Source organism: Oenanthe melanoleuca, chromosome Z, assembly GCF_029582105.1.
Source record: "Oenanthe melanoleuca isolate GR-GAL-2019-014 chromosome Z, OMel1.0, whole genome shotgun sequence".
In the NCBI taxonomy this organism is placed as follows: Eukaryota; Metazoa; Chordata; class Aves; order Passeriformes; family Muscicapidae; genus Oenanthe; species Oenanthe melanoleuca.
In genome coordinates, this window is record NC_079362.1 from 55,440,913 (window position 1) to 55,585,091 (window position 144,179).

The 144,179-nt window shown below is 39.1% G+C and overlaps 1 protein-coding gene across 1 annotated transcript; it reads right to left on the reverse strand.

The window, feature by feature from the left end:
- Window positions 1–11,541: 11,541 nt before the first annotated feature.
- LOC130265487 (microtubule-associated serine/threonine-protein kinase 4-like) lies at window positions 11,542–120,645 on the reverse strand. The gene is made up of 4 exons (XM_056514587.1): window positions 120,331–120,645; window positions 61,269–61,422; window positions 44,603–44,724; window positions 11,542–11,646 (listed from the first exon to the last, which is right to left on the reverse strand). The coding sequence occupies exons 1-4, from the start codon at window positions 120,553–120,555 to the stop codon at window positions 11,542–11,544; spliced, it is 606 nt and encodes a 201-aa protein (XP_056370562.1). The 5' UTR covers window positions 120,556–120,645.
- Between the last annotated feature and the right edge of the window lie 23,534 nt (window positions 120,646–144,179).

Below are 144,179 nucleotides of genomic sequence, written 5' to 3' on the forward strand. Positions count from 1 at the left end.
TCCAATGCAGAGAGGAAGCTGATGTCTAGCAGCAATTACCTTGAAGCACAACCCTAGCTTCCTAATACTGATAATTTCACTGGAATAATCTTTGCTAAAACAATACAAATTACTAGACGAGTGCTGTACCACTGTGTGTAAGAATTTCTGAACTCTTGACATAAACCACTGTTTCACAGTAGACACAGTTTTCAGCTAAAAAACACAGTGGACAGACAATCCTTCTTACATAAAAAAAGCAAACATGTAACTGTGATAATCCTTTTCCACAATTTATATCATCACCTGGTCCCTCTGTATGTGCTAGCAATAAAGTCAGGTATATTTTATAGTTTTTATTTGGACTACTAACACTCTAGATCAAATGAGATTAGGACCCTGATAGTCTTTTTGGTTTATTGCCATTTCATAGACAGTATCATCCCCCTCCTTGTCCAATATGGCAAAATGATTGTTGCATGTGAAACTACAGTAAATCACATCAGCAACTGTATTAAGTTTTGCAAACACTACACTTCTTAGATTTCCTTTTACCTTTGACTGATAATCCTATTTACACCAGCTTAATAAGGTCTAACAGGATCAGTGAAGGTTACTCGAGTCTGTATCTCTGTCTAATACATTTGTCTCCAATGTCATGAAATACCTGCTAACTGATGGGAAGAACTTTCCAAAGGCACGGATTTCGTGTGTGACTAGTCCAAAAGACCCTCACAAAATTAAAAGATAAAAGAAGAACAGATGATGCACCTTCAGATTTGTATATATTCAACATGAAACAAAAGCAAAAGAAAGCGAATAATAGCTTTTTCTCTATACTTCCTAGATGGTTTTAAACCAGAAGGAGACAAGCCAGTCCTAAAGTAAGCCTGTAAGAAGGAATAATATAAAAAATTACTCCCAGTTCATATACTGATTTATATAATTAAATTGCAGGCTAATGTATCAACTTTCACCTTTTCTGCAGTCATGCCACCTAGATATTTGAGTCAGGGAAAGCATCAGTGTATCTTCCACGCTAATTTCATGAGTGAAGAAGACAAAATCACAGAATACTTAGGGTTGGATGGCTTCTGGAGATCATCTGGTCCAATCTCCCTGTCAAGGCAGGGTCACCTAGAGCTGGTTACACACAGGAACATGTCTGGCTGAGCTTTTAATGTCTTCAAAGAGGGAGATTCCAGGACCTTCCCAGGCAGCCTGTTCCACTGTTCTGCTATCTTCAACATAAAGAAGTCCTGCCTCATGTTGAGGTGAAATTGCTTGTGCCATTGCTCCTTGCTTGTCATGTCACTGGGCACCACTGAAAACAGTCTGGCATCATCCTCTTGGCACCCACCTCTGAAATATTTATGCATGGATGTGCATGGATGAGATCCCCTCTCAGTCTTCTCTTCTCTAGACTAAACAGGCCCAGCTCTCTCAGTCTCTCCTCGTAAGAGAGATGCTCCAGAGCCCTCATCATCTTTGTGACCCATCACTGGACCCTCTCTGGGGGCTCCTTGTCTCTCTGGTGCTGAGGAGCCCAGAACTGGACACAGCACTCCAGGTGTGGCCTCACCAGAGCCCAGCAGAGGGGGAGGATCAGCTCCCTTGGCTTCTGGCCACACTCTTCCCAATGCAGCCCAGGGTCCCACTGGGCCTCCTGGCCACAAGGACTCAGTGCTGGCTCATTGTCACCTTGAGATCCACCAAGACTCCCAGGTCCTTCTCTCCAGAGCTGCTCTTTAGTGGGGCAGCCCCAGCCTGTGCTGGTACTTGGGGTTATTCCTCCCCAGCTGCAGGACCCTGCCCTTGCCCTTGTTGAGCCTCATCAGGGTTCTCTCTGTGCAGCTCTCCAGCCTACCAAGGTCCAGCTGAAAGGCAGCAGAGCCTTCAGGAGTATCAGCCATTCCCCCAGTTTGTGCCATCAGCAAACCTGCTGAGGGTACCTTGGATCCCTTCATCCAGGCCAGTGATAAACAAGTTGAGGGAGACTGGACCCAGTATTGATCCCTGGGGAACACCACTGCCTGCTGGATTCTACTGCCCTGATCCTGACCCTCTGAGCTCTGCCATTCAGCCACTGTCTATTTATTTAAACCATGTTTCCTGTGCTTACCTACAGTACGTAGGTAAAAAATGCACATGCATAGTGACGCACCTCAGTGCCCAGGAAGCTTATCAGATGACCTTAAATGTGATCACATGGCACATACAGAACATCCAAGGGATCAGGCTCAGCCAGCATATATTTAGGAAAGACAGCTCCTGCATAACCAACCTGATCTCGTCTTATGATAAGGTAACCCACCCCAGGGGATGACAGAAAGTCTGTGGATGTAGTCTCCCTTCAGCAAACCCTTTGGAGGCCACTGTCTCCCAAAGCATTCTTCTGGAGAAGCTGTCAGCCCACGCCTTGGACAAATGCACTTGTCACTGGGTTAAAAACCAGCTGGATGGCTGGGCCCAGAGAGTGGTGATGAATGGTACTGATATGGCAGGGGTCAGAAATAATGCTTCACTCAAAGAGTTACAGGAAATGAGGAAAGGGTTGTGGAACAGGTCTTGGTTTACACCTGAAACAGGCCTCACAGCCTCAAAGGAAGGACCCTGAACAAAGGACCACCTGGGCTTTTATACCCTGTGCAAGTCTGGGGACTTTCTGTTGAGTTATCAGCTGCTGCTGCTCTCTGTTGTTACCTGGCTGGTGTCACAGAGCCTCATGCACTTTGGAGTGCAAGGGATCGCTGTCAGTTCACAGCTTCTTGGCCTCAGGCTCCCATGAACTCGAGCTCAATCTGGAGCTGCACATTGAGACAATGGGGTAAAAGGCAATTTGGCAGGGGAGACTGTGACCTCTGACCCATGAATCAAGAAACCCACTGACTCAAAAGAAGAGCAAGACTGAACATGCAGACCAAGAGTCAGGCAAGAGAATCATTCAACCAACAGAACACGGAATACTAATTAACACAAGAACTAGGTAACCTGTAGCCAATATGCCTCTGTTTGCCAAAGAGGATACAGAGTGTAAAGTTTCAAGGCTGAGTGTTAGCTTTGCAGATTTACCACACAGCACTCATCTAAGCACAAATGTAAAAGAAACAAATACCTCAGCTCTGTGTGAGAGAGACTGGCCTACTGCACACCAATTAACATGGTTTTAGGGATTATGGTGCCACAACCAATTGGCAGACAGTCACTAGTGAGATTCCCAAAGGTTCAGTACTGGCCCCAATACTGTTTAAATCTTTAACGATGATCTGGATGATGGGACCAAGTGTGCCCTCTGTCAGTTCATGATTAAGACTAAGTTACATGGGAGTGCTGATCTGCTGGACGGCAGGAAGGCTCTGCAGAGGGATCTGCATAGGCTGGATCATGGCTGAGGCCAGTGGTGTGAGGTTCAACAGGGCCCAGTGCTGGGTCCTGCCCTTGGGTCACAACAACCCCAGGCAGTGCCACAGGCTGGGACAGAGTGGCTGGAAAGGACCTGGGGGTGCTGGTGCCAGCAGCTGAACATGAGCCAGCAGTGCCCAGGGGGCCAAGAAGGCCAATGGCATCCTGGCCTGGATCAGCAATGGTGTGGGCAGCAGGAGCAGGGCAGGGATTGTCCCCCTGTCCTGGGCACTGCTGAGGCTGCATCTTGAATCCTGTGCTGTTCTGTACTGGAGTGTAGCCACAGGGAAGAGCAACAAAGCTGAGGGAGGGTCTAGGGAGTGGATCCTACGAAAAGAACCTGAGGGAGCTGGGATTGTTTGTCCTGGAGAAAAGGAGGCTCAGGGGTGACTTTATTGCTCTCTACAACTTCCTGACAGGTGGATGTAGCCAAGCGGGGATCAGCCTCTTCTCCCAGGAAACAAGGATGAGAAGAAATGGCCTCAAGCTGCACCACAGGATGCTCAAGTTGGACATCAGAAAGAAATGGGCTACTAAGCGCTGGGATAGGCTGCCCAGGGAGGTAGGTGGTGGAATGATCACCCCCATAGATGCTCAAGAAATTACTAGACATAGCACTAGTTGGTCAGCACGTGGTGATAAGTCAAAGATTTGTGCTAACAACCTTAAAAATCTTTTCTAAGCTACATGATTCTGTGAATAAAATAGCTCCCTGTGTAATAAAAAAATCTTTTTGAAGACTTAAATGTTATTTCAGTATTGTTGAAATACTTCCCAACACTGGTGTGACCCAACACTTCCCCCACCTTAGCTCTAGGCAGACATTTCAGAATCTAGCTCACAATTTGGTTCAGCTCCACAACCTTTTTTTGTGTCCATGCTGTGTATTCCACACCTAAACAAGGTTGCATGCTGACTAATTTAAGCATATTTTAAGACTGATTTTACATTTCTGTAAATTTTTTTTGCATACATACTAGCATTTATTCTAGCTAAGCTATTTATAATACTATTTCTGCCACAGCTACTTCTATTTTTACCCAACTGGGAAGCATGCAAGCAACACTGAAATGGAGATCACACATCTGAAGTAACAGCTGAAAATATCTAATTATAACTTGGTATTGCCTTGTATAGAACTAAAGTTTTAGTAAGGAGAAAATGGAGTACTGTGGATTCTTTTTCCCAGTTTGGTGTAGAGTGTTACAAAAACTATCCAGTGCAATGAATATTACACTACTGACAGACTGACTTGGTCAGGAGAATAATTTTATAAGGAAGACAATCTTAACTTGCCAGGGAGGATCCATCCATAATATTTGACTGTAACATATCCTCTGTTTCTATTTATACATCTGCCAGATTCTCTAACCTTTGGTAAACACAACTTTCTAGCAATGAATTGGCCATCAAATCAACCTTCTGTCTGCCACAGAGCAGTGCTAAAGAGTGCTTCATTCTCTTCACTCCCCTGCCTACTAGATGACTTCTTTTTATCTGAGCAAAATGCATTACACTAATATCCTATTCTTACAATAAGACTTTCTGATTAGTGTTGATTTTATGGTAAAAAGCAGTAGAATTTTAGGAGTGTAGGTTTAAAACATGCTTAAGGTGGAACTCAGAAAGATATAAAACAGCAGCTAATTAATCTAGCCATTTATTAAATAGCCATATATAAATCATGGTTTTTAATGAGATCTCTCAAGTACTTAAGACCTTCAATCTAGGTTTAACAGGTAGAGACATGGTTCTCAACAGCAAACTATTTCTTTACAATTACAAATCATGAGCCACTAAGACAGACAGAGAAAACAGTTGCAGAAAAATTTTATCAGCTTAAAAAGTACAATAAATTACTGGTTTAAATTCAGAAATTACTTTATAAGCAAGCAACAGATTTAAAAAAAAAAAAAAAAAGTCTGCAGAAATTGCTCAGTATGAGCTGAGGGAAGACTACTTTGCTCTGCAATTAATTGATATAGGGTACTCACACCAGAATGTGTATAAAAGCAAACAGAGGATCTGTGCTGAAATGTCTTCTCTGTTCACAATCAGTCTGGATTTTATTTAACTCACTCTTCTACAGTGTTTTTTTTCTGAATAACCTTCATAATTGTTAGACAGATGTTTCTAATCTACACCTGTAGCCTAATCTGAATACAGCTTTATTTACACACTGAAACACAAAAAAAGTTTGAAAATTGTCTGAATGCTTTCCCTTGTAGCTCTTTCTCAATTCCATGTTCCCATATCAAATTGGTTTTTATTCAGCTGTTAAGTATCACAGCTTTATAAATGCATGTTTTACTTTGTCTTTCAGATCACTACTATTAGAGCACTTTCTTTAACTTTGTCTACCTGTGTGTCCACATTTGTTACCCACTAAGAAGCTGAAGAAAACAAATTAACCACCAACCCTGTATATTAAGCTTCTTTCAACGAACTACCAGCTAAGGCAAATAAATTAATGCAATGCAACACAGCAAAAGCTATTTGAGATTACATCTATATTGTTTCTGTGTATATCTGAGAACCAACCCGGGTTTGCAGGTCAAGCAGACAAGTCACAATCCCCAGTGTCTCAGCATCTTTTATACTCCACAATTTTATTAATGGTGTGACTACATCGGTGGACAAGGACAGGGTTTCACGTATCATTTATCTGCACTTCTCTAAGGCCTTCAACACCATCTCCTACAACATCCATCTCTCTAAAATGGAGACAGATAGATTTAATGGGTGCAGTGGATGGACTGTTATGTGGAAAAATAATTGGTTGGGACAGTCACATGCAGATGGTAGTGATCAATGGCTCAGAATCCAAATGGACAGTGACTAGCAATGTCCCTCAGGGGTCCTTAAGAACTATTTAATACCGTCCTTAATGACAACAGACAAAGGAATCAAGAGAACCCTCAGCAAGTTGGGGTGACCCCAAGCTGAGTGGTGTAGCCAACACACAGGAAGCCATTAACACAGACCTGGAAAGGCTGGAGAAGTGGGAACATGAGTTTTAACACCGAATTCAAGGTCCTGCACCAGAGCTGGGGCAACTCTCAATATGAAGCTTAAGAATGAACACACTGAGAGCATTCATGGCCAGAAGGACTTGGGGGTGCTGGTGGGTGAGAGGCTGGACAGGACCCAGCCATGGGCACTGCCAGCCCAGAGAGCCAAACGTGTGCTGGGTGCATCCAGAGCAGTGTGGGCAGCAGGGCAGGGAGGGGACTCTGCCCCTCTGCTCTGCTGAGACCCCACCTGGGATATTGTACTCTATTCTGAGGTCCTCAGCACAGTAAAGATATTGACCTGTTGAAGCGATTTCAGAGGAAGCCATCAAAATTATGAGAAGCATGAGCATATCTCCTACGAAAAAAAGGCTGAGAGAATTGGAATTGTTCAGCCTCAAGAACAGAATATTTCAGGATGACCTAATTGCAGTCACCCAGTACCTGAAGGGAGTCTAAGAAAAATGGAGACAACTTTTTACAAGGGCATGTAGTGAGAGGACAAAGGGTAATGGCTTTGAACTGAAAGAGAGCAGGTTTAGACTGGATATTGGGAAAAAAGTGAGGTTGGTGAAGCACTGGAACAGGTTGAGAACTTGTAGATGCCCCATCCCTGGACACATTCAAGGCAAAGCTCAATGAAGCTCTGGTCTGGCAGAAGACGTGCTTGCCTATCGAACAACGATTGGAACTAGTGATCTTAAGGTCCTTTCCAATCCAAACCACTCTATGATTGCATAATTATTTGAAGTTTAGCCTTCCCTGATTTGCATCAGATCAAACATGAGCTCCTACTGGCCAAGGTCACAGCATCATATCCTAACAACTCTATTCTCTTCCCACAGGACAGGCCATGATCCTCTCCATTCAGGAAACATTAGTCTCACCAAGTCTATACAGTATGTCCTTTGCTCCTTTGGGTCACCCAAATCACTGACCCAGAAATGCATTTCATCAGGGTCCAGGACAAGAAGACATAAGTGAATCATTGCAGTCAGCTGACCACAGATGAAAGATCTTCTGGGCAATTTGAACCTCAGTGTCCTCTGACTCAGCACTGCTGCCTAATGAGACACACTGCCTTGCTTTGAAGTCTCCCAAATATAATCATTCTCCCATAACCATGAGGTTAGGAGGCAGATGCAGGAAACTCAGGACACGCAGAATTAAATGCCAGAGCAAAGCCCAGCAGAATGCAGGCACAAAACCAGTACTCCTTTACAAGTTTGTAATGGTCTTGCCCCAAGCTCAAATAGCATCCTTGATACAGGCAACAGTCCTTGCAAGCTGTGCAGACAGAGCTTCCATTACATCCTGCCACCTGGGCAAACAGCTGCTGCACAGGAAGGCAAAAGGAATAAAAGGGATCCCACCAGTCTTTACAGTGCCAAGATAAAAACAACATTTTCAAAGTAACAATTTTGTCTGGTTTGGATTTTTGTTTGGCTTTTGTGAGGGAGGGGGTGTGTGTGTAGTGTATGTAGTGTATGTGTGCGTAGTATGGTTTTTTTTAAAACTAGGAAGAGCTGAATTAACAAGCTTAAAGAAAAATACATGAGATTTGTTGATGGCAATTTGCCATCTTTGGTCTAAAAGCTGGCAAAATAGTCCTTGTTTTAGCTTAAGAAGACCATGAGACTTCTGTGCACTGGTACCACCAGAAAGAACTGGCAGCTCTTCCTGAGGCAATAAATGAGTGTGACAAAGCAAGCAGCTGGGAAAGTTCTGACAGACTTGCCTTTCTACAGCTTCCTACTCTGGAATCACCTGCATAACTGACTCTCAGCCATATCCCTAGTCTTGATCAGGAGAGCATCCTTACACCCTCATAGCCCAAGAATGATCAATGATCCACAGGCCCCTAAGTGGTAGAGGAGTCTGTCAAAGGCTTTGCAGCAGGTGTGTCTGCAGAGTGTGCAGTTTAAGTCATTGGTAGGTCTGAGAGATAGGCTGCACTGCTGTTGCCTTTTGAAATGACTGGAGTTCAACTTTCCCAGCCAAGTTACAACTTCATGAGATAAAGTTGTGGGCTTTCTTCATCAGCTGCTTTACAAATGGACTCCTTCAAGCAGAGTACTTGCTGGTCAGATTGTCACAGCAGCTGCTGGTAAGGGTGATCATGCCAAACAAGAGGAAAGATGGATTCTGATGACATTCCTACTGAATTGCAGCAGTCTGCAGGTGACTGACAGAAAAAACCAGTTCTTTAAGTGCAAGCAGGAATACAAAGGAAAGACATAGTTTATCTCTCAGAAGCTCTGTACCTCACTACTTTACTTTCACAGAGATATGAATTGTAAATAGTGAGGATTTCACACTGCCTGAAGCACATCCTTGGAACACAGATAAGCCTTTGAAGAACATAGTGTTTTCCCCCTTTTGTTAAATAGTGCAAATCTGCTCAGGGTTTCTCCTTCAACCAGCACACAGTCAGCTGCAGTACCTGCTTCAGGACAAATCTGTCTTCCTTCCTTTTCTTGAGTAGTCTCAGCTGATACAGCAGTAACCCAGTACAGCCCCAAAAGTCCTGAAAAAAGGTGTTGAAAACTGCCTTCTCACACTTCCATGTTCACGTCCAGGATGTGTCCCATGTAGAGCAGCAAACTATGCCACCTTGTCCTAAAACCATCAGCTACACCAAAACTTTCTGGTGAGCTGCCAAGGCCAAATCCAGATCCCACATTTCATCAGCTGGGTCAGCCTGAATGGGATCTGACCACAGATTAACATGACACCTCCCAGACTTGAAATCCAGAGAAGTATTAGACAGAAGTTGTGTCAGAAAAGGTTTAGATTGAGTCTTAGGAGCAATTTCACCTGAAGGGTGGTCAGGCAGTGAAACAAGGTTCCCAGGGAAGTGGCAGAATCACCAACCCTGAAGTGTTCAAAAGACGTGTAGATACAGCACTCAGGGACATGGTTTAATGGTGAATATGATGTTGGGCTCACAACTGGACTCGATGATCTTTGAGACTTTTTCCAACTTCAACAATTCTATGATTCCATGAGCCCAAAGCACATCATCCAAGCCCCTGCATGTGACCCATGCACAAAAGAAGGGAGAAGGCATGCAGGAAGGAGGAGGAAACAAACAGAAATTAATACCTCAAACTACCTCACCCAAACCAGGGATGTATGGTTCTTTCAGCTGTTGATTTCAAGAACACAGCAAGGGTGGTGGTGGGTGAGAAGAAAAAGCACATACACCTAGGACATAAAGCATGGCATCTGTTCTTCACTGAGAAATGTGCCAGAGAACATAGGCTTGCCCTGTCTAGGTATTGCCCACTCAGTGAAATGTTTCCAAAGAACAGGACCCAGAAGACTACTGTTCCAGATTTTCATCAGTCTCTTGCCTAGACAGTGAGGGAGATTAGGTGTGTGACCTGCAGATGACAGAGAACTATGAACTTGCAGGTTTTTTTCTTCTTTCCCACTGGCACTGAAGAAGTGCTTCTTATTTGCCTTTTCTCTTCTCCTCCCTCTCCTCCTCTCCCTCTTTCTCTCTCCAGACACAATTTAATCAAAACAAAACACTAAACCAGAACAATGTTCTTCCTATGCGCTGAGAAGTCTTTTCTATGCAGATGGTCATGCTGAAACTGCTGGCAGTCATTGTAGGGGGACAGGTGGAGCTGATGTGGTCTGTGGTATGCTTGGCTGGCATCCAGCAGAGCTGAGCTGCTGACTTGCTCCCAGTGCATCAGGATGTTCTCCCAGCAACAAAGAAACTAAAGCACAGTGGCTTAGGACTCTAGAAGCACCAATCAACCCTTTCTGGTCTTCCTGTCCCAAACAAAACAGAAGAGCAAATACTAAGGTTACTCTGTAGCTACCACATTGAGGTTTTGACAGCACAGCTACCTTTGACAAGGTATATCCAGATACACAAAAGGGCACTGGGGCATGGTGAAAAAAATGCAGGAAAAATAGGTAAGAGGAAGGAGCCAAACCTAGCACACTTGTGTCCACAGAACTGCACTTCAGTAGACATTTTCCTTCACACATTGAGGCTCTACATATTGCAGAAATTACTTGGAGTGATTCTAGTGAACAGTAATGCACTCAGAAAGTGGCTTGCAAGAGAACAGGCTGATATATGAGTATATCCATATCCATATCCATATCCATATACACTCTGTGTGTGTGACTTACTTTTGCTTCTTTAAATCCCAAAATGCCCGTCTCCCAGAACCCCAAAAGGATATTTTAGTATTGGTAATGCTGCTACATGCTGAAAGAAATGGTAAAAGTCAACATGAGTAATATCTAATGAATTAACACATATAGAAACAGAAAAGATTAGTCTAACAATACTTGCAATCCTTATCAGAATGTAAGACAAAATATAAAACCAGGGCTTTTCTTTCATAACCAGGACTGCTGTCTCCGAGCTACTACTACAGATACTTCAACCTGTATCAAAAGATTTTTGTAAACACTGCAATCTATTTTGCAATATCTCAAATAAAGCAAAAAAACAGGACTTCCAGGCAGTGGTAGCAATGGATACGCAGCTTCATATTTGCTGGAATCTCACAAAGTAGCACAAAATAAATACAGGCAAACATTGATACTCCAAAATATGCAGTATAGTATATTTTATTACAAGTTCCATAGTAACACTGCCCTCACTGAACCTATCATGTATTCTGAGTACATCTCTAAAAAGCTGGAACAGCCTTATGAACTAGCAAGTACTGCTATTGTATCTGCTCATATCATCTTTTCATGCCAGTCTGTTTTATTACTCTGAAATTTTGTATTGCTTCATAGCGCTTGATAATAGTGTTTGATTATTTTCCATATCCTTGACAATTTTTTATTCAATTAAAGCCTTTTGTCTAAGAATGAGACAAATGAACTGCACATGGATTTACAAAAAGACATCACACAAACTGGTAGAAACAAAGTGGAACTTTTCATACAGTTTCTATTACAGTTCGCAGATACAAACAAAATCCCACCACAAATTTTAAAGTTAAAAAAACAATTACTGTGCTTGAGTAGGAATCAATTCGGTGATGAAGTTCACCTTTAGAGACAGTGATTATATCACCTGCAGATGAGTAAAAATAAGTACATTCCCCACCAAAGCACACAGAGCTTCTCTTTAGCAACAAATCCTCTGCTGATACAACATTCCATTTCAAAACGGTCCTTCAATAAAGGCACTCACTTTTGTAGCGGATGATTCCACTAGTCTCTGACGGTGGCGTGCTGAGCTGAAATGACTCTTCTGAGGCGTCCCTTCCTGACAGCGAATGAAGAAAGGGGAAGAAGAAGAGAGGAAAGGGCAGCAATGGATCGTGGAGGGGATGGAATGGAGGATGTTGGAGAAGGGAGAGGGAGAGTATTTAACTGAACTGCATTTTCACTAACTTTGAAAAAGTATTATTAAAGCAATTTAAGTAATACCGCTGTACAAATATCAGAAAGAAAATTAAGCATTTGCTTAAAAAGCAGCCTCTTGAAGCTTTTATATACATATTATTTGTGCACATTTAATGGTGCTGTCTCCTATAAATCTACGTATACACACACATATAGTATATGCCTACTTCACTTCTAGATACACACATTAAAGTTAAACATTCATTTCACAATTCCAAGGTATAAACATTATCTTATATTTTCTGTATCAACTTATGGAGTTAAACACAAAAATTCCAATCCACTAGCCATCCATCCAACTTATACTTCAACACAAACATCAAAATCTCATCTAGCAAAATAAGATATTTTTAGATTCATATTCTTCACCCAGACCTGCAATAATCACCTTAAATTCTAGAGACTTTTACCTAACAGAGATTAATATCCTTGCCTAAGAAAACTGAGAAAGACCAGGCTCACACAGGTAAAAGGTAAGTATTTTCTATCAGAAAGCAAAACCTGAAAGAGCATTCAGTTGAAAAAAAATCTGAAACCTCACAGGCTTCATTACCTGTGCAATACAACAAGAGATTTTTCCAGGAAATGAGATACTGGTTCCAAATCCTCTACCCGCTTAATATCCAAGAGACAGAAGAGTGACATTTTGTTTCTTCCCCAAGATATTTTAAATACTCTGTCTCAATCTCCAGAAACTTTCCAATTTGGAAAGCCCCTCACTGCTGTAAATATGACCTCTGCAGTCTGCTATTTCGGGTATGTGTCTGAAGGGGAGAAGATACGGGTGAAGAACCTGCTCTAATCACAGGAATCAGAGGATGAAAATTTGTAAGACTCATTTTTTCTTTCTTTTTTTTTTTTTTTTTTTTTTTGTGTTTTTCAGAGCCAATACACAATTCTCTAAGAGTCTTCTCTGAAAAAAAAGTCACAATATTTAAAAAATGTAAGACACCTCCTTTTTTGAAAAAATATTCACAGGTTCTTTAAATGAAAATACAGTGCTGTTCAACTCTACAAATATTTTTCAAGATCTCAAGACTTGTTTTTCAGAAAGCATTTTTATAAAAGAAGTTTTTACACCTCCTTAACAAAAAGGCTTCTACTTCTGTCATGATTGCACACAGAGAGAACCAGCCCCGTAACTCAAAAGGATCTGGTGGATATAATCAAAGATTATAGCCACCATGGGAAGATTACATTGTAATTCACCAAATCCAAAACAGTAGTAGCACAAACTAGCTCTAATTAACAAAACCAGTACTACAGAAAAGGTAGTTATCCAACATTTGCCTAAACACTTGGTTCCAATTGCAGAAGACTATTCTGCTGATGGTAATTATTTTGGTACATTCCATTAAATTACTGGTGTAATGGACTAAAATTAGAAGTAAGAACTAGAGCTGGATGATCTTAACACTTCTTCTTTAACAATTTCTTTTAAAATTTCTCAATGCCCTTGCCATAATAATCTAACATCAAATTTTATATAATTAACAACACATGCTAGAAAAGGACTACTTTCTGTCACAGTTTGGAAACAATGATAGGGTCAGCAAAATCTGGACATTAGCTAGCAAAAGTGCTGATTTGGAGGCCCTACCTTCTTGCATATTAAGGTTATTAACTGATCTAACATGGGATCTTTAACTGAGAAACATGGAATTCTTCTTCTCTTACTGGCATTTTTATTTCTTTCCCATCTCTCTTTCTGAATGCATTTCAGAAGCAGTTAAGAGCTGGTACAAACACAGTTAACACATGGAAAAACCCCAATACAGCACCAATACCATTTCAGAAGCAAAAACATATACCTAAATTGATGTGATCACTCCTATGAAAAAGGCAAGTCAGAGTCCAGACTATTAAATGTTTATGGGGCTGTGCCTTCAATGACGCCAGCCAGTATAACATCTGAATCAGAATATATTAACTGATCACCTTTAAGCTCAAAAAAATCAGGGCAGACTTCATGCAACATCTTCCCATGTAAGGATGACAGTTTATCACCAGGACATGTGAAGGTTCAAAAAAGATCAACAAGAGATTTAAAAAAGCTTCAAAGAAGCTACTTCTTTCACTATGGAAAAGTTCAATATAGAGCATTTAAAGCCATTAGAGATATTAGACTGTAGGCATACAGGTTTTGCATCATAGTGTCATGTTCCTTAGTATTGCTTTTCAGCTGATAAAAACAGAAACCTTCTGCCAATGTCAGTAAAACTACAGTCAGAAAACTAGCCCCTTGCAAAGGTCAACATGATTCACGTCAACAAGGACAGCTAAACGAAAAACTGAAGGATCCTAAATAATTCTGTGGTAAGGTATTTTAGTTAGGTGGCATGCAGAAAATTGGTGTGGAAGAAGAAAAAGACAGAAACTTATTTAATTTAACAGGTGAGTAATCCAAGAAATAATGTTTGTTGTGGCAAACACCCACCTTGGGGAAGAAAAACCAATAAAAACCCACACGAAACAGAAAAGACACACCCCACCAAAAAAAAAAGAAAAAAATAAAAAAAGGAAGGAAGAAAGAAAAAGCATCACAGACTGGGGCAAGAAGTATTATGTAGTTTATTTCTGAAGTCACAGAAGCTTGAAAACAGCTGTGAGAATAAAATACGTTTTTGGCTGCAGAGGCTGGTATGTATAGGCTTTAATACTGATACCAAAAGCAGTTTCCATTAAGAGCACTACCATTCTCTGTATGGCTGCTCTCATGAAAACAGAAGTATCAAGAGACAAGCAAGAATAGCAAGAGACACAAGCATGTGGTCTTATCTGGAGACATTTCTACCTCCAGACTGAAGCGGCCACAGACCTTTCTTTTTCCTCTCCGTTTTTATTAGCTGCCTGACTAAGATCTGAAACAAGTGCCAAAAATTCCACACAGAGTTGAATTCACCAACAAATACCACAGTTGGTCCCTGACAGATCTGGAAGTATTTAGCATTGAAGCAAAAATAATTCACAGACACAACTCCATCCACATCAAGTTTGGCAAATCCTTATGCTGACAAGACTACTTCAGTGTTTTTACTAGTAAGTAAAAAAAATACCTCCTCACACATCCTCAAACCATGATCATTCTAAACATGCTTCCTCCCCCAAGACTAGCCCTGGGCTATCTCAAGATCCATCTGTGCCCAAGACTCAAGTCCCTGTGACATCCTTAAGTGTCCTACAGTTCAGCCTGAGCATCCTGGCATTAGAGTTTAGCAAAAGTACAGCAAGACCTGCCAAGACCTATGGCCAAGACTTGCTCTCATATCTAAGACTATCTAAACTTTTTGTTACTTTCCTTTACATGGCAATCTGCCTCCTGCTGTATGGCATCTCACACTAGATGAAGCTGTTCTATTCAATTACCAAATTACTACACTGCGTATTTTTAAATGCTCTGAAGATTCCTTTTCGCTTTCTTTCTACTGCAATGTAAAACAAAGTTAACATGTTACTTTGTTACAATTTATGTATTTATGAGGGCTACATAAATACAGCTGTGAGCAAAAATACAAGAAAGGACAAAGCAAATAAGAAAACTGGAAACAAAAATGATGTGTTAGAACGTGATACATTTAGTCTGATTTTTCTCTTTTTTTCATTCTTGCCTCAAAGGGGCCAAGATATCACCAACAAAGAATGCCATTTAACCTCTAATAGCTCAATAGTTTCAGGATATAGCAAAGGAAGCAGTACATATTGTGGGATGGCTCCACAATCCAGCTATGACAAATTACTAAAACCTTCAACAGCATCACTGCAACACTAATTCACCATATTGCCCAGTTATGTTTTTATTAATTACATTGCACCATTCAGAAAGTCAGCATGCTACATCAGCATTACCATTTCTTCCTACACACAGCTTGCTGACACTGGTTACCTGCTGAACAAACCTGTGAACAACACACAAAGGCCATCTCTATCAGATATCTGCTTGGTAAAAGCTACTGATGATTAGACAGGGTCCATCCAGATATTACAACCATTTAATACTTAATCCTTGAACTGTATTAGTAGACAAAATTTTGACATGTCTGTTTTATTCCATTACATTCTATGTGCTATAAGGTTATGTCTTATCTGGTATAAGGTCACCTGCAACTAAGTAGCCTTGCAGTCTTGTACAAATATATTTCCCTGTGTTTCAACTTACCAAAGAGATAATGAAATGCTATTCCTGTTTCAGCAATAATATGACACTAGGAAAGAAGAAAAAACAAAATATCTAGGGAGACTCAAAACATTCAGTGTTATGGGTGCAGATTGGTTAATCAGCTTTTCATAATTAAGAAGCAGGAAAAAAGAGTAGTTTTTACAGGCACTGGGGGCCGCCTTCTCATGAAGATTAATATAATTGATTAAAACAATTTAATAAGAAGCAGAGGTAGCAGGGATGTGCAGACAGGGAGGGAGGATGTATACATTCTGTTCCCAGAAATTCAAAACATGATACTGAAAATTCATCAACACTTAAAGGATATACAGTGTGGAAAAGCTAAATTACTCAAGGTGATACACAGATAATGCAACAGATTCATGACAAAACTATGAGAATCCATTTAGGCAGAGACATACCAGTTCAGAAGCTTGGAACTTGCCCTTCTGATAATATAGTATAATCCAAAAATGTCTCCAAGCCCTTGTGCCTGGTATAACAGGTTAAAAACAACGCAGTATAATCCTGCATCATAGTCTCTCCATGACTTCCAAGTACATTGAATGTAAATTACTCATTTTTGTAAAACAGAGCAGTAGACAGCAGGCAATTCAGTGTGCCAGGTGTGGGAGCAAGACCAAGTTATAAATTGTAACACACAGTCCTTCCCTCTCAGCTTTAGATTCAAGCAAGTGTGAAATGGTTTGGGATTTGCTGGAAGGGAGGGGTGCATTGGTTTGTCTTGGTCTTTAACTCATAAGATGTTCATTTCTTGCTGATATCCACTGCCCCAAACTTTAAATTTTAGTGTAATATTTAACTAGGCTCTGATTCAAGCTTTGTAGGCCGATCAGGAAAGTTTTTCTGCTTCAGAGGTATCTCATAGCAGAGAAAAAGCAGTTAAGTAAGAAAAATTTCTACATAGTCATGGAATTTAAAATAAAAAAAAAAAGGCCTAAGTTGTCATTTATTTGACAAACAATGCCACAGTATGGCACGTCTGACAATTCTTACAGACAAGGCAAGATATTATGTCAATAAAAAGCAACACACATGTGCAGCTTCAATTTTGAATAGTAAGAAAACAAATCCTTGAAAGCTATCTCCCAAACAGAACACAAACCAAAGGCCAGGACTGCACCATGCATCAATTAAGCTGTTAGCACAGAAAGTACTGGTAGACAAAAAAAGCATCTCGGGCAACTTCCTGTATCCCATTCTAGCAGCACAGCCACAGATGTTAAATTTTGAGTAATGAAAATGTGTAACTAACATGTTTGCTGAAATTACTTGGCAGCCTAATACAGCAGTGTGCTAGACACTCTTCTATTAGCACTCCTAATTATGGCACCACCCTCTTCTCCCTAACCACATCCTGTTGGTCCTACGTTGACAATCATTACAGCATTTGAACAAAGAACACTGGGGCATTTTGAAGGAGAACAGGCAACTATTTTTTTTACAGAATCTTCATTGACTACTGCATTTCCTCAGTGGTACTAGAGAGAATAAACATGAAAAAATGGGTGCTTTAAAATCTTCTCCATGTATCTCCTGAAGACAGGAAAACACACTTCACGAAACTGTAAGTCAAAGCAGTATTACTGGATTCAGCATCAGAAGAGGTTAGTATTGATTTGTCAGATAGACTGCACATAAGAAAGAAATTATATTGAAATAATTGAAGGTGTCTTTAAGGTGAAAGAGGCAATCAAAAAGCATACACTACTACATTTTGCAGCAGTGCTAAAAAACTAACTGGAAGGTTCCATTCTTACTGTTAAAATAAAGAAAGAGGTATAAGGTGCTACTGAAACCATCAAAATACATCGGCCCTAAGCATTTCTATTCCTGACAAGGAATAGAAATGGAGAAAACAAAATGCATGCATAAAAAGTTATTATTCTATTTTAAAACCCCTGAACAACATAAAAAACAAGACAACAAAATCAGTTCCCAAGTCTTGTCACAAGTGGTCAAAAATATTCAAGTCCTAAGCTGTAATCTCAATCAGATAAGACTAGAATTTTGCTGTGATCATAAGGAGAATGTAAGAAAGAATGCCAGAAGACAAAAAGGAGAAAAACAAAGTTGCCATTAATGCTGAGGCAAATTGCATGCAACATAAAACAAATGCCAAAGACTTGTGAAAAAATCTATGTAAAGCAATGTGCACAGTCCTAAGAGCATGGACAAGAAAGACAACTACTATTTGAGAAATTAAATTTAAGCAACTTAACAGTCAGACAAGATGCTGCTGCAGTTCAGCAGGCACTAGTCTCTTCAGAAGATCAGGGTCAAATACAATGAGGTCTTTGCAGGTACCTAATACAAATACGTTTGTTAAGGATTAAATCTCTTATCACAACCACAAAAACAAGCATGTAAATGCAGTAACAACCCTTACTCAAGTTATAAATGTGATACTCTTTACCTGAGAACTTCTCTGCTGCCAACCAACCCAAAAAATTTGTAGATTTTGGCCACCCTGTCCTTCCTTCTAGGCAGGAGCAAAAACTCATGACGAAAGTGACAAATATAAAAATGCTATTAATGTTTGAATGCTAAAGCCTTCTATTTATCATTGTCAGTCTAATACCATTCTTGACCACTACTTTGCTTAGACCAAATAAACTATGATACTCTTCTAAAACACAAAGACTACTCTGTCTTGAAGAAATGAAAGAGAACAGGACATGAATATAGAATCAGAGTAACATGAAATGCAGTTCTTACCCTCGTCATAAACATTTCCTCTAATTTTTCATTTATATTATTCCTTCCATTATTGTACTTCTCTACTTTTACTAAAACCTCCAAAAAATAAGTAATTTAAAACTAAAAAGCTGTGTTCCCAAGGGGCACTGAAGTCCTAAAATCAATTTTCCACTCATAACCTAAATTATCCAGCTTATGAGTATTCAGAAAACATAAGAGTTTGGGGGATACTTCCAGGTACCTCTGCACGCAAATTCTGACTGCTAAATTCTCCTAATGTATCTGCACAACTTGGGTACCACTAGGCTTATTTAAAGCAACCAAAATGGTATTCTTCTAGTGGCATAATTCAACGCAAAATACATTTAAAAACTCTTTTCACATCAAAAGAACTCAAAACAGAAATCCTTCATACACTTCTTAGCACATCTTCCTTTTCACATAGAAAGAGGAAGTTACACTGTGGGACAGGAGAGGAATCTACATTAACTGAAAAACATCTTCAGATATGTTTCTGTACTTGATACAACATGATTTATCTGTAGAGAATACTCAAATTCTCAAGAATATTCAAATACACAAAACGCATGCAGAAACATGCAGACTTCAAGTTGTAGCTCTCTAGGGCTAAAATACTATCAGAAGACATGACATTATCTCCACAAAAAAGTATCAACGCACTTCAGTCAATTCTATAGGAGAGATATTCTGAACTATTTTCAGGTTCCAAAAGCTCAAAGTTAAATTCAGAAAAACATGTATTGTTTCATAACAGGAACTAACAGTTACCACAGGCCCATCCTCTAACCATGGACTATCTAATAGCTTAATTAGACTATAAATTTGATTACTAAAACATTTTCTTATTTGATCACTTGCATCATTTTCTTTTACAGCTAGACAATGATGGAATTTTTGATATAGTGCTGCTAAACTGTATCTCCTATTTCTTATATTAAAGCTTTAAAAAAAATCATCCATTTTGTAATATATTTCAATGCACATGGTTCCATTGGTTGGAAATAGTGTCTTGCTGGGGAGGACAATCAGATGTCATAGAAGTGTTACTTCACATCTTTATGAAACTAAGCCAAGCATATATACAGAAAACAAAAGAATTTCAAAAAGGACAAAGTACTCCAAATAAAACATGCACTGTAAAAAACTGAAATTTAATTGCTAAAATCTCCAAAGAGCTTGTTTTTTCTCAAGTGCACAGACACTGGATGCAAGTATCCTTTTTGTCTCTAATCCCAGCTCTTGTATGTCACTGAGAAGCACTAAACTTTAAACTAAAATCAAGGGGTGAAGAATGAAAATGAAGAGGTACAGGGAATCCAAGAGGAACACAGGTTAAAAACTGAGACAAAGTAATTGAATAAGATGACAGAAAGCACTGAGTTGCTGACAGAAAACAATGTTGTTCTGATTTACATTGGATGAAGCAAGGATCCTACAGGAAATAAGATTAGGGTTGCAGAAGTTAGTGCTACATGTAGAGGGGAAAAAGTAAACACAAGAAAACAAGATCAAAAACAATTTTGAAATCATAGCAGTAACTTTTAATGTAATTTTAATGTTCAAATTAATAACTGGTACTGTTACAAGCAATTTGAAGCAAGTATTGCTTCAATTTAATAGAAGGAATTAACAGCATGTCAAAGCCTGTGGGCAATTTTGAGAAAACCGCTAACTTAAAAAAATCTAAAACTTCTGACTTTTAAAGCAAACGTAGTGTATCAGTTGGTGAAAGCAAATCTAAAACCATAACATGAAATATGACACATGAAGCAGCATCACAACCAAAACTGCATGAAATTCAATGAAGCACCTTACAAAAAAATTTGAAAAGAAAATACAGACAATTACTAGTTTCATTAGTTGTGACAAAGTAAGTAAAATCATTTGTCAATCCAAGGGCATTGAATGGAACTTTAAAAAAAAACCCTGTTTCAATAAGCTACTGTCCTTCACGCAGCTATTATTCCTACTGTTACCAACAAAACAGGCAAAGAAAGAAATAAATAAAGAACTCCACACAAGTAGATATTGGAGATAAGCCAACTGATTTAGAAACAGGAGCTAACGAGTACACAGAGGATGCCAAAGCTGCTTTATTTTATGACCCTCAGAAAACAACTGAGATCAGTTCAAATTACAGATTCTACCACTGAGCTCACCAAAGGATTTGACACAAAGAAATGCTAAGTTTATGCTTCGCCTTCCAAACCTAATACAAAACAGTCAGTCAGCTTTATGACATATTGTAGACTTTATGTTGCTGCAATTATCAGAAGGTATTTTTAAGAAGTGTGATATGGGCTACAGGCACCAAGTTTGGCCTCACACCAAATATTTTAGCTCTGAATGCAGCATGGGGCTCTCTTTTTTTTTCTTTTTTTGATATTTGACTCTGAAAAAAAGTGTCTACAACATCCAGAAAAGGAAAGCTGGAGGGGGAAGATTAACCCTTTCAGAAAAGCTTTCAGTGCTCAAACAATAGCAAAATGTGTCTGACACAACGCGTTTTAGAGGACCTGACAAACATGCAACAATGCATGAATCTCTGGAAAATAGAGGTGAATAAACTGATCAAGAGATTGTACACGCCATTAGGCCTGCACAAGTGACAGCTAAGAAGGAGAGGAAAAATGTTCTTAATCTTAATATCTCTTCTCTCAGAAGGCTGGTCCTTTGCTTTCTAGAGACAGCTATCATTGCCTACCACCCAAGAAAAGCCAAGAAAACATCTATCCTAACTTGCACACCTCTTAGTACCCATGATTCCCTGTTTTCTATACTAGTCTATAGAACAACTCAAAAATAAATATGGCTCTATCCAGAAAAAAGAAAGTAATTTACAAAGGTTATGCAAAATTTAGGGGTTTTTTACATTTTACATCCATGTATGTTGCTCATGCCATAAAATGAAAGACTGAGTGTCACTGTTTAAGTAGTTCCAAGTAGTTAAATTACTTCAAATTTTTTGAGGTTTTGGTACACGTAGAGAAATTCAGTTTGTAAAAGTGTGGACGCTTTCAGGTAGGTGTGGGCACAACTACTAAGCAAGGTATGAATGCAGTGTGCAGACACACAGCTATTCCCATACAACACCAGAAGGGTTATATCTGCCTGCTTCTTAATTGATTAATCTGAACCCACTGGAAACTGCAAACGGCAGATTTATTTTTTTTTTCAATCCCTCTCTGGTTCTACACCCTCCACAAACTTTTTCTCCCACTGAGAGGCAGAGAGATACATCAGACCTGATTCACAGTTACACAACTCCTCTTTGATACTATAAAACCATTTCCACTAATACAGAAACACCAGCAGAAAACAATGGATAAGGTCTCTCTTGCCTAGAGAAGAACACAGTATTCAAACCAGTGAAAACTAAGAACTTTTCCAGAGCCTCATCTGTAAGACTTTTACACCCTCTTTTCTTCATTTTGCAAGAGACACCAGGCCACATTCCAACTAATGCTCTCCAACTTTTATCATTTTTCCTCAGCAGACCCAACAAGCACATTCCCAAATACAAACTGTACTTACAAAAGAGATGGTTACAGTCTATCTCTTTCCTTTCCTCTCCTGTAGCGTGACTTCTAAGATGACCCTTGTATTTCACATGTCAATTTTCAGTATTTCAGAAAGAATTTTTTTCATTAAACCTTCTATTCCAAAGAAATCTCACCTGCTTAGGAGCTGCAAATAAGGCTGTTTTATCTGTTAAGTTCTTTTCTTTCTTTCTGATTTCTCAGAAATGCATTTTCAGTTGAGCCAATAAGCAAGGACTTACATAAGGCTGTAAGATATGACTTTTTGCAAAGGTCTGGACAATTTATATTCCAAATTTCAAAACATCTATCTACAAAAGTAACTGCTTTCCTGTTCTGAAGATAGAAGAAAGGAGTAGTCAAGGCTACATAATGATTGTGCCCTTGCCATCATTTCTAGAAACATAAGGAATTGGTATAAACTGATTTCCCCAATTCCACAAAAATAGCAACTTTGCATTTACACCACACTTTCCTTAACACTGCCTACTTCCATTTCTACAGCAGTAAGTCTGAATTTTGTGGTTAAATTATTTTTACCTCCTACCTATTCCCCCCTCAAGTCAATGCATGTATTAGATTTCCAAGAGGAATTTTCCATGTTGGCTATAATCATATCACTGCAAACAATGTAGTGCAGTCGCCCTGAATATAAAGAGGGATTAGATTCCCTACAAAAATTTTCCAGCACTGAAAAAAAAACGTGTATATATACCTAAAGACAAGAAAGGAAATAAGCACAGCATTTTCTTTAACATTTGAGAGGTTTCATGTACAGCTGCTTTTTCTGCTATTGGTCAATTTCTCTGCAAGTCTAATTACAAAAGCTCATGTAATTACCCACAGATTTACAAGACACTGTTTACAAGCCACTTAAAGGCAAACTGAAATTAGCAAAAGGAAAAGCGAAGGCCCAAAGCATCTGTCTGTCAAAGTGAAAGCTTAATCGGCACTGGAAGCATGACTGAAGCTGGCTGCTTCTGGTAGTCAGGTTTCTCCCACATTCCCATATCCCTACAGATTCAGGGAAATACCTGCTATCTTTACCCATCATCATGTGGGTTCATAGTCGCTGGTTTAAGGCAATATGAAGTACACTGCTTAGTCAAACTACTTACAAACATAGGCTGTTAGCAGACTGTAATTAAGAATGTAATTAATAATGTGCAAGAAGCAATTAGCTGTTTTCACCCTTTGTAAATTTATTTGCAAGAAATTTTTATTTCAATCCATACTAAATTGCACTTTAAAAACTTAAGAGTTGAAAGAAATAATCAATTTTATCCGAACGTTTCTTGCCAAAAAAGTGTTCTTTGCAATTTAAACCTTCAGAATGTGCTCATTGAAAAGGAGCATATACAACAGATTAAGATGCTTTCATTCTTCTATGAATAACACCAACATAAGTAACTATAGATGAATGAGGTTGTAGTAAGATTGCATAGATATGTGTATTCAGTTTGCAACAAATTAAAGGCTCAGTTTCTCTCAGAAGCCTGAGCAACAGAAAAATCTTCTACATATCAAACTGAAACCAGATTTATCCAAGTCTACATATTTATTTAAGGCTTATATTTTGAGATTCAATTCAAGCTGCTTCCTGGCTTTTTTTAAACACAGCACGATGGTACAAGGCATTAAACACAACTACATAAGGTTCCCGTCTAAAAGGAAATGGTTTGTGTGTCCTGTAAACCAAGCTTTGAAGCAAACTGTGTACAAAGAAAAGAAGTAAACCAGCAGTTATACTAACTTTGCTTTTAATTTGCTCATATGCTATTTACCATCGTATCTTTAGATGCACGTTCACCTAAGAAAGCACATTTTAAAGCAGATTTACCTGCTTTTAACATTTCTTCTTCTAACCAAAAGAACTGACAAAATTACATAAAGTTTATCTGACCTTATATTGAAAATCACAGGTATTTCAGAACAGTCTTAAGAGAAAATTTCCTTTTATTTTCCCCCACTGTTTTTTTGGGGGTTATTTGTTTTGATATTTGGAGAGGGAGATGGGCATTTTGTTGTGGGGGTGTTTGTTTGTTTGGGTTTGGGGTTTTTTGATGTGTTTTGGTTTTCGGGGGGTTTTTTTGTTTGTTTTTTTGGGTTTTTTAGGTTTTTATGTTTATCCCTTTCAGAATATACTCAACAGTTTTTACAAAAGAGTATCAATAAAATATGAAAAAGAAGAAGGGGCAAAAATACATGGATTACGAACAAAGAAGAGTTATTAAGGGTTGGGGGTTTTTTATGGTAAAAACATATACTATTACTATAATTACTATAATTACTATAATTACTATAATAACCAAGTCACTATTTTGGAATGTACTATAAAATCAAAAAGGCAGCAAAGTAAACAACTCAGACACTCAATACTTATTAAGAGAACTTAAACTCCCTTTGTCATATAACCTGCTTTCCAGCTCACAAGATCATCATACCAGTCTCTAGGCTAGTTGCATAGATAACAGATGAAGACAGAAACAAAGCAAGAGAAGAATGTAAGGAGAGCAAGAAGACAATATAAAGATGGATTCACTTTAATGTCTAATGAATACAATTTGAGTGTAAATAGCATTTCTACCCCCCATCTTTTTCTAAATGACAGTATGTCAATTTTAATGCTTCTGACCACTGACTGATTTTCTTCATTCTGGGACCAGATCCTAAGGACAGTCATAAAGTATACATCCTCAAAAACTTCATGCACTGCAAGTGTGAATAGGCCCCCCTGCTACTTGGATTATTCACTGGATAACTTACAATACTCTTGGGTGACTGTAAGCTGTCCTGTAAAATACTTCTGGTATTCATTCAAAATTGTTTTGTTAAAGTTACAGAAAATAAAATAAAAATAATATCTGCAGAACTCAATGCATTTCTTTCACACAGAAGTTTAAGTTATAATTTAATCAGACTGCTGTTCAATTCTCGTCAAAAGGCAGAAATCCGGTTTACACTACTAAATGGATTAGAGCAGGTATAAGAGAAGGAAATCCGGTTTCAACATGAAGATCTATCTCTTGCAACTTTTATATCCTTTAAAAGCTGTCATCCACAGTCTCAACCTGCAGCAGAGATTCTCCCTCCCACTCAGCAAGCAATTGACAGAAAATATTTAGGATGTAAGGACTGACTAAAGTATCAAAATCTTTTTATGAAAGTTACTTTCCACAAGCAAGTGTTATCATACAAAAAAGTAAAACTAACAGATTCTCTAAAAGGCCCAAGAGAATTTCAGGACTTCTGTATGCTACATAACAACACGTGCAACAGATTCTACTTGTACATATCTATCTAATAGAAACTGTCACACTGGATCAGCAGTCAGTTGAAAGCAGTAAGTAAAAAGGGTGTCTGACCAAAAAGTTCAGAATTGTGAGAGTTCAGTGCATGTTAAACGCTTTATGGAGGTTTATATTACTTAAGAATAATGATCCCAAGTGTATGGAGACTTTCCTCTTCACCCTCCTCCCATTGAAATTGCAGATGTGGAGGAAAACAAAAGAAAGGAAGTACATTCATCGCTGAGAGCTACTTGAGCAAAGGGGCTTTCTGAACAATGGGCCGTAATGATGTAGTTTGAGGTGGTGCTCCATTTTGGTGAAACATTAAAAAAGTAACTACACCCTCTATTCGGCTGTACTCACATATTCTTTATTAACACACTTTCCGCCAATAGATATATGTATACAAGTATGCACATTTTTAATTTTTTGAGCGGCTTATGCATTATCCCGAGACGGTACACGGTTCGAGTCTTGGGTTCAAACAACATACGGTACCAAGACTGTACCGTAACCCTCACCCCATCTGGGATACGGGGATTTCTAGAGTTCAGGGAAGCCAGCGGAAAAGTCAGCCCGAAGCCGCCCGGGAAGCGCAGACGCGCCCGCTGCGCCGTTCGACAAAGTGCGCCGCGGCCGCCCGGAGCGCCGAGCGCCGGCCAAACTTTCACCCCCCGGCGATGCCCGCCCGCCGCCCGGCCCGGAGCGCGGCTGGCGGCGAGCACCACACGGGCGCTGCCGGCTGGCCGGGAAGCGCCGGGCACGGGCTGCGCCGCCGGCTCCGCGGACCAGCCCGGCCGCACCGCGCCCCGCCCGCCCACAGGTGTTCCCCCGCGGCCGTGCCCGCCCGCACCGCGCCCCGCCGCCCGCGCGGAGGGCAACTTCCCAGCTGCGGGCAGCGCGCACCGCCCCGCAGCGCCCCGCCCCTACCTGCAGCCCGCGCCTCCGCAGGATGCCCGGCTCGTCCATGCCGGCGCTCCGCCGCCCTCACGCCGCGCGGCGCCGCCTGGCCATGCCGGACCGCCCGGACCCCGCTCCGCATCCCCGCAGCTGCCGAGCGCTGACATCACGCCCGCGCCGATTGGCGCCGCCGCCGCACGTGACCGCGCGAGGTGCGCGCCCGGCAACTTCGGGGCGCAGTCCGGAGGGCGCTGCGCCCGCGGCCCGGGCACCGGGCACCGGGCACCGGGAACGGGGAACGGGGAACGGGCTCGGCCCTGCCCGCAACACGGAGCTGCGGCACGGCTGCACGGGCACCGCGGGAGGAGCCGCGCCCCGCTGGGTTCCCAAGGGAGGCTGCGGAGACCCCGCGGAGAGAGCGCGGATTGTCTCAGGGGTACAGGACCGGCTGTGACCTTGGGCTTGTCGCCCGAGGGCCTCTCAGCGCAGCTGACCCGACTGCTGCAAGGAAAACTCGTCTCCGTCAAAAGCTAGGTGCTACATCCTCAAAGGTTATGTCCGAAAGCACACATTTTAAAGAGCAAAACGGTGGGGAGTTTTCCTATCTGCCAAGCTGCTAAACAAACCACTGATTTTCTTCCCCACCCCAAACGCTGTCACCATACTATTAGCTCTTCACCCATTAAGAGTCTAAGATGAGGACTATGACAATCACACCCTTAAATCTAGTATGAAAAAGAAATATTGATTTCCTGTCAGATTGCATCATTTTGAGAAGTAGTCCATGTACATTCCATAGCAGTAAAACCTGCCAAGAGCAAAGGCATTTAGAACCAAAAAAAAAAATGAAGGATTGCTGAAAAGATAACGCTGTGCAGTAACAGCTTGTCTAAAGAACAGAAAAAGAAAAGGCTGCTGTATTCCCTGCCCCAATCCTCAGCTCTTCTTTACAGAACTGAAACGCATTGATATTATTGTTTTGCACTTGTTACAATTTTTAAAAAATATAATTTCAGCTATTAAGCTACATTTCTCTGATACTTCCAATTGTATTATTCTAAAAAAACATTCTAAAAAGTCAATGTTTATCTAAGTTACATGGTGACATTACCTGAACATGTTTCCTCTTCCCGGTCCCTCCATGTCTCCAACTCCAAATGTATTCATCACATTTGGTCAATGGCTTAAAACTTCGCCATCACAGACTTCAGTTACAGCATTAGAGCAGTATTTCATTTAAGAAAGGAGATACTCATACTGACCAAAGTTCCAGTTCCACAAGAGGGAGACAAGGAAAATCAAACACACTGAGAGATTTACAAATTTGTAGGCCAGAAGGGGGTATGAGACCATCCTGCCTTCCTCAGTAATAAACGCTACTCATCCCTCCTGAATTCATTTTTCAAGACTAGCATCTCCTCAAGCAGCATGCTGACCCTAGTGAAAACATTTTGCTTTACAGAATCAAACTGAAAAGTGACCAGATCCCCTCATCTGTTTAAAACACAGGGAAAAAATGTTACATAATCTCCCACGGGTTCTCAATATTCCTGATTTTCCTTTTCCATTTCAAAATGTCATCTTCCTTCTTCTTCTAACACTTTAAAACTTTATCCAAATCATTCACATCCATGTGTCTTCACATAGTATCTCTTGTGTGTTTCTGTTTCCAAAAATGACACAGACAAGTGAATGACAATCTAAATGCTGTTGCATGCTTCCAGTAAGGGTGGCAAAAATGAATTAACCAAAGACCATCAGGTTTCAGGGGTGAGAGGCAAAATCTTACCATTTGTCTCTCATGACACACTGCAAGTTTCAGCTGCAAGGTTGTTTGTATTTTTCACCCAATTTTTATACATATTGCACAAGTTTTATTTTAATCACTGAAATACAAAATTTCCTAATGCTCAATTTATCAGTTCCTTTAAAATTACATAATACTGAGGTGTACTTATCTTTAGTCCAACATTCAGTCCATCATTTCAGCCTATCTAACTGTATATTTAACTGTATATGTATTAATTAAAAGTACCCCATGACATCAAGCTCAGAGGTCATTATTGGAACAACAGCACAAGACAGTCGTACGGTCAAGTAATGTGTCACTGACAAGCACAGATACAAAAAGTCCACAACCTAACAAAATACCTCAAGTATCAAAGAAGCTATAATTTCATAAGAGGATAATTCACAGGAAGGATTATAGGCAGACAAAGCACAGAAACACACATGAAGAAACTATCCAACCAGTGGGTGCAAGTGTAACAAGTTTTGCAATATGCTGAAGGTCATCAGTACAGCTACCTAAAGTAATACTGGAAGGGAGAAGAACGAAACAAAGAGAAGACTGCCTTCCAGTGGAAGATGAGATAAATCCCAAATAGAAGAATATAAAACTACCTTTCAGTGAGAAGTGCATTCACTGTCAATCCTAATAGTGGCATTTTCCTAGCTTTTTTATAAAAGTGCTTTGGAAGGAACTGAAAGGCAGAGTTTTGCACCTAAGAAGGAAAGCAATCACTGAATTTTCTCACAATTTATGAATATCTTTAGTTCTTGCCAAAAGTGCATCTTCCTGTTTAAAAATGCATATACCCTGATAGTTTTTTCTGGAGGTTTTAATTATTTTCAGATTATTATTTATAATTACCATCAAAACCATGGCAGATAAGATTGTGGTATGGAAGAATTTGTGTTCTAGAAGATAAATCCATGCTCTTGGAAACATTTTAATATAATTATCCTTATATTTATACATACTAGATACAGCAAAATGCCTCACATATTCTTTCACATCACTTGTAGCAGAAAGGCACAGTTCAGTTGCGCATGCACCACAAAATAAAACCTGTACAGTGTATGAAAAAGTTTTTTTTCCTCACCCCATCAGGGAAGGCAAAATTATTTTAGGACAACAGTAATCAAGCTCAAAATTTGCCAAAAATTTTTCTCCCCTACAAATGAAGCATTTGACCTGATTAAATGAGAAGGATGTTTCAAAATTAATTTAGATACATACTCCTAAGTCCATGTTTATTGAAAGATGCAAAAAAACATTGTAGAAGATAGTTTTCAGGACAATTACATAAATCTAGAAAGTTTTTATCCTCATTCAACTGCCAAGTTTTTGCTTTATTCATACAGATTCACTTAGAAAATAATACTGGTTGACAAAACCAGGAAAATTTAGAAATCGCTGTCATTACTGAAATCAGCCAATCAACCAGATAAAAACCTAAGCATGCAAATCTATATAGGAATATGAAACTAGAGTTTTACAATGCAGATTTAATTTAAATTTAATATTATGCATACACATATCCCATGTGTGGCTGCCACTCTCATACTACACATGGTGGTAGCATATGATAAATCATATTAATTATGCACCATGAAAAAACTCATTTGTACTATGCCCCTAAATCTACCTCTGTCAGGGCTATTTCCAATACTTTAAATGCTCTACAGTATCTACTCACCATCATTGAGTTTTAAAAATAATTATTTTCTTCCTAAATGTGAAAATTCATATGCTTAGAATAGATAACAAGCAATGAAATAATTGCCTTATTTTCTGATAACCTGCAATCCAAAATAACAGGAACTTTTTTCCACCACAGGTAAAAAGAGAGCTTTTCATCGTATTTTTGCTATTCAACTAACGTACTAGAAAAATTAAAATATTTCAACTGCCATAATTTCAGAAGTCAAGGTAAGTGCTTAAACTACAACTACACATACCTGGAAGCATTTAACATTAATTTTTATGCAGCCTTGCTCTAAGCACATTAGAGAAGAGAGAACAATTAGAGTATACCACAGCATGTCCTCCTGGATGTTGTAGTTACGATGGTTTTGAAACTAACTCCTGCAAACACTACTTTTGTGGTTTTGAATGCAGAGTAGCCCCACAGTAAAGAACCTGGGGTTCTGGTCCATGGCAAGCTGAACATGAGCCAGCCATGCCCTGGCAGCTGGGAGGGACACCCATGTCCTGGGGGCACCAGGGAGAGCATCACAGCCAGGCAATGGAGAGGATTGTCGCAGTGCTCTGCTCTGAGATGGGGTGGCCCCACCTCCAGTGCTGGGGGCAGTTCTGGTACTGCAGTATAAGAGAGACATAAAGCTGTTGGAGAGTGTCCAAAGAAGAGCAACAAAGTTGGAGAAGGGTCTGTAGGGGAAGCCAGAGGCAGAGCTGAGGTCACTTGGTCCATTCAGCCTGGAGAGGAGACCGAGGAGAGAGTCTGCAACAACCTCACAAGAGGCAGCTCAGGGACAAGTACCAATCTCTTTAGTCTCATGACCAGTGACAGGACTTGAGGAAAAGGCATGAAGCTGCTGGGGAGGCTTAGGTTGGATTTAGAAAAAAAGAGTTCTTCACCCAAAGGGTGGCTGGGCACTGGAACAGGCTCCCCAGATGTCCAAGTTTAGGACAAAACTGGGGGAAAGCCTCCAAAGGAGCCCCCCAGAATAAGCCCCCCCTCACAATTCCTCCCCCCCACTGGGCTCGGAGAGAATTTTACTCGGGGGGAAAAGTGGAAAAAACTTGTTTATTAACAAACACAAGAAAAAACACTTCCCAGCAACAGGAAAGTACAATCCCAGATGACAAAAGAACTGTTTTCACCGAAGTGAGAGACGGTCGCTGCTGGGAAGGGCGAGAAGCTTCTTGGGCAGGCTCCGGAGGCAGTCTCTGATGCTCAGGTCCCGTTCGGAGCTGGTACAGATCTTGGAGCTGAAGGAGAGAAAGGGGGAGGGGAAACGCAGCAGCCAGGGCAGAGCCGGGGCAGAGCCGGGGCAGCAGCAGCGGGCAGAAGCAGCGGGGTAGCGGCCGGGGTAGCAGCAGCGGGGCAGAAGCAGCGGCCGGGGCAGAGCCGGAGCAGCAGTAGCGGGGCAGAAGCAGCGGGGCAGAAGCAGCGGCCGGGGTAGCTAGCGCAGCAGCAGCAGCAGCAGCCGGGGCAGCAGGGCAAGCCAAGCAGCCCAGCCCCGGGGCACCATCCCCCCGGGGGGGGAAAGGGCACCGGCGGCAGCTCCATGCAGACAGAGAGGTGTGGGGGCGGGAGAGGAGCAGACACAACACCAACCCAGGACACCAGAGAAGTGGTCACAGCCTGACAGAGTTCCACAAGTATTGGGACAATGCTCTCATGCACATGGTGTGATTCTTAGGGTGTCCTGGACAGGACCAGGAGTTGGACTCACTGGTCCTTGTGTGTCCCTTCCCAGCCACTTTATTCTGTGCTTCTGTAATAGTTTTAAGAATAAACTGTCAAGGGAAGACAACAGTACAATTCCACAAAGAAGCTCAAGGTTATTTTTCTGAATGATCAGAAAAGAAATCAAGCCAAATTTATGTTCCACGCCAAAACAATCATACTTTGCATATAATTAAGAAGTGATCTAGACAACATTCCTGTTATGTAGTATTCTGAAAACAGTTTCAGTTCCTAAAGGAATATTTTACACTGAATTTCAAACATCATATGCAGACACAGTGCATTTTTTTTTCAATTACATACACATACACAAAAAATCCCTAAAAACATCATCCAGAAGTTTTCAACTGTCCCATACATATTTATCCACATCAAACCATCCATATTTAAAGAGAAAAAGTTTATGGAAACAACTCTATCCTTCTGCCTCTTATTCCTTCAAGTTCTGGGACCTCTGTTATTTGTGAACTATCACTGAAATCGGCTACAGCACTGGAAGTAAGATGTCCCACCAAAATTAGCAGCAAAAATTGACAGACCAAAACTTAATACCATCACTGAGATAAGGGATGCTGAAATCTGCCCAAAGCTGCAGACACCTCTTCAATCTGTACATCTAGGCTAGAAAACAGAACTGCACCTCTGCAATATATTTTTCCAGAAGTTTATCATACGACTACAGGAAAGGTTGTTGTTTCAGTATTAACAGAAAAGAGTATTCAAGATATTCAGTCAGTGTGGGAATATAGGCCAGCTTTATCACAAACTACTTGAATGGGGTAATGAAAGTCCACCACTCAGTTTTCATTATTTATTTTCCAAGACTTTATTTGCCCATAGAAGCTATGCAATGAGATCATATGAAGTTGCACACTACTTTTAAGAAATTGAGAATACAATTCCCACACTTCAGAGTGTTAGAAGATAAAGTTGCCTTGCCTAAATTTGAGAAAGCCAATTTATTAATAATTATTAACATACATTGAATTTCTGAGAAACCAATGAATTTAACAGAACCAAGTTACATCCCCAACATCCTAATTAACTACATTAACAAGGCAAAGGACTTTATATACAATTTTAGACATTGTGAGCAACACATATTTCATTATTCAAAGTGGAAAGGTTACAGTATTTCATCTATAAAGCCATTTATGCTCCTTAATACATTTGCCTAATTTCCCTCCTAAGGGCCTAGAAAAGGTAGGGAATAAATGCTCCATGTGAAACCAACAACTCTCTTTCAGGGTGCAATGTGATAACCACCACTTCCCAGAAGAAAACAGCTCCACCAGCCAAATGTCTTCAAGGCACCTCTGAGTCTCCAGCAACAGCACTGAGAAGGCATTGCTAGCCTGATAATAAAACCATGAGTTCTCACCATTTTTTTTCCTCTATCCTCCTTCAGTATTACAACCTATCCCCACACACAAAGTGAATTACTCCATTTACATCTCTTCTGTGCTTCAGAAATAATGATTTCTGGGCAGTAATCACTGCATGGATTGATAGAGCACCACTGAATTTGTGTTCTACTTTACCACATCACACAAACACACATTCAGGGAACCCATGCTGGCTTGCTGTGTATCCAAGATGCACTCCAACTACCAGGTCCAGCGATGCATTAAGAGACAGTTTATTATTCTCACTGTTTATTACTAAGAATACAGATCACAAGCAGGGAAAAATTGAGATTCCTCAGTTAGGAAAACTCTAATTCTCTTCTCCTAGAGCTGACAAACCTACACAAATTGCAAACCACAGGTTAGCAGACAGGTGCAACAATTTATTACACTTAAGGAAGTAGGGTTGATTGCTGCTGTTTCTTAATAAAAAAAAATATTACTGATTCTGTTACTTACATTTTAAGGTTCTTGAAAATAAAGTACTTTATCCCATGAAAGCATGTATACCTTGCCAACAGTCACCATTACACATGCAGGAATGGTCACATTCCATGGAGGGTGTAGGTACACACTCAGTCTTCTTGCCACATGCAGGATAAAATCCTACTTGCACCAACTTGTTTCTGGGCTCACCACTCATTCAGAGGGCTAATTCATTACCTTAAGTAATCAATCCATCATGAAAATCTTACAAGAAAAATAACTTGCAGAAGCAAACCAATTTTTCAAGTAAGTTATTTTAAAAGGTTATCAATTTCTCTTTCAGTGACACAGGGTTCACAACGGACATGCCAGCTTCGTCCATTTTGCCTTTTCCATCAAATACCGTGTTTCTTTCTCCATCAAAAGGCATAGCTAGATCAGATTCAAAAAAGATAGTCAGCTAGTCAGCCCTCCAACTTTAAGTTTCCATAATTACACAAAGCATAAAAGAAATTTCTCTCTGAAAAGACAGGCACATCATGAGTCTAGTCAATATCTCTCATGGATCTCCTTTCAACAACGACTGAGATACACGTATAATCATATAATGGTCTCCCTTTTCCCAAAAGTTGCTGAACTATTTGTCTCAGTAGCTCCCCAAAGAAAGCTTAATATCAAACACATGGGAGCTATGCCACCTTTAATCTTAGAATTTGAAGTGCCATGAATATAGCTATGTTTTCAGAGAACAAATTAAAAGCCCTCTGAGTTGAGGCCTTCCTAACAATCAGCTCATTGGAGTATTTCAGATTCTGTATATAGAAAAGGAATCAAATTCTTAAAAAAAAAAAATCTCATGGCAAAGCAGCAATAGCAATTATTTTCTGAATAATCCCTGTTAGACATTTAGAAGTTTGATTCTCAGGAGAAATCAGTAGTAGACAAGCTCCATTCCAACCAATATTGTTAAACTTTGGTAAGCTTTAAGTTCTTGTTTTGAGATCACTCTGAGCAATGCTGTGTCTAGTCTCCTTTATTTTGATGCCTCATTTTCCTTTTTACAAGCATTTAATCTCAACATTTGCAATAATGCAGTATTTTTTCAATGAGATAATATATTAATGTACTTTCTCTCTCATAATTCTTATTAATGTGTTTTGCCTGTTTCTTCCACTATAAGATTCACTATACATGGTTCAGATGCTTTACAAAAACACTCTCCTTCATTAGAGAGCAATAGTTCTGCCTTTCAAAATTCAAATTAATTCAGAAGATAGTTTAGTTTGCTGAAGTCTTGATCCTTCAGACAGAAGTTCCATTACATATCAGCAAAGTAACGAAGTCTGGAATAAAAGGGAACATTCTCCTAACAATCACTACTTGCAACCCCATATTAATAGGTAGAGGACATATAACAAGCATATCAAAAACATTTATTCACTGATATAGGTTTCTGGGAAAGCAATATCATGCTAGGAATGTTTGTCCGGGATATGCTTTTATAGAAAGAAAAAATGTTATGAGAATAAGGAAATACACTGAGATCCAGCTCCACTTCAGCTGTAGGCTAGTTCTCTTACTTAACCTGATTTTTCCTCCCTCATTTACAACAGGCAATCTCATAATTCAACTTTGTTTCTTACCACCTCCATCCTCTCTCAAACAGACAACCTAACAGACAGAAAAAGGAATCTGTGATCAGCCAAGTGTATATTATTACTATGAAATCATTCCATGCTTTATAAAGCAAACCATCATTTCTGAGTTTAACTGACCAAATACTGAGTATCTTCCATTGCATCACATAATTGCAGCTATTCCAGAATGATCAAGAGGTTAAATGTATTCATGAGAGAGTAGCAGTTAACCAATCTCCTGCTGATTATTATATCTTTTACTCAAGTGATATTAGGTCAACTTGAGCACTTACCTAGTTTCTTAATCTCCACAATACCATGAAAAAAATCCCTAATAGACGAAATTGTTTTACTACACTATTGCTTTATTAAAAATCTGATAGAATTGGATAGAGACATATGTACCACAATTGGGCATACTGTAATAAAAGAAAAAAGAAAACAACAACACAATACTTCCTAGCTTTACTGAGACAACAAAAGAGTTGATGCTAAAAATCAGCAGTCCATTGTGGCAGGGCACAGAAGAGAGAAGCAGACATGATGACCATGCCACATCAGTGAAGCCAGAACAATTCAAATCATCATGCATCAAAACAAGGGATAGACTGCAAGAATACTAACAGGCAAGGTATCGTAAAAATATCCGTCCACATTCCCACCTGCCTCCACAGGACAAAACTATTTTGCAGTATTTTACAGTAACACATCTGGTTTCACAAGAGTGAACGAGAAAGTCTGACTAAAAACCAGAGTTGCAAATACCCAGCAGCATGTGTCAAAGCCAACTGCGTCAGTCAACCCACCTAAAGTTTGAGGTCAGTAAAACAGCAGCTGCTTTTAAACCTAAAACTCTAAGAGACTAGAAACAGCAATGCACCATCCAACACAAAAATACTCTGTTGTGTGTTCAGAAAAATTTTTGCTAGATACCCTTGCTTTGTGGAACTTTAAATAAATAAATAAATAAACAAACAAACGAGGAGGAATGTTCATTCCCACCAGAGATCTAGACTTTCCCACCCTGCTCCAGTGCCTGTAAGTCAGCAGTGGCATTCAACTTTAGTTTGAGTCTCTTTGTTTTGAGAGTTACAGCTATGATCAGAACCAAGGGAGTACTTCAGCTTGAGGAATGAGAGCTATTGCTTCCACACTGTCTGCTTCCATCCTCTGCTACATTACAGTCACTTTTGCAACTGCCACAGAAATGAGAACGTGTCGGCTTACAGGAAGGAAAATAAAAATATTATTTCATCAATTTAGAATTGTGCCCTGTTTAGTTATCCTTTAACATAAGAAAGATGCCCCACAGCAAAAAAAAATTATTAGAAAGGAATATGCCTCATCAGCTTCCAAACAATCCCATCATTTTAGGCAAAGCTTTATTAGGAAGTTCAAAGAATTTCACTATTTTCATTTTTGTTAACTGAAACTACCAAAGCAGAGATCGGGTTTTCTGTAGCAATAGCAGCACTAGGAAGAACATTTTTACAACACTAAAAATTAACTTCAACAATACAGAGTATCACTGTTAAAACTGAGGTCTGTGGAACAGTATCTTGTCCTCTACTGCTTTTTTTAAGTAATCAAGCTGTCCTAATTATGCATGAGTACCAAATTTCTAAGACTGCTAAGAACCTTCAAAGAAATTGTAACTGCCTTATAAGAAGACCAAACAACACCCTCATCTACTACTGCTCACCCACACCTCACAGGGAGCTCTCACTTTGAGGTTACCAACACTTCTCATTTCAGATCCTGAATGCAAATAGAAGTAGAGACAGTAGTTTTCCTACACTCATCACATTATTATATCCATGCCCACTTTATCTTAGTTTATTTTAAAGACAGAACTGTGATTGAAATTAATTTAACTTTCATTACATGCTTCTGAGACTGGAAATCAGACCAATCAAATTAGATTTGTACATGGGCACACACTCCTTGAGCAAAGGAAGGTGTCCTTGCTACTTGTTCATTACTATTTTCTCATTAAATGCTAAAAGTTATAGATGCATCAGTGTTTCTATTAATATGCTAACTGAGAGACAATGAACTTGCAACAGTCTGCTTTTTGTGACCAGACAGAACAGGAGACAACATGGAAGAGGAGACAGCATTATGGTTAAATTTTCCTCAATCCTTGCAAATGTCAGTCATTTTGCCAGTTTTTTCCTGTTCTTCATGTCCTTTCTAACCTCTTTATCTCCCTTCCATTTCCACATCCATAAATCTTTTAAGGAATTGCAGAAGTTTTTGATCCAAGGCCAAAGAAGTTCATCACTATATTCTGGAGTTTTATCCCTTGTTAATCACAGATTATAATTTTATGCAGTTATCCTCTAAGCAAAGTCGAACAACAAGCCAAGGAAGTTTTATTCCCAGAAAGGCATCTGAACTTCAAACACTATAAATGATTACACATTGATTTCTCCTGGTCACGTAGTTTTACGGCCAAACACCACTACTCCTTTGTTTCTCATGTGGCAAATTTTACCTGGGTGAAAAGTTCACTGCCTCACTTTTGTAACACTTCCCCTTTTCCCACTTTCTAATGACACTGGCAACACAACTCTAGATGACATTTTAAACTCAAATATTACAGCAGACAAGAATAAGCCCTTACTCAGAGCCACTACTAACACACAGTCAGAAGCTTCAGTTCCAGAGGTGATGCACTATATTTAACCTATCTCACCAATCTCAGATGTGTAGGTCCTACAAACCAAACAAAAACCTAGAAGAAACAAAGGCGTTCTTAGCTGACTAAAATTTTAACAGCCCTAGATTCTTGAACTAGAAACTGGTTCTAGTGAGCCTTTTCACCATTCAGGGTAAGTTTCCTGTGAAGGAAGACTATTATATGGGACATCTGGAAAACAGAAACATATTCATGCAAAACAGGGATGTATAGGTTAGCTCCTACATGTATTCGATCTCTACCCATTCTGTACCATTAACAGGACACAGAAGGGGGTTATACCTACATTCAACTCTAATAAACTGTGCAACATCCCCTTTCAGTTCTCTCTCATGCTCAGTATATCCTGTCAGCTGGAAGCCCTACTTCACCACAAAGGAGGTGTGTTTGAAAAACACACTGCATATGCTCATAGGACTTTTTAACCAAAGTTAGTCTTCTCTGAGAGATGGTTATTTTACTTACTTTTCCCAGTATTCTTTAACAAACCATCATTTGCAGCACAAGTTGTGTTCTCAGTTCTGGGAAATCACAAGCTCTCTCTGGGAGAAACGGTAACCCCAGCCACTCTCACATCTGTATTTTATCCACATCCAAGAATGAGCAAGGAAATTATAAGAATTAATAAAGCCACTAGTTTTAATCAGATGACTTAGGAAAGGATTCAGTATATAGAATTATCAAGCAACTGAATCTATAGTTTTGTTTTCAACTGAAGTACACCATGACTATTTTAAAAAACAATGATAGAGCTAAGTAGAGATATATTTATATTTATGAAAAAGAATACCCAGTCACCAGCTTCTTACATTAGCTTGTCCAAGTACTATAGTTTCACAGCTCTGGACCAGGTCTATGCCAGCCTTTTGCTGTGTACAAATACAAAGCATATAGGCATGCCTAGGAAGATGCATGTTCACCTCCCTCTTGCTACTACAAAATTAGATCTATCTACTGGATTAGAATTGTAATTAAGTGCTTGTTAAAAGGCAAATACAGACAAAGAAATATGAATGCAAATACATATTCAGGGGTAAGAAATTAATGGAATAAAATACACAAGGGAGAAGAACTTACTAGTCTTAAAAGTTAGAAGCAATTGAAGCACAGAAATCTTGCTATCATTGCTTGACAAATTTAGAATTTCATAGGAATAAAAAACTCATACTCAAAAAAGATTTTCAGTAATTACTCTTAAGTGTTAAGCTTTTTTTAAGTTAAATAAGAATATGGTTTTCAACTTTATATAGTGGGTTAGCATTCAAGTAATTTCCTCAGTTCAGACAGTGTTTCTAAAGTCTAGCTAACTATTTTGGAGAGATTCGAGATAACAAACCAAGATTAGTTACTCTGGAAAATTTCTATTATATAGTTTTTGTGCTTCTCAAAAGTGCCATCATTGCACTTGCTCTGCATTAACTTTCAGAGTATTAATTAGCTGCTCACACTCAAGCATTGAAAATCTGATCCCTGGAAAAGAACTAAAATCCCTGAAAGAACTAAAACTTAAAGCAACCCAAATTTCAGATGCAGTTTGCTTTTGCTTTCAAGGAAGTTTACTTAAAAATAAGTTCAGCTACACCTGATATTCATTAGATAAAACCGAACACAGACAACTAGTGATTAGAAAAATTTCCTACAATTCCAAAATAAAACATTTAATTAAAAGCCTTTTTTAAATTATGTAGGCTGGCTAAGCACAATTGATACTGTCATTCGCTTATCTAACCAATTAGTGCTTCTAAAGAATGTATTTTATTTGTTCACAATCATTTATTATCTATGCTGTAATTTTGCAGCTTCTCAGACAACAAATGGCTGTCTTACATCTGGGGAATAAAATACACAAAAGGGTGTTGGTGTGCTGCTTGAACACATGCAATTACTGCTAGTTAAGTTCTAATTAGTATAATTAGTTTTGAAACAGTTCTCATAATAACTGTCAACATTATGTCAATTTAGCTGAAGTTAATGGCATATTTAACAAAGACACACTTACTCATTTTCAGTATTATACTATTTAAAAGAAAGCAAGAGGCAAAACTCTTTCTGAGGAAGTAGAACTGTCTTTCATAGACATTGAACATTTCTTAGATTTTTTCCTTTCAGCAATCCAACTTATAAACCAGTACTTTATATAATTAGCCCCCCTCAATTTCCATAAGGCCATTCTTGCAAATTAACACTGATAAAATGGCAATAAAAAGCAATCAAAGTGCAGATGTTTGCAAATTCAGTCTTCTGTTGTTTTGGGGAAGGCAGTTTGCAGGGTTGATGCCTGGTTTAGAGGGGAAAGAAATCAAGAGGTAAATCCCATAAAAAATAAAATATGCTAAAAAGTAGCAAATGTTTCCAGTCATACCTAGATAAAACATCCCTCCACTTCATAGTAGGAAGGGACATAAGCCATTCACAAAGGTAAGTTTTAATGCTTTTCTAGTTTTGATGTTACTGGAAATTATTTCCAAGTACTAAAAGACGATCCATTATTAAACTAATAGTCATTTCACTGATGTCTTTCCCATTTCCTACACAAAACCACATGCCTTTCAGAGCCTGATTTACTGCATGCTGTATACTCATGTCACACAACAGAAGGAATAGCCAATCTAAACTCAGCTGTAAAGCTGAAATCACACATCCAGTCCTGACTGAATTTAAAAGCCAAGTGTATTATAATCTACATATTTCATTTGAGGATCCTGGTTATAGTGCATGTTTATTATGTGAATATTTGATAGAGCAAGTTACCATAAAGTAGTAATGAAATATGCTGTCTGGAAAGCTCTCTGGACTGTGAGAAACCTTTCTTGTGGCACAAAGATATTTTTTTTTTAATTTATATAGAACACATAAACAAAACTAAAGACTTCCTGCTCCTTAAAGCAAGAGACTACCTTTTTTCTTTTTTTAAATTAGGAAAAAGAACACCATACAGCCAAACAAGCAATAAACCAATGAAACCCATAACAGGAGTTTGACACTAAACCATGACAAAGCCAAATGTGAAGAAATTTTGCCCAATTAATTTGGGCAAATTATTTTCCTTTCATCTACACATTTATCATCATGTATCATCATGTATCATCATGTATCATAGAGATACTTTATGCTTAGGCTTCCACTGTTTTTATATATGAAGCTAACTAGAAAATATTAATTTCATTTAAGAATTTCATTCAATCTGTGTCACACGAAATACCTTCCTGCCTACAGAACACTAATTAATTGCTCAGTTTCAGACTTGTTATCATAATTTAAAGCATATCAGCTTATTACAATGAGAACTTAACAAAATTTGCTTTATTTCAATTTATTTTGAAGCATTTTTCAAAAATACTTCTCACAGTAATAATTGGAAAAGTCAAAACAGTAAGTTTACAAATGGTATGTGAAAATACTTATAGAGTGGCAGGGGACTGGTAGAGAACAGGAGAATGACCCCTAAACTTTGGTCACTGAATGAGGCAGCAACTTCATGTTAACTCCCAATACATGCTACCCTGAAAACGTGCCTGAAGTCGAGTGAGATGACTGACAGCCTACAGGGCAAGGAGTCAGATAAACCAGCTCTACCACAGTTTCCCTACACTCCTGCAGAAGTCAAACCCTGAACTGCCTTCCAGGAGCACATATTACTGACCACGGAGAGGAAGAAACTGACCAGAACAACATGATCCATAAAAACATCCCAAAGCAAGAACCACCCCTCAACTCAGCTTTCCTTTTCTATTCAGTGTTGAAGACATTCTGCATCATTTTCTTCATGTTTTTAAGTCCATACTAATTCTCTGTGCAGACTCCCATTGTCTGCTTCATCACCACAGAATCTGTTTGTCATGGACAGTTCGAAATGCTCATGACAGAAACTGAAGAGTAACACAAGTATGACTCAGCTGCCTCTGAGCTGTGGGGAGACCTCACTGCAGTCTCAGCTTCCTCATGAGGGGAAGAGGAGGGGCAGGCAGTGATCTCTCATCTCTGGTGAGCAGTGACAGGACCCAAGGAAATGGCCTCAAGTTGTAATAGGGTAGGTTTACCAGGATATCAGGAAAAGATTCTTCACCCAGAGGGTGGTTGGGAACTGGAACAGCTTCCAGGGAAGTGGTCGCATCACCAGCCTGACAGAGCTCAAGAAGCACTGAACAATGCTCTCAGGCACATGGTGTGATTTATGGGGTTGTCCTCTGCAGGGCCATGAGTTGGACTTTATGATCTTTTTGGGTCCCTTCCAACTTAGATTATCTTGTGATTCTGTGAATTAATTATTAACATCAAATCCAATACACTACCCACTCATCATAAAATCAGTCTTCTCCTATACATCTTTAACCCAGTTCTGTGGGTTTACACAGAAACTGGATTTTTAATTTATAATTTTTAATGAATTTTTAATTTTTAATAGTCCAGCTGCCTATACTACAGGAGTGAATCATGCACAGCTATTGAACTCTACCCTAAAGCAACACCTGCAGCCCATTTTTAATCAATATTCTGTAAAAAAAACCCTACCATTTCCCACAGAAAGGTTTTACACCTGTGAACCAGTATGAGATTTTCTGAATTTTTAATAAATTATTGACAGAACAAGAAAAAAAAATTACATCTTTTGTACCCTGCTTTCAATTGCACTAAACACTAGCATGTATCTTTGACCTGTTCACTTGTCATTCTTGTCTGTATTGGCTCATAATCGCTACTCAGACAGATCCATTTCAGCTGACTATCAACCCAAGTGAGAATGATCAGTTCTAGTGAAAGAATTAATAACAAGCTAATAATTTCTCAGATGAGCAAGACAATACATTTAAAGTAATTCAACTCAGACTGTGAACAGCTACATGAAAATTCTTCATCTCTTCAACATAAGGGTAAACTATCCTAATTATTATTAAAAACTTCCAATTACTAAAATCTAACAATAGGCTTCCAAAATTCAACTGTGACAAATGACAGAATCAAGGGGAAGAGAAAAGTATGCAAGGAGAGGGAGTGATCCCTAACTTATGGCCCTTTTAAGCAAAGACCAGAGCCCTTCAAAAGCCTGACAGCAAAGCATTTGTCAAAGGAGGCTTGAGAAGAGCTCTGCCTATATGATACTAGCATTAACCTCCTGAGGAGGCAAGTCTGATCAGCAGTTCCAGATAAGAAATAAATACTTCTGAGGAACCTACACCTCCACCCTGTGCACAATCTGCTCAAATCTGCTTCGATGGCTCTTGCCTGCTTTTGCACTAGCATGAAAGAAATTGCAGTCAGGCACAGATAAAAGACGTGGAGAGACAGGAAGGAAGAAGTCTGTGGCAGACAGATATGCCATAAAACTATACAGGTGATGAGTTAAAGGGCCTTAAGGAAGCAGGGCTCACTGAATTTTTCATTAGTCTATTGTTTTATGACCATTTAAAGTACTTACTGTCGAAATGGTGCCGCATCCTCCTCTTCCTATAGTTTAAGCATCACAGCAAAACAAAAGCACAATATTGCTAGCAGCATGCCCACTAATAGTTGTGCAGATAGAAACAGACCATCAAACAGCAATAGAGTCCTTTTCAAATTTAGTTAGTTTAGAAGAAATATTTTTTTTTATTCCCAAATAAAAAAAGAAGAAAAAAATGTGGGTTTGATGCAATTTAAATTAATTTCTGACTATTCATCTACTTTCTTTGTCATTACAATTATACACATAATCCAAATACTTCATTCACAATTTGCAAAATACAAAGGTTGACACTTAATTCCCTGGAAAATATTAGGGCTCAAAGCATAAAACCTCCAATAGAATTAAATGTTTGTAGTAAGTGTGGAGTCCTCAAAAAAAAGCCGTATCTGCCCTAAAGAGCCACAAACAGCACCACCACCAAGCAGAAGACAGGATTAGATTTATAGGTGAAGATTTGTTGCATTTGAAGTGAAATACTACTTCAGACAGATCATGGAGTAACCAGTCATCTACCTATCAGTATGATATGAAAAAGTGTCATGGTGATATCTGTTCAACATTGGCTGACCATAGCTGCCTTCATCCTGAATACTGTGTTTAAAAAAACCCAAAACAACCCAAAAATGAGCTTCCTCTAGAAAGCAGATATGGATCAACAAAGTTTTAATGACCAGCAAAAGGAAGGAGAAAGGGTGAGGCAAAGCATTCATGGATTTTTTTCTTTCTTTATACAAGAACTATATTACCATAATTCTTTGAAGAAAAGTATAGGGCAGTATACAGGGCACTGCATTAAATTTCAATACTTCTTAAGATATTAATATACAGAAACACAAAGCAGTAAAACAGATGCTTGAAACCAAAAATCCAAAAGTTCAAGTGTATGATGCACCTCTGCCCCTTTCTTTTCCCTTATCAATTTATCTAAAAGACTTCATTAAACTCATGCTTCATAAATGTATGTCCTCATGAGGACAAAGTACTTCAGGACGTGGAAGCAGATATTGATAGGAAAGAATGCTAAGGAGAAAGGACACTTACCTTCTATTGCATGCCTTTTTTTTAAGGAAAGAAACCATTTAAATGCAAACAGCTATATTGATGCAACATTCAGCTCAGGCTTTATACAAAATTCAGTAACCCAATTCAGAGTTACTGCTACCATGAATGTTATTCAGCTGCACTCAACATATTAAGTAAAGTTGTGTGTAGGCATGCATTAGGTATTTTAAAAATGCAGCTTAAGGAGGAGAGATTGGTCTGGAGTAGACTCTGGTTTGATCCCCATCCTCCCACCAACAGACACAGAGATACAATTTTTTGGGCACATTTCTAGCATTGAAAAAACATTACTCACCAAACTAGCAGTGAGCGAAGGTGCTGACTGTCCAAGTGTTTGGTAGCGCATCCGAACAAGGTTAGTGTTTTCTGTAGGTTGCCACAGCTGCTGTCCAGTTGCACTGGGAAGCAAATATTTGCCTGTCAAGTTCAAAAAGAATGAGTTAGAATATGAAATGTTGCAGTTGAAGTAATGCAATGGACACTTTACTGTAACACTCTTGCCACTGTAAAACGGTCTTTCACTGCAGCTCTGGCCAGAGCTGACTCCAGCAGAATTCCTGCCACTCACTTGCTAGTCCTTCACATCACCATTCTACTACACACAGTTCTTTGTCCTCAAAACTGCACCTTTTTCCTACATAGATACACATTTAAAGCAACAACAGATGCAAACATTTGGAATGTTAGTTCTGAACCAAAAGAAACTTATACTCTGAAAGCTAGTCAAAAATGAAAGCAAGAAAAATGTATTAAGAAATATTCCTGCTATTTACCTCTTGAAGGGATAAGGTTCTGAATCTGAGAGACAAAGTGAGATTTATTGGAATAAGACACCATGTGGACAATACGCTGTTTTGCAGATGAGGACTATTCTGCTTCTATTCCAGAATTCCTCATAATATACCTAATACATATCCCTCAATTCCCAAGAATCTTTATCCAGTGTCCCAGGAAGGGGGAGATGACCAAGCGCTCACATGGGGCTCTCAGTGCCTGTGCTCTCTCTGCTCAGCAGTGTTACCTTGCTGGACACCCTGAGCCAGGGCCCCACAGGGTCACACTCCCCATCACAGCCTCAGGCCACTCAGTCAGGATTGTCTCCCTGCAGGTACTCATGAGGCAGACCGCACCTCCAGCTCATGAAGCCTGAGCTACAAACTTTCAGCAAGGAAAATATTCAGGGAATTATATTAGGATGACAAGAATGTATCAATACTGTTAATTTCTGTTAATTTCGGCCACTGTCAAGAAATATATACTGGTCTTGGCAATATGTTCACCTTTAGTTCTCACTTATCTCTGCAAATTATGCAAAAGTGAGACAATGACATTACTAAAGCAGGTGATTTCTCTTATAGGACCAACAAGCTGATGAAAAGCAACAATTCCAAATTTTTATTTTTAATGAAGTCTCAGTTCAAAAACACAATGCAAGATCTGGACTGAACAGATCAAATGAAAAACATCTCCAAACCACATAGCCTAAACATTCATTTCACCTCCTTAACCTTGTCATCTCAGACAGCTGTGCAGTGGCCACGTGCATGACCACTGACACAGGATGTGTACCCTAGTATATCGGTACAGGTTTGCCAATAAATCAAAAGCCTCAGCTCAATAACTTTATTCTAACAGCACATCCACAGAGAGTTGCAGAGGTCTCTGGGAAGTGATTGTCTTGGAAGCTAGAATTTCCCAAGCAGCAGCACAGCATAGTCTTATAACACTTTCCAATCAGTCTTCCAAATGTGCTATTGTTCTTTATTATATTACATTGGTAAAGCGGAGCCCATCAACATTTTTTTCACCCAATTTGCTATCAGCCTGCCCAATACTAGAAGAAAAATGTACAACAAATCTGTGGTTTCTTGCCCAGCTATCTAGGATAATATTTCCCAGAACTGGAAAACCTGAATTAATTTCCAATCTGCTCTCTCTGCCTCTTTCTATCAAATTTTGGTTCCCTTTTTGCATAGGCTCCCATCATCCTCAACTAAAAGGGTGCCATAAAAAGTTTAAGGCATTGATTGCAAGATACACATCTGTGATATTCCAAAGATGTCAATCCTGAGATATACCAGTGATGTATGCAGTCAGAGAGAGCTTTATATCTATCACCTCAAAAGGTTAATTCCTTCTCATCTGGACAGAAAAAAAGAGAATTAAGAAGTGACTGCAAAAAACTAAGTTAAACAAACCATCCATTTAAACAGGTATGTTTTACTTCTTTAATGCTTTCTACATAAAACGAGGGCTATGCTTCTTCTTTCCTTCCTTTTTGACTCTACTTCTCAGACACAGATAAGATGAAGTTCTCAGAGAAGGTTAAACCAAACATTTCCTAGTGCTGGGATCCAGAGGATTCCAGACTTCCAGCAACATCCAGACAGCTCCAAACAAGCCATCAGCAAAATGCTTCAGCAATACCTATTTGTCAGACATACAATACACATAACTTCTTCAGAAACTTTATATTAATCCACTATAGAACTAGCTATCAGGAAAATTATGTTAAATAATTTTCAACTTCATCACCATAGCACAATATTAGGGCATTTTATCCTCATAGAAATCAATATTTAAAAAGCAGTAAATCTTCCCCTATCCTTTTAAGAAGGAAAAAGGTTCATTCTATTAAAGTTTGTTCGAAAACTGGGGAACATCCTCACTCTTAGGTTAAGAAGTGCACTTTCTCACAGGGTGCTGTGGTTTAGGAATGGTATCCCCTATCTTGGTGCTCCAAATAAAAAAGAAAATCATAAGCTGCTTCCCCTCCCACTCTAGCGGGACATGCAAAAGTCAGAGATCAAAGACTAAGGTAAGGACATTTACTGGAAACAGGAATAAGATAAGAAAACTAACAGAACAGCAACACCACTGAACACAAATATGTACACAAAGAGAGGGTTATTTACATGCAAAAATGGTCAGGACAACAAAAAACAGTAGCGGACAGCCCCTCCACCCACCACACTTTCTCCAGGATCAGAAAGAAACACCTTTCTTCTTGGTGGCAAGAGAAAGAGAGCCTTCCCCTCACCTCCCCAGCAATGAGATAAATGGGAATGAATAATGTTTGGGTCTTGGCCTCGCCCACTCAGCACAGCACATGGCAGCCCAGAACTCTTGGGCTCAAACTTCCCAGCAGCCAGGACTACTGCACACACCACAGCACCCAGTACCATGAAAAAATTAACTCTGTCCTGGCCAGAACTACAATACAGGGGGTTAAAACTCAAAATCCACTATCAGACACTAGGCCCCTCCCAGACTGCACTAATTTTCATTCTGTATGAATCCCACCTGAGCTTCCCAAGAAACAAGATAGAAGGCAATCATTTGCATTTAGTACACAAATTAACATTGTTTTGTTTAAGTCTGGATCTCAAACCAAAAAGGTTTAAATAACAAGACAATTTATCTAGGAGGACGAAGATATATGAGAAAAAAGTGCTATTATTAATGCTTGTACTTACATTTTATTGTAAATGTGCATTTGATCCAAAATATGGAGAGCTAATATTGCCTGTACCTTATCATGTGCAGGGCATTCTAACAGCTACCTTTACTATTTGTCCTTTACAGCAATCTATATTTCACTCTGTTTTTATCTTGCTCAGACATCTGAAAGAAAGTCTAAGATATATATCTTGATAGTAGAGACTAGAGGAGATGCAATCCTACACAACAAGAGGATCTTGTACTAAGCCCTTCCTTGAACTGCAATACTTTGCCTGACTAACAAGAAAGCAGAGTGCATTTATTCAGTACTATAGTCAGTATCTCCACTCTAAGAATTCACTTACTATTTCATTCTTTTTCCTGCACTATTAACACCACAAAATATTTAAATTAATGTTGAGGTTGTCTGTTGAAAAGCTAAATTAGGCAGTAAATACTATCAAAACTGCCAGTGAAATCGTGAGCATGTGTGATCCCTGGAATAACCCCTCCTCCCATCTTTGCCCCCAACAGAAGCCTTTAAGGTATCAGAGTTTTCACAAAATACTGGAATTAAGACAAGCAGACTGTCTTTCTTTTCACAGTACACAGGCTTTTAAACGCAGAAATTGCATACAAGAAATATGCTTTCTGAAGCAGCATGAGCCAGGCCTTAGACAAAAACAGACTAACAGATAAATCTCTTATCAGAGAGCAGCACTAGCCTACTCCATCAAGCCATTACACAATAAAACAGTCCCTGCCCAAACTGAGTTAACCATCATCCCTCCCTCAATTCCCCCAATAATAATAATAATAATAATAATAATAATAATAATAATAATAATAATAATAATAATAATAATAATAATAATAATTAAAAAATCCCCTCATACTATCCACTCCTCCTTTCCCCTGACATTACAGCTCCTACACTTTTCTTGCCAGTTTCATTCATAATTGTATGCATTTCACTGTTTTTACATTTTCTTTGATAACCCCTGAATTTATACATATCCACACTTCCCCTTATTAAGTGATTTCAATGCCAGTATTATACAAAAAAATTGAGCTGAAATACATTATTTTCACACTGCATTCATGTCAGCCTTCAAGTTTAATGCTCCAAGCAGTTGCTTTTCTTATTGCGTGAACTGATTCATGAGGGTTTCACTGAGAAGAAAGCTTGAACTCCATCTTAACTGTTCCATCTTAATTCAGTATTCTGAATCCAGTATTCAGTATCCAGACCACTGACACACTGGTAGTAATGTTCCTATTACTTTCATAAGCTATTGGTACTGAGTCATCCCATGATGGAAGTCCCCTAATTCTGTCCTCAACTCCAAAATGGTCATTGTTGACTTCCTCCTCCACTTCCTCTGCAGAAGCTTTGCTGGTATATTTACTTCCCTTCCTGTGCCTGAAACTTCCAGGACAGCTTGAAGTAGCTACACTGGAACTAACAGCATATCTTCCCATATTTGAATGCAATCCTTGTTAGTCCAGCACATTTATCAAAACACATTTTGATTAAGGGTGGTTTAATTTGACTATGTAATAGAGGTTTGACTATGTAATGGCAATAATTTAGCATTATTTAATAATATTACATCATTGTTGGTGAACATAGGTAATGCATCACTGCAGTTCAGTGGCATTTTCCCCTTCAACATGCCTCTTACACATCTAGATTAATTGGTAATGAGTATTTGTTGAAGGCCCAAACAGAATCATTGTTAATTCTTACTTCTATTGCATTCAGCATGAACATATTTGTTGTATGACTTACCGTCTAAGGACAAAATGACTTACTGTATAAGGACAAAGAGACTAAAACCACATACACTTCCACAAAAAATACAAAGGCAGGTTTTGCTTTACTCTAAATAGAAAAGTTTCCTACAGCTGAAGTACTACTCTCTTCCTCTGTCCCTCTCAAATGCGTATCATAATAGGACAGCTAAGAATCAATAAATGAGCTCAAATCCAATATCTACAAATCTTCCATTTTCAGTTACAGTTGAGAAATAACTTTGATAATTAAGCAATTGTATATGATTAAGAAAATGTTTTGGAATCCAAGTAAGATTTTACCTTTACAAAAGTACTTAGGACAGTGTAGACTGCACTACTAGGAAGTCTGATTTGTAACCAGTCAAAATGCAAAAATACAGAGGAAGCATCTTGAAAGTTTTTGATAGAAATATTTTTTGCTAAAATATTAGGAGCAGTTTTCTATCACACTACTGCAAACAGAAGACAGGCATGTACTTTGCTAAAATGAAGAATCTGAATTTGGGCTGACAGCAACTACAGACACAATTAGTCCAAAGTGAAGCTGTGCATATGATTACAATGCACCACAGACTTACCAGAAGCTAGCATCAATGTGCTTGTGTTAGCTGCTGTGAAATAGCAGCCTTCAGAATAGCCTCTTGCCATCGGGATATCTTTAAGGCAAGGGCCAAGAAACACTTCTTTCAATTAATTATCTTGTTAAATGCACTATAGGCATTTATGATATAAGCTCAGAATATTTTTAAAAAAATACAGAAAGCTAGATGCTTCTCCCTGACTGGTTTAGTCAAAAATGTAACTGATCTTATTCTCAGGAACCTATGCTCTGGAGAAGTCAGACTTGCCAAGCACAATTTCAAGTGCCTTGCTCACTTCACACCTCTTTTTGCGGGAGCCTTAGGAGCATGAGCTACCTCAGAGCAACAGAAACAAGCCACGGTAGAGGAGAACACTGGAGTCCACTGGGTCATAAAAAAAAAAAATCCTAGAACAGCTGGGTTCATTGACAGCTCTTGATGTGAACAGAAGAAAGACTGAAGCCAACACCTGCCACCATGTCACAAGAGCAGCAATGGCAGTCCCAGCACATCCCAAGCAACCACTCTTATCACATGAAAAATTGTCTTCACCTGGTGAGCTAACACAGTGCTGCTTCTTCAAAAACTACAATGCACAATGTCCACTGTGTAAGAAGAACTGCAAGTTCACCAGCACCTGTGCTCTGCCAACTCAGACAAGTCGACTGGAACATCAGGATCTGCAACCACCAAGGACCACCAGAGAAACCCCCAGGACAGAAGAACACACGCATAAAGGGGAGAGAAAATATGTTAATGATTCCAGGGAAATGATTATCATATTCTGGCACAATCAATCAACATGTATGTATGTAAAATACAGTATATAAAGAGGAATTCCTTGTACTCAGAATGCATGACTTTGGGAAATGCTATTCCCCTCTGTACCTGGCAAAACAAAGAATGTTTGCTTCTTAATGCTACAGTGGTGTTAAGAACTTTTTGATTTTACCAAATTTTTGGTAACACCACTGCCACTCACAACTGCCTGAGCAGTAGGAACTGAAGACCAAAACTAGAAGCAATGTGCCACCACAAATAAGTGAAGCCTCACTCCAGGTTTAGACACCTGCCAGGTGAAAGGCAGAGCCTTCCACCTCAGTATTCACTAGGTTCAATTTAGGGCACTTAGCTTTTCTGCCTCAAACTGAACTCCTGCAGACATCCCAGCTGTAGGAAATGATGGGGACACTGCAAATTTTAGGGTCTATTTTCACATGTGGAGGCAGGGAGAAGGGATGGAATTAAAGCCCATCACTCCCAGTAGCTGTTAATCAGAAAGTAAAAAATTGATGGATTTGAAGTCATCACTAGGAAACTTTTCAATATTTTGCCTCATTCTATTGTAGCTGCATCAACAAGTTTTACTTACAATTCAAATGACCACCAACATGCACATAAAAAACAAAAAACAAACAAAAAAACAAACAAACAAAAAAGAAAACCAACCCCAACCGAATTTAATGTCTTATTCATTGCCCAGAACTTAAGAGAGCATGTTTTGCATATTTTTCAGCTACACATGGTTGAAGTTAATGAACAATGCCACTTTTCCAGCCTGATGCAGAAGGTGAAATTTTCCTTTCAGCCAATTAATCCCCTAAATGTAACATTATGCAGATAAGCCTATAATTACAATTCACTCAATTACAATTTCTTTCTTTACTGTAGAAGAAGCCCACATAAAAAATCCTATTATGCTCACTATAGTTCTTTCACTTTTTGATGTACTATGAATCTCCTAAAATGCTCTATATTTGTTTCACTTTCTAAAATCAGATGAAGCAGTGGCACTCTCAGGCACATGGTCTGATTCTTTGGGTCATCCTAAGCAGGGCCAGGAGCCTCACTGATCATTGTGGATCCCTTGCAACCCAAAATATTCTATGGTTCTATGATTCTGGCTGGCAGTGCATGAAATAAATGTGGCCCACCAAAGGCAAAAATTTGGGGTTAGATTATGAACTTAAAAAAACCACAAAAAAACACAGCAGACCTGCCTAAAAATTTCACCAATACTGGCAGAATTGGAACTGGAAAAGGACTCACATCCAGTCTTGGACCACAAACTAGTAGGATGGAGGTTTAGTTCTGTTGATAAATCAATTACCAGGAATAAGTCATCACATCCCAGAAATAATGTTTCTTGCTTGGAACAAAATTCTCTCACTGCAAGTCATTTAAAAGACAGTACAAAATTTTGCTGATAAGGAAATTCCTCAGAGTTCCTTTGCTAACAGATACTTGTTGAAGTTATATTGACTACTTGCAATCTATTCTTGAAGTACTGTGACAGCAATATAATATTTGAAATCTATTGGAGATCACCAGCAAATCTCCCTAACTTTTAATTAGATTTGGAGGATAAGGATAGGTTTGGGGGTTTTGGTTTGGTTTGGTTGGTTGGGTTTTTTAAGTCTTCCATACCAAAAATTCCTAACTCAATAGCACTGTTAGCCAACCAGTGACAACAATAATTACATGATAAAAACACCCCATCAACTGCAGTTGTGATACTACTTCCTTACCTCACAACTCTACTGAAATACAAATCAGCAAAATAATTAGATGACAATATTTATCAGCGAGTTCAGAGATAGAACCCTCTACTGCTTCCTTTTCTTTATCTTAACAACAAATAGGTCCGTTTCCCATAATCCTAACATGAAGTTCCAGTACCTACAAACTGTCAGTCCACTCTATAACACAAACATAATATACAGGTTTTACTGCATCCCTTTCATCCTTTTTTACAGCTTACACCTGGTCTAGAAAAATCTCAAGGTCCAGTTCCATAACTCTGATAACACTAGGAAAAACAGATATTCAAGATTCACACTGCACACATGATGCTACAAAAAGGACACTAGACTACATGCAAGGGATAATGAAACAAAGTTCATGTCAACATATAGAGTTTCAAAGAGCTCCCTCTGCAAAACCAAGAATCCTGCACACCAAGAGGTCAGAGAGACTGGCAGACTTACAAAACTATGCCTAGAACACAAAGGACCTCAAAAATTCATTATTGCTCAGTTCAAACTTGTGAACAACTGCTTCAATCACTGGCCAATACTCTTGGCTCACAACTCTCCAGCAGCTGGGATTATGCTGACATAACTTAAAGTAAGAAACAAGTATCTTCCACTGCACTATGAAAAATATGTCCAGCAACACATAACTGACATTAAGACAAACATGAAATGATGTGTTAACATGCTATTTTCTCTACAGTACCCACTGTGACCCCTTCTTTCGTCTCATGTATGTGTTGTTATGTCCCACAATTAAATCACTACACACTTACAGTAATTTTTTAAATGGTTAAGTCTCCCAATAGAAAATTCTGCTCCTGTTTACTGGAAAACATCTATAAATTTTTCCACTCAAGATGTCAACCTTCATTCTCAGGATTAAGTACAGGAAGTGCTTTTTCTCTGTTCTCAAATATTTCTCTATCTGTACATTCAATTTATGCTAAAGCAACCAACTTGGAGAAAGCAAGTATGTGGTCAAATGATTTGCTTTGCAAATTCACTAGAGAGAGACTACAGGGAAAAAAACAGGATGACTTAAGCCTCTAGGAGTATAAATCCTGTGTTCTTGATGTGCAATCATAGTTTAATCACAAATATGCTGCAGTCAGTTTTGCACTAATGAACTCAGGTACTAGCAACAACAGGACTGAAGCCTCAAAGACCTCCAATTTAGTTATTCAGCTGATTTAAATACAAGCATATAGCTAAGTCCAGGCAAGCTTTTTTCATCTGTGCTTCTACAGTTACACTGCTAAGCATACTTGAGCCAGCTAATTCAACATCTCTCTTAGGGTGCTTCTTAAGGAGCTACAACTCAAACTTCAGAAATTTAACATGTATATTAATTTTCTCCACTTTTTATTTTTTCACTATGACAAATGACTCTCAACAATTTTCAAGCTGCTTTTTTAAGTGTTCCAAAGAGGGTTAAACTCTGTTTCTCCCTCCTTCAAAACTGGCAGCTTGCAAACACATCTGCTAATTAGGCACTCTACTGCTGCAGGTTGCTTTGATCTCAACAACAATCAAATTCTCATGTTCTGATGATACAAGCACGATTAACTAGCGATCGAGGAGTTAAAGGCAAAATAATGCGACAGGAATACAATATCTTCTGTTCTCATCTCAGACTATTACATGGTGCAGACTCCAGACATGTCAAAGAATATGGAAATTATCTTGCTAGGCGCACAGGGAAGTAAAAATCAACTCCACTACGCAGGCTGATTGAAGCTCTAAATGATGAAGGTAACTGACAATGACAAATATAACCTAATGTCATCTCAAACACCAGCGCATCAAGAGCCATCTAAGAATGCATATTTCATAGCAGAATATATTTACTTCATCTGGAGAAGACAGCTTTGTACTGAATGCATTAAAAAAAAACAAACAAAAAGCCCTCCACACTGCATTTCCTCAGCCATGTAATTATAGAATAGATCGCTTCTATCTCTTTCTACTAATTCTGGAATAAGTTTAACACGTGACATGGTGCTTAAGGAAACCTTTGAGGAAGGCAAATGGAAAGACTGCCAGATACACTCTGGGCAGGCAGGTAATGAAGAAGCATGTTGTGCTTGTGATCATGCACACGTGGCAGCTGAACCTTCCCACCCTGGTAGCCAGAGCCCAGCGGTGTTAGCACCCGTGCTGGGCTGTGACTCTCCCTCTGCTGCTGGGGAAAGCCCTTGGCAGCTGCAGCTGAAAAGGCTTTCTAACCTGGTACATCCAGTCCTGACATGCATCCCAATGAAAGCCATTTTGAAATACTTCCGCTATGATATGAGAAGGGAAAAAAATGCAGGAACTAAAATTTCTTTTTAAAAAGATCTGATAGAGCTTTGGCATTGGCAGTCATTCTTATCCCACGTCCTACAGCTGGGGACAGGCCAAGAGAGTCCACCAAGTTGTATCCCCAGAGACAGCTGTGAAATCATAGGGCTTTTTATGGAGTGGTTAAATCATGTATTGTATTCATATATTCCCGTAAATATGTAAAATTTCTTCCATAACAGGAAGAAATTTTGATTATGTACACAGGAAACACAGCATACTTCCTCTTACCCACACCAAGGAGCCATCATTAATAAATTTAATTTTTTTAAATTATGCCATTAAACTAATTACATCATCACTTGACAAGCAGTCGTGTATTATGGGAAGGTACCATCCCCAAAGAGGTTTCAAGGTACATGGTATAAGTCACTTGATTGTACAAGTTCAATTTTCCCCATTTACCAAGTTGTACTGAATAGTTGATACTGTAAGACTTAATGAGCTAATCTCCATTTTCAACAATCTTAGTGATAAATTTATACAGCCCAATGTCTGTGAAAATTCTGCTACTGCCAATTGCTCCACTGTATGAACAGGGAAAACCTCCTTTTCCAAGTCCTGCCAGCACATGCAAACCCATGGATAAGAGAACAGCTTGTTTTTCATGGTCCATAAAGCTGTTGATCTTTCTGCTAATTAGTGTTAGCAGAATGATGAATCTCTGAAGCAAAAAACAGACTGAGAATTCCCAAATTAATTTCAAATCAACCACTGATTAATTATACAGGGAATAACTACAATTGCTGAGCATATTTGGATAACTGATGACTCAGAGTTGGAAAGCTGATCAAAGCAAGAACATTAAAGAAAAAATATATAAATCACAAGTTTTTTTGGTTTTAGCTCTTCATGAGCTGTAGACAATAAATATGTGATCAGAAGAACATGAACCAATTTTACTAATGTAGAGTGCTTTAGGATCCTTGGATTAAAGTTTCTGTAAAATGAAATTAGTATGTATTATGTTACCTGTACTTCTGTAAAATCAATATAAGCCTAGCAGATAATAGCCCTACCACAGTTAGACACAATTAGCCCACCAGGAAGTCTTTTCCAAATAGTTATTGATGAGATAACAGTAGGCAAGATAAGAAGTTCAAACTATAGGTAGCCAAAGTGTATTTTTTCTTAATATATAGTGGCAAGAGCTTATCAGTATAGTATAGAAACAACTGAATTAGCTGCAGCACTCCAAAATATGATCTCTTCCCAGAAATATGTTCTCACATCCTTCAGGAGAGGGAGATAGCAATCTCCAAATGTTGCACAGCAGCTGAGAAGACAGAACAGGCTGCACTGCCCATCTCAGGGCAAAGCAAGGAGCAGCAGCAGGACATGAAAGTAAGGGCAATTTGTTTTGCTTGTCCAAGTGATTTGCTAGGTTAACCCTCTCCACGGTAAAAGCTCATTTAATTTCTCATCCTTTCACATTACCTTCTGCTATGGATTCTATTTAAGCATTTCTGAACACAGCTAACTAAAATCTGTAGACAATTTAAGCCAAAAACCCTCTGACTACAGACAGCCCTTTGAAGTCTGTGGAGATCAAGAAAACCAGCCACCACAGAAAAGCAGCTTTTTAATTAAACATCTTTTCTCCTGATTCGAGACAAGTTTTAAAATCCCAGTCTGTGTACCATTAGAAAACCTTAAGAAGGCAATATAAGGCTACAGCAAGAGGCATTTACATACACGTGCATTAAGCAGATGTTTATAGTCCCAAGAACAACAGAGCTGATCTCACCCAGCCACACTTTCCTCTCAGTTCTGCATAGCACACCTCCAACGCCCCTGAACCCAGAGGGCACCAGTATCCCTCTGAAACAACCCTCTTTTCCCTCTTTACCTGATCTAGGGTATGAAACAAGCAGCTACAGCTCAGCTTTTTAACAGGGGGATGCTGCAGTTCAACAACTTGCGCAAGGATTGTGTTTTAGATTTTCTGTGGCACAAGCACAATGTCGAAAGATTCAGTTCACTTCCCAGACAAAGGGTGCGGCAAGCACGGTTACAAGCGTGTGTTCATGCAGGAAAGGGGGAATCTGGAGCAGGAGAGAAGTCAGGACACAGCAAAGAGAAAAAGGCAAATACTGATTATAGTGTAAAATAACCAGGTTACCCAAAACTTTACAACCTGTTGGAAACACGACCTTTTAAATTAAAAGATTAATTAGTCATCAATTACATTCAAGTTCTTTAACTCTGAGATTGTTTTATCCCGTGAATGCTTATGTTTATCAACGTATGCTATGTTAACCAATTATGATATACTATCTTTCATCTTGTCTTTCTATTAAACAGCACTGTTAGCACTTCACAACAAGAACTATTAAGAGAGATTTGCTATATACTAATAGCAGATCACATGCTATTTTCACTCTAAACATAGTCTTTGTTTTCCCAGAAGTCTTCTTCCTGGGCAATGAAGACTAAGGAAAGCAATACTTTTGCAACAATTATACTGACGGGCTTTTTCCAAAATGTAGCAGCATGGTGTCTCCCAGAACCACTATTCATTTCTTTTATTGGACAAACTTTAATCAATGGCTGCATAGCAATTTTCAACAGAATGCAATAATAGATTATTCTCAAAAACATTGATTTCATTTTTCTTCTACTTTGAAAAGTATTCTTTGTTTGTCACTGAAAATATGTGGTTGCTGGATTGCTTAAAACTGTGTAACTCAGGGGAAAAAGTTGGCTCTAGTTTCCCTGAAGCTGTATCAAAAAAAATTCCAGTTTATATCCTATCTGTGCAGGTTTCCAGTCCTCTTCTCCCTGACCATCATGGCCAGTACATTATGACATACTGATGACCCAGTACATCATTCTAAATTTTTCTTGTACTCATATATAAGGAGTTTTGTAATTTATCTTAGCCAATTCAGTATAGTTGCTTCTCTGTAACTGTAATCTTTCAGGTTTTGCAAGTCTCATTTAATATACTGCAAAAATATAGATTTTATTTCTTCTCCTGTGTCCTGCATAATATTATTACCCCCTGTAAAGCTCAATAAAGTAATTTATTTGGGATCTATTCTTGGAGATAAAATCCCTTCCTATTTAGCTCTATTAATATTCAGCCATATAGGAATTGAACTATTCTGTTTTATATAAACAAATAAATTTTGTTTTGCTCGTTTTCATTGTTAATACTGCTTATGCTCTACGGCTCAATAATACCATGTTTTTAATAGCCAAAGGAAAGGGAAAGTAAAGTACAAAGTGCAATTCACCTTTCTAACATTTGGAGTGAGCAACATGCATCAGCGTAAGAATACTCTGCAAATTTGCACGCTAGGAGTCTCGTCTCCTGCTTCACTTACTCCCACCTACTGCATTTTAGGAGTTGCACACTTTTTAACAACAGAGGCAGACACTGAACTCTAAATAATTTCAAAGATACTTTTCTGAACTATTTTCCAGTTGACTGATACTCACTGCTAAGCTAGCACTTAAAGGTTCATTAAAAGTAATATATGAGAAGACAGTATAAAGGAAGACAGTAATCAGTAACAGTGGTATTAAAGATCACTATTACTAAAGATCATGGTTTTTCCCCCTTTATGGACCAGGAATATTTTTTCAAAAACATTAAGATTTAAATATAAATTTTGGAGGGAATATGTGATCATAGAAGTTATCACTGACCAAGCACATGTCTGCTCACCATTTTAAAAGAAGGATTTCATGTGCCTCCCTTTTTCCTTTTTTTTAATGATACCGTGATTCTTCTAGTTTCGAACCAGAGTGGCAAACTCCCCTTAAGCATTAAAGAAATATAAAAAAACCCAAAACTTAAGTACATTAAAAAAGACACATAAACACATGAGCAAAGTAACACTGAAATTATTAACTTCAGATTACTGAACATTTGAAACAACTCTAGGAATTAGTTCTCTATCTGAACTGGTTTCTTTAAAACAGTTTTTTTAAAAATCGCTAAAGAATATAAAGAACTGTCTGTCATCAGAATGAGTTTGATTAATTTAATCAGTATCATGAAAGCTGTTAAGATACTTAAATTATTTTAAGACACCAATGCCCTAGGGTATTCAGGTTCATTTAAAATGCATTGGTAATAAAGCAGTTTAACATCATTGCACACTATATTCCCAACCCTGACATGAAACCCTGCACAACATATTGCATGCAGACAAAAAGCATATCTATTTCCCTTTCTAAAGGCCTCAAGCAATAATTCAAGCACAGAGATAAAGACTAGAGACTATGGGAGCAGAGTACAATTGCTATGTTTGCTTTTGATTAGGCTGTCTTCTTCCTTTTTATCTGCATGGCTTATATGGCAAAGATCAGTTTTTAAAGACCACCATTCCGCTTTTAAGTTCAACAAAAACAAAATTAAAAACCCACACCAGCTCCTGCTTTAAAAATTACTCTGCTGGCAGTTTTTAGTCTCAATAAAAGAGTAGCTTGGTTTACACTTCAAGCTTTCAGAGCTAAAATGCCCCTGAGTTGCCAGAGAGTTTACTGAAATGGCTACCAAAATTGACAGTTTTCTGCTGCAGGTCACTTACTTTTTGGGAAAGCCCGTATGGATCACAAATACTCTTGCAACTGCTTCTGAAAGCTTCATAACAACTCATGATAAAAATAAAGTTGCAAGGGAAATGACAGATGTTACCCTAGTGGCACTTAAAATCAGAGCAACAATTATGTGATGATATGATATAAGAAATTCCTGAAGTACCACATGTTGCTCCTTCACATAAAGTGTGAGACAGTTTAATTTTTTATGGTCTTTAGGTTCCTTAAGGTTCCTCAGAACAAAATTGTTTGTCATTTACCAGAAGCCATGCAGGTGATTTCAAGATGGTGAATACAAAGACAGGTATTGCTGTAACTTCTTGGAGCTTCTTCCAGGGAAAGGTTAGGCAAAGGGGTAGGAAAAAAGAGAAAAACAGATATTCTAAAAGTACTTTTCTGGACACTTACTGGAGAAGAGTCAGCTCTATCCACTGTGGAACCACTTTTCGTCCCCAAGTGAAAACAACACTAACAATTAATAGAATTTCGAGACAGAGGACAGTCCTACCTCAAGTAAACACATTTCAACTCCCTCTAACCTAAATTTCTTGTAATTGATTCTAATATCAATTGACATCTCTCAGATAAAACAACCTCCTTGTGAGGGGAAGAGGAGGGGCAGGCAGTGATCTCTTATCTCTGGTGAGCAGTGACAGGACCAAGGAAACGGCCTCAAGTTGTGTCAGGGGAGGTTTAGGTTGAATATTAGGAAGACGTTTTTCACCCAGAGGATGGCTGGGCACTGGAACAGCTTCCAGGGAAGTGGTCACAGCACCAATCTTGACACAGTCCAAGATGTGTCTGGACAATGCTCTCAGGAACACGGTGTGACTCCTGGGGATGGTAGTGTGCAGGGCCAGGAGTTAGACTTTATGATCCTTGTGGGTCCCCTTCCAACTCAGCAAGTTATGTTATTCTGTGAAATTTCTATCTTCCAGTAAATTTACTGCAATCTATTATCCCTCTCACTAAGTACAACAAATTCCTTTAACTATTAGTCATTATGCACTTTAGGAACATATTTAATTAAAATTCTAGTTAATTGAAAATTTATTTTTCTTTAAATACACAAAATTCCTGGTTTTTTATATTTAATTTACTCCGTAAACAAAACCAATCACTCTTCAGTGACCATCACTGCAACAGAAGTACCAGTACAACCACAATACCAGCCCTTAGTATCTAAAAGATGCTATCAGGATAGGGAGGGCCTGAGCCCTCCTTAAGCATCCTGCTATCTCTGTATGGCTCCACAGAGGAGAAGCTGCAGTCCACAGCTTGTGGCTAGTTGGTAATGCTGATCCTCCCCTATGAGTATTCCACCACATAAATTATGCCAAATTGCCTTTTCTTCAATGAAATCAACTCTAAAGGCAATATCCATGCATTTCAACTCCTTGAGGAAACAAGATGCAGGTGATCCCATGGATGGATGCACACGAGTCAGCAAGATAAATGCCACAGTCATGCAAATCTCAAGAAAGGGGTGATTTTCAGGCTGTGCTTGGCCACCTCTCAGCAGTCCCCACAGGCAGAACCTCAAACATGACTCATCTCACTGACAGTCAGGAAACCCACATGTAAGAGACTCATGGAAACCCCAGGTGGAGCTCACAACTCCCCCAAAGAGTTCAGCCACAAGGCAAACACCAAGGGTCAAGGTGGCATCAGCTCCACAAGTGCTAATCCAGGTGACATACACCTGCCCCAAACTCACCAGTCAGAGCTCCTCCAAGGCTTCCTCTTCTGAGCTGTCTCCCATCTTCACTCAACTGCCTCTTAAATTTAGGAGATTTTCCAAGGCCAGAAGACACTTCAGGACTGCTGGATTTTCGGAAAGGCATAGGTGGAGGTGATAATATGTGATCAAGCTGCAAAGAAACAGAAAAACATATATACCCATAGTGTTTAAATGCTTATCTTCATTGAAAGAGAAATCTAAGTTACCTTCAACAAGCCTTTGGGGAAAAAAAAAGATCCCAAAGATCTAACTAATTTGTTAACTGAAAAGAAAAATTTTTCAAGTGCCAGATTTGTTTCTGGCTGTATAAGAAAACCATCCTCCTCTTGAACAGTTCACACCACCTCCAACCACTCTCACACAAAGAATATTTTTCACAGAGGTCTCCTCTCAAGATCATAGTTCAACCTACTCAGCCTACCATGAAGTAGCATCTCTGCAGTTGTGAACCATCTGATCTGGAAATCTACTCCAGACAGTAACAGGCTCTCCAAATGCTTTTCTTTGACAAGCTCTCCCCACATCCATGCCAGCAGTCACTAGATGGCACTGCACTATCAACAAACTGTAAACCACTGCCCAGTCCAGAGAAATAATAACAAACAGATTTATCAACGCCAGCGAGGAAAAAAAATTAAATTATCCTGTTTATAAAAGGTGCATTCATTCACACTGACTCTGAAGTTAAGCGGAAATACAGATCCTCATTCTTCAGACTGGGCTCCTGTCATCATATCCACAAAAAATTTTAGCTGCCTCATCTTGACAATACATCTAATGTCTCAGCATTTGATTCAGTCTGCAAAAACAAGACAAAATGCATGTAAGAAAATACCAAGATGGTACAAAAAAACAGGGTATACACAGCAGAAAAAGTTTTACAACCATCTTTCTCCTGTAAGTGCTGCCGTGGCATGGTTGTCATCATTTTAAAAAACCATTCAATTTTTTTCTGTAATATTGAAACCCTAATTCTCACTACAATTTTTTAGGAAGCCAAGCACGTCGAAGTCTTATATTTTTACAGTTCATGTACTGAGACTAGTCAGCCAGAAAATCTACGTATCACCTGCATACCTGACTCTTTCATCCTTTTTGTCCACTGAAAGGAATGAGTCAAGGTCACCAGAAGCACTAGATGAAATTGCACAGCAAAGCCCATTTTTGCTTACAGATAGTCCCACAGCAATGGACTGTCTTCTGTAAAAAGATTTTGAATACCATGTTTGGTTCCCTATGTATTTAATACTTCAGGTTAGTTATTGTTCTGGGCTTTGTTTTAAAGGTTTCTTTAATCAAATCTGCAGCTCATTGGAAGTGTACATACACTCCTAAAGCATCAAGAAATGCAACTGGCTTCTTCAGTATATTAAAACCCATTAATGCTCACAGCAGATACTGAAGCATTTGATTAACTCACAGCCCATGCCTTTAGCTGTTTCCTAAACTGAGTGGTTTTGGGGTCACAAAGAATATTTACTTAACAATTGTTACTATTCATCTTTCACAAACACAGGCACAGCACAAATATCTGTATTTACAACTTCTAAAATACCTCACAAAATGAATTTAAAAACTAAATACAAATTACTTTTTAAAAAAGGAAGCAACTGACAACAGCTAACTTCTAAAAAAAACATTTCAAGAATCTTTCATGTAAGTCTAAAAGCAAATACTTAAACTGCTTATTGACTGATGGATCCCAGAGATTGTTTAGTTCTAGACTCCAAATTAGTCCAAGCATCTGAAGATGACATGATCCCATCAAGGCTTTAAGTGAGTTACTGGCAAAAATGCTCCTTCTTGAAAGAGGTTCACACTTCAAAGTAACCAACCATATTTTAAATCTCTTTTTACCTGAACTAAGGTTCATCAAACTTTTAAACCACAGAAGGGGAAAAAAAAAAATCTATACATGCACTAAGCTGCCGCCTACATATTAGCACTTAAGCTAACATAAGAGAATTTTGCATCTTCTATTCCCTCATATTTTTTCCCTTTTAACACATATTCAAACTTTATGATTGTTCAAGTCATTCCCACAATGAACAGGCTTGTGCATTCCACAACATGCAGTCTGATTCAGAGCCATTATTTTCAATTAAGCTGTGTTCCATTTCCACAGTTTTCAGGGCTTCAGAAGAAACTGTAAGACAGCGCTATAGTACAGACCAGCACAGTACCATTAGGTCTTCAACTCATAGTTAAGATGCCATCCCAGCTTCAGAAAAGTATGATGTTTGAGAGCTAAGACAGTTTAAATATTAGCCCCCATTAGCTCATAGTATTAACAGCAATGTCCTGCCAGCATTTTCTTACAAACGTACCCTCTTGTTGCTAAGTGACTCTTTCACACCAGAAGACATTTTTAAGGTCTAAAACTACAAAGAAACAACATAGAAGTACAAGATTTAGTGTTTTCATATTGATGGCCAACTCTTGCTTCACAGAAACAATTACACATGTATCAACAAAGCATTTCTGGAAGCTATCCAAAGACTCATTTTTTGCTTCCAATGGCCCAAAATAACCTAAGAGCATGTAAAATGTGTACTTGACAGAAGTCTGTACATTCTAACTGATATTGCAGTAAACCAAGAAGAGCAGACAAGGATATACTCATTAACAGCCTTGACATAACAGCTCTGAATACCTGGGAAATACGACAGAAATGGACTGCAGGAAATACCCAAGCTTGCAAGCTCCCTTCCCATGCTACCCTCTAGGCAGTAACATGTACCTACACACTAGAGGGGTTTATAGACCCCATTCAGACCTCATTTCAAGCAAAAGCATTTGCAGCAGAGGAGGAGGCTTTCTGCCCTCAACAGAACTGCCTTCCCATCCTGACAGGCCAAGACTAGTCCAAGGAAACCAATAGAAAACATAAGATCCTACTTCCTTGGAACACAGAGCCGCTCCTGAAGATGCATAACATGTTACATATTCAAATCCTACAAAGTGGTTTATTCAGTCAAAAAGATGCTACAATCATTCAGTAAGAAGATTACATCAAATTCAAATAAATAACTAATAGTAAGACCTATTCAAACTTGTCAATACTTTGAAAGACATACTGGAAACCTGAACACTGTGAAAGTTCAGACTGTGCATCTTATCAAATGATAAGATTAGACATTGCTGTCCACAGGACAACATTAAAGCAATTATCTAGAGGGCAGTTGAAATTCTACCAGAGATATTTTAAATAATTTAAATTAAGCTGATTCTGCTAAGTACTCACTTTTGCCCATCCAAAATTACCACTCTATTGGTATTTGCTTCATACTTACTAGCCATATGGACATATGCTGATGTTGCACAGCATGCAAACACAACAGGATAACCAGGGTTTGGCTGGTTCCCCTTTTTTTATCAGTCAAATTTGCTTTACAGCAAGTCACATGGAATAGAATAGCTGTATCCCTGCAGAAAGTTTCAGACACACATTCATGTTACATCCTGAGTATCTGGCTATCTCATGCTCTGCCCACTGTCTTACTACTGCACTCAGGCTGCAGCCATACCTTTCTCTCAACACCCTTTGGAAAGAAATGTTAGTGACCTCAAGAGCACTGGGATAACAAAGTGCTGGTTTTTCAAACTAAAAAAAAATGAAAACAGTGAAAAATAAAAACAGTGAAAATTAGTGTATTTGAGTGCCCTGTATTTAAAGTACAAGGGGGGTAAGTTAGCCTTAGAGCGTATACAGGCTGCTTAGAGAGGGATTTTTAATCAGTGCACATCCCGCCACCAGTCTCTGCTGTTAATATTCACAATGCATGGATAGTTAACTTATTTAAAAGCCTCCCTCCCCCAACATTAAATAATACCTTCTTAACAAAGGCACTTCGAAAGACAGAAAACACACAGCAAACCACAACCTATGATAAACATACTGTTCTACAATATTTACTTCTTCTAATCCATTTTTCCATACATTTGATTAAAATACCTGCCTGTGTGTTACAGGTATGATGAATTTCTACAGAAGCACTGTAAAATTTAGGAGAGAATGGCTTTTACAAAACCCTACTTGCTCTCCTCATACCTGTGAGCCTATTCCAAAAAGGAACAGAGAGTATTATTAGAGGAGAATAGCTTAAAAATCACACAGAACAGAATATCAAAATATCCTTACCATAGATTTCCATATGTAGATTTAGAGATCCTGTAGAAAAAGGGATGGAATTTGAGTAAAAGTCTCCTCCAGTTGTGCAGGAATCAATTTGTTCTCAAACATTTTTTTTCCATATTTTCAAGCTATTAATTTTCTGTGTGAATAAAATCAGATACATTCCTCTGAAGAAAATTATTCCCATACTGTACTATGGGCTTCTAACAGCTCACCTACTCAGAAAGGATTATACTAATATTTTTTAAAACCTCAGTAGTATTAAATCCACCTATCTACCATCATGAATTTATTCTAAAGCTAGAATGAATTCTCTGCTTTATAATTATATCATCAAATAGTCACATCAAGTACATCAGCCCACATGTCCTTATGAAAATTAAGGACATGACAATTGATTCAAAATAAGACCTTGCATCAGTGTTCAGGAGCACAATTTGAACCGAGTACATAATGAGGAGCGAGGCAGTCAGAAAGAAAATGCATTTCAGAGAGGAAATTCATGGTACAAGGTGAATGAAGCTAAGAGAATACAATCACACTGATAAAGCAGGATAAGGAAAATAAGCTATTCTGGGATGCTGAGATGTGTTGCAACATGGAGCCTCTTCTTCCAACAAAAATTAAATTGAAATGAGAACTGAACTCATCTGATCAGCTTCACTTTTTTCCAACACCCACTGTGGTTTCACTGTGCAAACTACTTCACTCCCAACCTCCCTCAATTGCTCCACAAGCTGTATTTCTACTTCCCACAGAAACTGGAAAATACTGGTCAAGTATTCAACCTTAAAAATATGAACAAAGATGTTCTATTAAGCAATTCAATTTCCTCCTCCTGAATGCAGCACAACTTCTTCCTATCTATATATCTATATATATCTTCCTATCTATCTATAGGTCACGCTCTATACGCATATTCAGTCCTAAAGTTTCCACAGAAGAGCTGCGCACTGTCACCAATCCAATCCAAAAACGAGATGCATTACCTGAAAACTCTCACATGCAGTGTATCAAAAGCAGAAAATACCCAGTGTAGTTTTACTGTTAAGGGGTTTCTTTCATTATCAACCCAAAGTCCTCATAGAAAATTACTCTAATAAGTATGTTGTGAAGAAATATGCCAAATCACATGTTTATGGAAATGAGAAAGCATCAGGCTCCAGTCCTATGCAGATAAAAGTATAGAAGCTTCCCTGACACTGAAGAGAGATTCAATCATTCACTAAAAAACTCTCATTGTAGAGTTAAATGCTTAACAGAAGCATGGCTTCACAAACCTTACAAATCCCTTCTGTCTCTTGCATCTTCAAACATAAGCTATGCCAGAAGCAAGCATGCTCAGACCCACCACTAGTTCAATAGTGATTAACCCTTTATGCTCCTAGTAGTGTGCTTTGATATAAATCAGACTGTTTCTTCATGTTATTTACACCGGGTTCCTCCTCAGCATGCTGCCTCTCTGTCTGACTTCTTTGCAACCACTTTAAGCACAGTTGCTGGAACAGAATAGCCCAGTAAAGCAGTTTTTTTTGATGCAAGCTATACAAACACACTTCAGCTGGGTATAGGGGAGAGGTATGCTCTTATCATTTAAATGCTCTCTCTAAGCCTAATTACATTTGGCAGAGATACATGGGTTTTGATTAGCTGCACTGACACAGAGAGCAACACTGAATATAATCTTACTAACAGATAGGATCATACCTTCCAAAAGCATCTTAGAATTCATTTAAAAATTCACTTTAATCAATTAAGAGTATAGTGCAGTTTAGTTACTCCAGATGCTTGACAAGAACTCAGAACCCAGTTAGACTTGAAGAGGAAATGCCACAGTGGTGTAGTAAAGATATGAGAGAAATCTGTCTTACAGGACCATCACAAGAGGTGCAACCAAATTCCCACTGATGTCCTGCAGTAACTCATGTCTGCAGCAGAAAGTAACCCACTGCTTTTGGTCACAACATCAGCTTTTGCAGAATTCTGCCTGTGGGTGCAATCTGAGCAATCTAGGGCTGCCTATGAGTCTCCACAAACCTGTATCAAACACATCAGCTGAACAACACTGTCAACAGTTCTATTCAAATCAATCTGAATTTAAATTGATGGTTGAAATACTCTACACTCCCTTTACCCACAAGCAGTATTAATCTGCCTGAGTTTTGAGTAGGGTTTGGAGAACTATGCAACTATTCTGAATGTTCACAGCTCTCAGAGCAGCCTCTGCAGAACAAAGAACCACAAATAACTTACTGCACAGAGATAAAAGGAAACTTCTCCAAAAATTAGCACCACTTCCAAGAAGTCATGGATAATGAAGGTGAAGAGTAGATTCAAAGGAGGACACAAGGACTTCAGACAAGGAAAGATCCTATTTCTTGCCCTATTTCCTACTACAATTCCTTAAAATCAGGGAGGTTTTTTTTCTACCACCATAGATCAAGGAAGGTCACTACTTACCCCACATATCATATATATAGCATTGCCTTTCCATGGGAAAGGTCTTGCTCAGCTTGGGATAAGACCTCACTAGTTCTCCAGCCAAGTGAAGTCATTCTAGTCTACACTTCAAGCCTTGGATTATCTCACTTCCCCCCATGACCTCCAGTTTCCTTGTTAGGACAGTGACATCAGTCCATGAGCTGATAAGATCCTAGGCTCACTGTCGATTGAAAAGGATTAGAGACAGAAAAAGTCTTGCTTACAGGGAAATTTGCTAATCATTCATACAGAAACACTTGATTTACACATGAATGCAACCTGCAACTGGCACTGCAAACATGTCCTTACCAAGGTAAAAAAGAAACCCACAGTAAAGCTCTGTGATTCACAAAGCATTACTTCTAACCATTGTATTTATTGATTTTACATCCCACATATATGCAGAAACACAGAGCTTAAAACTGAATCATTGTTCAAAATTGTCCAGTTTATTATGCTGAACACGTGATGTTGCATAAAGAGCATCAGCAAAGTCGTGATGCTTTCCTATAGCATCTTACCTATTATATCCTAGGTAGAAAATAAATATTGTAAGAATTCTGCTAAGGATCAATAGAGACATAACCACATTATCTTGCTACCCACTTCCCACTCATTTTAGAAATGCAAATCTGCATTTAAAACAATTGTATTTTTCTTGGAAAAAAAATCTGATGTTTGGTCAATTAAAAGTAAATAAATACAACTCAGACAAATTTCAAGTATCAGCTATGGCTATGTTAAAAAATAATCAGGTTGCATCCAATCCTTTTTCAGAAACATATTTACACATGATTGCACCAAAAATGAAGCACAGCTTTTACAGTATTCTACAAGGCCAAAAAGTGGCCTATAAATATGCATGCACACTGCTATCTGAGCCAATTATTACTTTACCCTTGTTAAGATGGAACAGTTTTGTTACAATATGACAGAGTCCTTCAGTTCTTGAAAGCCTCCTGTGTGCAGCATCTGTACACACAGACTCAGAGATAGACTGCTCCCTTTCCAGGAAACAAAGGAAGCAACAGTATTTGTATTGAAGGCACTGCCTCCAATTACTCAGCCTGCCCCCAGTCTCCTTGGATTTACACACCCAGCTTTAACAAAAATCTAAGGATTAAGAAATAGCAGGTTTGGCAGACCTCATATAAGGTCCTAAAAACATAAGCAGAAACCAGAACACAGTTCTAAATAAATATAGTTTAACCCATGGTTAAAAGGGATCACGTAAGGCACTTTACTTACGGGTAACATCAACCCTTTTTTATTTTATTCTGACAGTCATATAGGTATCTTCTCAGGAATGCACATGATGTGCTAAGGCCTTTTGTTTCTCACAAAAAAAACATAATTTCCAAACTCGGAAATCAGTGTCAGCACTCTAAAAAAAGTGAAGCCAAAGCATCGCAAACAGGCTGCAAGCCAGGATAAGGCTGCAGCAGCTCAACAGGTCAGCCCTGCTAGGAAGGACTCAGAGACCAGGTCCAACACAGCGGATTCTGTGAGGAAGTCTGTTTGAGAAATTAACCAAAAAAAAGCATGAAAACAGAGAGCAGTGTCCCAGGGGTCTGCCAAACCCACTCAGCTCTGCTGCAAGGGCACCATATGACAAAAGAAAATCCCACTTTCTGCAGTGGCACTGCCCAGGAAAGCATGCTCGTGTTCTACCTTTGCTTTCACAGTTTTTAAAAGGGATCTGACAAAGATTAAAAAAAGAAAATCTATCCCTAGCTCCCCAGATGTGCAGCAGGGCATGCCACTGCTATGCAGCAGGAAGAATACTCCCTTCCTGCCCCTGTCCTGATGGTCATCTTGTCAGGAAAAAGCATTTTGTGGTGTTGAAATTTGCTGTCACTACTGCCACATCTGCCTGCTGCAAAAGACCCAGAGAGCAGCCAGGAGGCATCAAGAGAAAGCACTCCTGATTCAGTCTGGGGGGAGTCTGGGGGAAAACCTGGTGGGTAGCTCCTGGAACCTGGGAAAACACCTTTGCTGGGGCAAAGGGGCAAGAGCTAGAAACCTGCAGCAGAAGAAAAACCCCACACACTCACACACACCCATCTCAGACACGACAAGGCACTGCAGGTTTAAGGAGGAGGCACCAACACAGCAGTCGTGATCCTTCCAGAGGCCCAGGACACCGGGGAGCAGCAGTAGCTGACCCCCACTGCGTCCCCACAAAGGAACTGCATGGCAGGGCAGGGAACAGCCAGGTGCAAAAATCACATCTTCTCAACACTAAGCATGCACTTCAGAGAGTTGTTTTGTTTTCACTGGTTTATCTACTTTAAGAACTGGAAGAGAACAAAGACAAGAGAGTTTTCAACTAAACAGTAGGAACTCCCAAGTCTAAACAAAAGTTATTAATACCGTGACAAAGTACTATTTTCTTACCTTCCCTTGGATAAAGCCACTTCTCTGGCAGCTTTTGCTATTCAGTTTTCTATGGCTGTATTAATTTTCTTATTATCATATGCAGAGCCATTAGTAGCATTAGCTATGCACTATGCTCTGCTCTAGACAAAGATGTTAAACCAGCCATACTGAGTATTTCCTTAATTTGTCAATGAAAGCAGGAATTAGCTACACAGCAAACTGAAAAGAACTTTTGATATTTCAGACACTACAGCAGCATTTTCATACTTAAATATTTTAATAATCCTTTTTGCAGGTCAAGAAATCCATGCCAAATGCATGGAAATAAGTATTTATACTCTGTGCACGTGAAGGCATTCATACCCACACCTTTTTCAAACCCCTCCAATGCTTTGGCTCTTACACAGATTTTTAAGAAAGACTTTCATGTGGCTCTTTAACTAGTAGGATGAAAATTTGGTAAAACTAACCTTCAAAGTCCCTTTCAATTGAAAAAAAAAAAAAAATAATTGAAATACGTAAAAAAGAAGCCCATTCATCTTCATCAGCTGTTGACACCATCATAATTTGTCTCATGGAAAAAAATAATCCAGAGGAGAATATATATACTCTGGAAAGAGGTGGTGTTTTGTGGGGGTTTTTTGTTATATCATGAATACTAATGAAGCAAAAGCAGTTTAGTTCTTTATAAAATCTGTTTCCATTCATATTCACCAATGAGCTCCTAGACAACCTATAAAGGTTTCATTTATTCTATCACATTGGAAGCCTCAGAAAACTAATTGTTTATTCAAGTCTATCTGCTCCATCCATGCTCAATTAGGTCTCACTTTTCCCTCAGTTACAGGAAAATTAAAAATAAAAATGCAAGCTGAAACATTCTCCGTTCCACTGACCAACTCCCTGTAACAAACCACTTTGAAAACCATTGTTCCAAGTATAGCAAGAGCTTCTTGGCCATAATGTAACATTTGAGGGACCTTCTCAGCAAGTTACTTACTCCTCTGACTAATGGAAAACACATTTGAAATGCAGCTTTCTAGTAAGAATTGCGTTAAGAACTAGTGAGCAATGTTAAGCATAACCAGGCATCCCAGTTACAGCAATTAAAAAGTACCTCATAAAAGTGGGCTATATAATCCTATATAATCATAATAAGTAAAAAAAATATTTTCAATTTATTATTCGTTATTTAGACCATTAAAATATTAAATAAACCATTTTGCCACATAAAGCTTCAAATTCAGCATCACTTTCATTAGGAATAACTTATCAAAGAGAACCACAACACATTTATGCCAAGCAGGTACAAAACAAAAGAGAGAAACCCATGATGAAATGAGCTTGGGGTAAAAGGTTCTCAGCATGTAATGGAGCTGAAGTTGATCCATAAATCAATGCAAGATGAAAGCAAGATTATTTATGTGAAGGGCTGGCATTGTTAATTTACAGTCTGATTGAGAAAAGAAATGCTTTACTTGATCAATGTACCAGCGACGTGCATGTGTGAACTTGAGCACAAATTAGTAATAATTACCAGTAGGTGTATCTCCTCGTATCTTTTAATTAAGCTTAACAAGCAGCAGAGGCACATCCAGAAAACGCAGGTTTTTCCTGAGTTTGCCTTTAACACGCTCCTAAGTTTTTAAATAATGCAGCCTCGCCACAAGAGACCTTGCAGACAAGGGCTTTTTGATCTCTTTCTTTCCCGTTCAGCGCTGAGGAAGACAGCGCGCACAGTTACCGAACAATAGCTACCATGAAAAACCCTTTTCCTGAACTCGTCTGAAAGTGAACTACAGTAAGGCATTTATTTTATAGCTTTATAGTTTTGCCCTCATCATCTAACACAGAATTCAGAGACTGGGATGCTTCTCCTTTAGCCTCACTAGTAAAATTAGCAGAAAAAAATATCAGAATGGTAACAATATCTGGGCACAAGGTTGCACAATCCAGTTTGCATTTGGCAGAGATTTGTAGTTAAGGACAACACTCAAGAACCATGTTTGTAATTTTAAGTGCCTGCATTGCATTTCAAATCATCTCTAAGCTGCCATTTGTCAGTCTCAGACAATTTACCCTGGTCTGTCAGTACCAGAAGGAATTATTAATGCTATCAAGGGTAAGAAAGATTTTTATTCTTTTTTAGCCTGATGACTTTTGAGTAGTACTACAATTAGCAAAAACCATGAAGACAATGTAAGAATGTAACCAGAAAGGTGACACCGGATCATTTTAAATACTCCACCCCTTCATTTAATTCTTTGTGTAATCTAAGCAAGTAACTGTCCATACATTCTAAACAGCCCCATTGTAAAACCTACACTTATTAAGTGGAATTACTCTTATGAGTCCTCTCTTTTTTATCCAGGTTTTTCCAATTAAACAAGCAGCTATTTAGAACAACTATATTTATAGCTGAGAAAAGGAAAGATCTCTACCTAGATTTTAAAAAATCCTATATTAAGTCCCAATTAAATGATAGCATGATGTATCACACATTTATCTGAAAGAACAGGCATTAGTATATATGTGCAGGGAACCACAAAACAGACATGTAAAAAGCATCCAAATCTAAATAACAACTGCATTGTTTACAAACTGTTTAGAGCTGCTATGGTTTCTTCACCCTCATACAGAAAATCTAAAATTAACAGCAAAAGAAAATAGCTTTTAGAGATTGATTTCTAGATCATACCACCTCCGAGATTTACACACAGTTCCTTAGAAGCGCAGTATGACTTAAAACTCTCTAAATTACAAGGATTAGTTGAATACTAAATTATAGCAGTTGATTGGTTATCACCATGAATCTCATAAGTAATCTAATGCAAGTTTTGTTTGAATGTCTACATTGTAGGACTTAGCACAGAAGCACTACAGTATCTGCAAGATGGTAGCAACCTCTCAGTGAGAAGGGCTTTATAACAATATTTTCCTAAAGTAACCTTATTTAATAAAAAATAAAATACAACCCTACCCACAATGTTTCACATTGTGTTAAGGTCTTATTTCAACTTTCTTTGCACTTTCCAGTAAAAGAGTAAAAGAGTAAAAGAGGAGTGCTGTCAAGAAAGGGACAACGACCACCTTCTGTCATCAAGGACTACTCCATACCTCACGCCTGTAAGGCAGCTGCACTTTTAGTTGACTTGTAAATCAGCTTTGTGCATTCATTTCAAGTAAGCACCATACCTCATCCTGTATTCTCAGGGTTACACCTTCTTAATCAAAACAATGAACCCCCACATCTTTCATAAAACAAAAGAAGTTGTCTAAGTCAATGTCAAAAATTTTAAATCATACATAGTCCTTTAATCTGTGTATAGTTACAGATATTATCAACTAAAGCAATTCCACACCAGCAGCTACAAAACACAGAAGCATTTTTACCATTTCAAAATCTGGAAACAAATTAAAGCTATTAGAGGGCAAAGATACTGCCCTTTCTATAATTTAGAAATTTGACAGTTTATAGATATCTAAAGTTTCCAAAACATGCAACAGCACAAATTCAAAAAATGAACATTTTATTGTAAAGTTCTGAAAGCCAGCACAAGGGATGAAAAGGCTAACAAAATGATGAGGTACAGAATGAAAGTTGTCTGGAAACCAACCATTTCTTCATTCAAACAGTGGACACGTCAGCACCAAACATGTCATACCTTAAAGTACATAATCTAATTTTTTCAGGCTCTCTCAAGTATTAGGAGAAGCAATTTGGAATAATCTAACATGACATCAGAAACATTTCTTTAGTTTCATCTATGTTATAAACAGAATCTCCTTTAAATATATCTTTATCACCTACAGTTTCACTTCATTTTAACTGGTTTTGATTCTGATAGATAGCAGTAACTCACTAAACCACAGCCTGAAATTCAAATAAAACAATTTTGCTAAGCCATACTAACAAGATTCCACTAGGAAAAACACGGCATGTTAAAAGCTTTGAAATTTATGACTTGTGTGACTACATATCACTGTGGGAGTTAACCCAGTTTTTTAGTGATGTTCAACTGCTGTGTTAACTGGACATCTTTAATACTAAATTTAAAAATTATTTAATAAAATCATTCCACAAAAAAAGAAAAACACTGAATCCTCTTAAGCCAAGATGAAGATTAGCATTATTATATTTTACTTTATTTCAAGTACTAAACTATTTTTACCTCAAGACATGTTTTACTTTCCTCCCATTCTCCCCCTCATCCCAGTGGGAAAACGTGGAGTGGCTGAGTAGCTGTGTGGTAGTTAGTGATCAATTGGGGTTAAACCATGACTGACACATCCCCCACTTGGAATTTAGAATAAAAATACAGGTAAAGCACACCACTGGGATTGGTTTCTTAGTGACCTCATCTTTGTTTTCATAGCAATTTCAAAAAATGATTGGTAACAATAAGTAGCTCATCAAAGTTAAACAAAGCTATGCCACATGCTTAGTGATTTGTACATCAGCAATCAATAAGCTTCCTCTGGCTAGCACTTAGATGTTACCTTACCAATTTGGTAAAAACAGACCATATTTTGCATGATGATGATGATAAAAATAATAATACTGTTTAAGTATCTAATTTATTTGGCAGAATATAGCTTTAATATTTGGTTTCCTGAAGACTACAAGCATCAAATCAATCTGCAGCATACCTTATCAAAGTCACTCAGGAGGGAGTGACTCTATGCAATATTTCTGCAGCACATTCCTCCCCAGGCAGGTCAATATCAAACACTTCAAGGCCCTTTTTATGAATCCCAAATGTACCCTAAACCCTAAAGGTATTCAGACCTCAGTTAAGGATCTACTCTCCAGTAGCCAGTCTCCACGGCCCTTTCCCATCCAGGGAACATAGGATCCAGAATTCCTTCCTCTAACAAGTATACACTGTGCTGTCCAAAGACAATGAAATCAGGAACCTTCCAACAAAAAAAATGGATAGGAAATAGATCTGCTCCTATTTTATAAAATCATATAGGAACTAGTGTAAATAGCATGTCTGTTTAATAAGAAATGTAATCACTCTAAATTATCCTTATATTTAGGCTGTTAATTTAGATTCCAAAGCCATTCACTCCCTGGTAATACTACTGCTTCACCTATCTTTTTCAGATGCAAAGGTGCAGAACTATATGCATGCAGTAAGGTTTAGGGTGCTGCACCATATTTTTTCATGCCTTAAACAAAGATTATCAATTAAATTGCCTCTCCTACAGTCTCACCTCTTACACTGACAGCACACCAGGAGGTCGCACAAGAATAAACATGAAACAATGGACTATCCATGAATAACTACTAAAGAACGTGAAGGACTGTACATCTCTTCCAGGCTACTACCATACTGTAGATTCAAACACAGATTCATTAAGAAATACAGTACTGATAGAAATCCTGACTCAAGCAGCAAACCAAAACTAAAACATATTTTCTCTGTAATAGCATTTCACAAAAACAGTAATCTTCAGGAGTTCCTAAAACCTTAGCTCAGACTCCTGGTTCAAATTTTCCATACTCATACTTTACCCCAAGTGGCAGGCAGGGGAGAAGCTTCTCAGTCGCCTAGAGAAAGCAAAGAGTAATTAGCAAGAAGAGGAAAAAGGCAATCCCATCCTTTACCTGCCTGATTCAAGCTCATCTGTCTCCCTTTATAGGCATCTTAGCTTCAGTTAGGATTCAATATTGCATACATGCTCTTTACATCTTTACATGCTTCTTTGCATCTTCACAAGCAGCCACTATGCTTCCACAGTGGATACTACTTCCCATAACCACAGAAATTAAATTAATTTACAGGTCTAAGTACAAGAAAGAAAGCAGCTCAAGGCCACATTCTTCTTTAGGCAAAGAAGAATCAGGAATGAAGCAAATCTCCAAATGTTTAATACTTTTTTAACGCTGTCATATTACCATTTGAGTCTTCATTATTTTCTAGTTTGTATTGCAGATATGCTTCTTTTTACTGCTCTCATAAGATGACTGGCACTGCTGGGTGTTTTATCTCCAGAACAATGACCTCAGGGTATGCAGCTCATTATGCATTGCCTGTAAACCATTTATTTTTATAATGAAGCATAAAATAGAAATCTGATCTCAGATTTCTGTCCCGTTCTCCTCATTTAGTTAAGGTTCTGCAAATATTCAGGAACAGACTGCTGAAAGATATCCTGAGATGTTCAACACGTGAGGCTGCAGTCCCTGCCAGCCAATGGATGTGTCCTCACAACAGCAGAATGTGTACTTAACATCACTACTAAGAGAATGGTCCTCTAAGACAGCCAACAGTCCAGTCACAAAAATGTCTAGATGAAATGTGTTGATACAGACAGAAAAATCTCCAAGAGCCTGATCAGCAGAATGCCTGCATTAAATTCAGCACTATAATCTGTCTTAAACTCAAAATTTAAGAGTCTTAAGACTGTCTCAGTCAATAAAATTCTCCTCTGCCTTAATCAAAAAGACAACTGCCCAAACGGCAGCAAGCTTTTCCAGCTGGTTCCATCTTGGAAAGCCATCTGACTCCAGAAAAGGAAAGGATTCCAGCTTCTCCAGACAACACGAAAGAGTAAAGAAAAACGGGCAATTGGACATGAACCTACTGGACACTTTATCAGTTGCTGGGCCTATCCATGTTCAATAAGTCACTGAATAATCTACCACAACTGAGGTTACTAGAGAAAGGCAGACCTTTCCCTCTCTTCTAATTGTCTCACAGCAGAGCAGGAAAACCAAGCCCAGACAGTACACTGACTGTACAGCTGCATCCCCCCAAGATATACAAACTTGAAGGAATGAAAGAAACAAAGGATAAAATGCTCAACTTATCCACTCACTTCCTCCCCTCATTTCAAGCCAGTATTTAACATTGGGAGAAATGCTACATTGTGTGCTGTGTCAAAAAGCCAGCTCAAGGAGGCACATGTTCATCCCCAGGCTATTCCACTAGATTCTGTTTACACTAGATTCTGTCCCACCAGATCTTTGCAGGACCTATCCACATCCCTCCCAAAGAAAAGACATGTAGTGCAAACAGAAGGGAGACAGCAGTCTTGCCATCACATCCCACCTCAACATCTCACCAAGAGTCTTCAGAAGATTATGTAAAACTCAGATCACAGTAAGTGAAAAGATAGTACATAAGGATAGTACCAAACATAATGAGGAGGTTTGGTTCATGAAAAGAAGACCCTTAAAATTCAGAAAGGCTCCTTTCCCATATATTTGCAGGGTTCCCCTGAAATTTCTCTAGGGAAGAACTGCTGTACTTTCATATTCCACAATAGCTGAAGACAGTTTGGCATTTAGACAGCAAATCCCATGGCCAGTCTCCGCCCTAGGCTCATAGCAGCTTAAAGGCCACAACATTTAAGGCTTCATTTGCTAAGAAACAGCTCAGCCAGCATTTTGAGATATGCCATCAGGCATACAAAGATCAAGTCTCTGGACAGACCAAGCTTTACCTTTAGGGACTCCACCAACCAAAAAGTACAGTACACTTTGGAAGCTTTTATAGCTTCACATTACAGTCAAGAAAAGGAAAATTATACTGATCAAGTGTGCTGGTCTACTAACATGACCTCATGTTGTTTCATTATCATACAGGCTTAAGTAGCAACAATGGTGTACATATTCAGAGACCACAAATAAACTTGTCGGCATAGAGCACAGAACAAACTACAATTGCTAAGTCATGGTATAAACATGGTGAAAACTTAAGATAAGTCAGCATTCTATCTTATAGCTGTGAAGTGCAAACATAAAAATTTTGCAAATCAATTTTAAATATTACTCAACTTCTTCATTAAAGTATTTGATCACCCTTTTACAGTTTTGAAACATTGGATTTATGCAACCAGAGTCAATTTGGAGACAATCTTCATGTCTCTCTCTTTCGCCTTATGAAAAGGGAATTCCCTAATAGCTCCTATCCTACCTTTAATACTTGACTAAAAGAACAGAGAAGTGGGAAGCTGTCTTTTCCTAACAACTGCAAGCTCACTCATGAGTCAGGCCTAAGCTGACTTTTTGCTTTCCAGGTAAATATGAAAGTCACCTGCTCACATGAACCCCTGCTCAAAAATCTTACGAGAGAAAAGCCCATGTCATCCAGATGACACAAAGCTCCTAAAATCTGTTGTGTTGGTTTCACGTGCTGGGGGGAGGGGCGGATTTGCCTCAGGGCAAGGCTCCATGAGGCTGGGGAGTGGGAGGGGCTCTCCTGTCTCTGGGAGCTTCCCCTGTGAGCGGCTGGCACCAATCAGAGAGCTGGCTTGGTGATGGACAGCTCGGGAAACCAATGGAAGGTTATTTCGCTTTCACGAATCACATTGCATTAAGTTAACTGCTCTTTCGGCTTCCGGCCCCGGGAGGTGCGGCGGCTCTGGCCGGAGCACTGGCCCGGTTTGGCGGGGGGGGGCCGGCACTGGCCGCATGGCACCGGCCCTGCTGGCTCAGCTCGGCTCCAGCTGCCCATGCGGCTTCTTCACGATCTGGATACAATTGTAACTTCTTTATGCCTGGATAAGATTCTCGATCTCCTGAGCTCCCCTGAATGAGAAGAAAAGAAGCATGGAGACTACAGAGGTCAGCAGAATGAAGATTAAGTTCCTGATGGGAAGAGATTGAAAAGATGCAACTGATAAGTAGCTGAAAACCTTTTTGTGGGCTAAGGGGACGGTGACTACACTAAAATTCATTTAAACTGTGAAATATACTTGGGGAGGTTTGGATGCTTGAGTAGAAGACTTTTTGCCTTGGGGAAATGGAGCTCTCTCTGTTCTGGGACTGGAATAGGAACAGAGACATTTGATAGAGAAGGAGATGAAGAGAATTTTGTTTTTCAGCAGCCTGCCTTTAAAAGTGGTACCCCAATTGTGTAACATAACCCATAGCACAGCTCTGGAAGGACTGTGAAAAAATGAGAGGAGATTCATAATCTGCAATATTTTCCCGGGTGGATGTAGATTGTAAAGGTGAAGACACCCCCTAAGCTTAAACTAAACAAAGGAACTTTTCTCTCTTAAGTGAACTGAAATGATTATTTGGGTGGATAACTGACTAAAGTGTTCTCTGTATGTTGTTGGTAAGAAATGTGGAATGAAGGGAGGAGGGAATAATCTAGGAATCTTATTCTGAATTCTTTTTGTGTTATTAATAAATTTCTTCTTGTACCTTTTTAAGTTTTGAGCCTTCCTTGTCTCTACTCCTGGGTCCTGTCTCTAAAAGAAATTAAATATATTAAGGTTGGGAAACCCAAGTCACACTGTGACATCTGTACACAGAACTCCATACTACAGATAATTTAACATGGTGCCCAGAAACTTATCAGAATAGGCCACTAAAGCATCACTACCGCCAAACAACACTACCCATTTATCATCAGGACCCTAACTGACAGAATATGGTTCTCAGGCTCTTACCACTGGACTTCAGTCAGATTTAGTAAAAAAAATAAGACAAGTAAATACCAGGAATTCTATGTCAGGACCTTATGCCAACAGCTTTAGACAACAGGACTACAATTGCCGGAGCTTAGGGCCACAGTTACTGGCTTACGCAGCACTGCTGGGGTTACAAAGGTGGTTTATGGTTCATAATCACAACTCCTGCATCCATCAGCTTTTGTGTTAGCAGCCAACACACTGAAATGTGCTGCCACGCTGGGCAGGGCGAGCACCTGAAGAGATACAGAGCATCAAAGACACAAAGATATGCTCTTATGAGAAAAGGGACTGGAATTCTTAATACAAAGAAAGTGAAAAGTGAAAGATTATAAAATACACAGCGAGATTTTTCTTCCATCCTTCAAAACCCCTCTCCCTTTATGCTGCAAAGAGCTGGGATTCTTTGACCATCACTCAAAGTTTTGAATTTAGTTGTACAAAATTAGATAGCCAATACGGAAGACCTGAAAAGTCCAAGGTGAAAGGATTCTCATACAGATCTAAACACTTACTTATATTCCTATAATAGAAATCCATTTGATATTGAAGCCTCAAGCAAACAAAAAAAAAAAAAAAATCCCATATTGTTCTTAGAATTACCAAGCAACTTTTTGCTCAAGAAATTATATACTGAAGTCTTACACAGAAAGATGGAAGGAAGATTAGCACAGAAAGTATTATTTTTAAATCTTGAAAAAAACCCTGTACCCTTGTTGATGCAAAGCAAAAAGCAGAATTAAGCACAGAAGTTTCCAATATTTTCCTTCTAGTTCAATCAGTATTTCCTTGTTCCAGATCAAAGTCAAAGAAGAAACAGCCCCTGGAAGCAGATAATTTGCACTGAAAAAGATAATAATTTACATCATAAACTCCCCTAAAAATGGCCTAGATTTGTGCATGATGTTTAGCACATCTTCACTATTACATCATCTGCGCTTAATTTTAATCACGGAAATGGCAAAATTGTTCATTATTTGAAAACATGGACACACTTGCAGATTAATGCAGTTAGTTATTCATCCCTTAGCTATTCATTCATATGCATGTGTGCGTGAGTGTGTATATATATATAAAAAATCTCCTGGGTAAAAGTGGACATTATCCTGTTAAGAAGGAATGGGAAGGGGGAGGGGCTGGCCATGTAAAATTTTGCTTATAAATGTATACATCTCAAATACATACCAACACATATAGAGCCAGAATGTGTTAAGAAGAAAAAAAAAATAAAAATTACACCTTTGCAGATCACCTAAAACAATGACTCACAGAGAGAGAGCAGGTTTCCAATCACTGTTACTAGCACAACTGAAGCTAATGTGCATCTAGGGGATATGTTTTGCATTGCATTTCTCATTCTATAATATTATGGATTTATAAAAGCAGAATCTCAGAAAGAAAGATCAATATATGACAGTTCTTTTTGATCCCTTGGTTTACTTACTTCTGCAAGTGAAATCAGATGTTAAAAGCCACAGGAATTTACCACTTTGAAGTATTTTAACTTTTCATTAACTGGAACAGTAGTACCCGATTACAAGACAAATTCAGAAGGTAGAGCTTATTTTATTTTTGCAGACTTAAGCTTGTTGCACAACTAATAGGAAATCTAGTACTTACTTTAATTTTCAGGAACGTGATTTCTTAGTACTATTGGAGTTGTGGGAAATAAAGGGATATTTAAGAGAGTTGACCTATTTTGCTCTGGAATGAATAGTGCAACATCCCCACTCAAATTCCAAGAAAAGCCACAAGGAGATAAATATATTTTTCTTTTCATGTTTATTCAGCTGACAAGCATGACCCTGAGCACTGACCAAATTAATAAAAGCCACTTTGCCCTTCCTCAAACAAATTAAGATTTTCTAATGATTACAGGAAAGGAAGACTGAACTGTTTAGTCTGATTAAAACTGGTGGGTTTTGATATTGGCATTCTTTAAGGTCCTTAAAATAACAACTAAGGATAAATACAGTGGAAGTGCCTAACAAATGTGCAGCTTTTCCAAAACAATTAATCTGAAAGTAGATCTATTACTTTGTAGATGATAAGCTATGAACTCAGTTTCCTGAATGGAAAATATACACTTATATAATTATATAATGTGTAATTTTTGCATATTTATTTTGAAATATCTAAAGGGCGACTCTGAGCCAAAATACTATAAAGTTGCCTTTTTTGTTGTTGTTTACCACTTTGGAGGCATTCCATGTATGATTTATTATTTCTATGTAAGATTTGATAACAGTATCCAGACTTGGCATGATGGCACAGAAAGTTAAAGACTGAAAATTATCAACTATACTCTGGCTAAAATAGTTTCTTGAAGAAGGGAAAGCAAGAACTTCACTGGATAACCGCTAGCCTGAACAAGAAGGCAAGAAGGTTTTTGTTTCCCTCTTTTTTGGGGAAAAAATATTGCAAATCCAAAGAATGAGAAAATTACTTGCCATGTTGTTTTTAAGTAAGTAGTCCTATAGTTCTGTCTCAAGACTGTTTCATCTTGTGTGCACAAACGGAGGGGGAAGAAAAAAAATCACTTATGTGCTTAGATTGGCAACCAGAGAAATTTAAAAAAACCCCACCAAACACAAAAACCATAGTACCGCAGTAGTTCCCTTTTCTGATTTGCTTATGAAAACAATCCACACTGCAATTCTGCAAGATAAAACTGCAAAACTGACAGCACTGGTGACAAAAGGATTATCTAGGGGAGTGTGACGCCACTAAGAACATCTACCAAGAAACAGCTGCACAATAACTGACAAACTACAATGAAATTGTCTTTGCCTATTTATACTTAGTTTCTAATTCTACCCATGTAATGTCCATTTAGTAAGTTTATCAAATATGATCCAAGATTTCAGTTTTATCATCTGGACACCCACACACATGCTAAGGAAAGGAAATTACTTCACTCTAAGCTGGTCGTTTCTTCACTACCAAAACCAAATTTTTTCACCAGATAAAATCTTAACTGTTCATTAAATTTCTCCACAAAGAAGTTGGATCTGAAGTAATGGAGCTTCCTAAGAGGGAACAAGCAAATGTAGTACTAAAACAGGTTTCCAGAGAGAAAGCATGCCGACTCACACAGGATGAGCTTGAAAACAAAACACCAGCCCATGGAAAAAGGAACTTTCTTGACCAAAAGAGAGACAAAAACAGCGCCACTGAAGGACTTAACTAGAGTATCAAACTGCAAAGAAGCAGTGTGAAGTGACTGAACCCTGGAAAATCCTGAAATTCCCAGAAAAACAGCAAAGCCAAAGGGACACCAGGAACAGCAAATGACAGAAGTCGTGACAAAAGCAGGAATATTTACCTGGGTGCCTCTAACTAGAGGCAGCATGGGGAATACAGCTGAAGTGAGAAGAAGTGGCAGGAGGTTCTGTCTATATAAAACCACACAGGTGGTACCAAAGCATATGACAATGAGTTAACTGATTTTTTGTACTTTAATTCCAGAAACACAACCCTGCTTTACAGATGGCCCCCAATACATGTCAAGACCATGTGCACTCACCAAAATCCAGGAGTGATAAGACACACATTTCCATGTGCCAAGGGCACTGCTTTTCCCAGATTTTGACCATTTGACTATTGATTGATTTTCAAATAACTGTATAATTAAAGAACAAACAGGACTATAATTACATCTAAGCTTTTAAGTGATGGCCGCAACTAATCCATAATTCCTTCCATGCACTTACGGTGTTTTGTTTTTCTAAAGTCTGTATATACCACAATTACAAATATGTCTTGGATAAAGTCCATTTTGTTCCCAGAGTCTCAACAGAGTAACATTTATCATTATGTTTCAAAATTAACCGGCTTACTGTTTCACAGTAATATTAACATTAGTGTAATTCATTATATATCATGGTTGTGTTACTTAAAGGAACTTATTTCAATTTTCTGAATGGCAAACAGGTAGTACAGATTGAAATATCAGTTGCTTTTGTGTATTACAAAGTCCTTCCCTAGTTACTACTAAGTTTAAGGTAAAATGCCTTCTTTTCCTGCCCCACCTTTAGAAGCAGAGACTGAGGTGGCAAGGAGGACCAAAATCTTTCTGCATGGATTATTTCTTCACCCCAACTCTGTCCTCCTTCTATTACTGGTAAGAAAACCTGCATTTCCAGCCTGTGTCAAGGAGAGGAAACATGAAGGCAGTATGGTTGATGTGGCATAAGAAAAGCAGAGCAAGGACAGAAGCAGGAAAGGACTAAATCAAGAAGTTTAAATAAATATGTAAATAAATAGATATGTAAATAAATAAATAAATAAATAAATAAAGTCAGGAAGTAGGTCTCCGTCATCCAGCCCCATCCTTCTGCTCCCACATCTTCACCATCACTCAACCATAGCTCAGCAAAAGCAATTATCAAAAAAAAACAAACACTCAAGACTGAGACAGTTTAAATTGCCGATTGCCTTTCGCAGAGTACACAGCAACTGCACATCTAAATTATCCCTTAAGCAGAGAAATTCTTGAAGCTTCTATGAACCATGTTCCCTAGGGCAACTTCCCTGGTGCACAGTGCAGTTCACCCACAGTGAAGTGCTACACCAGTCCCTGTTCCACAACCAGGGCTCGTGGGAGTGTTGGGGGAGCTCTCAGTCCACAGAACCATCACAGTTGCCACCTCCAAGGCTTGGGACAGAGATATGGGCTAACTTCAAATACACCAAGGAAATCTTGGAGGTGACCAGGAAACTACAGCACAACAAATGTTTTGAAGCTTAGCTGAGAGGGGACACCATGGGGAGCACCTTCCCAGGAAGGCTCCCACTCACTGCTCACTGTTTTATGATAACAAGTTTTAAAACTTTAAGTAGTTCTTCTGAACAGACACTTAGGACAAAACTGAAATGACCACTGAAAATGTCAGAATTTGCCTAATGTCAGAACCTGAAAGCACACCTTCTTCTGAAGTGATGATGATTAACTCTTTACCAAGCTGTCTTCTAAAACAGCTATGGCAACATCTTAAATTACTTACCTCTCATGGCAGACTCCTGTAAACCAAGTGAGAGCAGCAGTAACTTTGGACTTGATTTTCTGGGGTTTGCTTTTGTTTGACTTTTTGTTTTGGGGTAGTAGTTTGGTGTTTTAGGGAGTTTGGGAGGGGGGATAAGGGTTGTTTCATTTTGGGGTGGGAGGAATGGTTTTGGGTTTGGGGGGCTTTTGTTTGTTTTTTCTTCTGTAAGGGGGCAAAGCAGGAGGAAGGGAAATAAAGAAACTCACAAAGTAATGGTCAGCATCTCAGTAGGGAAAAAAAATCCCTGGTTTGATCAAAGAAAGCACTAAAAGCCACCAACTCTTTCGTTACATACTATTTACTCAGACATCAAGTACTTGTAAACAGACTGCTTCAGGCTACTCAGGAATGTTCCTTGATGTTAGCTAGTGACCCACTGCATTACCCTCTGCTTGTCTGTTTATTTTACAGAATAGAGAGGCAGAATAAAAGAGATGAGAAAAAAACATTTTCTTCAAGTCATGGACTTTGTTTATATTGCCTGAATCATTAGGAAAGATATCTGTAAGACCTCTCCTACCTCAAGAGAGTGCACTATATAATGCACTAAAAAATCAAGAAAATCTGGTACAAAGATAATAAAGACAATGTTCAGTAATTTTGTTTTTCCTCTTTCATGCAGCATTCAAAGTTTCCCATAAGGACAATGATCATGTCTAATGACAGATAATTTGAGTTGTTCAAACACACTTAACCTTCTCCAGAAAAATTACATTAATTAGCAATGTTACACAAGATGGAAAGCAAGGCCTATCAACATAAGTAGAAAGCATGACATGCTTGCAGCCAAGATAAAAGAATACTTCCATCAAAAAAAAATAATTTGAAGCTAGCTGCACTTTTGCAGGTGAATTTATTCCTTAACAGGCCCAGAATGTATCATGTTAAAAAAAATCCATTGACAGTTCATCTTATGAACACTATAAAACATACAAATAATTTCATCAGTATACTGGAAAGACAACAAGCTCTCTGTTATTTTCCTTGAGTTTACTACTAAGATGTCACATGAATGATGTGAATTTATCAGATGCAGATTCCAAGCTCTCTTGAGCTCCAATTACAACAAAGAAACAGTTTCTGTTCTCTAATGTGTAACAAATATTGAAAAATCAAAATTTAAAATTATTATTAAAAATACCAAATCAACACACTGATTCGACTGATATTTGCTTTTAATCATATACACAATTTAAAAGTCAACATGCGGAACAGTATGAAAATGCAGATATTACAACATGAAAATTCATGAAAATTAATTTCCCCTCTCGTAACACTTGGATAATCAAACTGACTTCAAGTGCAAGTTCTCTGTCAGTATTCCAGGGCAAAGTATTGGTGTTTTTCACCAAAATTACTGATGTTATAGTCCGATCTCTCTTCCAACTTCTTATCAACTCTATAACAAAGAGGCAAACTTCTTTCTCTTGTTTTTTTTTAATGAAAAAATTGTCAGCAATATGAGTGTAAATAATAGTTTAATAACGTCTTGGTATTCCTTCCACCAATGCAGAATTCAAAAATGCACATGTGGATCTTCTTAATCGCACATAATTATTATTTTTTACCAGAAGGATTATGACCAAAATATTTCTAAACTTTGACTGAGAAAAATAATAATACAATATAAGCATATTAATCGAGATCCTAATTAATGTTAAAAGGAAGTGTTCTCTGGTTAGATTTTTACACCATTACCTGTAAGCCCTTAAAAGCAAGTTTATTACATACGATTAAATCTTGAGAGCAAGTCCTACAAAATCACAGAATCAAGGTAGTAACAGACCTTTGAGATTCATCAAGTCCAACCTATAACCTAACACAACACCAACTAGACCGTGGCACTGAACTGACACATCCAGTCTTTTCTAAAACACCTCCAGGGATGGTGACACCACCACCTCCCTGGGCAGCCCATTCCAATGCCCAGTCTCTCTTTCTATGAAGAATTACTCCCAACCTAAACCTCTCCTGGTGCAGCTTAACACTGCATCCTCTTGTCCTGTGCTGGTGGCCTGGGAGAAGACACCAACCCCCACCTGGCCACAGCCTCCTTCCAGGCAGCTGTAGGGAGTGACAAGGGCTCCCCTCAGCCTCCTTTTCTCCAGATAAACAATCCCAGCTCCCTCAGCTGCTCCTCACAGCACTGGTGCTCCAGACCCTTCAGCAGCCTTGCTGCCCTCCTCTGGATGCATTCCAGCACCTCAGCATTCTCCCTAAACTGAGGGGTGCAGCACTGGACACGGGATTCAAGGTGTGGCCTCAGCAGTGCCCAGGACAGGGGGACAATCCCTGCCCTGCTCCTGCTGCCCACACCATTGCTGATCCAGGCCAGGATGCCATTGGCCTTCTTGGCCCCCTGGGCACTGCTGGCTCATGTTCAGCCACTGTCACCAGCACCCCCAGGTCCCTTTCTGCCTGGCTGCTGCCCAGCCACTCTGCCCAGCCTGTAGCACTGCAGGGGATTGCTGTGGCCAAAGTGCAGGGCCTGGCACTTGGTCTTGTTAAACCTCACACTGTTGGACTTGGCCCATCTATCCAGCCTGTCCAGGCACCTCTGCAGAGCCCTGCTGGCTTCCAGCAGATCAATACTCACACCCAACTTGGTGTCATCTGCTAAACTGCTGTGGTAGACTCAATCCCCTCATCCAGATCATTAGAAAATTTACTACACAGGACTGGGCCCAGCACAGACCCCTGAGGGACACCACTGGTGACTGATCCCCAGCTGCATTCAGCACCATTCACCACTCTCTGGGCCCAGCCAACCAGTCTGGTCTTAACCCAGCACAGAGTGCTCCTGTCCAAGCTGTGAGCTGCCAGCTTCTTCAGCAGAATGCTGTGGGACAAAGTCTCAAAGGCTTTGCTGAAGTCCGGGTAGACAAAATCCACAACCTTTCCTGCATCCACCAGGCACATCACTTGGCCGTAAAATGAAAGCAGGAGTCAGGCAGGACGTGCCCCTCTAAATCTTTGCTGGCTGGGTCTGATACCCCACAGCCGTCCTGTAGATGCTGTATGATCACACTCCAGATGATCTGTTCCATAACTTTGCTGGACACTGAGGTCAGGCTGACTGGCCTTTAGTTTCCCAGATCCTCCTTCCAGCCCCTCTTATGGATGGGTATCACAGCGTCCAGCTTCCAGTCACCTGGAACCTCCCCAGTGAGCCAGGACTGATACCAGATGATGAAGAGTGGCTTGGTGAGCTCTTCTGCTACATCTCTCAGCATCCTTGGATGGATCCCAGGTGAAACTTTATAGGTTATTTAGATACCTCTGTGTATAGATTTGCATTCAAAAGGCTGTCACAAACCAGAACAAGTCCAATCACAAAAAAGGGGGCACATGCAAGAGGCAGAGATTTATTGAAGTCATCAAGCTACCTGCACCAGTCTAGGCAGATTCCTAAGGAATCCCTTAGGAAACATTCACCAGAAGCACCCAAGATTATTTAAAATATAAAGCAGATCATGGTTAACGAGCAAATCTCTGCTGCTGGACACCTCTGCTCTATACAACCAGCAACACTTCAAGAGTATCACTCCTGCAATAAAAGACACCCTGCAATGAGGCTGAGATCAAGATGAGTAAATGAAAGAAGTCAAAGGTCCCTACTGGTATAAAACTCTGACTTCGGAGAAAAAGCTAACAATAATAATCTCAGCTTTGTTACAGCCTACTAAGAATCAACACAGTTTAACTCCGATCTCTTTTTGCTGTTTTTAACATAGCCAACTTTTATTTTATTGCATTATATTGCCATAGGTGAGAAGTTAATCTCCTTCTAAAAACAAACAGATAAAGTATTTCTTAATACTGAATACTATTCACTCCCTGATCAGTATAGCTTTCCTGGAAAAAGAAGCAATTATCTCAGGAGAATTCTGTCAGAAAGAGCAATGCATGGCAACAAGACCTATCTTCTCACCGAAACAGGAAATTCAGCAAGCTGACACTTAGAAACAAGTATTATTTTTCCCCTATAGAGTATGGCAAATAGCCATAACATGACTCATATGTGATACTGATGCAGACAATTACAGAACACAGACTAGCAGGAAAAAGTAAACCAAATCAACTCCAGTAGTACATATACCATATAATGGTCTTCTTTTCTTGCATATTTTCTTGCAAGGGGTGTGGAAGGGGGTGACAAGGTAGTCTAGAAGGAACAGATTCACCTTCCATTCTTTGTTACTGAGTAAGAATTCCAATTCTCTCCATCTATGCTTTATTACCCAATTTTTGCTGTACACACAATCTACTATGCTATTTTACACCACACATCGAAGCCTAAATATTTCATTTCTAACAAGGTTTGACAATGTTTTGTAAGGACTGTCATCCATTTTATGAATGCACTTAAACCAGCTACATAACATTTTTTCATCTTGAGTTGGCTTCATTTTTTTTTCTGGTTTTAAGTCCCAAGTTTTGAAGCCTCAAAATGCTAAATTTCTCAGGAATGGTAATTAGCAATCAGTAATTTTTGCTCATGTAAAATAAAAATGTACAAAGAAGGGACTTTTTAAATAATTAAACTCCCTTCCTGAGCAATAAGAAATAACTGATTCCCAAATATATTTATTTGAACCTACTGCTGTTTCAAATTCAATTTTTCTTTAATTGGTAAATGTAGTACACGTGAATTATTAACCAGCAATCCCCAAGAACAGGATATAAAAATAAAAAGAGAAAAGGCTTCCAATGTAGCTGGAAGATACAGTCGCTTTTTTCAAGACACTCTGTAGAATTCTCCTGCTGTGCTGCTTTTTTTATTACCAACTACCTGAAGTTCTGCTGGAAGGTTTCCTTTAAGCAGCCCAAGAAATCAGCTTGAGGTTGATGGTATTCGGGGACTTGCCTCCTCTGAAATGTTAAAGATTTTTAGAAAGGCTATAGGCACAAGAATCTGCACTGTGACTTCTAAAGAAACTGAAGAATAAGCAACAACTTTTTAGAGGCACCTCTTCTAAATTGTTATTGTGCAGACAAGAGCTGTTTCCCCATTAACCCATTAAGATGAGTCAGAGATAACTCCAAGAAGCCACATGGAAAACTGTTCTAGCACCAGTTGTGCAAAGCACATAATCTGTCTGCCTAAGCAACACTCTAGAACAGCAAGCGACAACTATTCTACTACATTTTTATGTTATGTTCTTAAGATGCCTACAGGTATTTCAGCTTTCCTGCATTTAAACAAGGCTAATACCCCAGTCACCAGGAAAATTATGCTAACTGCTCTCAGAACTATAGGCATTCAATGCTATTCCAAATTTGACACTGCTCATTATTTACCCAAAAATGCTGATGAATAGAAATCCTACTTTGGTAGTTGCCAGCCTTTGTTTCAGAAATACACCAGTCTTCTTTGTACAGCCTGAACACCAAGTGACCCAGAAACTTCTGACACCAGTGAGGCATTTTTATTTCTGTTTTTCAAACTGAAGTCCACTGGATAAGAGGAGTTCTGCTGGCTGTGGATCACCTCAGCTCAGATTGCAAAAGCTTATGAAGAACATGCAGAAATGGCATTAGTGCCAAAAGTACTGCTCCATAGGTCCAACAATATGTTAACTATCATAACACAACACAACACACTCAATCCCATTGCCAGAAAGGTGTTTCTTCTGTTCTTTGGAAGACTTCACCAGACAAAGAAATGCACAAGTACAACTTAAAAAAAGCTGAGCCCTGGACATATGCATAACCTTATTGCTCATCTTCTCACCAAACACACATACTCAGAACATCAATCCATCCTCTAAGCAGCAGTACCATCAGTACATTCTGCTGCTGCTACAGTCCCTCAGCAGTTCACTTGGTTAACACTCCATACCACAACAAAGAGGAAGGTATGCCACTTGGTACAACATAGCAATGTGAACAAAAAGATGCTTTTTCCTAGCTATTCATTTAAAAATAAGACAGGAAAACTGTAGTAAAAAGACAAGCAGCAGAAGCAAAGCAGGCAGGGATTGCTCAATAGAGGTCAATCACCTGCAGGGAAGAGCTCATAACTGTTTCCCAGAGAGACCTGGGCGCTGTCGTGTTAAGCTGAAGCACTATGAACGTGCCATGCTAAGGGAGCTGCCTACAGGGAGGAAGCCAAAATTCAGCACTGGTCCAGCCAGGCACCAAAGGCAGCCAAAACAGTTTCCAGCATACACAACAAGCACCAGTTGCAGAGCAGCAGAAGCAAACAAGGCAGTGTCTGGGTAAGACATGAAATCACGCTTGACTAACACCCACCCCTGGCACAGAACAAAGTACCCACCATGCTCACATCTATTTTTAAAAAATACTTCTCCTAGTAAGGAGGAGAAAGTAGCAGAGTAATCCTGCATATCAAGTGAAAACATTTTTAATTAGATAAAATGCTGAAATGTCTAAGTTCAAGATATCAAATTGGTTTCCTATCTTAAGCAGCAAGTATCCTGTGAGGAGATTCTTCTTCCCTTCCTATTTCCTCTGAGAAATGTTCCTCAGCTTCTACTTAAAGCAACAGGAAATTGTTGACTATTTAGATACATCCTATCTAACAATTTTTGCTAGTTCCGATTGGACACAATTATGTAGGAATGCAGAAGTTACTGATGTAGCACCAGAGAGCACTAACCTAGGGAAGCAGTGCAGGAGCAGCACTTTTCAGTCAACAATGGAACATAGCAAATCATTTGATTAGTCATTAATAAATAATAAAATAACCATGTGACATACGTAACACATGGCCCCACAAGCACAGTACTCTAAATGATTTACCCACCATCCTGTTCCCACTTTACCTCTCAAAAAAAAAAAAAAAAAAAAAAGAAAAAAAAAAAAAGGCAAGTTTGAATGTTACTATGATCCCTGTTACAGGTCTTCTGTGCAGACACAGAACACAATGGCATATGAACCTGGGAGGAAAAGGACAGGACGGTCATTGCAGTGCCTTCAAGAGAGTGACATGCTCTGAAACTGCTCCACTTTGAACAGAACTTTGGCAACTCAATGACTGACATATCATTTGACTTTTAATCTAGAGGCATTCTCCAGTACAGGAGAAAATCATTTTATGTTTGACTTTTTACTAAAAAGCCACTCCGCTGGAGAGTTTTGAACTTGGAAGAGAAGGGAAATATAATGAAAGCATGGCCCACTCCACAGGAGACTGCTCCTACTTTTTCCATTTAGAAAATTACAATGTGATTTCTGAAGTTCTGAGTAATAGGGGAAAAAAGGATGTCTTCTGAGGGTAAATTCTTCAAACTCACATATCTTAGCTTTTGATATGACTCCATATTCAGCACTAATATTTTACAGAGAATTAAATTTATACAGACTAATTTCTAGTCCTTTCTAGGGATGAGAAGGGAGGTAGTTTTTCCTCTGCATAATGCTCATGTAGGATAATATTTCTAAAGGGGCAATTTTCACTTTAACTGACAAACCCATGAAGCCTTGCAACCATCCTTTACAGAAAGTACATAAATATACTTTAAAGAAAAAAAAAATAATAATCTACGTGTGTGAAGCAGTGTGTCATTTTCTAGCCTGAATCACTGTGTTACAAAATTGCAACCAAATGTTTTCCTGAAACTCTATCATCATGTATGGATTACACATTGGTCACTGAAGTACCTTTCATCTTAATTTTATAATCCTTGAGGGATACATGGAGAAAACCCTAACAACATCCTGCATGTTTTTTTCAGTTTCAGTTACTTAATGAGCATTATGCCTCCAAGGTAAAAAACAGATGAATATTTTCACTGAACACAATAACCATCCTGAGATTTCATCTTCCTAGAGAAACCCTACATCCTGCGTTATTTACCCCAGCCACTCCTTGTAAGTTACTTAGCACTGCTGAAAATTCAAAAGGTTACACTTAACTGCTGCACAGAAATCACTGAACAATATTTTGGCATGTGATCACTTATTGTGCCCAACTAAGCATCACAGAAATTGTCTTGCTTGATTCAATACAAAGTTGTAACTTGGACTGAATTTTTGTCAGCTGCATTAAAATGTAATGGGTTTAGAAACCTATTCGGTCAACCTCTGAAGAAAAAAAAAAAAAAAGCATGCTCAGAGTTAGAATAAGAGGCTGTAGCAAAATAAATTAAATCAGCTGTATGAGCACATAAAATTCAAGTTGCTTAAAAACACCTGAACGCATTCAGACAAAAGAGAGATATTCCAAAATTATTCTGTTAGATAAGAGACCTAAGATACAAGAGTAGTGAAGAAAAGTGAAAGCAAAAAATTGCTTTTTTACTGCATCAGTTCAAGCGCTCTTAACTTTAAAATATGCCCATTGCCTATAGCAGTGTCTTAATTACACAAAATGAAGTCTTATCATCAAGCCTTTTGTAAAGGATTTTCAAATTTTCTGAAATTCCTACAGTAACCAAACCAAATGCATAGCACATTATTATGGCACAATATCACCTGGGGGATGTTCTAGGCTATTGGCCTGGTATAGTCACAATTTGAGGGGTGAAATCTCGTTTACCATCTAATCCTTCAACTAAACACTGAAGCTTATGTTTAAAATTATTTTACAAGTTCTCACTTCTCTCTAGTTTAGACAGCACAGAGGATAGAAAATCCTTATTTGCATGTCTCTGCTTTCTCCCAGTTTTCTTCAGCATTTAGACTTTGAGAGCCTTGAGGCTTCTCTCATCCTCCTTCTCTCCTTTTATATTTAGAGCACAAGTTTGATGGCTGCACTTTTCAGCTTTGGTTTCTTCCCTTCCTCATCTAGCTGCACAGTAGAAGTCCACCTCTCTCCTCTGTCATCTTCTCTGAGCTCCACTCAGGAGAAGCAATCCAAGAAACACCTGCACAGCTGCCCACCTTCATTATATCAGAAGTTATGAACAGGCAGGCCACTTTGTCATTCTACTTGCTCAGTGACCCAATGCCTCAACAACAAAGACTTCAATCTCAGAACACAGAGAGGAAGGTGATAAGTGAGACTACAATTCAAAGTAGTGAATGCATTGTATCAGATTCCCCACACCTGACAGGACTTTCACACATAATTAGCTCTCCAAATCACTCCACTCCTGTGTTTGTGCCCTATGAACATTGTTCCAGAAAAGACTATATTCAGCTTCCCTTTCTGTTTACAGGATTGACTCCAATTATAAGTAATCTTTGCTTAGCTTAGAATTCTTTCAAATTAGGAAAATGGCAAGGGGTAAGGACACAGCCAGGTCTTCATATATCACAGGTCATCTAAATACACAAGAGACTCATATTAGCTAATTTACTAATACTTCTTGCAAATAAGCAGACCTTGGTTTTAGTTGTCTGAACAGAAGAACTTGTCAAATCCTGTATCTGCTATACCTGAAACAAATCAAAGCAGTAACTCAATTTTTACACAACCAAACAGCACCTAAAGTTAACAAGAAGCTCTGTACCAACACAGAGTGTCCTGGTTTGAAGGACAGGTGTCTGCCAATAAAGGCAGAAGCTTCTCTTTGAAATGGAGAATGTAAACCCCCTCCCTTCAAATTATCATTATAATTTTGAAATTAAGGGGCTCTCAGGCAAAGATATGGGGATTAGGAATAACAGTTCTTTACTGGGAAAATTAAAGTAGAAATACAGTATTACAAAGAACAATCCCACCCTGACAGAGTCAGAATACAGCCTGACACCCTGTCAGTCAGGGTGTTGGTAGCAGTCCCATTAAATGGTGGCTGCATCCTCCTGCAGTGGCAGATGTGGTTCAGCTGAAGCAGTGCTCCTGTAGAAGGGTGCAGTTTTGCTCTGAAGGTCCAGGGGTGATGTGGCAAGGTCTGGTTTTCCTCTGGAATCCAGTGGAAAGAAGGAAACTTGCTGTCCAAAATCTCAGTTTTTATCTAGGTAGGAAAGGCTTGGCTCCTCCCTCTGGCTGGAGCATCTCCCATGGGATGATGTAATTTTATCAGTCATGCAGTGGGACTTAATGGCCCATTAGCAGATGATATCTTCCTGGAGGGAGGATGGGTTGTGGAAAAGATAAAGATGATTGCCCCACTTAGTCTTAAAGATGGACCATTAGCAGATAATATGTGCCACGGAGATAAGCATCACTGCCCCACCCGGCTTCAACAGATGGTGATAGAATGCACATTTCTGGCCACATCAACCCAACACACAGTGCTAGGACAGCTCACAGAACTGAATGAGGAGGTAACTCATCAAGTTCAACATCCCATGCTCAGCTCAAACAAGACTGCTATTTAAAAATCATTTCACATAGTGTAACTCAGACCCAAAAAGCTCCACACAGAACACACTACCAATTGACAGAAATCATCATCAGAACATTTTCAGTTTCCTGAATTTAATATTGGACATTAACTCTATAAGGGTGTACACTTTCCAAACACACAAATTAAAAGAGAAAGATATTCTGCTGACAAGATACACTCAAGGCAACTTCAACATATAGTTGGAACCACATGATCTTCTTGATCCCTTCCAACATAAATCATTCCAGGATTCTATGCTTTCATGTCCGCCATAGTATTTAAGTCAAACCTAAGTCACTGACTCTTAAATTTTATTTCTTTTAAGCTACAGGCACAAAAGCTCAGCCCAGCTCTAGCTCCTAACAAGTAATAACACTTAACTGGCTCCTTGATGTATTCATATCCTTTGAAAACATGGTCCTTTCTATCTACACGTCCACCACCATTTCATGAGTGATATTTAAAATAACCTTCCCTTCCAGTGTCACAAAACACGAGCCAGGCTTTGCTGTTTGCCTTTTGACATGTTTACAGTATTAAAAAAATACCTTTATTACTCCAATAACCACATAATCTCTCCAAATAAGATGACAAAACAATTTGATCAGAATTTTTGGGTGTAGTTGCATTTGCAAGAGCTAATCTGAATGACAGCTTCAGTAAAATCCACATTAGAAACTTCAGAATCAAAGCAGGACTTTTTCCAGAGAAATGCTTAATCCTAATTATCTCTTTACACAATCATTAAGCAATAAATAGATTAAAGAATTTGCTACAAACTTAATTCTTCACACCTTCTTTAACAAGTCTTTCCAAGAGATGGAATCAAAATCTGTTTCGTTTTATTAGCAGTAAGACAGAATTCACTTAAAAAGAAATTTAAAAAGAAAACCAGACCTTTTCAGGGCTTATTTTCCCTTTACTGCTAGAAAATAATTTGCATTGATAATGCAAATCCCTGTCACATTTAGCATGACAGGACAGCATCACATTCTAGCAAAGTATCTTTTCTTTCTCCCATTCTCTGCCTCTTTATTCGCATTAAGCAAATACCATCCACCAAGAAAGAATTGAAATTAATACTAGTTTTATAAGGCAACTTAATTTCAGTACACCATGGTGAAGAATAGCACTAAATCATGGTAAGTTTTGTTCTCACAATTATATCCTATTGATAGACACCAATATACCTGAAAACACTCTCAATACCAACATAAAGTTTATTAAGGCAGCTTTTACTACTTCCTTGAGAAAATTTATATACACAACATTCCTGCAATGAAGATTTAGATTTTGTATACAAGCTACTTCATTAAAAAACTGCTAGCTCACAAAATTTAGTCTGCTCCAATCTTAACAATGGGCAAGGGCAGCTAGTTAAGAGTGTATACAGGTTGTCTGTGGCAAAGGGTGCATGAGCAAATGAACATCAAGAGATCAGTTTTCTCATCAGTTCTATAAGACTTGTTCCTACATGGATTTTCCACAGAAGGAGGAGACTGACAAAACTGAACCAAACAGTTTCCTGACATAATATTCATTTGTCTACATTAGGGAAGTGACACCATCAGAAATGCCATAATGACAGTAGCAGTAATTGCCAATTACTCCCATCTGAGTCTTAGCCTCATTTTTGAAAATATGTTTAAAAAAAAATCCCAATAGTTATAATAAATCACCAACTTGTTCTACTGTGAACAAGCTGTTGATGAATCTAAATTATTAGGAGTTAAAGACCATAAATGAAATACTTTGTGAAGTGGGTTCAGAAGTACAGTTTCATTCACAATTCCAGTGAGGTTCTACCACTAGTTTTATTCTGGTACAATCCCTTGATCTCATCCTCTCAACTTGAAAGCAGAACATTTAATTAAAAAGGAAGATAACTGAACTGAATCATATAAGACAGAATTAAAGATGACTGAATGTTAACCTAGCTAAATTTTATTTTATTAGTAGTAGTTTATATCAACAAGATCCTACATTTCATTCAGGTTTTTCACTAAAACTTTAAAAACTAGTTTATTTGGCCTTTCATAGCTTACTCTTTGTATCCAATGTTAGTAGAAATTACAGGTGCCCAGGTAACAGCTGCAGTACATGATTAAAGCATTGCCATAATAATATGCTTAGTCTTGCATCATAATTATTATCTGAAAAAATTACTACCCCTAAGGTAAAACAATTCTGCTTGTTAATTTTATATACAAGCATCTAAGCTGCATGCACACTTCATTTGTGCAAGAAGTATGTGACAGGCTCACAGATCAACTGAGCTTGCTAGAAGGAATATATTTGTAAATGTTACTCAGGGTTGTGGGATTTTCTTAAAATATACAAATTACCTGCAAAAACATTTCATGAGCCCGGTTATATAGGTTATATTCATTATATATGTTATATAGGTTATACAGATGAAACCTTTTGAGCAATCCCAATTATTTCTTACTGAGCAACCACACTCCAAAATTTAAAAAAGGAGTGGCAGAAGGATTCCTAAGCTTTCACATGTGGCCAAAGGCACAAGAGGAGCGCGTGCTTCCCATGCACGTACATGTACTGGCTGACGTAAACTACAGAATTACCAGTTTATAAACCTCAGCTTTGAGTCCCTGTAAATGTGGGTGTTAGCTTCTCAGTGTTTACTGCCTGGAAGTAACATGATGAAGCCACAGGAGCAGGGTTACAAAGTGGGCATTCACAGCTCTCAATACGGCTGCAAACTCAGCACTGCCCTGTGCTCTGACTTGATGCCACACCCTCCCAGCCACAAATTATAGCGGCTCTTCACACCAAAGACTTCTTCACCCTTTGTGTTATCAGAACATGCTCATTCATTTTGCATTTAGTCTGTTCCAGTCCATGAAGCAATTGCTGCAGCTTTCCTTTCTTTAAGGATGTTCAAGATTCAATGCCAACATTACTAACTAAAACTCTGCAAGCTACAGTACACACTCCTTACATAGAGAGTCTTCTAGCAACATCAGCCAACCAAAAACTTCACAGTTCAACATTTCTAAGGTTGAGTGGGCTTTAAAGATCTTTAAATCACATGACAACATTGTTAAATGTTGGACGCAAAAGAGATTAAAATGCCAGTAGATTCTCTGATTACCCCTGACATAAAAATGAATCTTTTTGTGTTTATTCTTTCATTAATCCCAATGGCCATACTACACTAGTATTTCTGGATGTGAAAAGCAGGAGTGTTGATTTAAAGAGACGTGTAGTTTTATGAAAATTCAGTAACCAGGTGTTATACTTTACAAAGACTGTTTTCCGGTTTAAGCAGTGAGTTCTTACTATTTCTAAAGATGACAAAAGAAACAGAGTAATAACTTTCATCTCAAAAAGCCCCAAATGTTTGCTTAATCAATAAATGTACCATATCACCTCAGAGAGTGAGTCAGAACTTCATGGCAACCTCCTAGCACAATGCAGCAGATAAATTTATGTTGGACCTGTCACTGCAGTAATTGTTTTCCCCAAAATACAACAACATTATCCTCAGGCACAGGAATAGGGCTTTTTTCTGCAATTCTGTAAAAGACGGAGTAACTTGTAGTGGACTGGTATGCATTCCTTTGGAAAAACACACCGACAGACAGAAAGACATTCACAAAGTAATTTATAAAAACATTTAGCATTATGACAAGAAATAACATGCACCAACAAGCACCAGGCTTGCTTCCAAAGAGCAACACCTTTCCATGAGGGAAGGGGAACATTCCATGCAAGCATCTTAACCCCAAGCACAGGCAGACAAAAGCTGCAAACACCCCCAGGTCTCGGTCACCTTCTCCCGACTCCTTAACAAAACAAGGGAAACAAGGGATGCTTACACAGCCGAGAGCGCGGTGTCCGCACCATGGATCACCGAGCACGGGCCACTCCAAGGCACACCACAGAACAAAACCAACTCAGGAGTGAGATACACTCTCAGGGAACACCTTCAGCTTGAGACAGCCTGTACAGAACATGTACAACAAATTATAACTGATGCAAGCAGCAGTGTGAACCACATGAGTATTATGCTAAAAGATTCAGCTACTCCTAATTTAACAACTCATGCAGTTGTGTTAATAGAGTATTCTGAAAGTACCTAAAAAGCAACACTGACACTATTTCAAAAGCTGTGTCTCAAATGCAGAACTCAATATAGATCACACTGCAAGCCCTCTAAAAATTAATAGCAAAATCTTGATTTATACTTAAGAATTTCACTATGTGGGAACTCAATTTTTTTTAGAAGTGAAATTGAAGCAAGCTACCTGACAAAGACTTTCATTAGTGCAGTAATCAAGTGCCAATACATTTTTACTACAATAACAACTCACAAGGCATGTGCAACAATACATCTCAATTATGAAGACCCAGGCTAAACATCTGCTGTTATAAATTCACTTGGAGACCAGTGGAGAATTGAATCAAGTTGGACTACATAAATTTAAAGCAGAGAGGTATCAGAGAGCTTATTTTTCATTTACACTGCCAGAACAGCAGCAAAGACATTGCGGATACCTGCAAAAATTCTGCTTTCCACTACTACCTTTTAGGTGTATGTCCTCAAAAACTGAAGGGAGAAAAAAAAATAACCAAGCCACAAACAAAACTCGTACACGGCCCACAAAGAGGGTTCTGAGGAAATTATTTGACCAGCATTCATCTTTACCATATTAATAACATTAACTGAAAAGCTATATCATACATTACCTAGGCAGGCTTGATATCTTTCTCTAAGGTTTTTGATAGTGTTGCCTTGAAGCATAATACCTAAGATTTACAGTGATTTTCTCTGTTTCTATGACCAGATTTTCTCCTAGCCAGTGGTTAAGCAGACATAATTTTACATAAAAATTACTGCTTCTAGCTAGACTAGAGAGTTGTCCAGTACATGTAGAAGCATTATTTTTTGGGGGGTATTAGAATATCTCAAATTAAAACAGCTATATGCTTGTTAAAGTACAGTTGCAGTTTCTTCAAAGATCAAATGTTTAACCTATAAACATACTCATAAACAGGTTATACAAATACACACATACCATTTGGCTGTTTTGGAGCAGCAGCCAGCCAGTGAAGCAAGATGTCTGAGGAACAGCATATGTTAAAGAAATTATAAATTGTCTCTGAGACAACTAAACTGCACTACTTTACACCAATTGCATGTTTTGATGTTTACCCACTCCTGGAAATTACAGCCCACCACTCAGAAATCGCAGTAAGCTTCTATTTTAGTAGCTGCTTTCCTAATTGTCTTCTCTCCCCTCCCATCATTAAGCTTCCCATCATTAGAATGACAAACACACAATGATTATTAACAAATCACCATCAAAAAAAGAAAAAAAAAAAAAAAATCACATCTATTCACATGCTACTTCAACAATAGTGACGCAGTCTCCTAACTTTGAATACAGACTGCTTTCTATATGTAGCTCTAACTTACTTTTATATTAAACATACCTACATTAAATATCAGGCACGTGTGCAACACATTAAATAATTAATTCTAATACTATAATAGCTAATAAGAGAAACAGGATACCAAATTTACCTTTTGACATTTACAAGCAAGAAGGGGAGAACATTTGTGTAGTAGCACCACTTGAAACAGACATATTTTTTTCTAACTGAAGATAAATGTGTTAACAAAGTGGTCGTGACATTTCTGGTGTCACGTGCTGCTGCAGAGAGATCAACAAAGCATGAACTTCAACTTGTCAGATCAAGAGAAGTCAATTTTCAAGTGTTACAGCTCAAAATCTGCACATCTTAAAAACAGAGTTTAAATACCTGCTGTTAACATGAACTCCCAGACCTCCTGCCTTTGTTCATCTAGGGTAATCCATCATGCAAGCAATCCAGTTTACTTCCATTTGATTAAACTGCCTGCAGGATTATTCCACATATACGGTGGACTCTGGACTAAACTATTTTGGTGGCCAAAGCCCACGTATCTTCTTCTCCAAGTGATTCATCCTCTGGTGAATACCTAGAAACCTTTTTATCAAATTTTAACTTCCTAATAACATAATATGAAACCACATAACAATGGAAGGGGAGAAAAGCCAAAAAAATCCTTATTTTCTTGCACTTGTGGAAATTCAAGGTCTAAACAGTGCAAGACTGAAGTCTTACTGATGTTTCACTGAAGTCTCACTCTCAGGGCTTTAAAAGATGAATATTTCAATACTGTCACTGTTATGTTTGAGAAGCCTGCCACTAGTGCATACCTTTAAACACTTCAGCTTTGAATCTATTTACTTCAGAAGTTAAAAACAGCACCCCTGCCCCCGAGTGACCTAATGATCAAACAAATTACTTACAGGCAGATGCAATATGGCAACAAGTACAATGGCTTGGAGTATTTAATAGCAATCTAATATCATCATCAAAACATCATCAAAGTGCATCATCAAAACAGAGAAGGGAAAGTAAGAACAGCAAACCACAATTTTTTCTGGCTTTCCAATTACTCTAGACAAATATTAAAAAAGTTATTTTCTGACATATTTCTGTAAAAAAAAGAAACCATAGGATCATAGGATCAACAGATCATAGGATTCTAACTGTGGTTTCTTCACATTCTTCTACTCCAACATAAAGAGAAAGTAATTATGGCTTTGAAACCTTGTTAGCATAAATTGCTTCATGGTATCATATGGAACAAGCCTTTTCAGCAGCCATGTCTATGTATGTTTACAGTCATCCAGTTTAAAGCCCTTACAGCACTTAAAAATCAGCTTTTCCTTCACTGACCCAGTATCAGTCTTCTGCCTGTACTTGAATAATCTGTCAGTACCTGATCTAAAGCTAATGGTCAATATTCTCCTAGCCAGACTTAATATCCCTGCATCTCGATTTAAGATGTTACAAAGTCTGAAAGAAGCTTCTGATCATGGCTGCTCTAATAAGGGAGAAGTCTGAAAGGTGAACAGAAATCTCTGCCTGAGTCTGCAGGAGGCTGTGATGAACAAGATCAAGTTATAATGATGAACAAGAAGTTATACATAACACATTTTCTGCCTTCATTTGGAAGGCTATCCCGGAAGCCAGGTTAAAGCAGGCCCAGATACCCATAGATTTATCAAACACCCCTCCAACACACACACATACAGAGAAACTGAGTATCCAGTAGGGATTTAATGACCTCCAAAGCTATTAACTAGCGGTGACAGCCTGGACATCACTGTTACTGTCAGAGGTTAGGCTAATGACACTTTAACAACACAGTCCATAGCTCATCCTCCTCTGCCAGGAGAAGCTCCACCAGTGGAGCTCTCCACCAGGATAGACATTGACATATCTTAAAATGAGAGAACAGGATGTTGTGCAGAGATTAATTACGTTTCCAAGCTCCAAGATGTTTGCATGCATTCCTGAGCCCTCCAAAACCTGAACCTGGATTTCTAAGCAGCATTTACAACACATTTGTGAAGATAAGAGAGATTGAAGATGTTCCTTATTCTTTCACTTAACTGAATCTAGCTATCCTGTCCATCCTGGAAACACCTTCAATTTTCTTGTCAATCAGCATTTGACCGAGGGATAGGCAATCCAAACCACAGTGTCTCAGATAAAGTGGCTTGATTATTGAGAGAAATCCGTAACACTGCAACTAGGCAAAGTTCTCAGTTAGATAATGGTAGGTTAGGAACCTGCCCCAGAGCTTCAAATTTTCACCCGTTCCAAGAATTCCTGTGTGTGGTCAAGAAAGAGACAATGTGAATATATAACCAGAAGCAAAAAAAATAAGTTTTATTCCAGGAAAATCACTGTTCTGTTAGTCACTTGTGTATATGAAATCGGTCTACTTCCTACTCATTAGGAAACAGGCATTCCACATACAGTGCCAGACTGAACTGTTAACAGGTAATGACCCAAAGTAACAACTCAAAATATTTCCCATTTGTGAACATTCCAGGGTAGTTGGTTGAAATGGAGGTGGTGAGCTTTTGGGTGTGTAATGGCTAAACCTCTGAGCTGATAAGACAGTGAGTGAACAATAGGCTATGAGTGGGATAGGAGTACTTCATGTCGCCCTAACCTGCCCTCCTTTTGCACAAACCACTGGATTGTGGGGCTCTCCCTAACTCTCCCAGGAAAATACCAGGGCATTTTCCTGTGGCCTGAGGGTGTTCATCTCATTAATGGGCCATAATGGCACTCAACCACACTTGTGAGAGGGGGAGCTCTGCTGTCCTAGAAGGTGTCAAGGACTCCTAAAGTGCCCCATGACCCACACTACATCATCCAGTGCGAAGCTCCTGCCCTAAGGGAGGTACCTAAGCATTCCCACCTGAAACTGACTGAACATAAACCAAACATATTTTGAGTTCCGGGTATTTTCATGGGAATTATTTTTCCCCAACACTTCTTCAGGATTTCACCCACCACCTGATTGATCTGGTCTGCGATCACCACTTCAATCAACCAGACTCAAAATAACCAAGAGTACTCTGCAGTAACCAAGTCTTGGTGCAGGGCCTATGGGTGGTGAGATCTTCACACTCCTGTCCTTTACCTTTTCCCTTCTTTTCCCCTGTGGATATCCTTGGGTGATGTGCTTTCATATTGTAGTTATTTCATACTGTAATGTTTTCATGCTGCTATATTACTATAAATAATAAAATGGCTACATATATGTTTTCCTCTGCAAACTGCTCTATAATAAACCGTACAAATGTATATTTGCACACACTGATCATTTAGTGCCATTTCACTCTAATCCACCCCAAGGGATCAATTAACAAGAACCTGCGTTACCTTTACCTTCTGCAGTGAGTTGTAACATTTTACTGGCATCACGGACAGGACCCATTGGATGTGGTATAGTGATCAGTATGATCCAAAGCTATTGCAGGGTTTCTTCTGGTAATAAATCTAACCAGCTTCCCAGCACTTGTGGGGAAAAGGACATTGACCCTCAGTGGGTTGTCAAAGGGTATTATTGCTGAGGTTGAGTGAGGTGGTGGCTGTCCTCTCATGGCAGGTTATTAACATAGCCATCAACTTCCCTTTAAGGAAGGAAGAAAAGAATATAAGGAAACAAGTGCCACCATCCAAAACCCTAGATGACATATATACTGGTGAAGTTTTAATCAAAGAATACCAAATAAGAACAGATTTATTAGTAAAAGAAAACTAACATGTTTGGGCAAGCAGAGAACAGAAATACAAGGAAGAAAAGCAAAAGCTGTCAATGGACATCAATATACTTTCTCATACAGTGAGACTAAATTTGGCAACATAATAAACCTGAGAACTCAGAAATTTTATAACCAGTGTCTTTCTTTCTGATTCTTCTTTTATAGGTATTCTCTTTGCAATGCAAAAGAGAAGTTCCTGGAAAAATCTTCAGTTCAGCTGCTGGCTGGCTTGACAGATGCCCAATATCTCAAATAACCTAAGTGTCTCCTCAACTAGAACGAGCTTGAACAGATGAAACTGGGCAAACAGCTCTCCCTTTCTTCCTAAAGTCTTGAGGCCCTTGCATAATTGTCCAGTCAACAATCCCTGCATGAGAATTTTGGGAATTCCAGCAGTTAGGTCACAAAAAACAGACAGATCTTTCCCCCTCCTCTCTTTACTTACTGCAGTCAAAAAACAGTGGCAACAGTAAATAATCTTCCAGTAACTGAAACCCAAACTAGCAGCTGTACCAGAGTATAGCAAAAAGTGAAGCAAAGGTTACTTCAGCAGGTTCTTGAAGGAGTAGTCCAATAATGTTACTATTTAGAGTCAGCATAATGTAATTCATGTAGTGGGCTTTTAGTGAGCAAACTTTTTTCTATACATCATCCTTACTCTCAATAACACGTTGTCCTTACAAATCAAGACAGTTACTGGTATGATAAAAATGGATGTTCCATTTAGACGTTAGTACCTAGTTTTCCTAATACCTAGGAAAACATTAGACATTAGTAGTCAGAGAAAAAAACAGCAGCAGGGATTCTAATACCTGTATTGTTACCAGGAACTAAAACTTGACTGACTTGCATTCAAAATTCATCATCCTATTCTACAACAGTGAATACAGAAAATAAATATATTCCTCCTTGGTCTACACACCACGAAACTGCTAGGCAGAATGGAGAAGTGATTTGTTTCAGACTGTGAAATTAAAGGAGAAAGAATAAGGTCTCACTAGAAAGACTTCTATGGATAGCAGCTCTTTAGCAGATGAAATGACTAATACAGAAGTGATATGCTAATCCATATCCTTGAAAGTAATTACACAGTACAAAAGACAGCTCCAAAAATTAACCAATAAACCCCCAAAAACAGATAGCACCCAAAAAAGCTAAACTCATAACCCGTATCAGATTCCCATGTTTCACTTTTTTTTTTCAGGTTGCTCATACAAATACATAGACTCACAGCTCTAAAGAGTTTCAAAGCAAAATGTCTGCTAGCATCAGCATTTCTTCCCCTCAAAGGTCTACTTTCTGGATATGTATGTAAGAACTTGCTACTGACATCACAAATAAACTAGCTGTGTTCATGGAAATCAATAAATTAGGTCAGTGTAAATAAGCCAACTATTCTTTTTCCTCTTTACTTTCAAGTAGTTAAGCTACAGATTGCTTTATTTCTGAAAACTCTTCACCTCTACAATTATCTTTGGAAGAAAGGCAACCAACTTCAGCATCCAACTGAACACACACAACTCTGCAACTGAAGCCTCATTAAAATAATTCTACTGCTTAGAAAATAGCTTATATAATTCTTCTAAAGAAACAAGCATTGGTGGTCCAATGAAAATAAAAGTAGCAGCAACTAGTGTGGAGAAAACAAACCAAAAATAAAGGGAAGAAAAAAAGCCATGTCTACAAAAACAATTCTGTACAGTTTTAAACCTATAACAGGGCTATAATACAGCTGATAAATCAGCCATGCTAGTAAGTGCTCGAGGCTGAAGCCAGGCACAGAGTAACAAAATGAAGGTAGCAAATCACAGCTCCAGGTGCATGCCCACATATATTCATCATGCCACATAAATGTGGAATCAAGCCATCAAATTGGACAACCTCAGGCCAGTGTGCTGCACACCACCACAGGTAACCTCAACACTGGTCCAGCACTGCAGGTTTCTTAACTTACCACTGCAATGTTCTTTCAAATCTGCTCTTGCTTTCCTGCAGAAAGGCAATTTATAATCAAGAAAACAATGGAAAAGGAGATGGCTTTCTTGTACCTTTCCTTAGAGCACACCTGTTGAGAGAAAAAAATACCTTAACCCAACTAGTTACAGCACTCTCAGCCTTCTGTATAAAATTGCAGTATGATTCTAGCCCCCATGCAACTCAAATCTTAAACTCTCAAACACACGCTTATTAAAGAGGCTGACTGACGTAAGATGACAAAAAGATTTAAAACCTTAGACAGTAAGATAACCAATAAACTGAGCTTCAGAACAGGAAAACCTTCCTTTTGCCACATTAAAGGGTTTTTCTTCATAAAGCTATAACTATTGTAAAAAAAAAAGTTTTTATTAATGCCATGTTCCCCTGCCACATACTCCTACTCTTTTAAATACTTAAAATAACCGCCTCTGACAAATTCAACATGTTTTCACAAAGATTTGTTGAAATAAAAAGGAGCACTGCAAATAGTGATTTTTTAAAGATCTCTCAACTGACCTAATTTATTTACTATGTACTCTTGTCCCCTTGTAGAAGAAGAGGAAGTTACACTTTTACCTAATGAACCAACAGGCAATAGTGAGGCTGCAGCAATAACTGGGAGATTGTGAAAGATAAATGAGATCCTGAAAAAATGTGATTAAGTATTCCACCTTATCGATAGTAGTACTTTATCATCTCCCCCACAAAAAAAAAAATCAGTCTTACCCTTTCACATAGTAATCAGGCGTTACAAATTTAACACTGTATTATAAAATAGGTATCAGTATTAATGTGTTCGCTTACCAGTTTTCAAACAACAGAATTTTCTTCTTACATGATGATAACTGACCGACATACCTTGTAGTGCTACAGGGATAGCTATGCAAGTTCCACATCTGAACTCACCTATGTTCAGCTCTACAGAACTCAGCCAACAGCAGTACCCACTTCCATATACACATTCAAGGACTTCAGGGGTGGAGAAGGAAAGCTAGAAAAACATTTTACACATAACCTAAGTGATGTTCTAAAACACTGCTGCATAAAGAAATAAGGCACAACTCTTCCTTAAAGAAGCAATGACATGACTATTGCATATCTATTGCAAATAACAAATCATTTATGGACACACACCTTATTTTGATGGATTTGGAAACTAACATCAATGGCCACTTCCAACAGCTCTTCAGACAAGACATTACCTTGTTTCAACATTACTATTTGTAAGATATACAGATATTACTACAAGTTTGAATTAATTTCTTAGCATTATTGCACGGCCAGATCACCAGGTACAGTTAGAGAAAAAATAAGTTTCCAACGGAGAAACCAAGAGCCCAGCATCAGTTTCCAAAGGTGATGTTTGAAGTATTAAATGCATTTAACTGTAAAGCCAGAATGAGCTTATAAAACTTTACTCAGGAAAGGAAAAAAACTGTATTTGTAAACTGAGCAGTTTTCGGCTGCCAACTTGTATCTGCTAAACGTGCATGGAGCTACACCTACCTAAATGTACGTGACAACACTTTCCAAACAATTTCCTTTTTAGAAAGTTTCTTAAATGCAATATACACAAACTACGGACTGTGGAGGCCTTGGCCAGCAGCTAGCCAAGTGACCCAGCCACTCTCTCACTCCCCTTCTCAACAACACACAGGAGAAAATAAGATGGAGTTCATAACTCAAGACATAAACAGAGATCTCTTACCAACTCTTACCAGGTTCAGCCTCAGGGAAATTAACTGGCTAATGAGAAACAAAGACTAATTAAAAGCTTTTTCAAACTTCAACTTCACTTCTTCATTTCCAACTTCTCTACCTCTTTCCCCACAAGCAGTGAAGGGATTGGGAATGGGTGCTGGAGTCACTCCAGAACAACTCCTCTCCACCACTCTCTTCTCACACTTATGTCCTCACAGAGGACACCCCTGCAGCCTTCCACTGCCAGCACCTGGCCTCCTGTGTGCCCAGTACCACTGCACTTTTAGAAAGCACCTGAAGAGGACTTCATGAGAAAAGATACGTACTGAAACTCACTGAATGCAATGGATTTACACAGAGGCTCATGATCCCCAAACCTGATTAAGAGAGCCAAGGAAGGCAGACAGCTCAACATTTTGCCAGGCAAAAGAGATTTTTGTTTTCCCTCATAGGCACTCCCACAAACTGGGTCTGCAGCCATCAAGACTGAACTCTGCAAAGATGCCCTTCAGCCACTAATAGTACATGAGAGGAAAGGAGAGAGAAAAACAGTCCTTGATTCCTTTTGATAATTTCAGCCAGATACTAAAAAGCCTCAAAATCAGCACCATTACATCTACGCGTAATTGAGAGCCAAGCAATGAAGTGTGACCTCCATCCAACACTGAATTTGCCTCATATTTTACGTGGCCTTTTATTTTGTGCCCACACAAACATAAAAAAAACACTTGACTTAAGAGCCAACATGGAAGAACACCTGAGCATGCATGATGAGTACAATAAAGTAAACAAGACAATGACAGTTTTTGATGAAGTCTTATTATAAAAGCTCTCAAAGTGCTTCAGTGGTTAGTCACATATAGCAATGTGCTGCAACTCCAAGCACTTAGGGGCTGGGCTGAAGCAATCACCAATGTATACTACACCACTCAAAGCACTTCAGAAGGCTGCCTTCTATGTCTGCTGCAAATGCAGACACCAGAATTATTTTAACTGCTAGGTCTGTAGGAAAAAAAACCCTTCAAAGTCAATTTCCCCACACATGTTTTTACTCATATTATTTGGATCTTTGAAGTATATGCTTATGTCTACAGAAATTTTGCAGCACAAAAACAATCATAATTGTCCAAATATTAAAGGAAATCAATGCTGCCGTATCATACATTTTTATATACAGTATTTGTCAATATACACTCTCTACTATTAAAAAAAATAATCTTATAAAGATTTCTACATCAAGTACATAAGTATCATTAACTCACTAAAGACCAACTGTCTCCTACACACACGTATTAAAACCATGTGATTTTAGGGGATTCCTTAAATCTTAAAATCTAGCTTTATATCTAGAGTAAACAACCTTTCATTATGAAAATGTCTTCCACCCAGAGGTTTATTGAATCAGCTTAACTGGCTTTATTTGGTCTATCCAAACAAACTAAGACATTGCCCAGTTACCAAAACCAAACTGCAGGAGGCATCCATTAGCAGTACCATCAGAAATGAAAGCAGATCAAGCCACTCTACTTGTCCACACCTGGTAAAATACAGGGAAGGCTACGTATTTTTCTGTGTTTGTTTATGTATGTATAAACTCTTTAAGGATTAAAATCACGCAGAGTGGTATGGCTATGTCTCCTAGGAAACAAGCAAATCTATTTAAAAGCAACTATACCTAAGCAGGGAAGATACTGCCAAAGACTAACCACGCATAGGAAGAAAGTTCCAAAAAAACTAAGGCACATAGAAAACATAGCCTCACACAGTCAAGACGTCTTGGAGGTGGATTACCACATTCAAAACTAAACAGTGAAGATTAACACACTAGCCACTTGTCAATTCTCTCATGAAATCCCATTACCTCAACAATAGCCAATGAAGACAGAGGGATTCATGACTAATGAAAACCACCACACCCAGTCAGAAATTTCAACTGAAATAATTGTGTTTACAGTATCACTGAAGCTGCAACTGCAGCTCTTGCACACACACTCAGCTTAAGCTTATCCAGTAAAAACAGTTCATGCATCAACTGCTGCCTAAAGTTCAACACTTAATAGAAAAATCTGTCCAGGCACCAACCACAAACGTTAGCTGATCAGAAGGCAGCACCACCAATACTCAAGTCAACAAGGACCACACTGCCCCCTTTAAAAAACTCTCTAGCACACCCAGGCTCTTGTGCAACTGGCAGTGTATGAGGTCTTCAAATCATGGGATCAGACTAGTGTTGATCTAAAGTTGTTTCCCTCAAAATGCATACAATGTGTACTGCCCTCAACAACATCATTAGAATCCATTACCCTTGCCTTGTGGTATTTGCTGATGTAGGTATGGCTCTGTTTCCTCATTTGTTTTGCAGGAACAAGATTTCTGCACAAAGTCTATCTTCATATCAGACAACTGTAGGAACCTCTTTCCAGAAGCTTTATGCATGAAATTTTCATGTCAAAATAACTATTCTGCAACACAACATATTAAAGTTCCCAAAAGGCAAGAATAAAAGGAAAGGTATTCATTTAATTAGAAGATCACTAGAATTAAAATAGGGATTTTTTTTTTTTTTTTTAATAATAGCAGCAGGAATATTTCAATAACTGCAACTAGATATAGGTGAGATACTAGCACACCTGTATTTTGAAAAACATACCCAACCTGTCCTGGAGTAAAGCCCAGGTCCTCAGAGATGTTTAGTTTGCTAATTCCTAGTCTGTCTTTGTTTTTCGCTGACAGATCTATGACTTCATATATCTACATTTGTCATCTGTAGTTTCTGTAATTTACTTTTTCCTAATTTAATGTCAAAACAACATACTTCTTATGAGTGTTGTATTGGGAAAGTGCACCTGGAATAAAAGTTCTTTAGCTTCCACTGCTATAAAACCAGTCTCTACCTGCTTATGAGTTATGAGGGCACATGTAAGTGAGAAGCTATTCCTTTGTTGTGCAGAAGGTGTAATGCCAGTTTCTGGCACAGCTGCTCTCTTGGGCAGTGTGCAGGTGTGGTAACGCAGACTGTAACAGCAGGGTTTGCAGCTCTCTACTTCAGTGGTTCAACATATCAAAGTTCAGATGTTCTTTTCTTCACTCTCAAATAAGCTTACACCTAAAGAGCCTGATAGTATGGCTTTAGGTGTTCACACATTTTAGTTTTTGCATATTTTTCCCTTCAATTTGTGTCCAATGGTCCTTTTAACACAATGCTAATACTAGGAGAAGCATAAAAAATATTGAACAACACAGAGAATGTTTTCCCCTAGTGTACCTCATTATACCTTATCTGAATCTCTCCTACTCCCCTAAAATCTTTACCCTACTTTAACTGTAGGAGCATTGCTGTCTGAATGTAACCCTTAAAGTTTCAGTTGCTTCAGTTTTCAGTCACCAGTTATTACCTCTGACAAGAGCTTAAAAATATCCATGCTGAGTTTGGGTGGAAGCAAATCAGGAGAGATCACAAAAACAGTTGTCAGGAGGGAAGGTAATATTCAGCACAGTGATACTATTGTAAACCAGTAGGAATATTCTTTAATTCACATTTTCTTTCCTAGAACCTTAGAATCACTGAAGTTGAAAAAGATCATCAAGCCCAGCCACTAAAACAGCCTGTCAAGTGCACCACTAAACTGTGTCCCTAAGTAGTAAATCAACACATCTTTTGTTGCTCCGCACAACTACATTAACATATACTCTGTGTTAGTATACTTACATCCTCTCAGCAGAACCCAGCAACCCTGAACCTACACCATTACTCATGGTTTGTGGTTCAGTAAACTCAAGAACTCAAAGAAACTCAAGCAAGTCAACAACAGTCACTGCTCTGCAATGGCAAATAAGTGATATGCCCAAGGTCATTTCCTTGCTGCTTCAGCTGTAACTTACAACCACATTTTCTAAATGTATGTACAGCCAGTTCAATATGCAATACTCTGCTTGACGCAGAGATGCTCCAAGGAAATCAATGTCATCTTTAACTTTGGAGTGTGTCCTCCAGCAGGGTAATGTGTTAACACCAGCAGTATTAGAACAAATGGGAAAGGGTAAGAAAGCACTGATAGCAAGTTAAAACTCACCCAGAAACTTTACATTAGCCCAGCTACTCATCAAAGCTAAGAAGACTCAGTTGAGCTTAAGGATTTCCCTGTGACCTTCTGTAAACAATCTATTCTGCTAGCTAGCCCAGAACAAAATACATCAGGTAAAATTCACCCTGCTCTTCCCTGCCATATACTAAGCACAAAAGCAGAAACACAGCACGAAAGTCATTCAAGGCATTTTTGTTATACAGCCTGAAATAACAGCTTTACAATGAAAGCACCCACTGAGCCATAGCTACAGCATTATTACATTCTAAAAGTAAAAAGTTTCCTGAGGTAACAATGAAAATCAAATTAGCAGTTTAGTGCAGTAGTTCATCTGCTTCATTCACCCACAGCTCTCTTCCTCAGGATTGCAAGGCTATTAAAAACAATGGAATCATTAATAGTCCAAGTGCAATTAATTATACAGTCTCACTAGCTTGGCAGCATGGCTTCACAATGGAAGTTTGTTACTTGGTACAGAAGCACCTATAATCTCTAAAATTTAAAAATAAATTCATATTAAATTATTGTATTATATAATATTATTGTATCATTATTAAAAGGATATACTGATATATACAAAAATGTTTAAATAAAATTCTGCAAAATGTATCTAATACAGAAGCTTCTCTGTCAAGCAACAGTGAATCTCTCTTGGTTATAGAAGTTCCCATCCTACAATAAATTATTTTCACACACTTAGTAATTTTGTGGTTGGGTTTTTTTTGCTTCTCCTGAAGGTCACTTCAAGATCTGTTTGATCAGAAAGGCAAAAAATTTCCCATTTTCTAGTTCAAGACTATACATGTTATCCATTAAGAAAAGTCTTGCATTCATCCCTTGCTCCCACTTAAAATTTAAGTTACTCGGTAAAGAAACCTGTGGCAAGGGCAGCCAGGCTGTTTATACTGTTGAACACTTAAGCTTTAACCCTTGACATACATATAGCTCACTTCTGAACAGTGAAACTTCACCAGCTTAGCAACATCTGTACAGAAGGGCAAGGCATTCATCCCACTGCTCCTTGGATGGAGCCAGATAGTCTTTCAGACAGCAACTTTGATGAGGGCAACCTTTCTGGTAAGGAAGTGTAAGTAAGACACCTTACTTAGCACAGTAAACCAAAGCTAAGGTAGATTCCAGGCTTGATTTCAAAGCACAGATCATTTGCCACCACACCCCCAGTTCTCACTTTTTCAGCTACCTTTCCCTCAATTTTTTCCTTCCACTCTATCACAAAAAAAGGAGCTACCAGTATTTTATTACTTTAAACACCAGCCTCCCACAAGTCATATAGCTTAAAAACCAATACCACCCAACGATTATAAAGTTTCAAAAATAACTTTAAACACCACAGCTGCAAGAGAAGAACCGAAAAACATCTGACAAATCTGAAGGTTGAAGCAACAAATCATGAAACTTGGCAGTAGGACCTTGTGTGTTTTAGACTGCAGAGTATTTCAAGCCCATATGGCTGTTTTTAAAGGAGCTCAGCAATGGCATAGAAGATCACTATCACTGGTGATACCGTAACATTGAGAAGTTCCCAATATAAGCCAGAACTGCGCACACCAAAAAACAACAACCAAAAAAACAAACTAAAAACAAAAATTGCCTTCCTCCCTTCCTCTTTCCGTGTTAAAGAAGCTGTTAACAAGACCAGTATTTCTCTTCAGACAAAGCCTGAGGAGGTCAGTTCCCAGCCCAGCAGGAGAACAGGCAGACCCTACGTTACTGAAGTTCCTAGAAACAGACATTTGCTTTGTCATAATGGATGTAAGGAGAAAACCTCCAGCCTGGTGTCAAAGCAATTTTACTGAAGGAAAATTCAATAGAAAACTTCAGGAACTCAGTTCTCATTACTAATCTTTGCAGAGTCTTTGTGCCCTTTATTCCTCAGCTCCCCAATTCTGCATTTCAGATTTTTGCTCTAAAGGAAGGGTAAATCTTTTTGTCATGTCTTGTACAGAAAAGCATTGTTTGTTAATGTTTGCCAGCTCTAGGTAGTAACAAAAACAGTAGGATAAAAAACCAAGTATTCAACATGTATTAATGCCTCAGTACTGCAATCTTTGAGCACAGTTCTTCTTTGGGAGTGGAGGACAGAGTGCATAATTTGTGACAAAACCAAGAGACAAGTTACCCCATTGCACAAATTGTTGCAGAAAAAGGCTACCTAGCTGCTCAGCTTCCTAGCTCAAGGATTTACACTGTGCTTGGCCATGCTTTTATTTTATGCCTCAAGACTTCAGATTCTCTTATTCCCTTTTACAAGCTCAACTTTACACAAACTGTTACTGCCAGCAAAGCAGCCCCATCATACAGAGCTTCCTCCTAGTCCAAGAGTAACATATCTTGTTATGTTTACCAACAGTCAGCTCAAAGCAGATTACATCTATCCAACACACTGTCAGAGGCAGCGGACTACACTGGACTCAGGCTGCATTCTTTCTACAGAGCTGCAGCTTTTCAAAAAAGATGTTTCTTTACATTTGGTTTCACAGTTGGACATACAGACACTAAGGGATACTGAAGATTTGCCTCAGGACTATGTCCACTAGTCTGAAAAATCTGAAGGGTGCAAAAGAGCCTCTCAACCATTTCTGCAAACTACTTAGATCTTGAAGATTGTTAATTATCAGTTCCTTACCCAACTCCTTCCAGAAGAATTTTAAGTATCTAAATAGTTCTGGTGCAAAAAAACAGATATGCAACTCAATGGATGGCTCTGCTTCTTCACTTCTCACTTATTCCAAGTGAGAAGAAAGATAGATGTTCTGGTTATAGACTTATTTATATCCACCAAATTCTTGAAAAGAAGTTGCAGAGAGCTGCAAACATTACTGCTGTACAGATATTCTCAAATATCAAGGAGCAGCACATGGCTGTTTTAGATTGAGCCCTCAACCATGCATCTCTCTATGTCTCAGAGGATTTCTGAGACAATAAGGATACATAGCAGCATGCACTTTTAAAGGCCTATCCTGCACAGGAAAGATTTACAGTAGTAGACAAATATACATTCTTTTCATACTAAAGGCAAACCAGTGAAGACTTTTACATGACTCTTGAGACAGCCCTACTCACTTAAATTGTCAAATACTTCACTTCATAGGTAACTTACCACAAACATATCTAAAAACAAAAAGCAATGCTGTTAGTCTGGCTGACATGACACAGTAACAGTTTTGCTGCTGCTCTAGAGGAGTGCTTTATTTAATCTCATCACAATCATTTTAACCCTGAGAAAAATACATTTTTTGATGGTATTACTATTCTTTGGTATGAACTAAAGATCACACTCTAACAATTAGCCTATTCATCTTTAGCCAGCTTTATCATTCAGGTGTCCTACAACAGGGGAGAATCTATCACTGTTAGAGACAAGAAATCCTGAAACAATTAGAGGAAAAATCTATGGTATGTCCTATGAACGTCCCATGGTTACTTCTGCAGCAGGATAAGCAGGAAGGGAAAGAAGTAACAAAAACACTACTTCTAGCTAGGTCACAATGACATTTTACCAGAACAACCACCACCTCCATTGCACACAGATGCACAGGTAAACAATGCCATCACTTCACACATTGCTTATTTTACCCCAAAGTATTTTGATTTCCACTTCTCTCCCAAACTGCACTACAATTTTGTTGTGGTGAAGACCTGGCACAAAATATGTAATGCTGAAGGGACTGTAACTTCCCAGAGGGCATGTGTTAAAGGATGGATGTGCAAAGCAGGAGTTTGTAGAGCAATACATTCCTTACCACACTCCTCAGCTTGCTATGAATACTCTAATGACAAAATCTTAGCTTCCCAGTAATTAATTCTCACCATACAGTCCTCATGAAGACGCAACAGATTGCAACATGAAGAGCAAGAAGGCAGATTCAGGAGAAGAGTTAGCCACAACTGAAAAAGATTTTGTACTCACTCTGCACAGTGAGAGATATCTTTTTAAATATACAATATACACTAACAGATAGTGGGAGAAAACATACAAGTATCAACTTCAAAGTTCATTAGACACTGTTCATGAGAAATCTTATCTTGTCATGTTGCTCATCATCTCAATTCTTATAAACTCGAACAGTCACTTCACTGCCAAATATTGAATTTACAGAGCAAGAACTGGAATTATTTGAGAACAAAATACCACGCTTCCCTCTCCTCCCTATTTTTTGTGGGTGGTTTTAGGTTTTAAGGGAGATTTTTTAAGCATCTAGAATAACGAAGAGAACTCACTATGGTAATTCAGAAGACACTGGCACATTCAGAAGTTTCTGGATCCATTTCAGATAACTGTGTTACACGGCAAAGTATGATTCTGAAAGAATTCTGATACTTCCTGGTTTGTTACTCTGCTTTGGTAAGCAATTGGTAAGTTTTGGCAAGTTACTGTGACAAGGTTTTATAGAAAGGTGATGGAAAAGACCGACAACTCCAAGACACACAATTTAACCCTCAGATCCTTGAGAATACTGGTATAAGCAAGGAATCCATAGCTTGCCTTCATTTTCCTCTCAAGAAACAAGGTCAAATCAAGTGAGCTTTCACCTCCTCTACAAAACACTGACTAAGATTTGAAAGTCACCACCAAAAAAAGAATATCCTATGCTGAACTGAAAGACTGTAAAACATTTTGAATTATAGAAACTACTGCAGCCAATGACACTTGGCACCATCTGCCTCAATAAATTTCATAAACCATGTTTCCTGTTCACAGTCATATTTTTGCAAAAAGGAAAAACAGTGCACAGAAGACAAAAACACAGCAGAAAGGAAAACGGCGAAAATATTTGGTTTTTTTGCATTTATCCCTCTTCCGCAATGCCACTCCAGTACTGACTACTCAGAGAGAGCAGAAGCAGACAGATTACAACAGAAAACATACTGTTACCCAGCCTCAAGTCCGCTCTTGATACTCTGGAAAATACTTTTCAACAAAGAGAGTTCCGAAACGAATATGGAAAAAATAAAAAACTAAACAACCACATGTTATTAGAAATGCCCTGACCCATCATCTCCTTGAGTGCCCTTCACCATGCAATCCCATCCTACCTGCCGTCAGCAGTTAGCCACTGACCTCAGGCAAATAATCTGCTTGAACTCATTTGTGTTTATGTCCTTGCTATCCACAGCACCTCAATGCACATATGCTCCAAAAGCAAAGCACTTCTCACATGTTGGTGTTAAACCCTTACTTAATTGTAAGATCTCAATGTAGGACATCAAAAACACTTCAGAAACTGATGACTGTAATCCTGTAAACTATTATTTGTTCTTGCTTAAATGAAATGAGAGACTGCTTTTCTTCAGGTATTTTGTAGCTTTTTTTTTTTTAAGATGAAGTTCACGCAACTGTAGCATGAAGTAATGATAACAGGGAAGAAAAAAAAAAAAAGTAATGTACCATCTCTTCCCACCCCTTCCTTCCCTGTTTTCCTCCAGGACTTAACTCTTTCAGACACAGTACTCAGAAGAGCAGTTATCATGCTTTCAGTTCTACGGTCTAATTTCTGAACACAAAAGAAGTTGACATATCTAAATAGCAGCATTAAGCTTTCTTCACTGATGTAGGGAGATGAACCACTTTTAGGTAAAGCAGAAAGATTCATACCATCCTTCAGGAAAAGACAAAACTCATAATGGACCACAAACTGCAAATTAGCTGTCTGGGCTACATAAAAAACAACATTACTTGAGAGACCTCTGAAATAATCTCTCTGTTCTAGCAGATCTGGCAAGGTGTAAATCTGAGTATGACACCGTGCTTTTTGACATCATGCTTCAAGACAGATGTGACAGGCTGGAATGAGTACGCAGGACAGCAATGAGAATGATCAGATGTCTCAAAACACACTCTGCAGGGGAAGATGAAGGAACTGGGGCTGCATAGTCTAAAGAAATCCACGAGGAGACAAGGTTCAAGTCGTCAAGGATATCTTATATAAGGTCACAGAAGAAGAAATACTTCTACTGAAAACACCAAATGAAATGGTAATGTGTATAAGAAAATCTACATGTTTTCTAATTATCCATTTATTTAGTTTGGCAACATTTTATATGTCATGACTTAGAAGAATTTACCGACAGCTAAAGTAGAAATAGAGGTAGCAGGACAATCTGTTCCACTGCTGTCTGAAGGATACTGAACAGCTGTGACAACAGATTCAATTCTGCTACGTTGGCAACAGGAACAAGGACAGGACAAGAGCAGAAATGAAACCTGCAAGCACAGGATCAAACTGTGGGGATCCATATCACTAAAAGAACTCAGTAACAGAAAATCACAGAGAACATCAACATTTTCATTATTTGACAGTAATTAAATAGGATGTCAATGTGAAAACAGTAACTTCAAGTACTTCTCTCAATAGGATACTTTCAGCAGATGGCACATAAAGAAAGCCTGAAATCAACTGCATGTACATCTTGGACCTCAGCCTTGCTTTTTTCCACTGTCCTTAGGGACTTCCATGTGAGTAGAGGCTCTCTCAGTCTGAAATTAACCTCTGCACTCTAATGCACTGTGGTGTCCTTGCACAAAAAAAAAAAGTTATTATACAGGTGGATTTGCCAGGTGGTTCTGAAGGTAGGCAGAAATTCAGCTACAAACACTGACTATACCAAAACGGAAGGATGGACAAAATCAAATGGCAAAAACAGGCAAAAAATTAAAATCCGGTTTCAAGTAATAAAGGAATCTAGCAGAGGAGAATAAAGGGGACAGAATAAGGCAGCATATTCTAAGCAAACTCTTCCACAACACTAACCTGAGTTTATGCTGTTATCTTCTAGCACTACTGAGATCCCAGATTGCCCTTACAGAATTTCAAAATTCCATGATTGCAAAGTTGAGTTATTTTTGGGCATACCTTCCCTATACTGTCAACTCAAAAGATGCCTGTAATCTATCTCCAAAGCACACACAGAAATAACAAGCCTTTACCAGAAATTCACTGGTCTGCCAGCAGCTCTGAGTTCAGCTAACTGAACAGACAGACTTTGTATATTTCTACATTATTATGCAGACTTACAAACTGAGCGCTAAACCACCTAGACACCACATAATTGTGGCAAGCATAGCCTCAAGCCCACACGTACCACTCCTGCTGAGAAGCAGGCTATCTTGATCACCTAGCAGTATGCTCCATGCTAACAGGAGCTACAGAGCCCCTACACAGTTCTGTGAAGAAAAGCAAGTTCACATCTATATATTTTTTTTTAAGAAAGATGAATATATCCACATTCATTCTACTCCTATCATTTCACTGCAAATACATTCCACTCTTCGGGGGCTCATGCAATTGAAAGAAGCGAGGAACCTGTTCTGAGTTTGAGTATTTAAGAAAAAAGGAGAGGGACACAGAAACGTATATTTAGTTCTCATTCATCAAGCTGTTCTACAGTTGTATCAATCTAACAGGATGCATGGGGAAAAAAGAAAACCAGGAGCTACATAAACAGCCACTACAGCATTACTGACAACCACAGCTTAACTAGTTGAAAATAATTTCAACGAACTTAACCAATATTCCTCTAGAAATGCAAGTTTCTCAAAAAAACCTTTGCACATCCAGCCGCATAAAGGCACAGAATAAAGAAACGTCACCTAAGAGCAAATTAAAAAGTTGACCACAACAAAAGACCGTAAGTAAGGCACACAAGAGATGATGCACCGAAGCAAGGTAAAGCAACAGTCAGACAGAACAATGCACTTGGTTGGGGTCATGGCTTGAAATACATTTAAGGAGTGTGAATCATGCAACAATAAATAAATAAAATAATTTTTAAATATCCGTCCCAAGACCCAAAAAGGTCGTTTTACTGTAACACTGTGGGGTGGTTGTTCTGTCTTAGGAGTGCCATTAGAAGGTACTGAAGCTAGACCAGGAGAGGAAAGGGAACAAAACGCGTATCCGTTATGGATCTATCACCCACGGAGCTCCTCCATGAGCCACAGCCTGTCATAAGCTCTCACCAGGGGACTACCGTAGTGTGGGGGCTTGCTCATCACTTCCTTCTGGCATTAAAGAGTTTGCTTTGGAGCAATGCTTTCCAAAGGTGACACGCTCGGGGAAAGGAAGAAGGAAAAAAAAAAAAAAAAAAAAAAAAAAAAAAAGAAGATAAAACAATTAAAAAAAAAAAACCAAACAACACACACACACAAGCTATCTTAAAACAAAAAATCTCCTTTCCATACAAAAACCCCCAGCTCTCAATTATCGGCAGCCAGGGGGCTAGAGCCGGCGGAGCTCCAGGAGCAAGAACGTCTCGGGTTTAGCCGGGGACTGACGGCTGCGGCCGTCCCCAGGTGGGCGCGAAGCCGCTCCCGCCGCGGCTTCCCCGCCTCGCACCCCGGCCCGGCCGCGCCCCGGGCCAGCGGAGCAGCCGCCGCCGCCCCGGCCCCGCGCACCTCTTCATCCCGCTCCTCCAGCGAGGCGTCGTCCTCTGCCCGCCCGCCGGGGATCGCCCGCTCCGCCGAAGCCATCGCCCCGCCGAGGGCCGCCGCCGCGCCGCCGCCGCCGGGCTCTCCCTCCTCGGAGAGAGTTTCCGAGCCGGAGGAGGAGCCCGAGCAAGAGGAGCCGACGTGGCCGGCGCCCCGCGCCCGCTCCGAAGCCGCCGAAACTTTCTCCGCCATGGCCGGGGGCTCAGAGGCGCGCTGCCCGCATGCCCCGCGCCGCAGCCGCGCTCGCCCGCCCCGCAGAGCGCAGCGCGGGAGCCGCAGGGCGCTCCGGGCCGGGCCGGGCCAGGCACCGCGCTCCGGGCGGCGGGCGGCGCCTGCGGGCGGGCCGGGCCGGGCCGGGCGGAGCCAGCGGCGCGGGGGCGGGCCCGGAGCGGCGGAGCGCGGCGGGAGGGCGGCAGGTAGCGGGGAGCGGGGTGGGTCAGGCCGGCGAGCGGAGCTGCCCCTCCGCGGGAGGAGGCAGCAGGCGGGAAGAGCGCGGCGTCCCGCGGCTGGCGGAGCCCGGACAGCCGGTCCCGCCGCCCGCCGCCCGGGGCGGAGACGGCGGCGGGGTCTGCCCGAGATCTGCCGGCATCGACTCGGCGTGGGCACGGCAGCCACGCTCCGCTCCGCTCCGCTCCCGGGCGATGTCGCGGGTTTAAGCAAGAGCAGCTATTTTACATTATATAAGGGCTTTCTGCTCCCCTCACTTCCTCTCAAACGGAGCTGCCACCAGTTTATGGCAGCAATTTTGCCGTCCTCGTACCATTTTGCAGAAGGCTACAGACTCCCAGTTGTGATCTTGCAGCAAAAGAAAGTCCCTTTGAGTGTTTGACTTTGAAACCACATGGACATTGGGATTTGTGACCAAGTTTTCAGCCATTGAAATCAAAAGAGATGACAAAAGTTAGACACATGAAAGCTTTTGCAAATCTTCCTGGACAACTCCTTCATCTTTAGGACCTAAATGGCTTTTAAACCCAGTTCTCCTATCAAAATTTAAAATATTGTTTAGATATTATTTCGAAAAAAAAATCTCCTTCTTTTTTTTTTTTTTTTTTTCTTTCCTGGGAGCACAAGTCCTCATCTAATGTGACAATACTCCATATAAATATATGATAATATATACCAGGGCACATCAATATGCTTATCCAATTTGCTTATGCCTGGACCCGAGATTAACCCAATTATGAAATCAGAACAGACCCAGAGCTTTTGTAATGAAGTCCCACAACATCACTACAGAACAGCTTTCTTCTCCATTTCACAGAAAGAGAAATGTGAGCACAGATCAGTTATTGATGTGCTCTAATTAACACTGTACATAGTTGATGAAAATAGGAACCAGAATGCAAGTCTCCACTTTTTCAGATTTCTAGTTTGATTTGTTTATCCAGTATACCTAGACGGTAAATGGGAAAAAAAAAAAAAAAAAAAAAATTATTATCATTATTATTATCATTATTGCTACTACTATATGGGTCATCAGATTACTAGTGGAAGGAAAAACAATGATACAAAATTCTCCAAATCTCAGTCCTTCTCTGTTTAGAGCAAGCTTTTGATGCTGGTTATTAGATTGTAACGATGCTGATAGCTCTTTGTGGTTTCTTATCAGTATTTAGATCAGACCTTTAAAAGTTAATTTATTGTGGAAGAGGATTATAAGAGTCACTAGGGACAGAATTTGACCCAGAAATTTGCCTATACCATCACTTAATGATAAGGAAATATGAGATACACACTCATAGGCAAAAACGGATTTTGGCTAAATGAATTACACACATATAGTACTCCAAACCTAACTCTAATAATTTTAAGTAATCAGTGAAAAGAATTCCTCCTTGGTATTCCACGTTTTGCACTTAAGTTGTTATATCTCCAAAACCTGGACTTAGTCATAATTCTTGAGTCCTTGATTTTAAAACTAAACATTTTTCTGTCAGAATCTGGCTCTGGTTTAGTGTCGTTCTCATAGCAGAATGACTTGCTTAATTTCCTACCTATTCTTCACAATGTATAAGAAAATTGCCAGGGGGTAAAAAGCAACGTTGCAGGTCTCTGTCATTTCTTTCTCTTGCTGCCAGAGATGAGACTGGAAAAAATAGAACTTACCCAAAGCACTTCTACACTTCAGTTATTACGAGCTGCCAGAACAGCCCCTGTAATCTGGGGGCAGCAAGGAATACATTAGAACAGTCACTGAACTGCTCTAATTTATGCCATAAATTGAAATCTAAGAAGGCACTCAAAATTTGTCGTATCAACCCAGAGTTACAGAAGAGAAGTGACAGTATTGTTCTGCTGTGGCCTCTAGACTATGTCAGATCATGTGCTCTGCTAACATTATCTTACACAAACAGAAGAGGGATGCTGTGTTGCCTATAGTAGCTAAAAGAGAGCTAAAAGCAAAGATAGAAGCTTGCATCATTTTCCATCCTGGGAAATGCACTGTTGCTTGTACTTCCCCATCACAAATCAGTGAGGTACTTTGTAGCAAAACACTGAATCTCTGGCATGACTTGAGAAGCTCATTTTGAAAACATTTGTTGAGAAGAAGTACGTATTTAATAAGCTTTGAGCACCTCCTGTCATGCATTAGACTTACTTGGTGGAGAGTGTGGAGGGGAGAGTGTAGAGTGGTCTGATGTCAGCTGTTACAGGTGGCTGGCTCAGTTTTGGATATATTCACCCATTTACACACTTTTTTCCGCCAATACGTTTTCAAGCAGCCATTCCCTCATCTACTCAATACTCCTTTTCTGTCCTCCCCCAGTACACACAGCAGTCACTTGCACTATGTGGTTACAGCTGTTCAAGATCTGCACTATTCACTGACCTTGTGTCAGCTCACTGAAAGCAAAATACAGGAAAATACATAAAATGTATCTCAAAAGTCCCTGATTATATACCTGTTTGTTAGTGCTTGGGAAATTCCTACTCTCAGTGTGGTCCTGAAGGACTGAAAGAATGACAGGCTAACAGATTTATTGACAAGTTTGGCACAAGATATCAAGGTATACAGGAAACACTGGAAAAAGACATGAAGAGGTATAGAAACAAAATTGTCAGCAAGTAATAGCTGTACATGAGACAGTGTGAAAAGACAAATAAGAAGATAACGATTGTAATTGGCCCATCAAGCTAAAGATCAGGATCTTTATCAAGAAATGATAGTGGGGATCAAAGGAGCAGGTGTGTTGTAAAAATGACAGGCAAAAAAGTAAACATTGCAGCAATGTATTGAATAAAGCAGAGAAGTTAGAGAGAAAGACTGTGAAGCTTAAAAAAAATTTTAAAAGGTGGGACAATGGTGTCAGCAGGGCAAACATCTGTCCCATATTACAGCTTTAATGAGTCAAATACAAAAAGTAGAACTTTATAGTAGCTACTGCATCAGTTCCTTGACATCAGTTGTCTTCAAATCATTGCCTTTTTGAACTAGTCAATGTTCCATCAAATCCTTTTTTATGCTGCTTAGAATACTCTTCTTCCTCTTAGATTCTGAATATTTAGGCAAAAGTCTACCTCTGGTAAGAAACAGTTTTCAAAACACACTGACAGTGGGGTTAGCACCTGAGAAAATCCCTAGGCAAAACTGACTGATCTGGCAAATGCAAGGCTCTCCAAATAAGACAGTTACATTATCAGCAACAACAGCGCTGTGCTTCCCTTTCTGCATAGTAAATGTGCATTAAACCTGACCTGGAAAAACCACTTCTTTGAATGAATAAGTCTCCCTGCTTACTGAGTTCTTGCCCTCCCCATTGAGACTGCCAACAGCATTGCCAATTAGTGCCAATCCTGAATGCAGATTGTAATACGAATAGGCCTTTCAATATTTAATTCTAGACTTTTGAACTGGTAGTATATAAATGTTTAATTAGTGCCTTCCTTCCTTTCTGCCATTTTTTCTCTGAAAAAGAAGCAAAGCTGTCTACCTGAAGTACTTGCAGAAAATGGGCAAACAGGAACTTGTACTTTTAAGTGCTCCTTCCAGTTCTAGCTGTAAACTCTGGGATCAGAGTTCTTTTTCTCAGGAATCCAGATTTATTGAGAATGCACGTTACAGGGTCATAAAGATGACACTCAGTTTTTGTGATGTGTTTTTTCACTACTTATTCACTCTCAAGCAATATCCAAGATCAGGAATTGAAAAGCTTTAATCTGGTGGGGTTCAACTCAGTGGTGTTAGTGGCAGGTATACTCAAACAGCAGTGGTAGGCTAGAAGAGAATAAGTACACGCAAAAGGATAACTCTTATTTCTGGACTGAGGCAGGTGCCACTAAACATACAGCATAGTTTGGAGGTCCTTTAATTTTATCTCTGAAAATCTTAGAGCTTCGCATACTTCAGAGTAAACAGAATCCACTTTGTATCTCCCTAAGAGAATCAATTCTGAGACTCTTTCTTTCCATTAAAAAGACTTTTTTGACAACGAATGTGAGGCACGATTTACTTTCCCTAGCACTTGCAGAGCATGAAACAAGGGCATTTGAACATGCTGATTAGATTCAGATCATCTCAAAAGGAATTAACAAGCTAGTCATGTTACATTGTAAATCCTAGCAACAATAGTCATATGCATGAACAGAAATACTGCCTTCAAATCTGTGGAACATGTAATAAAACTGAGAAAAAATAAAACATTTCACCTTTTAATTGAATATGTTACTAGATGTAAAATGTCTTTGGCAGGGAAGCAAACACAACTAGTTAGGCATCCACCTGCTGCAGGTGCCTTTATCAAGACCAAGTAGTAGTAGTAGTGTCAACTCTCGACAGCAAGAGATGGACAAACCAGTGTAATTGCTAAAGACACTTTTCCCACATTACTGACACTTGAGGACCTGCATGAGCACTGCATGAATCACTGTCACAAGACCTGCAGAAAATCACACAGACAAAACCACTGGCAGATGTTTACACTCTGACATTCACATTCCTGATACCTTCAGAATTTAAAAAAGAAAAAAAGTATGTACTTTTTTATCACAGTACTATCACAGAGCATTGGGAGGCTGTACAGGAGCACAGGGAAACACAACACAGTGATCCCCTTATCATGTCTCCCTCAAGGCATTGCTTTGGGGTAATACCACTATGACTGAACATCAGAAGCCCACCCTCAGTTTCAGGCAGATTCAGGGAGGTTGTGAGTCTGTGTGCTGGAAGGGACAAGTAGAAGTCAAATTGTTTTAATCTGGTTTCAGATACAGAAGTGTACTGCCAGCAAGCTGTATGCAGTTTCTGCACCAGTCTGCCAGCAGAGGTTTTTTGATGCATAACCCTGGAGCAAGAAGCCTTCCATGATTTCTCCCTCATCTTTACACATCTGTATGTCAGGGATATATAATGACATGCCAGCAGCAGGGAAGAGCAGTAAGAACACGGCACAACCCTGTTACCAGCTGGCATACAACAGGAAGGTTCCTCATTCTGGGACCTCTTTTGCCAAACTCTGCTTTATTCAGGGTCTATGCTATGACTCATTATGGGAAAACTGTAGCTTCTCATATTTTAACAAAGATTATCACTCTTGCTTCAGAGTGCTGTAACTATAGAAGTAGAAAGGTGCTAATTTCCCACTTCATCGTGGCAGTATCCTAGTGCCCAGTCATGAGTATTATTTAGACCAGTCTTACGAAGATCAGATGGACAGCAAGAGATGGTCTAGATCCAGGATGGGAATTGGAAATAATCAAAACTCCAGCTGTACAGTATGGAGAAGGGAGGAGCTCTGAGCCTTGCACTGTAGTTATGTTGCCAGCCTCATGGTCTGAGAAGGATAGACGGGTGTGGACTGCTAAATATAATCTAAACCATGGTGTATCCTGTGGTGTATTCTGATCATTATTTTTAATGATGATATTTTTGACTCCCAAACAATGTTTTAACCTTCAGCTCAACAGGTGTAAACCTAGCTCACACCCGTGTCTTCAGAAATTACATGTTTTCCAGTTTCCATGGGATATTGGACTTCCCTGGAAAAGTCCAGATGCCCTCAAGTCTACACAGCGTCTCTTCCATAAATGTTAAGGCTGTAGTTGACAGTGTTATTATGGACTGCAAAGTTTGTGTAAAGAAATCCTTCTCAGCAAGTGTTATCAAGGACCTCTTTGAAAAACATGAAAATGGAAAGTGAATATGAGATCCAGTGATTGTCCTGAATTGTCAAACTCTCCAAAGCTCCATGGCAACAGCTGAGGTAAAAGCAGGTTTGAGGCAGCCCACGAGGTTTCTCTAAGCTCTGCCTGCCCTCATCCCAGGCCTCACAGTTCCTAAATAGAGCAGGAACAGTGTTTGAAGAAAAGCTGTGATTTTCTCTGAGAAATCAGCTATTGTGTGGGAACACTAAAAATGGTGCCACAGTACTTAAATGGTATTGTTTGTGCAGACATTCTTATTCACAGAATGAGTCCTCATTGTACATGTAAATAGGATTAATATTCAGAGTTTTACTCTATTCTGATCTCTGTCCCATTAAACTAGAATCATCTCCCAAACTCAAAATGTCATGACTCTTAAGCCAGGTAGACATCACATGTTTAGCAAGATAGATGCAATTTTCAGCATAAATACCTTGTTTAAAGTAAAATATTCAAAAAACAATTTTTACTTGCTCTGTTTACCGGAATTAGAAAAAACAAGGGCCATGGGGTTTCTTTTCAAAGCACTGCTTTACCATTATTTTTTTTATCTTGCAAGATTTTAATAGCAAAAAGGACCTCTTTTGCAGCCTACCTCCTACTTTTGAAGTAAAATATTATGACACAGGGATTTATCCTTTATTCTCCTACTTTTACTTTTTCATTGACTATATCTGTGTCCCACCACATATCAAAATTGAGTTCTGTGTTTCTATGTGGAGTCTGAAGAAGGAGGAAGTTCACTGTTTTAACAATCACCCTCACTGTGATGTAAGATTTGCATGAGTGGAAGACCTGCTAAAGGTGACTGAATTTTCTGTTTACTTTGGTTTTACTAGAAGCTTGTTCCTGTCAAGAGAGATGTGTAGCCTTCAGATCCTACATACTTTTGCCTATGCTTTATGTATGGCATGAGATAAGGTGTGGTACAAACTCAGCAGATTCTACATCAAAAATTGGCCTTTGTTTCATCTGTAGCTTGGTAGGCTAATTGTATCAACAGTACCACTCTATGTCCATTGGTAAATTTGCTAATATATTACCTCAACCATAGGTTTGTCAATTTTCATTCTATGTTGTATTTGTTTGGTTGGCAATTTCATCCTAGGACAGCTAGGTCTAAAAATAAATATTTTACAGTAGTGTTTTGGGAGCTGAAGTTGACAAATCCATATTCTTAGATTCATTTACTGCCAAAATTTAAGTGCTATTTATGCCAGTAACTGCCAGTTTAAAATTAAAACTCCACTGACAGGGATGTAGGAAACTCTCAACTTATCCAAAGCTTGCATATTTAACATTCAAACATTTCTTCTGTTCCAGATTAAAAGTAGTGATCAACACTTAAAAAAGTAAATGCTTGAAGTCAGATTCCTAAATATGTACAAAGGATCCTTAAAAGCTACTTAAAAATCTGAAACGAGGCTAATTTTATGTAGGAAGCTAATTTAAGGGAGCTAGCTGTGAAAATAATAGAGATTGTTGCTCAGCTCGCCTTGGCTTCCTCTCCAAGGGGATTCTTCTAGATTCTGCAAACCCACACAGACTGCCATATGTATTAAGGAAAGTTTTCTCTCAGGCAAAAATGAGTAAGTCCTTCAAAATGTGGAAAAAAATGATGATGAAGATGATGATGATGATGATGATGATGATGATGATAACAATGATCATTATGATGATCATGATGATGATGATTATAGTAATAATAAAAAAATATATTTTGAAAATTATAAGGACTGTTAAAGCAAGCCCAGATTTTTATATATTAATGCCAGTTGATTTAATAATTCAGCAGTTTTGGTGTCAACAACAGATCAAATTAGTACCTTCTCAATGCTATTCTCTGTGTTCAAAGCAACTCTCTATAAATATTTGTGTTTGTGCTTAAAATAATCTCTGCATATGTGACATTTCATCTTTCTACCCTGCATATGGTAATAATGTAATAAACTTGAAGTGCTTAAGCAAACTCATCTCCATTTACTAAGTGTAGAAAGATCATGCTCCTCCAGTGACACTTTTCTCCTATGCAATTAGTAAGTGTAATAGCAGAAAGATTGATTCACAGACCTTAGTAAAATAATAATAAAATAAAAGCATTCAGACCATATACATTAACAGAAAAGCTTCCTGTCCAAATCACTGTCCTGGCCTAAGCTTTGCCAACACAAACATTTAAGGAATGTATCAAAATTACGGATAGGTATTGTGATCCACTTTTAGTAGCAGTGTTATCCAATACTTTCATTATCACAAGAGTCTGGGCTTCTTATAACTTTGCAAAATTGCATTCATTCAGACTGAAGTTTTCCATAGTGAGAATCTAGCTGTGGTTGCGATCAGTCGTGTGTGGGGTTTTTGTTGTCATTGTTAGGCTATTTTATTTTGGGGGTGCATGGATTTGCATTTATTGAATTTTCAACCAAAATAAGTCAGCCATCTCAAGAAATTCATCAAAGGAAATGTGCTGTCTAATCACACCTAAAATTCTCACAGTGACTCAATACAAAGCTCCTGTGTTTTTATGCTTAAGAATAAGAGACAATGTTTGGTGGGAGGAATACCTTCCTGTCAGGAATGTGATTTTACCATCCTTATGAGAATGCTGCCTAGTTTCATCACAGATCTACCTTAGTTCATAGAGTAAAAACATTTTGTGTATAAAAAAAAATTATTCACAGTTTGTCTGAAATGAGCCTGATATTCAACCATGTATAAAAGAATCAAAAAGCGTGAGAGAGGCTTTTAAAGACACTAGTGAAAATTTTAAGTGCTGAAAATTGTTGTGGGTTGTCTTTCCTGTGGTTTTATTGCCTTTGCTACTGAAAACATGTAGCCTGGGGCATGAAGATTCAAACTGGACGGAAGTTAAAGAAGCAGGATTACAAAAGAATGGAAACTGTAAACACCAGAGACTGGAAGAAGAGCAGAGGATGGTTTGGAGCAAGAATGTGCAAAGGTAACGAGTGCAGTGAGTAAGTGCAGAAAGTGTTGGACAGAGAAGAGTAGGATCTCAGGTGGGAGAGAGCCAAAAATGCTACAGGAAATAGGGAGGTTGTGACCCCTTGGCCATAACCAGGCACCTTCAGGTGACTGCAAAATCTCAAGTCTCTATTCATGCTTCTATCAAACAACTGGGTTGAGACTCAAAATCTGTGAGGGTCAAATGCTTTATGTAAGGATTTTTCCCCTTGTGTTGAGTCACTCACATTAGGAGGCTCTTGTTTGTGGTGTTCTGGCCCTGGGTGGCTGCCAGCCTCACCACCAGGCCCTGGCCACTCCCTCCCTACAGCAGGACGTGGGCAAAAATTGCAGGAACATGGGTGAGCAAGTTCGTGGGCGTAGATGCAGGCAGGGAGATGCTTTGCCAATTGTGTCACAGGCAAAATAGAACCCAACTTTGGGTAATATAACAATTTATTGCCAACTAATGTTTTAAATTCCTGGTTCAGGAACAGGGAAGCAAAGAGGGAAGAAGCAAGTGCTGGAACACCTTGCCCTCTCCACTGGTCTTGGTGTCCATCTGCCCTTTCTCACTCTTCCTCTTGCCCTGCACTCCTGCCCAGATGGTACTCTCTGTCCTTTTGTCCACACCTGCTCCCTGACTTGAACAGCAGCATCTTGGCATCCGTCCCCTGAGAAGCCAGTGTCAAAATGTGAATTGCCTGGAACATACACACTGGGCTGTAATCAGCTGGAACTGCCACGTGGGGCAATGCATGTGGCAGCCCACACCCACTAGACTGACAACTGTGTGAATCCAAGAAGGGGCAGCTGGGGTCTACAGAATTTGGTGTGAGCCATTCAGGAGGGAGAAAGCAGGGGCTGGGGATGGTGGGCTGGATCCAGCAGGATATAGCAATGTAGCTGCACAGGAAAACATTCCAAATTTCAGCAATAACCAGGCTGAGGTCTCCCTAGCAGCCTCAGTGTGCCCCTGGTTTCAGGGGATGCTTAAGGATGCAGTGAATATCCTTCCCTGGCTGGCCTGAGAAGAAAAGAGGGGATGGTGCAGTGCCTGTCTAAATTGTGGAAGAAGCTGGAAGAGGTGCTGTGAAACACCATGCTGGAGGGCAGGGAACAGTAGGGGCTGAGCCAGCCCGCTGCTGTGGTGGTACAGGGGAAGAGCACAGTATCCTCCTGCTGCAGCCAGAATACAAACACACTAAACACACTCTGCTTCATGTTCCTTTACTGCTTTTAGTTCCTCTACTGCTTTATGTTCCTTTACTGTTTTGTGTTGCTTAATAAAAACCTGCACTTTGCTTTATCACTCTGCTGTACTACAAGAAGGTATCATAGAATCATTGAGCCATAGAACGTGTGAATTATCATCTAGTCTCAACCACCCTTGCCATAGGCAAGGACACCTCCTGTGTGACCAGGTAGCTCAAAGTTCCCTCCAACGTGGCCTTGAACACTGCCAGAGATATATTCACAAGGCCAGTGGGCAACCTCTTCAGTATTTTACCACCTTCACAGTAAAAGATTTTTTCATAATATCTAGCCTAAACTTCCTTTCTTTCAGTTTGCATTCAGGTATCTCAAAAGCATCCAAATATAACTTTATAATGATGTTTGGAAACAAAATAATTTGTAATTCAAAGGCTTGGAGAAATGTAAAGATTTTCTTTTCCTTTGTATTTCTTTCTCAGAGACCAAACTAAATTTCAATCAAAGCTGTTAAAAGAAATTAAATCATAAAAATATCCTGGAAACTTTTAAATAGCCCTTCACCCTTTGGAAAATTGGCCTGTTCCATCTTCAGCCAAGCTCACCCACTCAGTGTGTCTCTAGCAATTGAAACTTCTGTTTACCCTTAATGAAGATAAAACCTACTGCAGTTATAGAACTGTTGCCATAAGAAATTACTTTAAAGACTCTTGTATTACAGTAAAAAAAAGTCACAGAAACAAGCAAGCAAAAATGTAAAATTCTACGTTCATCATAAGGGCCAAGGTTATGAGTTATGTCAGCCCCCAAGTTACCCATGGAGCAAGGGAATTAAAGAAATATTACCTCATGAAGCACTGGACTTGCAAGTTATACACAAGACTGCTTTTTAGTGAATAAGGCATCAGATTGTGTACAATTACTTAAGAATTTATTCTGCCCCATTCAAACTAATTAGTTTATTATATTATTTTAAAGTTCTTTTAATACTGCAGGTATACAACCCAAAAAAAGTCTGAATTAAACTCGTGAGATACTAAGGTGAGTAATCTGTCTTAGCCATTCCTCAAAATGAAAAGAAAAACTCAATTATTTCCAATAATGCAATCACCAATTGAGCAAAAAGTTCAGTGACTTCCTAAATAGTAGTTTTAAAGGCTCTTTCAGCAGCCACACATTGTTCAAAAATAATGTTTTCAAGTTTTAAAATCATTTATAGGCATTTTGATGTGTTACATTTTTTACTGTCATTGAAATACTTTTACTGTGATAATTAGAACTGATGGCATATATAGGGGAACTTTATAAGGATATTCAATCACTCTAACACAGCTCTAGGTCCTGATGGATTTACTAATGACTTTTAAAATGAAATTCCAGACAAATCAAATGATTAAATACTTCATCCAGAAAAATGATAATTGTCAGTGACATAGAAAGGATAATATGTACATATCTTTCCTAGATCATGTTAATATGTTGAATGAAAAATTTATCCAAAGCACATAAGCTATTTTTCAGTTCATCTGTTATGATAGGATTTAGGGAGTTAATGATAATAAGGTCTCTTATCCCTGCAGCATTTTATTCTGACTCCAGGAGGGTCAAAGTCATAATTCTTTTCCATAGTGAAATTATCCTGCTATTAACCCACCACTATATTTTACAGAGTTAATGCAAACACACTAGAGTTGGGTATGACTAAAGCTAAATTCATTAAATCTTATGTAGGACAGGCACTGTAAAGTAATCCTTGAACTTTTCTACCATGTAGAAAACAGAGGTTGGAAAGTTTATGGGAGACCAGAGGGCCAGTAGAAGTGAAGAGTGTTTGCCCCTTTGCTGACTGTGATTTCACAAGGATCTCAGGCTGTGCACCTCTGCCCTTCTGAGAAGTCCCTGTGCAAACATAAGGAAATGAGTTACATATGTAGGTGTGCCTGTTGTGACAGACTTTATCATTCATGTAACATCAGCTACTGATGGCTCATAGAAATATTTGTGCATGTCGATAAAAAAGAAAAAAGAAAACCACTCTTGATGGAACTTAATGCATAATCAGTCTTTTTATATATACAATAATTGCTTTGAGTGTTAATTATCTTCTAAGATGTTAAGATGTTACATGTTAAATAATGCTGAGAGTGTTTTGCAAATGAATGAATTTCTTATTGCAACAGTTCTGTTGAACAAAATTTTTTTCATTTACAAATGTTCTTTTCATAGTCACAGTATTTATCCAGATCTGTAGTTGGATAGATATACTAAAATATGCACAATCGGTACTTGTATAACTTGAAATAATTATTTTATTTTGATTTGCCAAACTGTTTTGGCTATGTGAATGAGCCAGAGTATTATTTAAAACATGTAAATAGAATCAAAATCTCTAAGCTTAAAGTTTGTCCTTTCTTTCTGTTATATGGAGAATGAGTATGTTTAAATAGTAACATGCATTTTGGGATAGCATTTAGTTCTGAATACTGTAAAATTTATATATTAGACCAGAGATTTTAAAGTATGTAGTGTCATAGCATATTAATATACAGTATGATTTGAAAACAAATCTCAAACAAATTATTACTTAGTCTTCCACAAAAGTGCCTTAGTTTAAGACAATTATGCGGGGTGAAAACTCCAAAATTACTTACATCCCCCTGAGGTTTAACCACCAATAAGGAGAGTCATATGAGAAGATATAAGTGAATAGTTAACAGTTTGCTAAAAATAAAAAGAACAACAACCAAAATATCAGCATATTATATACCATATATAATGGTATTGAGTCTTGTGGACTCCTTGCGAACAAAGAAAACAAGATGATGGAGAAACCCACCCCCTCCAAGATGATGGAGAAACCCCCCCCCCCCCCCCCCCAAGATGGTGGAGAAGCCTCTCCCTCCAAGATGGTGGTCAGTACAGTAACTGGCCTGGGCCGGAACAAAAAGACAAGAGGGTGGCAAAGCTCCCTTCTCCAGACCATGCAGCAGAGAGAAACAACAAAGGGGAAAAAAACAAGGCAGCAACCAAACCTCACGGCTTGAAGACTCCCTCACTTCAACAATGGGGGATATGGACAAAAAAAAAAAAACCTGGAAAAACTATTTTTGTCCATAAGGCTCCAATGCTTCCAAAAACACTGAAAGAAACTTCGCAGCAAGTTGCAGGTCTGATCCCTCCTCAGCAAAACCTTCTCCCCGGAACAGAAAAAAGGAGCTTGTGAAGCAGTTCTGGTGGCGCATGGAGGTGCTGACATGCCTGGGAAGCTCCAGACCTGCAGCTTCAGCCTCCCTGTTTCCTTTTGGGCCGAATGGACGCAGTTAATGCAATGAGCGGTTCCGAGTCACTGCTGCGCTGCATGGGAGGAGAAATGCTCCTGTCGAGTGCCAGGAAGGAGCAAGCCCAGTCTGGCAGTTCAGAGTGGCAAAAAAGGCTGGAACAGTTTCGGACTGCAAAGTGCAGCTTCTCAGGCTGCAACTCAGAGACCTACCACAGACAATCCCCTGAGCAGCCCAGAAGGAGCAAAAGAGAGCTCATACATATCCACTTCCCATTTCTAAAGGGACCTCACCAGCCCCCTTCTGATGTAAAACACATAAGTACTGTTTCCCTGGATGTTGAGTCTTAAAATGACCTTAGAAGCAGACTGCACTGATTAGCATAGAGGAAATACAGAATACGCAGTTTTGGTGTCACCTGAGGCAAAGCACTAAGTTGACTAAGAAGATTCTAATAAAGAAAGATAATTAAAAATGAAAAGTTACAGTGCCCCTGAGCTTTAGGATAGCAAGCTTCTATATCCTCAAGGAGATAGTCAACAGGATCCCTGTCAGATTGCCTTCAGGGGCAAGGGTGTGGAACACAGCTGGTAGGTCTTTAAGAAGGTCCTCCACAGACTGCAAGAGCTGGAGATTCCCGGAGCAGGAAATTAGGCCAGGAAGGCAAGAGACTGGCATGGCTGTAGGAAATCGCTGGTCAAACTAGGGGAAAAGAAACAAATGCATGGTGGAAACTAGGACGGAAAACCTATCAAGGGTATTGAGAAGTTTGGTTGTGTAAGGTTAGGGTAAGGAAGGCTGTGGCAAGGCCAGAACTGAACTTGGCAAGGGGCACAAAGGATGGAAGGGCTTCTAGAGGTACATTAACCAGAAAACGGAGGCCAAAGAACGCCTCTGATAAACAAAGCTGTTAAGTTTGTAACAATGGAGGAGAGGCCTGAGGTACTTACTAATATTTTTGCCTCGGTCTTCAATAGTAAAATCTCTTCTCATACCTTCAAGTGGACTGACAGCAGGAGAGCAAAGACTGGGGGAGCAAAGACCCACCCATTATAAGAGAAGATCCAGTGTGTGACAACCCGAGGAATCTGAACATATATAAGCTTATGGGACCTGATAAGATCCATCCCAGGGTCCTGAGGGAACAGGCTGATATAGTCCCAAGCCACCCTCAATGATATTTGAAAAGTCATGGGCAAGTCCCAGGTGACTGGAAAAGGGGAAACATGGTGCCCATCTTTAAAAAGGCAAGAAACGAGAACCCTGGAAACTAATGACCTGTCAGCCTCACCTCTGTGCTTGGGAAGATTATTACATTTCTATTACATTTCGCCAGCTTTATTGGCATAAATGGGGCTTTTATTGTACTGTTACATGGCATCCTGTGCAAAGCAGCGCTTCTAATAGGAGCTTAAGAGACACACAATAAAGGTAGAACAAGTGAAATGCTAGAATATTTTGAGGTAACTGATAAGGTCATTGCAGTGCACATGTCTTTCTAACTCATTTATATTTATTAAAATAATTTTTATCTCTAATAAGTAATTTGTAATTTTTGACAGTTCTAGTGAGAAATCACAGTAACTGGAAAAGGACAGAATGGCTGTCTTCTGTTGCATATTTCAAAATTTCTTACAATAGGACCACATGTTTCTCTGGACACAAGATGAATATCCATCTATTTTACGACTAAGAGTTTACACTTTTTATTATCAGGGTCAAAATACTTGTAGTCCTGCATTTCTGTGCCAAAAGAAATTGAAGGCCCACATGAAGGTTAAGTAGTGAAGGTTACTAATTCAGACCATGCAGTGTTAAATTTGATTCACAGCAGGCTCAGCAGAAACATGGCATTCGGTGTACATATTTTTCACTGGTTTAAGACCAGACTGGTTGGCTGGGCCCAAAGAGTGGTGAATGGTGCTGAATGCAGCTGGGGATCAGTCACCAGTGGTGTCCCTCAGGGGTCTGTGCTGGGCCCAGTCCCGTGTAGTAAATTTTCTAATGATCTGGATGAGGGGATTGAGTCTACCACAGCAGTTTAGCAGATGACACCAAGTTGGGTGTGAGTATTGATCTGCTGGAAGCCAGCAGGGCTCTGCAGAGGTGCCTGGACAGGCTGGATAGATGGGCCAAGTCCAACAGTGTGAGGTTTAACAAGACCAAGTGCCAGGCCCTGCACTTTGGCCACAGCAATCCCCTGCAGTGCTACAGGCTGGGCAGAGTGGCTGGGCAGCAGCCAGGCAGAAAGGGACCTGGGGGTGCTGGTGACAGTGGCTGAACATGAGCCAGCAGTGCCCAGGTGGCCAAGAAGGCCAATGGCATCCTGGCCTGGATCAGCAATGGTGTGGGCAGCAGGAGCAGGGCAGGGATTGTCCCCCTCCTGGGCACTGCTGAGGCCACACCTTGAATCCCGTGTCCAGTGCTGCACCCCTCAGTTTAGGGAGAATGCTGAGGTGCTGGAATGCATCCAGAGGAGGGCAGCAAGGCTGCTGAAGGGTCTGGAGCACCAGTGCTGTGAGGAGCAGCTGAGGGAGCTGGGATTGTTTATCTGGAGAAAAGGAGGCTGAGGGGAACCCTTGTCACTCCCTACAGCTGCCTGGAAGGAGGCTGTGGCCAGGTGGGGGTTGGTGTCTTCTCCCAGGCCAGCAGCACAGGACAAGAGGATGCAGTGTTAAGCTGCACCAGGAGAGGTTTAGCTTGGGAGTAATTCTTCATAGGGAGATTGGGCACTGGAATGGGCTGCCCAGGGAGGTGGTGGTGTCACCATCACTGAAGGTGTTTAAGAAAAAACTGGATATGGCACTTCCATAGTTGAGTTGACAAGGTGGTGTTAGGTCATGGACTGGACTCTTGGATCTCAAAATTCTTCTCCATCCTAGGTAATTCTGTGATTCTGTGATACCACAGAAAAGAAAACTCTTCTCTCATAAGGACCATTTATGCTGTAAAATATAAGAAATCATCAAAATCCTGCGTTATTAAGTCTCTTCAAAAAGATAGGCACAAAAAAATTTATAGAAACCATATTTACTGGAATAGGTACTGACTTTTTGGGGCATTTCTAATTATTTGTAATAAACTCCAAAGAACTATAATAAACACAGATTTTTTTGGCTTCTGCTATAATTTGACACTTAGGCCAAACCATAACCAGAGCAAGCTGGTTCAACGCTTTCAATAAAAGGTGCTGAATTTTACTCCATTTGAGACTGTAGCACTGCAGAGGCGGGTAAGGATTTTCCTACTGTAGCTGCCTGAGAAGGAGAGATGTAGGCTATATGTGGGGTTATTATTGTTACAGTGGTTGAGGGCTTATGCTCCAGAAGGCCTCACGGGGAAGGCGCAGCTGGAGGGCTGGAATTCGGCTGGAATTCGGCTGGAGAGTGAGCGGCAGCTGTGAGGAGGGAATCAGCTGAGTGACAGCTGGGAGTGAGATTGTGATTGGCTGGAGGAACCGTGGTCAGCGAATGAGCAGGAAGCTCATTGGGTGGAAGAACACATGGACAGCGAATGACAGGAAGCTGATTGGGTGGAAGAATACATGGACAGCAAAAGAAGAGGAAACTGATTGGGTAGAAGGGCACGTGGACAGCGGCACTGCAGCTGAGCCAGCCAATGGGTGCCCTGCTTTTGTTAAGTCCTGTTAGGCCTCGGTTTGGTTTGGGTTATGTCAGGTGGCAATTAAAGTTATGAAAAGGGTGTGGTTTCTACAATAAAGCAATCTCCTTCGGATGCAAAAGGGAGTGTGTGCCGCTTTGCTCCCCATTGCTACAGAGATGTATGTGGCCCTGTCTTCTCCAGGTACATTACCTCTTCATTTCTTCTGAGGTCAAAGCCCAGTTACACAATATAATATATTCACTGTGGAAAATGAAGTATTACCCACCAGATGCACATCTATAATACATGCATACTTCTGTAATCAGAATTTGGGCCAGAAGCACTGATACATGGTGTTTATCTTGAAATATGCACTTAATGTTTTCTTGTTGAATCACAGAACATTGGAAATGCTGGTATACAACTTTTAGTAGAAATGAAACATTGATGTATAGTTGTTACATCGTCTACTTGAATTCTTGAATCGTGATCATTAATTACTCAACATGCTTGCTTTATGCATGGCAGGGTGAATTATACCTGCAGTGGGTAATACGTATTGTTTGAACGTACAAATTATCCATGTTCCATAGCATGCAAGAACAATCTTTGTTTTTGGCAAGACATGATGGCACACAGCAATTATTTACACTGAATTACAGTTTTTCAGAATTTGCTGCTTGAGTGAGTTGGCGGGCAGCTTTTGAATAACAACTTTTAAGCACGTATTACTGGATGGGGCAGGGTAGGAGTAGGGAGGGACTTGACACCAAGCTATAGGGCAGTAGATAAAGAACTTAGATTAACAAAGCATCTTGCTTTTTGGATGTATTCTTTCTACCCAGGTTGGTTCTTTCTGAAATGAAACCTACTGGAATTTGCAACTTAGCTTATGTGTCCTGTAAAGCTGAATTTCATAGATGTTTTCTCAGTTTATTTAATGTGTAGGTAGCCTTGGGCTCCCATAGAATACAATTATTTCAGATTGCTTTCCAAATGCAGCATCAGTACCTTTCCTCTCCCTGATTCTTTGATAAAACAGCTGGAAGGCTAAAACACTCATTCAGGAATCAAGAAAGGAAGTTACCACTTCAATCAGATGGGAGAAAAATGGGTATGTCCTGCCAGTGTATCCCCCTGCCTGCTGTCAATAGGGCACTCTTCACCTCCATGGCTGAAGTTGAGACCCAGGAGTACAGTAAGGCAGAGTAAGATACAGCCTACTTCCATAGCCAGGTGGAAGCAAGTATTTAAAGTATCCTATCTACACAAACAAAGCACAATTTTCAGACACTCCAGTGGCCATTTTGCTTTAAGTGTTCTTCAGGCACAGATCAAGAGTTAGCATACAAGGTTTTTTTCCTTCCATGAGTTGTGACCTGCACATTAGCTTTATTTTATGGAGACAGACTTCCAAGAGGCTTCTCCAGAATGACAGAAGCAGATATGCTTCAGGAAAAACACTTTAGAAAGAGGAAAGTCAGCCTTACATTCTTAAGGGCAGCTTTAGACTGTAGGTCTCAAATGGCAATAGTTTCCTGTTTATTACCTCAACAGCTGGAGAAGAGACAGGCTGAAAATATGACTGATTGTTTGGCAGTTACTGGCTACTTTTACTGAGTTTCCTTTGCACCATGGAGGTGTTTACAGAAGGTGCTGTACTTTACTATGCACCCTATGGGAGAGCTACACACCTAAATCAGCAGAGCACAGATTAGTGCAATTGGTGAAACACAGATTGCACTTCAGTGCACAGTATTTCAATGTGTATTTGCCTTTTACCCCCAGACTAGCCAGTGGCTTTTCAGCCTTTCATTTTCAAACTCCTGTGATACAGTGGAGAGTTTAGTAAGACAAAGATTCAGGGCATTGTAACACCTAGCTCTCAAGTGTTGACATCTTTGGTGCTAACCAAGGGCAAATATGTGATTCTTATTATTTGACAACATTTTCAAATAATGCTTTACTGTTTTCTAACTGCATTAGATTTACTCTATCTAAAAAAGTACACAGCTATTATCCAGATAACATAGCACAAGCTGATGAAAGAATGTTATTTAATTCTAATCTCCCAAAGCATTATTTCCTTTTAGGTCTCCATTTCACTTCTGGAATAACAAACAGAAGTGCTGGCTCTGATTGATAGCTTTGGCCACAAGGAACTAAACGGAGATCACAATTTTGTTTAACATAGGCATTACAATCTGTTATGATTTCAATATGCTGAAATAAAGAACACATGGCCCCCTCTTGTACTCAGAAGTTATCTCAGTGCTCCTGCCTAGTCTGTTTGATATCTTTCATCAAAAAGTTGTACTGAAAGCTTCCTAGATTGTGTTACATTTACATAGTACTTTGACAAAAGAGGCTGAAATCAACAGATTGGCTCGATACACATATACACGTGTAGACACACACACACCTGTTGTTACTGTGAGGTGCCTCTAGCTTAACTACCAGCTTCGATCTACTCTAAAGACACCTTGAGATCACCAGCAAATCCAGCCTACCCTTATGGCAGGAAAGTTCAGGAGCCATGTGACAAGAACTGGTAAAAATCTGTGACGGCACTTGCATGTATATTACTTCTATCATACAGGATAAGGTATAGTTGGGGTCTAAATTTTCTCCAAGGCCTTCTCTGAAAGTCATCTCAGGAGGATTTACAGCCCTTTGGAAGCTGAGTGAGATTAATGTAAGGTGTCAGCCTTGAACTTAAAAAGCAGTTGATATGCTAAGGTTGTATATCATGTTTAACTCAAAAGGTTTCTTTTATTGATACTTGAACCTAATGTGTAATTGCTAATAGATCATGGTTACCTGATACCAGTTCTATTCTGGTAACAGGTAAGTAATGGTTTAGGAAAGTACTGATGCCAAAATCTTGAATTCTGCAGAAAAGATTTTACTGAATTATTTACACTTTTTTCTCAGATATAAGGCAAACTGAATTTAGCCACATAAGTAGCCACAACCAGAATACCGGTAATATACATCTTTCATATACAAGTGTTATCCATACAACTCAAACAGGTTGGACTGACTGCAGTCATTATCTCTACACAGGTGAGGAACCCCTAAACAAACCTTGCGTAGGTTACCAGTTAGAGAGTAGTGTTACTACAGATACATGTTAAACACATCTGGAGGCCAAAAAGGAACGGCCGAAGTAAAAGGCAATGACTCCAAAAAGTTGTACTTCCTCTGACTTTGCAGCTTCTGTCATCTTCAGGCTGGGATTATAAAAAAGGATGAATTCCAAAATTCAGCACAGCTGACTTCACTCCCTCTTCCCCCTCACTGTTCCATGTACACAAACAAACCAGTGATATCCACTAATGATGCAACAACTTTGTAAAGGTGGTTCCAGCCCCTTGTTGTGATGACTTTTTTTTGGTGAGAAGCAATTAAATGCATGCAGCAAAATTAACTATATCCTGTGCATTCACTCTGAAAATATGTCTTGGTAAGTGACTGTATGTCTCCAAAGGAGAGAGAGTTACCTAATCTGTAAATCAAAAAATAATAGATAGTCTTTCTTTTTTTTTTTTTTTTTTTTTTTTTTTTTAACAGAACTGTTTATGGTGGCATTCAAATTAATTCAGCTGCTTATTCAACAAGAAATGAAGACAGAAAGGAACAATTGTAGAAGTGCCATATTATCAGCAGACATTCAGGACCATTGACTTTGGTCTAATGTATGTTGATTCTGCTAAACTGCTCAAACTGGTTTAACCCAGATTCAGAAACCAAAACAGAGCAAGATTTCAGCACGTTTAATAGATAGTGCCTAAAGGTCAACTGAGCAGACAGGTAAAACAAATAAAATGCAAGACACACAGAGTTTATACCTATAATACCTATTGAAAATAAGGTGAAAAATTATTAAATTAACTTAATGTCATGATTTAATCCCAGCCACTTCCCCCATCAGTAGGACTGGGGAGAGAACTGGAAGGATAGGAAAGGAAAAGCTGCACAAGCAAGCAAAGCAAAACAAGGAATGTATTTGCTGCCCCCCATGCACAGGCAGGTGTTCAGCATGTCCAGGAAAGTGGGGCCTCATCCCTCAGAGAAACATGGGGAAGATGAATGTCATCACTCTGAACATCTCCCTTTCCTTCTCTTCTCCCCATTTTGTATACTGTGCTTGATGTCACAAGGTCTGGAACATCCCCTTGGTCAGCTGGGGTCACCTGTCCTGGCTGTGTCTGCTCCCAGCCTCCCAAGCAGCCCCAGTCTCCTCACCAGCCTGGCAGTATGAGAAGCAGAAAACACCTTGGCTCTGTGTGAGCCTTGCCCAGCAATAATAAAAACATCTCTATATTAGCAACCCTGTGTTCAGCACAAGTCTAAAACACAGCCCCACACCAGGCAATGTAAACAAAGTGAACCCTACCCCAGCCAAAATCAGCACATTAATCAAACCCATTTTCTATAGCCTCTTTTCTTATTTTCATATTTTGAACATAGAAAGTTATGTGTGTAACAAGACTCTGAAAGAAATGCAAGTATCTGGATGAGCTAGATCTGCTGGAGCACGTGTGGTTGATCCCCAGTGTTCTGAAACATGGAGTAATCCAGAAGATTAGAAGAGGTTGCAAAAGAAGGTGAAGGTGCAGTCTGCTGTATAGCACAACGGAGGGCACCTACTTTCAGTTCACATTTGGAGGCATGCCCTTGTAAGCATGAAATTTCAACAAGGGCTATACCAGAGTTTCTTACACGTCACTGTCTTGTGGGAATTTTAGTGGGTATCTTCTGGCAACACATTGACTCCATCAGACTTTTTGCTTGGTAAGAATCAAACAACAAAATAACAGTTCTTTATCTGTACTAATATGTTTGTGCTTTTAGTTGCAAACAGCTTAACAGAAATTCTTTCTTATATTTGCTCCCCCACTACTGTGCCACATTTTTCCTCAAACGACTTTGTTGAATAATATGCCACCAGTATTGACATTTAATTTAATGGAAATTGCTTGGAAAGACAAAAATATCTCAAAATAGTTTAAAATAGACAAAAATAGTTTAAAAAAAATTAATGTTTTCAGTAGTATTCTTGGCTTATGTTATTTGGGGAACATGAATTTTCATTTTTCTATAATTTACTCTTTATTCTAAACTATAATATCTTTGCCTTATGACACCACAGTTGATTGCTGAAGAAAAATCCATTATGTCACAAGCATAATATTTTATAATCCCAGAGTAATGAGAATGGGACCAAAAGAAATTTAACATCAATATTGATTGTAAAGATAAAAGCAGAAACTAACAAGGGTAATAATAAATGTTGAAAGAAATTCCAATTATGAAATATTTAGGCTAGATATTTAGATGTATCGGTTGTAGGTAATGTCTTCTGTTGTGCAAGAATGTCTGCCTTAACTTGAGTTAAAAACAACTGAAGGGGGGGAATTACATTGAATTTCTCAATTTTCTATTTTCAGATTTTTATACATACAATTAACTTGATCGTGGTAAATGAAGTCAGGAAATTCTAATCTGTGTCATATAATTAGTGAGATTTTATAAGCCTGATGTTTAGAATTGAATAAGCTTTCATTATAAAAAAACTACTTCATTGCCTTGCAAGTTAGACGAGAAAAATGAAACCTTGTGTAGAATTCTTAGACTAATATTATTTGAGACTAATTCTGGATTTCAACTCCTTGGCTAATACTCTAAAATCTATAGTGAAACAAAAAGTCTTGTTTATTTTGCTGTCAGAAGGTCCTCCACATTTTGAGATATAATCAGCAGACTAATCAATTATTAACTGTAATTTTGTCTTGTCAATTTCTTTCACCTTTTATTTTACCTAATATTTATTTTTTAGTCATACATCAATATTTAATTTTGACACAGTGATTGTCTTCAGTCTCTCTAGGTTTTTCTGGCTACTACTGCAAAGGCATTGAAAATACTTTATATTCACATTTACTTTAATTTCCATGTATCACCTCCCATATTTTATGAGTGCTCTGAGACAAATCTCTTTAACATGTAAAGAATTCCAGCTATTCAATATCTTCTTTCCAGCTTGCTTAGCAATATAACCTTTCCTTTCCTTTAACTGAAGTCTTGACAAAGACTTAATTTACAAGGGAAGCCTCAGCTACAGCTACCATTCAACCCCACATTTTTCAGGGCCATCTTCTAGCTACCAGTGTGTTTTAAATAGTTTCAGAATGATGACAGCAAAGCTTTTGCTTTTGCTAGTTGCTGATTTCTACCCAAAGCATTTCTGAGAAACATAGTAGCACAGGGTCTCATTTTTCTCTAGCATACTATAATGGATAATGTTCTAATGCATTTCTTCCCACATCTTTTCCCTGCTGTATTGTATTTCGCCTTTGTTGTATAGGCACATCTGAGCCTGAGTTACTATTGGTTTAGCCTCAGCTTGCTTTGAGATTATTCTCACGTGGTTTGGTTTAATTATTTTCTGATTTTCATTTTATGTATTTGAACCAGGAACTGAACTTATCTAATTTTTGCTGTGTTTTTTACCTGAAAATCAGAAAAAATAGCTTAAAATATTAGGAGCTGTATATGGAAATATACATTTATATCATAAAAACCTCCCTAGCCCTTCAGACAACCAAACAAAAA

Bases quoted from the DNA above. Each gene is read 5' to 3' on its own strand.
- LOC130265487 (XM_056514587.1), bottom strand. From the start codon at position 120,555: ATGGCGGAGAAAGTTTCGGCGGCTTCGGAGCGGGCGCGGGGCGCCGGC. The intron at 61,423-120,330 runs GTGCGCGGGGCC...GTTTCTTTGCAG, and splicing joins TGGAGGAGCGGGATGAAGAG to CTTGATCACATATTATCACC. The intron at 11,647-44,602 runs GTGAGTAATGTT...ATTCGCTGTCAG, and splicing joins CTTCGCTCACTGCTAGTTTG to GAAGGGACGCCTCAGAAGAG.